Source organism: Talpa europaea, assembly GCF_964194135.1.
Source record: "Talpa europaea genome assembly, chromosome: 14".
NCBI classification, from domain to species: domain Eukaryota; kingdom Metazoa; phylum Chordata; class Mammalia; order Eulipotyphla; family Talpidae; genus Talpa; species Talpa europaea.
The window spans coordinates 34,675,509-34,819,687 of NC_140082.1; the positions used below are offsets into that span (position 1 = coordinate 34,675,509).

At 41.2% G+C, this 144,179-nt stretch overlaps 1 protein-coding gene across 3 annotated transcripts; it reads left to right on the forward strand.

Moving 5' to 3' along the window:
• Nucleotides 1–20,863: 20,863 nt before the first annotated feature.
• On the forward strand, nucleotides 20,864–86,304 carry PRKCQ (protein kinase C theta; the record flags this gene model as incomplete). 3 transcript variants are annotated; one of them, XM_084253781.1, is made up of 17 exons in its annotated part: nucleotides 20,864–20,981; nucleotides 24,478–24,677; nucleotides 28,093–28,153; nucleotides 32,870–33,032; nucleotides 34,173–34,204; nucleotides 34,300–34,385; nucleotides 39,104–39,233; nucleotides 42,808–42,917; nucleotides 43,679–43,796; nucleotides 45,019–45,179; nucleotides 48,650–48,823; nucleotides 61,318–61,409; nucleotides 63,034–63,096; nucleotides 69,168–69,306; nucleotides 74,572–74,760; nucleotides 83,992–84,120; nucleotides 86,131–86,304. In XM_084253781.1, the coding sequence occupies 17 exons, from the start codon at nucleotides 20,864–20,866 to the stop codon at nucleotides 86,284–86,286; spliced, it is 2,121 nt and encodes a 706-aa protein (XP_084109907.1). In that variant the 3' UTR covers nucleotides 86,287–86,304. The 3 variants fall into 3 exon arrangements, with proteins under 3 accessions (XP_084109907.1, XP_084109908.1, XP_084109909.1); XM_084253782.1 differs by lacking the exon at nucleotides 74,572–74,760; XM_084253783.1 differs by lacking the exons at nucleotides 20,864–20,981; nucleotides 24,478–24,677; nucleotides 28,093–28,153; ... (2 more) ...; nucleotides 34,300–34,385; nucleotides 39,104–39,233 and adding an exon at nucleotides 41,169–41,229.
• Between the last annotated feature and the right edge of the window lie 57,875 nt (nucleotides 86,305–144,179).

Genomic DNA, 144,179 nt, shown 5'->3' on the forward strand with positions numbered 1-144,179 from the left:
TTGTTAGGGAAATGCAAATCAAAACAATGACATACACTTCCTACCTAGCAGGATGGCTGCTATCAAAAAGCAGAAAATCAGTGTTGTAGAGAAACTGGGACCCTCATGCATTGCTAATAGGAATGTGAGATGGTACAGTTGCTGTGGAAAATAATTTGATGGTCCTCAAAAAATTAAACATAGAATTCTCATATTATTCAGCAATTCCACTCCTGAGTATATACCTGAAAGGATTAAAAGCAGGGACTCAGATACTTGTACACCAATGTTCATAGGAGCATTATATAAAATAGTCAAAAGATGTAAAACAACCCAAGTGTCCATCAACAGATGAAAGGTAAGCAAAATGTAGCATATAGATGCAATAGAATATTATTCACTTATCAAAAAGGAATTAAATTCTGATGCATACTATAATATGCAACATTAAGCAAAGTGAAATAAGTCAGGCACAAAAGGACAAATATTGTATGATTCCATTTAAGTGAGATACCTGGGATAGTCAAATTCATAAAGACAGATAATAGAAAGGGACTGGCTAGGAGGAAGAGAGGAATGTTTGATGGACAGGGTTTCTGTTTGGGAAAATGAGAGAGGTCTGGAGCAATGGATGCACAACAATATGAATACATTGAATGCCACTTAACCAGACACTTAAAAATGGTTACGAGAGTAAATTTTATGTGATATATATTTTATCACAATAAACATATATAATAGAATAATTAAATATGGATTTATTATCCTGGCAACAACAACAAAAAAACATGCCTTGGGCCTCCCCCGTGGTGCAGCGGTTGAGCGCTGGGCTGCAAAGCTGCCCGCAGCCTCTGCAGCGCCAGTTCAATCCCCAGCCACTAGGCAAGGGTCCCACATGGCGCGCAGACCTCTCCTGCCGCCCGCTGCTCCCCTCAGCAGTGTACTTCCGTCCTTCTGCCTGCTCTGCTCCCCGCTCTGGCTCTGGTGAATTCTCTTACCCTCCCGCACTTCTGACTGTACCCAGTGCTTGTATAAATAAATAAATAAATCTTTAGGGAAAAAAAAAAAAACACCAACAAGTTTCTTTGTATCTTGCAGAGGTAGTTAAGTCCATGGGTTTAGAAACTCTGACTAAGGAAAGATAACTAAAGGATCCAGGGCTATTCACAATTAAGAAGAAAAAGTACTGCAGATGTCAGTTGTCCCTGACTGGCTACAAGGATCTCCAGTGGCAGAGGCATCACACTATTCAGGTTACTCAGAGTAAACTTGGGCACAGAACCAGGCTCAATGGCAGAAATGACATCAGGGAGGTAAAGCAGCAGTAAAGAGCCTCTACCCAATTAGATACATACTTTTTAAAGGAAACTCATAGCTAACTGCACACTTGATGATTCATAGTATTATCTACAAAGCACTGTTAGGCAACATGTGATTCAGAGTGCTAAAATGTAGGATTCTCGAAAGGGTCAAAACCTGTAAATTTAGAGAAACCAACATCCTCTGAGTTCTAACATATGTTACTGTGCGTCCTAAAATTGCAGTGATGAGTCCTAAAATTGCATTAAAATAAAATACGAGGGCCAATAAGACATAGGGCTAATAATAATTACATTCACGAAGATTTCTTTCTTTTTTTTTTTTTAAAGATTTATTTATTTATTCATATAAGCACTGGGTACAGTCAGAAGCACGGGAGGGTGAGAGAATTCACCAGAGCGAGTGGAGAGCAGAACAGGCAGAGTGACGAAGTACACTGCTGAGGGGAGCAGCGGGCCGCAGGAGAGGTCTGCGCGCCATGTGGGACCCTCTCTGGGGGTGGCCGGGGATCGAACCCATGCTGCTGAGGCTGCGGGCAGCTTCGCAGCCCAGCGCTCAACTGCTGCGCCACCAGGCGAGGCCCAGATTTCTTTCTTTACAATCCCTTCCCTTACCAAAACGTCTTCCCTTACTAATACTCAGTCATGTCACTTTTAATTAAACATAAATTGAAAGTAATGAATGCCTTTATAGGTAATTTAGAAATAGTTAAAACAAAAATTTACAGCATAGAATCTGAACTAGGAGGTTGAATCTTACTCCAACCCAGACTTTCCTCAGAATTATGTGGAGAGAACTCTTCTGTCTTCTGTGTCACCTTGATCACATCAACATGCCCTCACAGCTAAGCAGGGACATTCTCAGCCATCTTGGTGCTGCCTGGGTTTTCAGAAGTCAGAAAAAAACAGTAATTTTAAAACGCCCCTCCCCGTACCCTTCAAACCTGGTCATACCAACTGTAGATCTGAAACCCAGAATTCTGTTTAACATTCCCAACAGAACAGCTTCTATGCAACATTTCTTCTCTCTGCTGAGAGGTCATTCCTGTGTAGAATGTCTCCTACCTCCAACCAGAAAGCAGCCACCTACCGGAGGCCCAGCAAGGAAATAATCAGAATTATTTATAGACAAGTTAAGTGGGATTTGCATGCCCAGGTCCTTTTTACAGTGCTGCCCCCCAAATTTAACCACCCATAGCCCCAACCATGGCTGCTCCAAAGGATGCCAGCCAGAGAGTAGCACAGTGAACATTCAGCCTGGGCAACTCCTCTTGCCTCAGCACTCAGGTAAGAGGCATTTGCCAGCAATGGAAGGCAAGATTTGGTGGAGCTAGATGGAGCCACGGCCGCATCCTTACTGCTGCTGGATGTGATGGTGCAGGGCAGCAGCCCACCCTCCCTTCCTTTCTTCCTCCCAGTTTTTCCTGAAGGACAATTGTTCTGTTTTTGTCAGTATTTTACTCTGGTTCCATCTCAAGGCAGGAAGTATAACTTTAGGTGCCCCAAAGGAGGTGGGGGGCAAGAGGACACCATGAATGAGTAACCAAAACAAGACACCATTTTCCTGTCCTCCCTGACCTGAGTTTGCAAAGATGAGAAGCATGGCTGTTTGTTGGGATCAGCTGAGGTGAAAGTGACTTCTGAGGGCCCTAGGGAAGCAGGAGATGAATAATACCTTTTAATCATCATGTCTCTGCAATAAAGATCAGCCGCAGGGACTCAGTGGGAACCCAAAGGTTTCTTGACAAAGATGTCATAACTCACTCAGTCAAAAGTAATTAAAAATAATTACTTACAGAACAGAACTTAGCTTCCAAGAGATCAAAGAACTGTGTGTGCTTCCCAAACAGAGACCCTGAGAAAGGAAGACCTTTCACTGAAGAGACCCCTGATGTTACCTCAGAGGCCATAGAATTCCAGTCGCCGCTCTACCATGATTAGTTTTGCGCCCTTGGACAGATGTCCTCACCTCTCTGAATCTGTTTCCCTCTCTGTAAAATATGGATAAGAATATCCACTTGCATGTGTCATCAGAGTATGGCACTGAATGGAAGGAACAGGGACCAGAAGTGAGATACTTTAAACAAATGTCAGATTTTGTTATTCCTCCTCTCATTTCCCCCTTCCTCCTAAACTGAGGTACAGATAAAGAAAATAATTTATTGCCTTTTACAAGATGAAATGCTATTTTTTTAAGATTTATTTATTTATTTATACAAGCACTGGGTACAGTCAGAAGCGCAGGAGGGTGAGAGAATTCACCAGAGCCAGAGGGGAGAGGAGAGCAGAACAGGCAGACTGACGAAGTACACTGCTGAGGGGTCAGCGGGCGGCAGGAGAGGTCTGCGCGCCATGTGGGACCCTCACCCTGCAGCTGGGGATCGAACTGGCGCTGCAGAGGCTGCAGGCAGCTTCATAACCCAGCACTCAACCGCTGCGTCACCGGGGAGGCCTGCTATTTTTTTTTTTTTTAAATAAAAGAAAGAGAAAAGAATCTCCCACTTCCCTACTGCCTTTCACAAATGCCAGTGGTGCAGGACTAAGGACTGTGTGCAGGCTTCTCCTCCAGTCTACCAACCCAGCACCCAACCAGCACCTCCTCCCTTCAGTCTCCTAAGCATCACCCGTGTTCTCTCCACTCAGATCCCCGAAGTTGGGAGACATTGAGATTTGGGGGAGGGGGGAGATTTCCAAGATATTTTAGATAATGCTACTCTTAGAGTTCAGTGTTTTCTTCTCAAAGCCTAAGAGCATGACAGATTTGTAGGCGCAACACACCTTTTCTTCTGCCTTCTCTCCCCAAGTTCCTAACAGGAAGAATAAATCAGAATTTCAAATTTTTCAACCTCAGGAAAATCATCTGTGCCCAGAAGATGGTTCCAGTTTGCTTTGTGCGTCAGTTTAGGGTGAGGACAGGACATTGAAGCCTGATGCTCCATTTGGTTGCCATTTTCACAGTCCCCCCCCCCTTTTTTTTCCTTGCAAGGAGGTCAAAGAGAATTGACAGTTCAGTGAGGAGAGGGAGGAGGAAAACGATATTGGAAAGTGAGGGAAGGAAGTAGATTCTTAAAGAATAATAAAACTGTATTTTGCTAGAGGATAATTCTTTTCCCTTCAGAAAATTCTTTCAATTATATTCTTATTTGTGTTTTACTAAAATCTTGGGAGGTGGACTTTTTTTTTTTTAAAGATTTATTTGTTTATGCAAACAAGAACTGGGGCGTAGGCCAGAGGCGTGGAGGGTGAGAGGATTCACCAGAAACAGAGTGGGGAGCAGAACAGGCAGATCTACTGAAATACACTGCTGAGGAGTGCAGTGGGCAAGTCAGGAGAGGTCTGATGCGCTGTGTGGGTAGCTCCCTGGCCAGGGATTGAACTCGTGCTGCAGAGACTGCAGACAGCTTCATCGGTTGCTTCTCAACCCCTTGCACCACCAGGGAGGCCAGGGAGGTGAACTGTTTGTCAGTCTGGTTGCCAACACAGGGTTCCAAAGTCACTGTGTCCTGAAGGAGATTGCTGGCTTCTCCCCGACCTGAGCATCCAGGATACAGAGGATCACCAAGGTGATCACCACGGTTGTTCAGCACCATCACCTCCATGACCCCATCTGGAAGTTAAACCTCCAGCCTGGCTCCCCTACCTTGGCGGCTGTGAGGAAACTGAAGGGAACAGACCTGGGGCCCTGCTCAGACCTGGGGCCTGGGCTCAGATCTGTGCCCTAAGTTGCCCACACCCTCAAATGCCCTGTTTGGAGACTACCAGCTGCACGTATACTTTTTCCTCCAGTTCACCATCCCTGGCATCACATTCCTCCTTAATCCCAGAGTCTTCCTTCCCACCCACTGGTATCTGTGCCTCTCTCATCTCTCCTCTCCTCACCTCTGCTCTCCCTGCTCAGCAGTACCTGCAGGGTGTGTCTCACCATCCCTGCCAACCTCCCAGGACCCTCTGTCCTGAATTCACATTCTCACTTCCTTTGGCATGGAGCACTTGAAGTGACCCAGAGGGAAGGGGAGGATCTGATCCCACTGCTCGGTAGGAGAAGAGGAAATCTCTGAATCTACTGCAGTCTACTGTCACGGCTGCCCTAGGGTGTGCTCCTAAAACCCCCATGGAAGGTAGGGAGGCATTTCCTTGTAAATCCATTGTTGGTGGCTTCATAGAACCATTTAGTATTTTTTAAAAATATGCATCTGTGGTTTCAATGTCATGCACAACATTTCTATGGGCAAAAAATTTCCCTGTTTTAAACAAACTACTTATAAAGCTGTGGGCCACTGCTGTTTCCTAAATGAGGAATCTCTCGTTACATGGCTTGGAGGATTGTTGAGATCAAGAACAGAGCTTGGATGTCTTGAATGACAGTCTTGTAGGATAAAGTGTTCCACACTAGAATTTGTTTGTTTGCGTACTCCAAATATTCCTCCCATTCCCTTTTTCCCTGGAAGGTTTCCACTGCAAAGTCCACAGACTTTTCCCTTATAGATTAATCTCCTTTCTCTCAATGCTTTTAATATTTTTTTCACTGTCAATGAATTTCAACTCTTTCATTATAATATATCTTGATGTGTGTCAGCTTGGGATTATTTTGTTTGGAATTCTGGGCCTCTTGGCTTAGGACCTCTGGTTCATTTGCCAGATTAAGATATGGGTCTCAGCTGTTACTTCGATTAAAATATGTTCTCTGCCTTTCTCTTTCTCGTCTCCTTTTGTTATCTCCATGATCTCGTCTCCTGATATTATTTCTCTTTGGATTATCTCAAAGAAATCTTACGCTGTTTTCATTTTTTTGTTGTTGTTGTTTTTCTTGTTTCTCTCATGTTCTCTTTGGGTGTTCTCCACCACTGCGCTTTCAGCTCACTTATTCGCTACTACTCCTGTTTGTCGACAATTGAGACCCTCTGTTGTATTTTCCATTTAGTTATAGTATTTTTCAGCTCCATTAATTCTATTTGTTAACAGTCTCACATTTTCTTAAATTATTCTGTTCCTGTTTTTAATCAATGCATTGTATTCCTAAGTCAGCAAGCACAGTTATAACAGATTTCTCTTCAGGCATATTCCATAGTTCTACTGGATTCCACTTCTTCTGGGGTTCTTTTGCCTCAGCATTTGTGATTTGTTCTGTCTCTCCACTTTCAGTTTTCATTGGTTGTAAATGAGAGTTCCTTTTGTTATCTTGGTAAGTTGGCTTTATTCCCCTCCTACTAGAAGCTGGGTAATATCCTAGTTTTTTGGTGGTTTTTTTTTTTTTTTTAACCCAGGATCTCTAGGTTTTTATTATTTCCTAGCCTGATGCTGTTGCACCTATTTAGATGCTGGTACACTAGTAAGTGTTAGTAGTGGGAAGGAACTGAGGCAGTAGGACACAGAAAGTTCACCTGCAGGGAGCATCATGGTTTCAAGATTTCTACAGTGCTATGGTACCCAATTTGCAGTGTGGAAATCCACAGTGATTTGCTCCCTGTGACAACTCCTTGACTAATATGTCTCTAACAGTCTTATGCCTGCCTCAACTTCTACACTGTATTTGAGCAATAGATAGAGCACTGGGTATAGACAATAGTTGAGACAGGGTCGTAAGCTTGGAATTGTTTCTTTTTTTTTTTAAGATTTATTTATTTATGCATACAAGAGCTGGGGTACAGGTCAGAGATGTGGGGGGGGGGGTGAGAGGAGTCACCAGAGACAGAGTGGTGAACAGAACAGGCAGATTGACTGAAATACACTGCTGAGGGAAGCAGCAGGCAAGGCAGGAGAGGTCTGCTGCGCCATGTGGGTAGCAATCTGGCTGGCCAGGGATTGAACTCATGCTGCCGAGGCTGCGGATAGCTTCACAGTGCTGTGCTTAACCCCATGTGCCACCAGGGAGGCCCTGTTTCATTTGTTTTCTGAATATACTGTTTGAATATACTGGAGAGTTTTCTCTTTAAGATTCAGGTGCTGCTAAGTCTGGTTAGTGAGAATATTTAGTTATTGTCATGGCTGGGGGAAGAGAAGGGATAAAATAGGTGTTTTATAAATCACAGTCATAGGCTGCAAATAATAGCCTCTTCTCTGAGGGGACACAGCTGATTCAATCAGCTCTCCCCACCAGTTCAAGCTCCAGTTTTGTTTTTGTTTTTTTTTCAGGAGCCATAGGCCTCTGCCAGTATTGCCTGTGTGGCCCACTCTACACCTGTATTTCTATAGTTTCGCATGCTATTTGCACACCAACTGTGTGAAACCCCTTTTCTAGTGTAGTGCTGGTTTTTAAAGTCCCCAATTTTTAAGACCCTGTTGAGTCAACAACAGCGAAGGGGCTCTATACAATGACTCCCCTTTCCTCTTAAAAGTTGGACTGTCCTAATACCACTCTAAATGTAGTTTAACTACATTTTTCCCTACCCTTTTTTGCCATGCCATTGCTCTTGAAGTATGTGATAATCATGTATTTATTTTTGATGAGTTATAATCTTTGGTTGTAATTCACTTGTGAATATGTGGAGGAGGCCAGCCTAGTGTCTTTACTCTGGTGACATCTTGCTACAAAATTAGTTTGCATCACAGAATAATTTTTTTTTCTATTTTCAGAACTTTTTGGATTTTGGAATTGCAGAGATGGGACTATGAAACTAGCTAATTTATATTTCTTTTATCTCCGGTGAATTTTTTTCATATTCTATTGGCCTTTTATAATATTTCTTTTGTAAATCAAATCACCTGTGCTCAGCTCTTATTCATTTCTAATTAGAGTTCTGTCCCTTTTTATTGATGTTTAAGAGAGTTTCACATATTTGACAAAAATCTTGCCACATATTTTAGAATTATGTGTCCCACTTTGTAATTTGAGTTATATATTTTTGATGTTTATTTAGCACACATGACTTTTATGCCAAATAGTATGGAAGTGTTTTCCTTTATGGTGATTGTCTGTGGTATCCTATTTGAGAAGTTGTTTCTAGTTCCAAAAGGCTATAACCATTAATTTATATATCCAGTACTTCTAGTGGTTTGGAATTATCCCTATATATAATATTCTACCTAAATATCATCAATCTGTCCAAATGTTATTTTATGCTAGCTTTAATGTAGATTTTAACCAATGGGCATAGTCCCACCTATTAAACAATCCTTTCTTTCCCCACTGACTTTAAATGCAATCTTGATTGTAACAAACTTTTGTAAACATTTGTATCTGTCTTAAGAGGTTCTTTTAGCTCTGTTGATCTATCCAACTCTTCTGCTGCAGCACCACACTATTTCCATCAATACATCTTTATTTGAACATCCACTAGGGCTAGGGATGAGGAAAAGATGAACAGGTGGAGCACAGAGGACTTCCAGGGCAATGAAACATCTACAGTGATATTGCAATGGCAGATACATGGCATTACACATTTTTCCAAACCCATGAAATGCCCAGCACCAAGAGTGAATCCTAATGTCAACTAAGGACTTTGATGATGATGTGTGCCCACAGGTGCATGGATTCTAGCAAATATATCACTGGTGGGGGTGTTGATACTTTGTATGTCTGGGCAGGGGGTATATGGAAAATCTCCATATGTTATGCTGAATTTTGCTATGAATCTAAACTGCTGTAAAAATGAAGTTTATTAAAAAATCAGGACTAGACATTACTCCTGAAACCATAGATTTTATATTCAAGGGAGAAATATAAAAAGATAAAGAAAAAAATTAGAATAGATTGCAACCTAGCAAGTATTGTGATACAAATAGGTACCACAGAACAGTGCTTCTCAAACTCTATGATGGACCAATTAAAAAAAAATAAATCCAGTATCTATTAGGATGAGCAACCTCTTTGGTATGCTCACTTTAAAAAAAAAAAATTATTTATTTATTTAATACAACAACTGGGGTACAGGCCAGATGTGCAGGAGAGTGAAAGGATTCACCAGAGACAGAGCAGGGAACAGAACAGGTAGGCGACCAAAAACACTGCTGAGGGGAGCAGCGGGTGAGGCAGGAGAGGTCTGCTGCGCCATGTGGGACCCTCACCGGCCGGCTGGGATCGAACCAGCACTGCAGAGGCTGCTGACAGCTTCACAGTGCAGCACTCAACTGCCTGTGCCACCAGGGGAAGCCCTTTAGTATGCTCACCTTTGAAAAGTTATTTGCAAACTTTCAAGTACTCTATACATATTAGTTGTTATTTGCCACTAATTTGTAATGGATTCTTTGTTAAATGAAGATACTTATTCAAGCCACTGACCTCCTTCCTCTAAAGAACAATGAAATTGCAGTTATAAAATGCAGTAGTATCCTCTTCAGAAATTGCTGTCTTACACTAAGAGGCTGAAGTACATTACAAACAATGGCTCTGATCACAAAATCATCTTAATAGCTCACTTCTTCTCCAAGTAAAGTAGAAAGATGGCATTTGCTGGAGATAGAGCCTATAACCAATTTTTTTTTTCCTTTTTACTATTTTTTCTTCAAGGAAGCGAAGTTTCTCTCTTCACATTTTATATGTGTATGAAGAATACAGAAAAGTCCTCTTTGGAAGATGAATACTACAGTTATCTAGGCTTACCTAAAAATGCCTGACTATTGCATGTGAGGCTAATAGACTAGTCAAAACTTGCAAAATTAGTACACATTGCAAACAATAAGTCAGAGCAGGCCAAGAGTCTGAGCATTAGCAGTGGTAATATTCTGCACAGGGGCAAGTGCCATCATTTATTCCAATGATAGTCTTCTCTGAGCGATACCCACAGTAGTAAAATATAGGCACTGTAGGGATGGGTCCCCACCTGGCAGAAGGCAGGTGTCCACTATAGTTGTGGCTGAGAATACACATGTTCTCTTCTCACACCATAAAACTAGTGTTCCCTGAAAATTAGAGTAATGTCTGGTTTTTAAATTCAGAAATTAGATCCCCAAATAGGCTACTAAACCCACAATAAATCTGAAATGGCCCATGAAGAAAAACAAGTTGAGGCTCTCGTAAGCTAGATCAACGACCAAACGTGATCAATTTTATAAATCAATTTCACTACATTTTGAATTAACAGATTAATAGGTTAATGGGCTAATCTAGAAACCTAAATAGTACCTAGTTTCATAGTTTCCATGGATACCATGTTCCAGTTACAACACGCTTTTATAGCCCACTCGTTTCTAAGTTGGGGACATTTCTGTGTACAAGATGCAGGTGACTCCCTTAGACCTCCAAGCACACACCCACCCTAAATAGTCCCTTTCTTCTCCTTCTCCTGATCCACCCTGTCCCCTTATCTACAGTCTCCCTGAGATGGGCAGTAACCCATACCCACACTGCCTCTTGTGGCTGGCACACCAAGGGGATTCCTTCAATGTGATTCTGTACAAAACGACTAGTTCCCCTGTGAACTGCTATTTCCGCTGGCTGTGGTGATACTACCAAATACTGTAGTTTCTTTGAAAAATGTCACACACCCTCAGGAGGAAGTGGGGTGTGGTGTTATAGCAGTGCAAGATGAGCATTTTGTTACTGGTATACCTGGGAGTGAGAGTCCACACTGTCATGTCTTGTGTTAACTGGTCATGTCGTTGTATTCACAGGCGAAAAGGGAGAAAGTTGAGTCCTGGCTTTCCAAACCTCCTCCTCTGATCCCTCTTGACAAGAGTGGCCCACTCCATTCTGAGGTCCCCAGGCTTCTTTAGAACAGGAGCCATGTCATGTTTTCTTGTCTAGTATAGGGCTTTCCACATGGAGGTGGGTTAAGCAAATACTCATTTAGCAATAACTTCATTTAATTAGCCAGTGGTTAAGTGTATTCTAGGTCATGTCAGATAAATCCCCTGAGCAAGGTGCCATTCATTTTAAGTAACTTGTATCAGGGAGAATTTCTAAAGATACTTTGGAAAAACCCTATGTGATAATAGCTATCTTTTCCACCAAGCACCATTATAAACATTTTCCCTTTATTAATTCATTCATCCTCACAACAACTGTATGAGGAGGTTTTAATATATCCCCCGTCTTGCAGATACAGTCACAAAGAGTGTCACCTGTCCAAGACCATGCAGCTGGTAATGCTAGCACTGGCTTCCCCTGGCAGGAAGGATCCTTACCCAATTACATTAGGAAGATTATAAAACATCCTCTGTCTCTTTAGAGCCACTGGGTTGATAGATGGCAGAGACACAGAAAAGTTATCTGTTTTTCCCAACTTTATGGAGGTATAAGTGACAGTTAAAATTGGGTCTATTTGAGATACACAATTTGATGGTCTGATATGTATATATGTTGCAAAATAATCACCACAATCAAGCACCTCACAGTTACATTTTTGCTTTTTGTATAGTGAAGATTATCTGTTAAGAATAAATTTTGACAGGGCCTCCCTGATGGCGCAGGTGGTTGAGCGCAGCGCTGTGAAGCTGTCTGCAGCCTCTGCAGTGCCGGTTCCATCCCGGCTGGCCACAGAGGGTACCCACATGGCGCAGCAGACCTCTCCTGTCTCGCCTGCTGCTCCCCTCAGCAGTGTATTTTAGTCAGTCCACCTGTTCTGTTCCCCACTCTGTCTCTGGTGAATCCTCTCACCCTCCCACACATCTGGCCTGCACCCCAGTTCTTGTATAAAAATAAATAAATCTTAAAAAAAAGAATAAATTTTGACATAGGAACAGAACCACAAATTAAAGTCACTTCCTATATACAAGCAGCATCTTTGACCCAGTGATGATAGTTAACTATGTTTAGAAAATGGTGGCAGGAGACCAAGTCCCTTCAGCTTTATGTGAAGCAATTAGCTTTTTGTAGACATCAGCCACAAGATCCTCACTGATCCCAGCCCGCTATCTTACTGCACGAGTGGAGGAAACACAGAGGTGAGACATCCACCTGGATGACATCCTGGGAAAAATCACCCACATCAGCAGAGTTGACCTCCCTTCCAAAGACAGCTTAAGTTTTTGCAAGAAACTTCAACTCCACATATTTTACCCATTTTTTAACTGTTCAAACTATAGTAATGGGGTGAAAAGATCATTAAACCACAGGCACTGACAAAGAGAGACATCAATTAGTAACTAAAGTAATTAAGCAAGTAGGTAACATGGAGGCTGCCAAGAAAACCTATGCCCACGGTCGTAACAGGTCCTTTGTAATTAGGAACTTCTAGAACAGATGGAAACAATCTCTGGGGAAATCTTCATGCTTTTATTTCCTCCCTGACCTAACCTTAAATGGCATTTTCTACCAAGAAATAATTGACTAGTTTGGGTAAAGGCACTTAGCAACCAATATTGCCCTACACATTCTACCACTTATTAGCTATGTGACCCTTCAACAAGCCACTTACCCACGCAAGCCTCCAAGCCTCGGATTTCTTATCTGTCTAATGGAGCTAATTATACCTACCTCAAGGGCTAGGCGAGATGGAGTAATATAAACTCTATAAAGCCTTGCACAGTTTTGTGAGTTGCAGGGGGCCCAGTAACTAACCCTGCTAGGCTGTTTATGCTTGAAACAAATAGCCAGATCAGGAGTGAGGGAGATAGAAAAAAATATATACTTGATTAGTAAAAGTAATTAAATATAGGAGATTAAATGCTGGCTTGGTGGATATGGCTAAGGCTTTGAAGGAAATCATTTGCTCATTGTGCACAGTGTCATAAGCAATGCTGGACAATAGCCGGTCTCCAGCACCCACAGGGACCGGCCCCACCCCTCATGGTACAGGAGACAAGAGGGCAGATGAGGTTTCTCAAAGTTGGCAGAACCCTCCCAAATTGGGTTGGGCAGGCACAATTTCTTCTTCTAAATCTCATCCATGCCATAAATCACTCCAGTTCCTATAGGGCACAGGAAAGAATTTCTGAATGACACAGTACGTATGAGGTCCTTGAAAATGAGAAAGATAATTGAAGGATGGCCATCGTGTGAGGATGGAATGGAACAGCCACTCCAAATAGGAGGCATGGTGTAAACAGAACCATAGAGAGGGGTAGTTGTGAGGGACAGAGCATTCGGGGAACTGAGAAGTAGAGACTGGACTCCTGCTGAGATTCATGCTCTGTGGGAAAAGCAAGTTGAAGCCAACATCTGAGATTTTCAAATAACAAGCTAAGAAGTCACGGTTTAATTCAATGAGGACTGGAACAGTTTTCTCTAGTATTTGTGTAATTTGATCAAAGCTATGTTTTAGGGGGACTATTCATGTCACACATTTAAATTAGTGCTAGAATATTAATAATGTCATCCAGGTGCTTTATTTTCTGTACTTCAATTACTTAATTTCTATCCTATTTTTCAATTTTTTGGTGGATATACAGGTGTATTACATTAGTCTGCCTGGGCTGCCATAGGGAAACCCAAAGACAGTGATTTAAACAGCAGAAATTTATTTTCTCACATTCTGGAGGCTGGTAGCACAAGATCAAGGTGTGGCTGGGGTTGGTTTCTGATGAGGGCTCTCTTCCTGGCTTGTAAGTGGCCCCTTCCCACTGAGTTCTCACCTGAGAAAGTGGGGCCTGGGGGAAAGAAAAGGAGAGAAACAGGGTGCTCTCTGGTATTTCCTCTTCTTAGAATACCAGTTTATCAGAGTAGGTCCCCACCCATATGACCTCATTTAACCTGAATCACCTCCCCCAAAAACCCCATCACCAAATACAGTCACAGTGGGGCCTAGGGCCTCAGAATATGAATTTGCAGGAACACAGTTAAGTCCATGAGAGGGGAAATCTTATTTATGTTTGCAGGTAGGAGGGCAGTACTAGCTCTATCAAGACATTTTCCTTACTAGTTTTAACACCTGCTTAAATATAAGTATTTGTTTCTTTTGTCATTGTGGCACAGATGTAGGGGTCATTTTAGACTATTATCTTCAGTTCATACTTATTATCTTAGTTCACTTTGAGACCATGCTTGTGGGTATGAGACCAGTGTTTAATTTGAATCTTTTTATTATGCTCCTTTGTAGAAGCACTAGGATAAAATACTCCTCTTGAATTTTGCCTGAACCAATGCATTTGGAAACCATTATTTTTTTTTTTCTCAGTCCCAAGTTTGCTATTAATTCATTTATGTTCTCGCTTCTATGTGTTAGGGGCTTTGCTATCACAATGACTACTCTTGTTTCTGTAAGACCCTCCTACTCACTGAGACATTGACAAAGTATGGCACTACAAAATATCACCCCAGATTTTTTTTAATAAAGAAGTATGCCAATTCTTATTGCTGCAAAGCTGAAAATTATTTTCAGGTAATGAGAATATATAGCATTTTTATATGCTTTCTATCTCCATGGACCTTTTCCAAATCAGGTTTTGTTTTGCGGTGGCAATCCTTACCACCACAGTGAAAGCATTTGGCAGGTGTGAGTTGAGGTAGATAAACAGGTGAGTCAGGTCCCAGGAACCAAGAGACCAAAGTCTCCATTAAAAGTACATGATCTGCACGCGGCTGGGCAGTTACACTTGACCATCTCCCTGTGACACAACTGTATGCTAAATGAGACCACACTTAGAGGTGAAAATATCGAGCTGTAAGAGTAAAGATTCTCTACACATTTAAAGTATGATGATGTTATTTCACAGCTGGGATAGCAAAAGCATGAAGATTGGATGAATGTACTGACAGCACCTTGCGATCACTGCCAGCATCAAGGTGACTCCAGCAGAGCGGAATGAGTGCTTAGGAAAGACTGATGTGGGGTTTTATGGCAACTTGGTGTAGCACACAGAGGAAGGCCACTTAATTCAGCCCAGATAGATTCCTAAAAGACCATTCATACTTTCTGCCTGCCTCTTTTTAGCACAAACTAATAAAGTCAATAAGGTCCATTAGAAAATACATCTCGGTTGCAATAGTAATAATAATAACTTTTTTTGAGAGTTAACTATGTGCCAACCCAATTCTAAGCACCTTACATGAATTTGCTCGCTTCATCCTTGCAGTCCTTTGAGACAAGTAATAGTATTAGCACCATTTTCCTAATGAGAAAACAGGCTTAGAGAGGTTCAACAACTCTAGCAGTTGTGTCTGCAGTGGAATCGATCCTCTGCCTGTAACAATGCCTGGGATTTTTTTCTTTATATTAGCTCTCTTTAGAATTGTCTACCACTTAATTGGACCACAATAAAGCCTTACTAGTAAAAGAAATGTGTGGAGATTAAGAGATTATAGATAATGTTTTTGAAAATTAAGCTCCTAGCGAAAAAATGCATTGAGAATTTGCTACATATCAGAGAGGGGCTTTCGCTGGAGGTGCCAGGATGATTTAGACATGGTCCCCGCCCACAGAACCGGCAGTCTTGTCTGGGAAAACCCACATGAACCAATAAGCTTAATAAAGTGTTATAGGGAAGTACAGCCTGGTGAATACCAGGGCTTAGTCTCCTCCTCCATCCCACAAGCTGACTGGAATGTCCCAAAGAATGTGATAACAGAGAAAGAAAGTCCTTGATCAGAACTAGGGTTTAGGGAAGTAAGGCACTCACTCTCTCTTGGAGTCGGCTAAATGCACACAGGTGAGACCAGAGGGAGTTACTCATACCCCTCTATAATTTGAGTTACTCATACCCCTCCTTCTGAGTAGATGTGCTACCTAAAAGTTAAGGAAGAGAAGCCCTTCCTCAACCCATTGCCCTTATGGGCAAAGAGCTGGAGACAAAGACAGGGCATAGGAGTGATAGCATCTACCCCACTGTTGACTTTAGTAGGGCAAAGGTAAGGCATGTAAATATGACAGATGCTGTCTCCCAGGGTAGCCAGAGAGCCTTGTGGGCCTGGAGGGCAGAGTAAATTCCACCAAGATGTGCTGGAGAGAGGCTGTTCTGGAAGGGGAGGGAAGTAAAGACTTCGAGAGGAGGTCCAGACTGAGCAGGAACTGGAAAGATGAGAAAGTGGCAGGGAGGTGGGGGGCGGGGGGGGGGGGGGGGGGGGGGAGCTGGTAGAGGATGGAATGAAACAGGAGAGCATTCCAGGGGAAGGAGCCTGACACTAGCAGCCTGGAGCTATGGGATAGCACAAGCTGAAGAAGTGGCAGTAGTCCTGCACAATCTTCACAAGATCCTACGGGCTGCAGCATGAGATCTGCCTGGGAATCAGGGGTGCCCAGGATTGGATACAAAGAAAGAAACGGGGTAAGCTGCCAGCAAGAAGCCATGCAGATGGACCTAAGGCAGCAGTGAAGGCCGGAGGGGTACAGGGTACAAGGCAGGAAAGAAACACATTGGTGTGGGGCTTGAGGGCGGTGCTGAGCTGAGAATCACGGCACCAGTGAGTGAGTCACTGAACTACAAGAGGCAGATTTGGAAGCAGGTAGTAAGTTCTATTTGGATCTTGTAGTGAGAGTGTCCTGGAGTTGTCCAGCAGAGAACTGAATGTGTGATTTATTACTCAGATAAGAGGTCTATGGAGGGATAGAACCTGTGTGTCAGTGATAGCCTTACAACAAACAGTTGTTTAAGAGGTGAAACTACCATGAAAGCAAGGAAAAATGAAATTTGTGAAATTTATACTCCACAGAGACGTTGGGGAGGACAGGCCTGATAGATGCTATTCCAGGGAGTGTATTTTTGTACACAAGCAATTCCCCTTTCTATTTTAGCACCCAGGGAAATCCCCCTTCTTCCTTACTATCAGCTCTGAGCACGAAAAAGCCAACCCACAAGACCTTTCATGTTAACTTCATTCTTGTATGCTTATTACAAATCTTCTTACCTCGGGACATGCGTACATATGTGTACACACACAATTATACATGTATGTGTGTATTCAAATGGATTAAAGAAATTCATACTCCAAACAGCATTGTATAAAAGTATGATTAATGTTGTACCTGCCAGATTAGGTAGGAATATGTTTTAAAATATCGCTAATTGCACAGATAGGAAATTATTATTGTGTTTTATTTTATATTTGACATTTCAAACTTTTTAATAAAAATTAAATATGAATTGATGCTCAAAGAAAATGTATTATCAAATTATAATGTTATTTTTCTCTATTTGTGCTAAAATGGAAACTTTCTGAAGAGCTTAACTGCTACAAAGTATAAGGGTAAAGTTGTTTTTAAGGTTTTGATCATTTCCTTTTTGTATATTGAAAACATTCTTGATTAAGATTTCAATTTAGGGGCCTCCCTGGTGGCACAAGGGGTTAAGTGTCAGCATTACGAAGCAATCCACAGCTACTGTAGCATGAGTTCAATCCCTGGCCAGGGAGCTGACCCACATGGCACAGCAGACCTCTCCTGTCTCTCCTGCTGCTCCCCTCAGCAGAGTAGTTCAGTAGACCTGCCTGTTCTGCTCCCCACTCTGTCTCTGGTGAATCTTCTCACCCCCCAACCCATACCTCTGCTCTACACCCCACCTCTTCTCTTGTATAAATAAACAAATAAATCTTTTAAAAAAAAAAAGATTTCAATTTAGAATTTTATTATGTGAATTCCCAATTTGCTAAAGCATATTCTTTGTATTTATTTCTATAACCCCTAGATATATAACCCATGCCTATAAATGCCAATAGCATTTTTTTTTTCATTTTTGGTCTTTAAATTATCTTACAGTAAAACTGACTATTTTGGAATGCATGATTCTGGGAATTTAAGTCTAGGCTTCTATGACCACTACCACCATCAGGCTATAAAGTAGTTCAGTCTTTCCCCAAAACTTGTTCAAGCTTTGTAGTCATACCTGCCTGCTACCCATACCACTGGTAACCACTGATTTCATTTTCTTAGCTAGTTTTGTCTTTTCAAGAATGTCAGATAAGTTGCAATTATATAGTAACTTCTTTTATTTGGCAGTTCTTAAGTTGCTCACAATGCTGCCTGTTTTTCCATGTAACTAGCTGCAAATATTGTTTATGTGTGTGTAGTCTGTGTCAATGCAATTAATTATTGGGTCATAAGACTAATTCTTTATAATTTGCATATGCTTATTATAGAATAATGATGTTAACTTATTGTCTGTTGTATTTTCCATAGATACTTTCTCCTGTTAGGTCTTTGCCTTTAAATGTACAAAACCTTACAAGTAATATCATTTGTTCAGTAATATGGCATTATTCTAGTGACTACTGAGATTTTTTTTAGTTGTGAAAAGCTGTTTATCACAGTATTGTTTTACATGGAAAAACTGGAAACAGTCTGTGTAACTCTAGACCTTTTATTAAAGCAGATCATGGAGTTGTCCCTCAATAGAATATCAACACAAGAATTAATGGATGTTTACAAAGATGCACAATTTTTATGGTAAAATATTAAATTAAAAAGCCAAATAACCTCATGCATAAAGTATGAGCACAGCACATAAAACAAGAACACAAAACCCATTAATTTTACTATTAGAGAAAATACATCAAAGTAGTAATAGCAGGTTGCTTTTATTGGTGGAACTATGAGATATTTTACTAATTTTGCATATTTTCTTCATTTTTCACAATGATCACCTATTACTATTACAGGAGAGGGAAAAGTCTGTGCATTTTAGGCGTAAAATGCTACCTTTTGCCTTAAAATTGTACCCTTTGAGCTTGAGTCTTTATTGAACAATGTGTGTGGTAAAGCACACAAATTCCACATCTGTCTTTAGATACTAAAATATCAAATCATATCATTGTGAGTAGAGTAAGAAAGAGAAGCAGTGGCTTGGCTATCAAACAGATCTGTGTGTTGAGTAAACTGTCACAGTGATTCTGGGTGAGGGGTTAGAGCAAGCAAATCTGGTGAAATGGCAAATGAGGCTGGATTGCTATGAAATAAGAAGTCAGCTGATGGGTAACCAAATCCTTTGGGAACAGATGGACTGCACTGCAACGCTCTTCCATGCTATAATAGAAACCCTAATAACTCTAGTGCTTTCAATCCCCAGACAGATTTTTCCAGATGCATGTTAAGCTGCTATCGCCTAATTCTAAGCCTAGGCTAGAAATAGCAGTGACACATCTGTCACTAAAGGTCAGAGTGGTTGTAATTCAGGCTTTATGAGTCCATGATCCCTTCACACTCAAACCAGAATTACTTACTTACCTTTACTCGTATTGAGGAAATCCTTTAAAAGTCCACATATGGTAAATCCTCATAAATGAGGATAGTGCCTAGTGATTTTTCCTGTTTAGTGAAGAAATACAGATTTGTCTAAAAGACTGATGTAGCCCAGGAAGGAGTGGTCCCAAAGAAGTCCTCTCTGGAGAACTCTGTTATTAGCTAGGCTCTTGCCCAAGAATTTTAAGCTCAGAGGGTGAAGGAGGATCCCCAAAGACAAATCTGGTAAGTCATCTGCTAACCCTACATTGTGACATGTACAGCATATGTTTCAGAGACAGAACACCCAATAAATCATGATGTTTACATAATCATCTCCTTTAGTTAAACCTGCTAAACTACTCAGGAAATTGGAACTTTCCTAATATCCATGAAATCAAGAGCAGTTGTCAAGAGCCCCAAACTTGACTCTCTATTGGTTCAAAAGCTAATTGGAGAATGCTGGAAAGAGACTGACCATCTTCTGTGACTGTGCTAGGTCAGGGGTGATGGGGCTAATATTTCCAATCATGTCATTGATTCTCACATCTGGGTTTCAATTATTTCAAGTAATTTTTTTCCATTATACAAAGATGGAAAAGATACCTACTGCTTTGTTCTTTCATCTCTGGCTTACTTAAGAAATTTTGTGAAAATTGACAAGAAAATGGTTCAAGAAGACAGAAGAAGCAAGGAATTAACTTTCTCACTAAATACTAGATGATAGTTTCAGATTGATGGGATGTCATGGAAAAATGCTGCTTTTTAAAGGTGTTTAGTGAGGTAAGCAGCCAAACAAGAATAAATAAGGAATAGCAGGTGCAAATGAAGAAATCAGACTACATTACTAGAATTTGTAGCCAACACAGTGATGATTTTTACCTATCTCTAAGAAAACATAATTATTACTTCTTTGACTCTTAAGAATTAAAACATAATTATTACTTCTTTGACTTTTATTTTGTTCATCCTTACCCTATAAAGTTCTGTTTTATGGTGGTCAATGATTTAGGATTAAGTAGTTCATAATGTTCTAAGGCTCATTACACACACACACAACTGTGAAGAAAGCAGACTTTCTGGAAATGTCTAAAGTAAATAGGGGTCAGCTGCTAACTGCCCAGCACCCATTCCATCACACTCATAAATAGCCCATGTAAGAATTTTGTGGTGTCATATTTAATTGGTATGACTAAAATAGCCTCTCTCTTTATAAACTCTTATTCTTAATACCGTGTCTTATATCCTGGGTACCAGCTTGAACAGAGGAAATAAAATGTTGGAGAACATTTGCCTTGCTCTGCAACTATTAAACATAACTCCATTAGAATGAGAGTCGGATTATAGTTTAAACTAATGAGGTTGGATACTGCAGACTTCCAGAAAGCCTCTTTCTTTGCAAGTCAGTCTGTGGTTTGGTGTGAGCCCAATAAAATACTTTGTGAAAGGGGAAGTAAATGCATTTGTTCAAATGGATAGTTGAACCATTTGAGGCTTTGGCTGTCTGTGATAAAGCACTGGTTAAGTGGGGAGGGTACACCAAAAATATGTTTTAAGGTCCAAAAACAGCCTTTGTCTTTTGTCACTTTGCAGGGAGCAACCATGTCACCATTTCTTCGAATTGGTTTGTCCAACTTTGACTGTGGATCCTGCCAGCCATGTCAGGGAGAGGCTGTTAACCCTTACTGTGCTGTGCTCGTCAAAGAGTATGTTGAATCGGGTAAGCTTGAGTGGGCGTTGAGGGGAGGGGTACAAAGGAAGATCCTGCCATGAACTGTAAAGTCAGGCTGTCCTGGATCTTCAAGGTCTTCTCGTTCAACCTAATTTTATCATTCAGGAAACTGATGCCAAGGAAGTCAGTTCTTCCTCAAGGGCAAATGAACTGAGTGATAGATTCTGAACTAGCCCCAGGTCTCCTGCTCATGTTCTATTTCACTGAACCATTTCCACATGAACAGAGAAAAGGGGCAGTGGGCTGAGGACAACAGGAAAAAAATCAACACATGAACTAAAATAGAACATGGGACCTGTATTGTTAAGACTGGTTGTTGTCAATGATTACACATAGATTCAGTCTGCATCACCACCCTAAAATTAACTCTAAAGATGGTTTCCTGCTTCTGTGACTAAGCTTAGATGAATGTTACAAATAAATATACAATTAACCATTACAACCCAAATTTCAGGAAATTTACTTTTATGTTTACTAAGACCTGGATGAGTGAAAATAGTCATATCTTGTCAAATTCAACTATCTATGGGTAGTTAGTGGCAAGGAGTGTGACAGCCCTCCAAGCTTGCTTTTGTGGGTTTAGATCATCAGTTAAAATGATCCTATTCTGTTGGGAATCTTTCCTAGTCACTTCAGCCTGCTTCCATCCTCCTTGAACCCTGTCTTTGCATTTACAATTCTTAAGAACTTTCTCAAAGAAAGACAGGAGGAAGTTTATATCCCACGATTTTCCTAGGCTCATTACATTTCCCTATTTCTTGTTTCAGCAGATACTTTGGATTTAAGTGTGATTATCACTGGGGCAGGATGCAAGTTGAGCAAATATCAGTGCCATTAAACTTTTCCTTAGAGCTTCTATTCTACCTGAGGAGATGGAAAATAAACAAAAATATAATAATAACAAGTGCTGTTCAGAAAATTAAAGCAGAGCAAAGGGGGAAAGGAGGGTTGAGAATGGAGATGTGTGTTATTATAGAGATAAAAGTATAGTATATGTGTATATCATAAGGTAGTCCTAAAGGGTCTCAAAGGAGGTGACATTTACAAATGGCAGGAGAACCCTAGTCTGCAATCGAGAACCTCTAGCCAGATGTTTTCAGTTCAGAATTCCGGGGTTCCAAATCCTACTGTGTTGGCTGTTACCTCTCTTAAAAGTCTCCTGCTTCACGGTTGACTTCATCCTTCCAGCCACTGTGAGTGCATCAAAGCTGAGTAGACGTCTGAATTCATCTTGGTTTCCCTGGTGCACAGATTTCTCTCCTCTTTAGTTAAAAGTGAGAATGGCACTTGCTCCCAATCTAAAACCTTTCAAATGTCATAGAAATCTTTGAAGTATAAAATGTCTGGGTTTTTCAAAGCTGCTTTTGACTTAATGGGTCTCCTGGATCCAGTTCTTTTTACAACCGCAGGTCTCACTGACATTTGCCTCCTGAGAGTCTGTTTTTTTCATTTCTTCTTCTTCTTTTGGCCTTGCCTTTGAACTTGGTTTAATCAGCCATGTGGATCAAGGAACCTTGTCAAAAAAGGAGGCAACTTTGTTTTTTCAAAAGGTTAGCCTGTAGAGTTTGGAGATTTTTGTTTTTGATTTTGTTTTGGCTTTATTCTGAAAAGAAATCACTCTGAACATTATAATTCAAGTTTTACTTCTATAGAATTTTAACTATAGATATATAGAAGTTTTACTTCTAAAGATTTTGCTTCTATAGAATTGTTCCAATCTTTGGGGTGTATTTTCCATGATGAGTCCATAAAACAGGGACAAACAGGACATGGTACTGACAGCCTGTGAGCCCCTGGAGAGGGTCGGGTCCTATAGGTAGAGGGGATCCTGAGTTCTCATCCTCTTTATAGGTGATGACAAACCTAGTGACAGCCCTGCTGGAGAAGGGCCTGGGCCTGTCCTTTGTCAGAGCCTGGAGAGTGAATGGGCACCTTTGTCAGGGATGGTTATAGTTGAAAGGAGAGGCTTCAAGTCCGTGGAAGTAAAATGTTATTCTGATAATTAATATGGCCATTAGCATTTAAAAAGCCCAACCTCACTGTAGGTGCCTTGGTGGTGGGTGTGATATGGAAACATACACTTGAAGGGTGTCATCCTGCAGTCAAATGCTCTACCACTGAGCTATACCCCCAAAGGGTGTCATCCTGTATCTGTCAAGTATGTACAATGTTATAGATTAGTGTTGCCTCCATTAAAAAAAATTAAATTTAATTTGAAAAAATTAAAAAGCCCAATCTCCAGCGAGGCTTCTTTTAACCAAGTCATAAACATCTTCCTCTTCCTAGTCCACCTTTAGTAGTGCTCAATTTTGTACCCCTGACAGCCAGCTTTACCTGAATTTGAAATTTCAGCTTGTTTAACTCTTTGTATACTTCCAAAATAGCAGCTTAACAAATGCCCATTCTGTTTTAGCTTTGTGTGTTAGAGAGAAAGGGCCATCAGAACTGTTGTTTCCCTCTGCTTTAAGGGAATTTCTCTTTTGCCTTATCAACACTTCTGAATTATTAAATCTGTCACTGACTGTTTATTATCACAAGAAACAAGCACTCAAGTACAACGACAGCTTTTTGTTTCAGGAATGATTAAAGAATAAATACTATAGAAATATGGATGGAAGACAGGACACCACCACTTAACCCTACTGGTAAACTCTTCCCCCATCACCTGGTGGTTCTTGAGAGGTTTCCCTGTACCGATCACCCTAAGCATGGTTCTAATTACTAAACATTTGCAGGACTCCAGCTGCCTGCCCTCCCTCTAGTGCCCACTTTGCTGGCTCTGTGGATAAGAGATCTACTTCCCTGGTGGTGGACTTTGCTTGGGGTGCATGGTATATGTAAAATGTATCTTCAATTGAGAAATAGAGGAGGAAATGTGAGTTCATTATATTTTAAAGTGTATTTATAGCAGGTGGAAAATTGTAAGAATCTATTTAAAGGCACACTTGTGACATTTTGCCCGTGTCATTCAGATAAATACAGGTTTTTTGGGTTATTTTTGTTTGTTTTCACTACTTTTTCAAATACCGGTGAAATTCATGGGCCATATGACAGCCCTTTATAGATTAACAAAGGAGGGCCCCAAAAGGCAGAAAAGTATAAAATGTAAAAAACAAGATCTGTGTCACTGAACCCTGCCAAATACACCAGGCTCACCCCCCAATTCTTACTGCTCAGGTGATTGCCATCCAAGTCAACCAACTTGGATGTTGTTGACAAGGGAAAGATTATCATCAGTCTAAGCCATGATTGGATCTTTGTTGCTTAAATTATCCTAATTGACTTTGAAAGACATTACCTTTTATGTAGAGCTGGAAACAGTCTCATTCAGTCCTATGTTGTCTCTAATTGTTTGATGTGTTACTATAGTGTTCTCAAAGGAATTAAATATCCTACAAACAGAGCAGAGGGAATGTGAAATGCTGCTGAGTTATTTCCCAGAGTTGGCTAAAAGTGTAATGAGAACATGCCTTCCTGTACCTAGAGAATGGGCAGATGTACATCCAGAAGAAGCCAACCATGTACCCGCCCTGGGACAGCACATTTGATGCTCATATCAACAAAGGAAGAGTGATGCAGATCATTGTGAAGGGCAAAAATGTGGACCTAATATCCGAAACCACGGTGGAGCTCTACTCCCTGGCCGAGAGATGTAAGAAGAACAATGGGAAGACAGAAATATGGGTAAGTATCCAAGTGGGGAGCTTTATTTAAAGTATATGGACTATTAAGTGTTAAGTACCATATTAGCTGAAGACTAGCTGAAAATTTCAATGTCATCCTGTAAGTATGATTAAGTGGCCTCCATTATGGTGGAGAGAACATATTGACATATTCAAATCTCTTTGATTCCTACATAAGGTGAAAAAAATTCTCCTGTACTATGAAAAACTGTTTTTGATTTATAACTATTAAAGTAAGGTCAGAAAAATTACAAATTCTCTCTAATTTGGGAACCTAACTGATCTATTAAGATATCGCATAGATATCATGTTATCTGTACAATACGACAGGGAAAATAAGAGGATTGAGCAGAAATTGATTTAATGTTTGGTTTTTCAGAATACTTTACCAATCCCTAGGTTATTTTTTTCCAGCCATAATGTATTCCTTAACTTACTTTGTACTAAAAGTACATCCTGCATAAACCATTTTACCACATCAAATTTTTGAAAACAGGTTTTAACTGTTTTGATAGCAAATGTTCTGAAATGTTAAATGGAAAAAATAAAAAAATCCAAATTTATAATGAAAATTTGACCCCCCAAAAAAAGAATATATAACAGTAAAAACTACTTCTATATGTATGATCTAAACCCCAGAAAATCTTTGCAAATGTTTCTCATTTATTTAAAAGGAGATAATCTCACAGTTCTGCTTCTTCCTACAACTCAGACTTTTAAGAATTCTATACAAAAGATTTTCAAGGTATGGGTTTCAAAATAGGAACAAGAGAAGTAAAAAAAATCAAGATTTTTGTATCTTTGACCTAAAAAATTACTATATGTATCTATAGTAGATATAGATATAATAGATAGATATAGGTCTTTATAGATGGATGGATATATTGGGTTTACACAAACCAGGTGAGAGAGGAGGGTGGAGACTAGAGCTGGCCCCAATGCAGGGAGGCTTCTGGCTAGGCTTGGAGAAAGAAGAGATAAAGTGCAGGAGATTTTCCCTGTTTTCCCCTCATTCCCATTGACTTTTCTGCTTTCTCCCTTTTTTTTTTTAATAAAAAAGTCACCAAATTCCTAAATTTAAAAGTAACATGCTATTTGATTTCCTTCTCACTTAATGAAAGGATAACTAATTTTTAATTCCTGTTGTTAGGATTCAAAGGTAAAAAGTTTTGTTTCTATCTCTCTTAGAGTAGTATTTGATTTCTTATCTAGGCTTTTTCTGTTTTTATTTTTTTTAAGATTTATTTATTTATACAAGAGCTGGGGTACAGGCCAGAGGCTCAGGAGGGTGAGAGGATTCACCAGAGACAGAGCAGGGAGCAGACCAGGCAGACGGACTGAAATACACTGCTGAGGGGAGCAGCAGGCGTGACAGGAGAGGTCTGCTGAGCCATTTGGGTAGCTCCCTGGTTGGCCAGGAATCGAACCTGCACTGCAGAGGCTACGGACAGCTTTACAGTGCTGTGCTCAACCCGCGATGCCATGGAGAGGGCCCTTTCTGCTTTTATGATTATCAAACTTTCCACTTTTTTAATTTTCCAGGATTAGTTAGCCATAGCCCTGGGTGGCCTTCAGAGCCTCATTTAACTCACAGCCTCCATTTATCACCTGTTTTTTTTTTTTTCTTTCAAGGCTAATTCTTAATTTACTTTTATATACGGTGTTTCAGGACTAACTGGTTGTTTTGGACTTGCATTTTCCAATGTTGCTTCTGTTGAAATCTGCTTTCTGAAAATGTCACTATTTCAAAATTAATATTTTCTGGTTTGCTTTTTACCACCACAGATACCTCTAACTTCTAAACACCACATTGAGACCCACCTTCACTTTTCCCAAGGTTTTAACTGTTTGTGTAGCTACCTCCTAAATCACTCACAAAGCATGATGGAATATGACTTTCCATGGATAGTTTTTCCCACAGTTGACAGGTTTAATTTCTTCCATCTCACTAATTCCTGAATATTGATAAATTTTCACCATTTTAGTTGCTCTTTATCGCTTGCTCTTCTAGTTCCATTTTTACCTCTATCTTTATTACTTATTTCACAACCCAGGGAACAATAATATATATATATAATTGATGTCAAAGGCCCTTCTCTTTTTATTCATCTGTTGAAGATAGTGTATAACTGACCAAACAAGTTAATTTAATATAAAATTCTAATAGTAGTGATGCATAACATCAGAGTGACTTCTATGTCCATTTTTCATAAATCCTTGAAGGCTTAGTGACTTGAACAAACTTATAAAGCTAGGAAATTATTTAGCCACAATTCAAACTCAATCCCAGGTTCAAGTGGACACTAAAGCTATTTTTCAGTTGTTCCAGTTAACCATTAATTGTCACTAATGACCTTCAGTTCATTGTTTTATTCTTTTTGGTGTATTAATAATATAGTGTTTGACTATAGTATATAGCAATAGTTGTCAGATTATCTTAGATTTGCCATTTTCCTTCTTAGGTCACATAATATGCTGTCCTGCATCATTCCTTAAATGTCACCCTGTTCTAGTCCCTTCTACATGATGATACCAAAATATGTTTTTATTCCTTCCTGGACCAATATAATTAAAATTTCTTTACTAGATTATCCAATACTCTCCCAAGGAAACTGTCTCCCAACGTGAAAGAAAAAAAAAAAGCCATTCTTATTTATCGTCTTGATTAACCTGGAGGGATTTGGGAGAGGTGGGGTGGCAGGAAGGGGGAGGAGGAGAGGGATAGAGGGAGAAAAGGAGAGGAAGGTGGCGACTCTCAAAGCCAAATTGATCTTTCCTTTCAAAGTGAGCTACTTGTTTCTTGAGTGAGTCAGTTCCACCCTCAATTCTTTCACCTAAGAACTGAACCTGGGAGCCTCCCTGGTGGCCTAGGGCTAAGTCTCAGCATTATTACCCTTAGGACCTAAATTTGATCCCTGACCAGGGAGCTAACCCACATGGCTCAGCAGACCTCTCTTGTCTCCCCTGCTGCTCCCCTCAGCAGTGTATTTCAGTCAATCCACCTGTTCTGTTCCCCACTCTGTCTCTGGTGAATCCTCTCACCCCACACATACACACCTCTGGTCTGTACCCCAATTCTTATATGCAAATAAATAAATAAGAAGAACTAAACCTGCCATTTTAGAACTCCTCAGATAAGGAGCACAGGGCAAGAAAATCAAATGAAATCTGTTGTAGAATTTTGTTTCTTCCTTGTGGAAGTTTTGACCTCCCAGTAAAATGAATGAGTTGCAAAGGTGTTGTAGTAAAGCAAGGGCTGTATGCACTGTTCCATGATAACTTGTGAGTGAAGTGAGAGGGAGCCAGGCTTGGTTTCTGCACTGGAAATCTCCTGCCCTCACTCAAGGCACCAGTTGTTATGTCACATTCTGACTTGTTTCACATTCTGACTGACGTTTCTTTCTCTTCTCAACCAGTTAGAGCTGAAACCTCAAGGCCGAATGCTAATGAACGCAAGATACTTTCTGGAAATGAGTGGCAAGTGACATTTCTTCTTCCTGTTTGGGGGTGAAGAGGGTGTGTCCCTTCTCCTCATCTGCAACTGACTGTACTTTAGCAACTGCTTAGGAAAGAATTCAGAAAAATGGAAGCAAAAGGAATTTTCTTAAAATCTTTAGTGGTGCTCCCACAGGAGTTAACAATACATTATGTGGGCTAGGTAGCAATACAGAAATAAAAACCATTTATAGCACTAGTTTCTAATGGCTAGGGCTTTATTTTAGTTTGGGGATTTAATGTAAAAACAAGGGACTCTGTGTGTACACATTGTCTATGTATAAATGATGTGACAGAACAAGCTATCACACTGTCAATAGAACACAAAATGAGTAAGAAAACACTAGTGACAAAATACTAATGCTTTAAGTTAGTCACCTCAAGTCTTTTTAGGAACAAAGAAGGAACAAATGCACTGCTAAGGTATTTTGCTTCCATGTCACCTGACATGGGTCATACAGACTGCATGTACAAGTAGAGTGCGTGGTCCTGGTGAACAGCTTCTCGGTTCTTCCATGACACTTATATTCTGTTTAATATAATATAAACCTCACAAGGGTTATATGAATTTACTGAAAAGAAACCAAATTCACCTTTTCCTAAATTAGTTTTACTACAAGAAACAAGTTTGAGAGGTGGATGGTGCTTTCTGGGGTTTTGCTTACCATAGATTTACATTGGGTTCAGATTCAGAAAACACACTGAAAAGAAAAGGCATGTTATGAAGATCAGATAGATGATAATATCGAAGCACTGTTATTAATTTTTTAGATGTGATGATACTGTGGTTATGTTTTTTGAAAAGAGGTCATCTTTTATAGATACATACTGAAATATTTATAGATAATATGATACCAGGGATTTGCTTCTAAATAGCCCACTGGTGGGGGTAGGAAAGTGCATGGGGCGTGTTGAAGAGAGTAGCCTTGTATTGGTAATTGGTGAAGCTGGGTGATTGCTATTTGGAAATTGATTATAATATTTCCTCCATGTTGTACATATTTAAGATTTTCCAAAACGAAGTTTTTTAAAAAGAAGAAAAAATTCCTAAGGAGGGAAAAATATCCACTAAACTTTTCTTTTTTCTTTTGGAGGCTCCAATTATATACATGTCATTGAGCCATTTTTGAGTTGACCAAGTAAGAGACTGACTCTTAAATACCTAAATAACTAGCTGGATAAAAAGTGAAAGTACTGGCCTAAGTGATAATACCAAAAAATGTTTACTTTCTTACATAAACAAAAGTATACTTTTTCCATCAGTTCAAACCATGGCTTAACGTAAACTGAAGAAAGTCTCCCTTCAGAATGCAAGTATTTTTGTTAGGTAAATGCTTTAAAGATCCCTGGTTTGAAAAACAATTTCTTGACTATTCACACTATTCCTGTGGAACTTGAATTTTCTCTTAGAATGAGAGAGCAAATTTAGGTGGGTCAAAACCAAGGATAATTCACAAGCAGCAATAATCCAAGCTCAGGAAGGTTTTTTAAGAACAAAATAGTATTTACAGTTTTTTAAATCTGGACACAAGTTGAGACTCCATCTACTTTTTTTAAAACTGAGATATAAATGACATTCAACATTATAGTAGTTTCAGTCTCCATTTCTTTACAATGCTATCAATTTTTAAACCCTGAGTCTGGTCTATACTTCGATCAAACTGCTAAATGACTTTCTCTAAGAGTATGAATTCTCAAAACAAATTCCTGTTTTCTAGTCTTCAACTCCCTTGAGATATCATATCAGTAAGTGCTGAGAACCCCACTTCTTAGCTCACAGATGTGCTATTATTTGTTGTTCTCTTAATTTTTCAGTTGCCTCTGCATGCTGTTCAAGCAGCACTTTAAACCACTTTGTCATATCTTTTATAATTCCTTTTTCTATATGTGTACATGTGGGCATGCACACCTCCCAGGCTTTCCACACCACCCTGCACTACCTCTGATTTAGCTGGCTAGTGCCATGACTACTTGACTTGACTGTTAGCTGCTTCAAGTCAGGAGTAGCATCTAATATTTCAGTGTAGCAATCTGCTCATAGCCACTCAGGAAACTCGCGGTTTAACTACAAACAAGTGAATTTAGACTAAATAAATAGATAAGAGAACCATTTTGTAAAAAAAAAAAAAACAAACATATAAAACCCAATGAATGTATTCAAGTTATTAAATAAGTAGAAGAGCAAATTACTTCAGAAATAAGCATAGTCACTACTGGTGGGAGTGCAAACTGGTCCAACCACTATGGAGAGCTGTGTGAAGATTCCTCAACCTACTAAAGATAGAGCTTCCATATGATCCAGCAATTCCACTCCTAGGTATTTACCCAAAGGACACAGAAACATTAATTCCAAAGAGCATCTGCACCCCTATGTTTATAGCACTGTTTACAATAGCTAAGCTTTGGAAACAAGCCAAATGCCCCAAAATAGATGACTGGATCATGAAGATGTGGTACATATACACAATGGAATATTACTCAGCACTCAAAAAAGATAAACACATGCAATTTGCAGCAACATGGATGGAGCTAGAAGGGATCATGCTCAGCAAAATAAGCCAGAAAGAAAAAGAAAAATACCGGATGGTCTCACTCACAGCAGGAATCTAGAAAACCTAAATAAGGGACCAGGAAAAAGAATAACTATAATAAAGAAAAAATCAAAATCAACAAACAACTAAGAACCAGAGACACTTTATGGGGGTGGCGGGGGAGGAGGGATTGGGATCAAAATAAGGGGGTTGCAATTGTTTGGGGAATATAAAAATAAAATTAAAAAATAAATTAAAAAATTAAAAAAATACCAACCACTAATAAAATAAAAAAAATAAGCATAGTCAATATCAGAAGAATTGAAGAAATTGAGTTTTTATACATGCATTCTCTCATAATGCTCAAAATGATTAGAAGGTAAAGGGGATTCCCTAACTATTTAGAGGAAGGAACAAGGGAAATAAATTCACTTCTAGTACTTTAAAAAAAATTGCAATACTACACACATACATAATGCACACACACATATAATTTTTTACAGTAACACAGATAGGGATCCAGAATAATATACTTCCATCCTTTGAATTTTAAAATTTTATACTGTAGTTCATTTCATCTAGACCAAAGAGCCAAATTTTACTAACAATTGACCACTATAGCCAGTCAACTAACAAACTGTAAACAGACGATCCCATTTATTCCAGAACTTGTGAAAGAAGGTGATTGCTTTGATGACCCTAAATTTAGCCCCTCATTCATTCACCAAAGCTTATTTCTTTCCAGCCCACGTCCAAATCAAAAGACGTGAAGTACCTAATCTTAAACTATTGTGCCCTTCAGTGGTACACCTTAGATGTCTATTGGGAATGATCTTTTTCTTGGAGTTCCCATAAAACAGACCTGTGAACCACTGTGGAGAAGACTCCAGGTCAAAACTTTCTCTTGAGATTTGGCTGGATTCCTGAGGAAGGGCTCTCTATCTATTTGCCTTTGTCTACCCAATGTGTTTCTAGCCAAGCCATAATATTAGGGATATGGGAGGTAAGGTACCTTGGCAGGGTCATTTCTCAAACTTCTGCCACTGCTTAGTCAAAATGGAAATAGTTTAAATATTGTTAACTCAATACATTTGTGAAATATATAAGCCCCTTATTTCTTACTAAGCCTCCATTTTTTTGCATTGTAAAAATAAAAGAATAGAAAAGTAATCTGGATCTTTAAGTCATACTCATTAAATTCATTATCCTTATCTTAGTGAGGACTATGTTATGTCTTTAGTGTTCACCTGTTATTCTAACATATTGCAGTTTTCACTGGCTGTGACTATCTTGGTATGTGTTTTCTTTGGCCTGGGTTTCAGTGCGTGCATAGCCAGTATTCTCAGAATTTTTAGTCTTTTAGAAAGATATCCTCTGCTCTGGATAGTGACTACCTAAAGTACCTTCACTAATACCCATAAGCCCAGGGTAACAGACAATGGGAATGTGATGGTTTGATGTAGAAGCACAGGCAATGTTCAGCACTATCTAGACATTAAAAAATTATAATTATCTGTTAATATTTTACTCCTTTCCACACTCCTTTCCACACTGACCTGTGTAATCAATAGTTTGTGTGTCTGATTGACTGTGGACATCAAGGAGCAGAGCACAGACAACTTCCCAAAGTCCTGTGCCCTCACTCTCAAGTCTGGCCAGCATCCTCTAGTCAACTGTACCAACCAGACATAAAATATTGTGGGACCTAAAAAAATGTCTTTCCCAAGTTGCTGTCAGTAACCACATTCTTCTCTAGAATTAGAGGCAGTAAACTCTTTGCCACTTCCTGCCTTTTCTGGCTGACTCATCACTGACAGTGAATAGGAGAGATAGATAAATACCTTGAATGTTCTGACCGCTGATTTTAAAACTGAAAAAGGATAGCTTAGCATAGTCAAAGAGGAGTGAACGATTGAGCCAATGCTCCAACCTCATTGTTTCAATCCTATAATAATATACCCTAAGATAATTACATATTATGGAATTAAGGAAAGAAAGTAAGTATTGTATTGACCTTAATAAGCACTTAAGAGTTTTGCTGGTCTAGGTGCTCGGCACCTGTCTAATTCCATATCTGCCTTACTTCCCTATCATCTCTCCAACCTCCCCCGTATGCCTGTGGTAGCCATACGATGAAGCTTCAATTTGTCCCATTCTCTTCCTACAGACACGAAGGACATGAGTGAATTTGAGACTGAAGGCTTCTTTGCTTTGCATCACCGCCGAGGAGCCATCAAACAGGCCAAAGTCCATCATGTCAAGTGCCATGAGTTTACAGCCACCTTCTTCCCACAACCCACATTTTGCTCTGTCTGCCATGAATTTGTCTGGTACTGTAATTCTGCATTTCACCCCAAGCTCAGGCTTATGCATTTTGTTGCATCTTTACCCTTCCAAGCCTGGCACCTTGGGGGTACAGGTAGGGGGTGGTATGTGTGCTGGAATACTATCTGAGAGTTTTCAGTGGCCTCACCTAGATTGAGAAGGCTTGAAAGTTGTTATTCTATAAAAGATTTTCATAATGTGGCTCCTGCCGAGCAAGGAAGCCAGGTCCAATCAGGAAAAGGCTCAAAGGACTCTACTTTCTAATGAAATGGGAGGCTGCTGGGGCTGCAAGAGAAGAAACAGCAGAAGGAGACATCTTTATTGCAAGCCCAGTTTCACAGTCGAAATTTTCACCACCTCAACAGCCAACCGCTCTGGAACTAATGCCTGCAATAGGCAACACTTTCCCATTGGAGCTAATGGATTTAGATGTTTACAAGGCTCTTGGGTGTCTTAACAGCCCTGGGACAGAAATTGGTTCAAGCCTCACTAACCACACAGCAAAGGCTATGGTAGAGTGGAGACTTGAAAGGACTTCTCTCTCTGGCTCTCAGATTTTTTGCCTCTTAACAGGATGTGCTTCCCTTTGGGCTACTGCAGAATCCATTAATGCACAATCCCAATTTAATCAGGGTATCCAAAGTTCAACCTTTGATGGATTTCAGTCAACCTGTTTTCATATAATAACTTGAACCTCTTGCCTTTCTAACACATGGTGAATTTTACTCAGGAATTGGTCCTAAGCTTCAGAATTTTTCGTTGCAAATATTCTCAGTTACTAGAAATAGAAAATAAAATATTTTTACTCATCTAGTGAGCTTTGTGAGACAATGCATTTTAAGTACAAGATGTGGAAATTTGCTACTAGGAGTCTGCAATGCATTTCAATCTGGCATATTAATCTCTACATGTTTGAAAAATATGCAAATGAAAGGAAAATCAACAGCTCCTCATTTATTTAATTATCAGACATTTAACATAGCAGCTTAAAATAAAAATTACATGTTATCCCTCCCAGCCAATGTGAGGCCAGGGCTGCTGCTCAGATTTTGGTTGTAGGAGGCCAGGAGATCATGTAACCTTTCACATTATCTAGTGTTGCTGTCAGTGTGACCATCCAAATAAGTCAATGTGCTTTATTGCAGGGGTCTGAACAAACAGGGCTACCAGTGCCGACGTAAGTAAGAAGGGTTTGTTGTGTTATTGTCCTTCTTTTTATTTTTTTTGTCCCCTAATTTCTGAAAATCTTAAGCTGCAATCATTTCTTTTTAGAATGCAATGCCGCAATCCACAAGAAGTGTATTGACAAAGTTATCGCTAAGTGCACAGGATCAGCCATCAACAGCCGAGAAACCATGGTATGTACTGAGAGTCCTCTCTTTCTCTGACATATAATGATTTATCCAGATGTTAAATTTCACAGCCCACCAATTCTTTTTAATAATGTCTGAACTTGAATCCTTATGCTTATCAATGAACATCAATTTCCGTAAAGCCCTTTCCTTGTCAGTAATTGTGACTGAATCCAAAACTTAGGGGAAGAAGAAGAAATGCATAAGAAAAATTTTTGTGATTCTACTTTTCCCAAAAAAACATAATAGAAAGTGACCAGAAGGCATAGTTTTAATCAATTGTAGAAGGAAAACTCCTGTGGCATCTATAGCTGGAAATGAGAGTTAAAGACTAAATAAGGGAAACTGATTATAAAATACAGATTGTAAGCATTTACAAGGTTAGTAAGAGATGATAACAGATTTCTAATTCTTATGTCAAGAGGCAAGTATTTGATTTAGAATAAATTTTATGGCCTATCACCTGGAAACAAGTAGATTTTATTTTTTTATTTTTAAAGATTTATTTATTTATGCATACTAGAGCTGGGGTATAGGATAGGGGTGTGGGAGGGTGAGAGGATTCACCAGAGACAGAGTGGGAAACAGAACAGGCAGATTGACCAAAGTACACTGCTGAGAGGAGCGGGGGTGAGTCAGGAGAGGTCTGCTGCGCCATGTGGGTTGCTCCCTGGCAGGTGGTGGATTGAACTCATGCTGCAGTGGCTGTGGACAGCTTCATAGGTTGCATCTTAACCCTCTGTGCCACCAGGGAGGCCAAGCAGATTTTATTTTATCCCATGGGGAAGGGGAGACAGAACTAGGGAATCAGGCAGTCTTCCTTCTTCCGCCCTTCTTCATTCCTCAAGTATTTATTGCCTATCTGATACATGGGAGAAATTATACTATGTACAGTTTACAGCAGAGCACAAAATAAACCTTTATAGATTTTATCATAAGGTTGGGATAAGAAATAAGTAGTAAATGATTATAACAGCCTCCATTATATTAAGGGCTATGAAAATAACCACCAAGATTCAGTGATGGGGAATAACAAAGTAGGCTGCTTAGGCAGATCAGGGGGTCTCACAGGGAAGGAATGCTTAAGCTGAGAGCTGACAGGTGAAAGAAGCAGCTCTGTAAACAGTAATAGGAAGGTGCTTCCAGACAGATTAAAAGGCCCTGAGGTTGGAAAGGTTCAGCATGCTCTAGAAGCTGAAATGAGGCCTGTGGCTAGAACAGCAAGGTCAGAGAGAATAGAACACAAAGCCAAGAAACTTGGTAGGGCCTAAATCAGGGGGGACTTTGGGGATCCTAGGAATGTGGTTGAATTTCATTTGACTCATGGAAGCCCCTCTTTGTGACTTTTGTAGAGGAAATGGTATGTTGAAATGTGAATGTAAAAATTGGGGGTTAGTGGGGGAATCCCACCAGGGCAGAAAACTGGTGACTTGTACCACTGTGGGTTAATGGAGATGGAGCAAAGTGAGCAGGTTTTCTGGTGACTTCAATATTTGAAATGATTTTTTTAGCCAATGGATTGGATATAGAGAATGAAAGAAGAAAGTAAGGATGATGCCCAAGATTCTGTCTTAAAAAACAGGGGAGACAGCATGAATGAGAAATTAGTATTTCAATTTTGGAAAAATTCAGTCTAAGATGTCTATGGATATGTAATTGGAGGTATCAAATAGATACTTTTATATAGCTTGGAATTCATAACAGTCAATAGGCCATATGTAAATACATGAGAATGGCTATAAATTTTGGAATGGCTACCACACCGGTGGAATTTGAAGCTCCCAAAGTGACTACCAAGTGAGGGAACATAAAGATACAAAAGCCTGGGACTGATCCTACATCGGAATCCTAAATTAGATGTTAGGTAGAAGAGAAGGAATTGATGAAGTTACAGAAGCCAGAGAGAGATCAGTTGTATCCATTTGAGATGTTGAGAAAAATGAGGACCACCTGGAGATCTAGGGCACTACCCTTGATTAAAGAAATTTCAGGAGACTAGAGAGGACTTTGCCTCATTGGCCAACACTGAGATTTACTTGAACACGATGACATGGACACAAAATTATGTATTAATATGAACAAGAATATTGTGAAGATCATCAGTAAAATAAAACAGTGGCTGGAAAGAGGTGAGACACAGGGATGGAAATGCTCCCATAATTAGGGAGAGATGGGAAATGACTGAGAGAGAGAGGGACCACCAAACCAGTCAATCCTGGCAAGAGGTAGAGAGGTCCAAAGCACATGTGGAGATGAGCCAGCTAGGCGGATGGACAGATGGGCGGTTCATCAATTGTAAAGAGGAAGGGAGTAGGAGTAGATGGTGGCAGGTAGAAACTGATTTGCAATTGGAGTGGAGGGCAGTTTACATCCTCAACAAAGCCTAAAAATTGAAGGAATGTAGAGGAGAAGGTAACATATAGCCTTGAGGAGAAAGGAAGATTTGTGAAGTAATTACTCAGAGAAGGGAAAGCAGGTGACTAGAGAAAGCTGTAGGACAACCCACTGGTGTTTGAACGGGGGTCACCCTGCCTAGGTACCTTTTTGAGCCAAGAGACAGGACCTGAGAAGGCAAATTGGTTGCATTTTTTCAGGGAAGAATTTCTTCTAAAATTTAGAGAGCCAGATGAGGATGATCTCACATTACGAGGGACTATGGAGGTTCAAAAAGATTGAAGTAGTTTGTCCACAGTCAACCACCTTTAGGAAGAAGAGATAGAACTGAAATTCAGATCTCAATCGCCCAGACCAATATCGTTTGTTTAAATCAAATCTCCACCTCGCCGTCTGCCCTCCTGCTCCCTTTCAGGTTTCCTAGGAAAAACACAGACTGTACACATGACTGGTGAGCTCAGTGGCTAATGTCCAGCAGAAACAGAGTGAGAGCCATGTATAATTTTAAATTTCCAAAGTGGCCACATTAAATAGAGAAAAGAATAACAGATCAAATTAATCTTACTAGTCTATTTTATTTAACCCAAACTGCCCAAATGTTATCATTTCAATGTGTAATCAATATAAAAAATTTAATGAGATATTTTATATATATTTTTTTAAACGTCGTCAGAATCCAGTGTGTACTTTACTCTTATAGCACATGTTGTCCCCACGCTGTAAGTGTTCACTTGGCCCACGTAACTAGGTGACTTGACATATAGGGTGGTAGATTACTCTTTCCCAGGAGTATCTTAAACCATTTGGGCCCAGACTCAAGATTTAACATGGAGGCCTGGATCTTGACATGAATTGTTCATATTTACATGGAAATGTTTATGGGATCAGTTCTAAAAATTACTTTTTCTGCATAGAAATGGCTAGAGTAAGTACTGAGCAATTTTTAAACAATTCTCAACAGTCATTCTATGGACCCAATGCTGACTAATCCCTACGCAGGTAGCATTTGCTCCATCACTGGTAATGAGTAAGGCTTCTTGGCTGTGTTTCCAAATGAATTTTTTCATTAAAAACTTTGGTGTAGGGCCTCCCTGGTGGCGCAGAGGGTTAAGCACCGCACTATGAAGCAATCCGCAGCCTCTGCAGCACAAGTTCAATCCCCAGCCAGCCAGGGAGGAAACCCACATGGCGAGGCAGACCTCTCCTATCTTGCCCACTGCTCCCCTCGGCAGTGTGTTTCAGTCAGTCTGCCTGTTCTGTTCCCCACCCTATCTCTGGCGAACCCTCCCACTCCCCTGCATCCCTGGCCTGTGCTCCAGCTCTTGTATGCATAAATAAATAAACCTTTAAAAAAAATAAAAATAAAAACTTTGGTGTATACAAGTATAAACCTTTAGCAAGTGAAACTTTTTATACTGCACAGCAATACTGGTATTTTTACCAGGAATCAAACTGCCTGATTTTGTTGTCATTTAAGTGACTGAAAGAATTTAAACGCTGGAAAACTATTTTATAAAAATTCTTCAATGTACAAACATTCCTCTCTCATTCTCCTCTCCTGATCTCTGGTTTGAGAGAGAAAGAAAAATGGTGAGAGGATGGACTCTGGTTCTGACTACCAGGTCCATAGATATCCCTGCCCTCTTTATGGCTGTTTGACCTGAGCACAAGTGTCTTGCCCTCTCTGTGCTTAATCTCTTCATCTATCCAATGAAAGTACTACTAGAGTTGACATCAAGTGGGGGTGATTTGAGGGTTACACGAGCTATCCCATGTGTAAAACAGATTACATATAACATGTGTCCAGGTGCTATTACTACCTTCCCCCTCCCCAGTCCATGTAGAATGGGGGTAAAATATTCCTTGTGTCAGACTCTTTACTAATAAGCCTATAGCAAGGTTCCCTCTAGAGGAGGTGTTATATAACATCTCCCAAAGGTTAAAGCACTAGGTCTGGACTGAAAGAGAAAAGGAAATATTTATATTAAAAGAGGAAGAAAAGTGTGATGTTTACTTAGCTCCCATTTAAATAAATAACCCTAGTCCCCTCTTCCTGAAATGGCTGCCCTCCCGTGGGAATGCCTCAGGCTTCGGTGTCTCCAGGTTAGCTGATGTATGTCCATCACTAGCTTGCCCTACCCAGAAGAGCCAATGGCTGTCTGCTTTCATTAGACAGGACTCTAAGCTTGACAAGTAAAAATTATGATATAAAATACCTATCATGCCAATGTTTTTTCCTCACTGTTGGCTATGCTACAGTATCTGCTAAGACATCAACAGCTGAGATCCCAGGAACACACAGAAAGTAACATGTTCTCTGCTCCTTTCAGTTCCACAAGGAGAGGTTCAAAATTGACATGCCACATCGCTTCAAAGTCTACAACTACAAGAGCCCGACCTTCTGTGAGCACTGTGGGACCCTGCTATGGGGCCTGGCTAAGCAAGGACTGAAATGTGATGGTGAGTCCATGGGGAAGGGTGCCCTGGATAGACCCTCTAAGAGAAAGGAGAAAGGAGGGAGGGAGAGGCTGACCTCTTCAACCAACCAGACCAGCCCCAAGATCACAAATGAGAAAGTCCTGGGACACTCAGCCATGGCTGTTCTTTTCTTTGTACCCCCAATACCCTAATCCTTAAGTCCCAGATATGAATAGAATATTCAGGGTCTAAGCAAGGCTCTTGGCCTACTGACTTTAAGTGGATCTGGCCCTAGGACTCGAACCTTTCCCACTCAGCCTGGGTGTCCTGGGCCTGGCCCTCTCAGACTTGCAGCTCCTGCACCCCAGCCCTGCAGTTCACCTTTGCACCAAGAGCTAGAGCCTTCCTTACTCCCCTCAGGAGCAAGCCCAGCACATCTGCTTGGCTGATGGTTGGTTCCACACCATCCTCAAATCATGCTGCAAACGCAGTGTGCCTGGGAAGAGGCCCCTCAGCGCTGACCGTCATGTCCCCTCTCTTGTCTCACCTCAAAGTCTGGCGCTGCAGCTGAGGCAATGCAGCAGTGCAGGCTGCAGCCTGCACTGATGGACTTATTCAGACCTGCCTGAGAAAAGGCAGAAAGGGCTTTCTTGCTCTAAAATTCCACACAGCTAAGGCAATAACCTTTAGAAACTGAGATGCTGCAATGCCAGGATTAGGGAGAAGGAAGGAAAACAATTCTAACCAGATCTGACAAAGCACTTCTGCATTTGACTGTGTGTGGGAAGGGGTGAGGGAGGCTTCCTGCAGCACAGACCAACAGTCAACATTGATGCCATTTTATGTTTTGCTAGGTGCCCATTTTATTTTATACTACTGAAACGTATGTCTCCCCTTCCTCATCCCAATTGTGTTCCTGTGTCTGCTGGCACGTGGAGTAACATCTCAAACGAGGCAGGAAGGATTAGGTTTTCAAATCATTACCCAAGCCCAAGCACACATGTAGTCAAGCTTCACACAATTCCTTCAGAGCCCAAACGGAGCACGTATTCACTTTCCTCTGCATTCCCTGTCCAACTCTGCATGGGTGGGCTGCTACCATATGGTAGGTTAAGAGTTCATAGGCAGGCCTCCCTGGTGGCGCAGGGGTTAAGTCTCAGTGTTACGAAGCTATCATCAGCCACTGCAGCCTGAGTTCCATCCCCAACCAGGGGAGCTACCCACATGGCGCAGCAGACCTCTCCTGACTCACCCACTGCTCCCCTCAGCAGTGTATTTCAGTCAGTCTGCTTGTTCTGCTCCCCACTCTGTCTCTGTCTCCTCTCACCCTCCTGCACCTCTGGCCTACACCCCAGTTCTTGTATACATAAATAAATAAAAGCTTAAAATAATGTTTAAAAAAAAAAAAAAGAGTTCATGGGCAAGAAGTGATTCTCAGTACGCTCACCAGACAGCAGGATATGAATAATCATTCCTATCTGCTGGGGCCCTACAAGGGTCTCCTCGTTGAGGTGTTCTTTCCCTGGAGCCCTGCACCCCAGTCTCAGAGGTTATGCTGGCCCCTTGGCTTAGAACTCCACGACCATTCCTTGCCATTATTTCACGTCTCCCATGCCTTGCTTTGTTCTGTCTTCTTCTAGGTTCTTTCTTCCCCATTCTATTCCCTTCCCATACTCTCCCCCACCTCCTGTACTGAAAAGAACTCCCCTCCCTCCTTTCTTTCTACCCCTCTCTTCTCCCCTCTCTCCTTCCCTCCCTCCCCACCACCCCCCCCCCACCATTCTGTTCTGGTCTCTAACACTCCCAAAGCCCCTGCTTCCTCACCTCTCCATGCCTTGTCCTGTCCCACACTCGCCCTCTGCTGTCATCTCTTTCCCTCTTTCTCGCCTCCCCCTCTCTGCATCTACTCTGTCATAAGCCATCCCTCTTAAGCAGGGCCTCCTTTTCTTCTGACCCTGTCTCTGTCACTCAATTCCCATGAAAATAGTCATCCAGCAGGGCTCTCTGCACTCCCAGAGGTGGAGTTATCACCTGATAGGTTAGTAACAAAGGCTGAGGACTCTGTCCTGTGAGCTGGGGCCTTCTCTTCACAGAGCCTCAGAGACAAGTGCACAGTGGGCCGCAGTTGTAAGGCGCTGAGTAAATCCCTGTCCCTGCGCTCAATCCTCTCTCAGCCCTTTGCCTGGCAAGAAGGAGTAAGAGCAGGGAGCCAGGAAGAGGAAAACCTGCATTAACAAGTGGGTTGGGCCAATAATGCCCAACTCAGAAGGGCAGAAATTCTTTCTAAAAGCATCTTTATTATTCAGACTTTAAATATGCATAAAAGATTTCATTTCAAATGGATTTTTATGACTCAATGCATCTACACTGGGGCAAGAAATATTTTATAATTATTTACATAGAAAATGATGCTTTATTTTGTTTCACAGTGAGGAAGAATGAACTAATTAAAACAAATGGTGACAGCTGCTAAATTTTCACCTTGGTAGCTTAATACACATTTCATCATAATGGATAATAAAGATGAAGAGACATTGTATTTCTTGAGCATCTACTAGATGCCATTCTCTGATAAGTTCTTTACAAACAAATTGTTTAATAAGCAGATAAACTGATTTAGTAGTTTCTCCTACTTAATTCAATCATGGCAATACTTTCTGATATACTTTTATAGACTCAAGTAGGGCTTGAGATTAGAATTCTATAGCTAGAATTTGGTAATCTTTGTTAGCTTTTTTTCCCTCATTGTAAGGGTGATGTTTCATAAGCAGAAATTAATTTTCTAAAACTAATGACACGATGTAATAGTTGCATTTACAGACACCCAGGCAGACACATGCCCCAATCTAAAAAAGCTGCACAGTGACAGGAAGGTAAACTTTATCATGCTGTTTTCAAGAGGAATGAGTCAGAATTCTCACCTCCTCACACACACATCATAGGTCTCAGTGCCAGAAGTTGTTCAGTTCCGTGAACCCTCTGCCACTGCTAAGAACGTGGCCTAGGGACCACTTTTCCTCCTCCGCCCCCAACCTCACACATGAACAGACCACCCTCGCCTTCTCCATTTCAGTTCTGCAGCTTGAGGTTCACCCTGGGTTCCAGCCTAAAGATAGAGGACCTTCTTGTAGCCCAATGTGGGAAAATGGGTGCTTGGCTCAGTCTAAGTGGGAGAGAGAGACCTTCCGCCCAGCATTGCACATCGCACATCCCACAGGGGAGGGCCAGCACCATGCGCCTTCTCCCAGCAATGCCCGGCGTACTCAGCCCATAGGCTCTGGGTCCCTCCACGGGAGTCATTCCCCTGCATCCAGGAGTGCCTGGCCTGTGTGTGCTTCAGGAAGGGAAGTGGGAGGCACAGCAGCAGCATCATAACACATTGAATTTTTTCAGTTGGGTTTTCTTGGTATTTTTATTTGCTAATGTTTTACTTATATTTTGTGGTGATATCACAAAAGAACTGCCCTATTTTGATTCAGTATCTCCCTCTGTTGGGAAGATGGCATCAGGGATTTGCCAGTTGTGCCTTCAAACATCCAGGTCCCTAAAACAGATGGTGTGCGCAGGTCAGGCAGTGCTGTCACTCCTGCTCATGGTGTTGCTGTCTTCCTTTCAGCATGTGGCATGAATGTACATCACAGATGCCAGACAAAGGTGGCCAATCTGTGTGGCATCAACCAGAAACTAATGGCTGAAGCTCTGGCAATGATTGAGAGCACCCAACAGGTAGGAAATTGTTGAGGTGGAAAGTTCCCGATTCAGCTCAACATGAACTTCTTCAAGCCCCTTCTCTTTGAGCTGTAGCGACTCCACAGGTTTACAGAAGCACTTTCTGAGCACCTGCCTTGTCTCTTTTCATCTTCATGTCCATGTCCTCCCTTCAAGAGACTGATTTATTTAATGCATTTGTCTTGTATGGCCCCTTAGAAGAGCTTAAATTCTTTGTGGAATGAGCAAGGGCAGAATCAAATGATTTAATTAAAATTACTGATGATTCATTGCCAGCATTATAGCTACATACTAAGCTTATGTAACAGCAATGGGGGACACTTATTTGTTAATATCAACCCTTGAATGCCCTCAGGACACTGAGGCCAGAGCAGCTGTTGCTTTGCCGTTTACTCATGCGCTGAATCCACATATCCAAGAACAAACCCTTTCCAAAACTTGGTGTTACCTATGTCAGCTATTTTTCCATCCATTCCCCTCTGTCCTTATTTGTGATAGAATGATGTGGCTAACAGAGGAGAACCCATTTGCCCCTGAAAAATCTGAAGGAAGTGACTATGTTCTGCTGGTGCATTAAATATGACAAGATTTTTCACAGGACATGGATCCTGTGGAAGGATAAAAGAGTGCTGATGGAAAGAGCTTTGATTTTCTTTTTAATCCAGGAACTGTAGATTTTTCTCCTGCAGAGCAGGCTGGGATGAACTATCAGTGGCAGGTGGGGAGTTGGGTGGTCTGACTCTTTCTTTGTAATCCAGGCTCGCTGCTTAAGAGATTCTGAACACATCTTCAGAGAAGGCCCAGTCGAAATTGGTCTCCCCTGCTCCATAAAAGGTGAAGCAACGCTGCCACATGTACCGGCACCAGGGAAAAGAGGTAGTGCTCTCCTCCGAGGTAGAATCAGTGTCAGTAATTAATGCCGATTGACCTTAGCCTGAGTATTCTGGGCTTCAGTTTTTTATTTTACCTGACCTGACAGATAAGTGTCTGCTATTTAAAGATTACAGACTTACTTAAGAGGTTCCAATTTCTTAGACATGAAACCAAAAATACATCCCACTATGAAACCTTTGTAAGAGGGGAGGTAGGGAGAGAAAATGGGATAGGTGTGGAGGAAACAATTACAAATTTACCCTATAATTTTAAAATGTTGCTTCCTGTCACTGTGAAAGGGTCTTATGGAAATAAATCCACCATAAAGGTCAACGGTGAGATTGCCATAGACCATGATCTTGTCCTGCAACTTTGAGATTTTTTTGGGAAGTTTAAGAGTAGAAAAGGGAAAATATCGGACACAAAATCCTTAACGTTTATGACATTATGGAAGTTTATCCAACCTACAGTTTGAAGATCATTCATGATAGGGCATTCAACATGGTTCTGGGACTTTCAGAATACATTGTAAAACACTTACATTCCTTGGAGGTAGGGAGAATAAAAAAGATAAACCTAAGGATTGAAATATAAAAGAAATAGTGCATGGGGGTAGGGAAAGGTTCCAAAAAAGTTTTTCTATACCTTCTCTGTCATTGGACAAGGAATTGACTTAAAAACGTTTAAAGAAAGGTTTGGGTTGGATTTAGGAAGGGTTTCCAGGCAGTGAAGTAGCCTGTGTCTCAGAGATGACCAAATTAGACAGCATCTTAACTTGAAAATGATAATGAATGATGCAATTCAGATCTTTAACAATCTGCTATCCATTGCCTCTCTCGCACATGGCATCATATAAATTGATACCACTGTGCCTGAGTCATGCAAGCAACTGAGAATATTTTTCCTCAAATTCAGTAAAATCCCTAATCTGTCCATGATTTGACATTATTAAAAGGGTTCATTCAAGTTGCATATATGATCTTTGGCTGATTGCAATACATTTCTTAACTTGAAAATTTCCTGGTGTGTTGTATAGACCGAGACACAGTCTACATCCTAAATGCAGGCTTGTGAAGCAGGAGGTGCTGCCTGTGACTGCAGGGACCCTCTCGCCACATTGTGGATGCAGCCTCAGAATGGGAAGTGGAAGAGAGTGGTTTGGAAGTAGCTGGAAGGGTCCTTCATTGTTCCTTGTCTCATTTTAACCTCTGGCTTGTCATTTCAGAGCCTCAGGGAATCTCCTGGGAATCTCCCTTGGATGGGGTGCAGAAAATAAGCGATCGTCCAGAACCTGAGCCAAACGTAGAAAGACCATCCCTACATATGAAATTAAAAATCGAGGATTTTATCTTGCACAAAATGTTGGGGAAAGGAAGTTTTGGCAAGGTATGATACTGTTCTGTAGAATTCTATGGAAACTGAAGTGCAAAGCTTCTGGTCCTTGAAACTGAGCTTGTGGGACCAGAACATGTGTCTGCAGAGCACCTGTGCATTCTGTGAGCTGGGGGCATGGGGTAGGGAGAACATCTGAATAAATAGGGACCTGTGCCCTCTAGGGAACAGCAGACACTGCTTGCTGGAATCTTCATTCCCCAGTTGTTTTGCTCTGAAGGTGAATATCCACATTCTTATGAACTTGATATCTTTGGGCACCCAAGAAATGGATGGAGCCTCAACCAGGCTCATTTCACATGGGTGTCTTTCATTTGATTGGTTTTTGTTGCTGTTATTGTCCTTCTTTTGTTCTTTTTGCAAACCTGGAGTGTCATTTTATTTTGAATATGATTTTCTTCTCTAGCAAATATCCGCCTTGTATTCATTTGCCAGGCTTGCTGTAACAAATAGCACGGCCTGGGTGACTTCAAAAACAGAAATTTATTTCTCACTATTCTAGAGGCTAGAAGTCTGAGATGAAAGAGTTGTTGCTGTCCGACAAAGAACAACTAATTATTTTACCAACAAAATGGATTTATTCAGACACAGCAACAAAAAAAAACAATTTGGAAAGTATAGTCTCCAGGCAAGACACCTGTACTCCTCTAAGAACTGAAGTCCATACCAACTTATATAGGTTCTAGAGTGGCTATTGTAACCACAGTTCATCAGAGGAAACTGTGAGCTTGATGGAGGTGACTGCTCATTCATTTGTTGGTATAAGGTGTTCTCCCATTGGCTGAGCTATTTGTTGCTGGGTAAAGGGAAACCACTTCTTCCTTGGGCTGGGTCAGGGAAGCAGCATCACTTCCCATAGGAGATGCAAGGCCTGATAGGTTTCATAGTTTGCCGCTGGTGCAAATGAAACCTCATTTAAATAGAATTTATATATGTTCTGCATACAGTGTCAGCAGGGTTGCTCTCCTGAGGCCTCTCTCCTTTGCTTGTAGATCATTGTTCTCTCTCCATGTCTGCACATGGCCATCTCTCTGTGCATCTGTGGCCTCATCTCCACTCCTAAGAACCCAGTCACGTTGAGCCCACAGGATCTCATTTAACTTAGTCACCTATGTAAAGGTCACATTCTCAAATATGGGGTTAGGACTTCAACATTCTTCAAAATGGGGTTAGGACTTTTATAGAGGGGATACAATTCAGACCACTGAAGCTTAAGAGTCATGGAAAATTCCTTTTCCAAATTCTTCCTGCCACCACACCAGTTAGGGGAGCAGGAGGAAGAAGACATAGTTTAAGAAATTATAACCAATCATAAGCGATATCAAAAATTTTCAAACTAGTGAAAGTAAGAAGGAATGACAGAGAATATGGTCTTTTAGGTTATTTTAGATATTAAGGATATCGAATGCATTAATGGCAGTCACAGTTGTTTTATGTTCTTGGATGAGGCTACTAGGGAAATTTTAGCCAGAGACTACTGTTCCATGAATTTGTGCATCCAAAGCCAACATTATGCTCAGCACCTGCTCACCAGACTTTGGCTGGGAAACTTACCCAGTTTATTTAATAATAAGCTAAAATGCAACTGAGCATCACCAGTGCTGAATGACTTTGAGCTGCAATTGGGGTTTGGATCAAACCACCAATGCACTGACTGCCTTTGGCAAATATCCATTAATTCTCTTAGTTCGTTTACACAATAATATGAACCACAGCAGGCTCATTTGGTGGTAATCTGAATGTAATAGGCAATTTTACAGCCAGTCTTCATTATAATTTAGCATCAATTAATGTGCAATTATAACCTGTTACCAAAAATTGAAAGCACATTATAGAGATGGAAATTGCCTTTTCAGCTTTTAGTTTATGGCTGGTTTTGGGATGTTTTATTGAATGAAGCAATTGCCAAAAGAGTACTTTTAATTGTTAATGAAATGTTTATCTTTCTTTGTTCCCTTGTGGATTTCTACATTTGAACAAGGTTAATAAGAAAGACATTAAATTAAACCTACAAGCCCTAGTAAACATCCCATGGGACAGCTCAGAGCTTCAGGTATCCTCTGCTGTCTTCAAAGCAGTATGCGCCTCTTCTCCTTTCTCACACTGACACAACCCCAAAAGGGGTTTTTCTTCTTTCACTTGGTCCTGTATGGGAAGTGAAAGACTCTATATTCTTGTTTTCAATCCACTTTTAGGCCCACAGGTACAAACCACATGTTTTCTGGAAATATGTATATCATTCATTGGCCTGAATTGTACCCTTTCTGTCAAGCTACCTCAAAGCTACACATCTGCACCATCTTATTGTGAACTTAGACACCTGCATGCATAGTACTGGCTTAACAGCTGTGAATTCAGCATTCCATGAAGTCCATAAAAGAAACAAATGACAAACATTGTTAATAACAATCAATTGGAGGGCATTTTATAGTTGACAAATCATTTTCCCATTTGATTTTCACAGTGGTCCTGTAAGCTAGAGGATTCAGTAATAGCTATCTCTTTTACTCACTAGCAAATTGAAGCCCAGAGATTTTCATGGGTATGCCCATGTTACACAGCTAGTCGGTGTACATCAAATGAGACCTGAGCTGGAGTCTGGATTTTTCTGTCTCCAAATGCCATGTCCTCGCAATTATTAACTCTCTGTTGTTGGATCATTTTGCAAAAGTGAAAGTGGTAGTGACTGTCCACATGTGACAGCTGCTGTCCTTTCATACAAGATTCATGAAGTCAGGTGGAAAAAGGAAACTTAGGAGTTAGATTTTCCACTGTGGAGATGAGGCCACAGATGCAATGAGGCCAATGAATTTGAGGACATAAAGTTACTGAGCCCAGTTTTTATTATTATTTCTATTGGCCTTGCAGTGTTCTAAGAATTAAGTTAGAGAATAAAATTGGATAACATCTAAGTACAAACCAAAATGCCTGACACTTAGCAGATCTGCAAAGTGCTTTAGTGTCTGTGCCACAGGTGATATGTGCGCATTCTTTAGCACATAAGGAGAGCTCTGTGCCTTAGCTGTTCTTTTTTGCCCTAAAACTTAACTTAGAGTTAAGTTCTGTGCTCACTTACAGTGACATTTCCAGTACAATCAAGTCCTCCCCTCTACCATTTGTAATTTCTTCCTTCAATAGACACTTTGTGTCTATGAATTTTCATTATAAGCTTACTGGGTCCCTGGGCAAACTGGGAGAATTATTTTAGTAGAATTTTTTCAGAGACCAAGAAGAACCCATCCCATTGCACAGATGCTTTATGAAGCCCTTTCGAAAGGATAAAGGTCGTGTGAAACTATGAGGCAGCTCCCCACACCCATGAAAGGCTCTATTTTGTCTCTATAAAAAGGGATGCAAGGGGATTAGAAAATGAATCCCCAACACAGATCTCTCTCAGTACAATGTCTCCTCTTTAATGAGTGTGAAAACAGATTCTAAAATAAAGTTACTCATTCCCCTTCTAGGTTTTCCTAGCAGAGTTCAAGAAAACCAATCAATTTTTTGCAATAAAAGCCCTAAAGAAAGATGTGGTTCTGATGGATGATGATGTGGAATGTACCATGGTAGAGAAGAGAGTCCTGTCCTTGGCCTGGGAGCACCCGTTCCTAACGCACATGTTCTGCACTTTCCAGACCAAGGTATGTAACACTCCCTTTCACCCACCCATGAAGTACAATCTTGTGCCCCGGGGCTGTCTCCTTGGAACACTGGGGTATTGTTCCCATACTTGTCTTTATCTTTCAGTCCACCTGCCATCCACCTAGAGGACTTTCCTCTCCCCTAAACACCAGTAACATAGTATTTAAAATGGGAAGGGTATTGCTTTCATGTTTGTCTGCTTGCTTTCTAGAATCTGGTTTAACTTACCTAAAGACAAGGATTCCTAGTAGTCTGTGATTTGCTTGACAAAGCAGAGCTTTGTAAGAGGGCAAAATCCGACACCTGTTTGTTCATCTGCCATACATGTAAATTAAGAGACAAAGGTTGGAAAATAGATGAAAACACATATGCACTCTTATTCTCCAGTATGAGCTCAGCAGAGGGATAGCCTTCACAGGAGGACTTTGTGGTGAGGCCCCGAGCAGTGAGGAAAAGGTGGTTTTTGTCAGAGGCCTCTTCTATCCTGGGAGGATTCTCATCCTGGTTTCCTTTGCCCTTAAATTTTGTTTTTCATTTTTATCCTGGCTCAGAAGTTACTCAATATCACTTTAGAAAATTTGGAATATGTGTATATGCTCTATATGCTCAAAGAAGAAAATTATTTCTAATCCAGCACTTGGGTTAATACATTGATATTTATCCTTTAGCTATTTTTGTCCTGTGGATTTTTAAAAATTAAAATAGCAACCCATGGTACTTGCCTACGATTCTATAATATATTTTTAACAGTCTACTAGAGGCATTTCTTCACACCTATGGATATTCTACGTTACTTATCTAATGAGAACTTTTCTAATTTTTTGTTCTGAAATAGCACGACATGAATATCCTTGTAGATCTATCTTTATGCACAAGAATGACTTTCTCTTTGCACATTTCTAGTCTCCATCACTTTACCCCTGTACCCTTGGATAGTAAGTTAACCCTGTGGAGCCGCATGGGTAAGGTCCAAAGGGTATAAAGAGACATTTCTCTTGTTCTATTTCAAGCTGTGATCATAATGCAACATCTCAGTGTAAGTGTAACTCGCAGAGGGTCTATAAGCTGCCTTCGGTCCCAGAAAGTATTAGAGAGGAGACTGTGGAAATGAGTCAGAAATGTGGGTGGAACCCAGTGCTTTCCTCATCACTTCTCCAGCTCCCAGTAAGATGCTCACCAAATTATTTAATGGAGGAACAGATGAATAAAAACACTTAGCTAAAATAACCGGAAGCTACGTCATGAGAAAGCTCTGAATGAACACCTGCCATACTCAAAGCACCATGGAGGATTCAGAAATACAGAATATAGTTCCTGAACTGGAGAATTTCATACACTAATGAAAGAGGCAAGAGTGATACTTCCGACAGTGGGGTATGATGTTAAATTGCAAACACAGACTCTAAATGTGAGAGCTCAGAGAAATTAGGAATTTGAATCTGAATCGGCAGGAAGGGTCTTGGGCAGTGGAGTGTGGGGGACAAGAGAGAAAGCCTGAAGTGTGAAGGGTAAGGTAAGCTCTTTAAGAGAAAGCAGGCTTATTTTCTGTAGCAGGAAGGAATTTGAAATTTCTGATGAGTTAAATGAGATTTTCTACTAGATATTTTCTTCCGCACATTGTAAATACCCATCGGTCTGGGGAGGCATAGCTACATTACCCAAAAGCAGCGCGAGGAACTCAGCCTCATGCCAGGTCTTGGTGTAGGTTTGCTGTGTCCCCTGGGGTAAATACCTCACTTTTCCCCTTGAAATGTTCTGAGCCTTGGATCAGACTACTAAACACACTTCAGACCAGGCTTATAGGAGCATGTCATCAATTTCTTTTGGCACCTTTTCCCTGCTGTTTTTTTTATATTTATATTACGATTGTTTTCCTATCCCATGGAGAAGGCTGTTAGGGTTCCTGCTTTGTAGGAAACAGGTGTATTCCCTTCTCTGCTTGTCTATCAGCACCTCCGCCAGTATTTGCATCTTTCCCCCTCTCAGGGGATGCTCTTAAGACTCCATGCAGATGCAATGCTTCCCGGGACTAGAGAAATAGATGCCTGAGAACAAGTAGCAGGGACTATGGACAGCAAACGTTAAAATGACTGGCTCACTAATTAGATATCAATTATTAAGTCCCTTAGAAATAAGAGATGAAAAAGAAAAGACTGCATTATTCCTTTCCCAAGGATCCTGCGTTATTTTTGAGATGTTTTGATTTATGAAACAAAATAAGCAATTAAATCCCAGACATACAAAGGAATAATCTATATGAATGATTATCTGCTCTGGAAACATTTTTGGAAATAGCCTTTCTTGAGGGAAAGGCTTTGCATGTTATGAAGACATTAAATAAGATAAATGAACTATTTGGTTCTCTAGGGAATTTTTTTTTTTCAAGAACATTATTCATTTGCTTTATGCCTCCAAAGAGGCTGCCTATTGAATGCCAGCTGATTCCAGAGATAGTAAGGACAAGTTACTCACTTGTTACTTTTCAGGGTATGTGACTTAAATCATTAAAAGGCTGGTATATGAGGGACACGTGACCCATGGACATGTAAAAATATGGAAAAGTCAATTAGGAAGCTTTTGAGAATGAAAGAGCTGTGGGCTTGGATCTGAGGCATTTGGGTCCAACTCAACCTTTCATTAGCAGGGCTCTGAGAACCTTTGGTCCCCTTCACAGAGCAGAGAGGAGGAATCCCCATACAGGAGGCGGGTTAGAAGCCAGGTACCTATGTGAAAGCAACACGTGGGACACAGTTGTGTAAAACAATATCATCTGAACTGGGCCTGGGCCTGAATGAGGCTCAAAAGAAAAGAATCTTTGAAATTAACTTTCTCTGTGCTACCACAAGGTAACTCTGGCCTCCTATGTATTCGTACTATGTAAATAGCTTAGTGCCATGTCATCTCTGTAGGAACTAATTGTTCACCTGCAGGGAAGAAAAAGCACTGAGTCAAATAACTTGTTTTTTAATTATGCTAGGGTACAAGAAAGAGCAATGATTCCACTATACGAAGTTTCTCTGATCCATCGCTGATAACACTGAAAAATAAGAAGGTTCTGTTCCAAAATTAGTTTTAGGAGGAAAAAAAGATGCATCTAACACTTTGACTGTACTGTTTGCTTTGCTTTTTAAGGAAATAATTCTTCCTTAGAAATTAAGAGTGAACTACAGTCTACCCTCTTCACATGTCTCTCACTTGAATCCTGAAAGGCCTGTGTTCCAGTAATTTAAGACGTTTTACAATTTCACACCTGAAGGAAGTTCTGGATGGTGTGAGCACACTTCTGGGTTCTTCCTCAAGTTGGTGCAAGTGAAGGCAGCTGTGGATTTGAGGGTGTCTCTTCAGAACATCACTGGGTGGGATGCTAGTGTCTTTCAAACATTCACACCACTGCCCTAGACTTCCACACTCCCAGTCTCAATGAGGTGAACAGTATTATTTGGAAAGTTCTCTTTTATGAAAAAGAAAAGTGAGTTTCACTTTCCCTTCATAGAACACACAAGCTTCACTTCCTGACCAAGCTCATGCCTCTGTTTATGTTTCCAGGTTACGACTTTAATTGCCTGGTGCTCAGGTGACATTCAACAAGTCACCTAACATTTTTTCGTAGCCTTGGCCTTTCTCTTTTTCCCCCCCAAAAGGAGGAGAGGGGAAAAAAACATAAGCTCCCACAGAGAGGTTTAAATCCTTTGTGGAGAAAATGTCGCCCTAACAAAAAGATATTATTATTCGAAATAGAATAAAAACTTTTAAAAATTATGTCTTTCTGCTATTTCCATGGTTGAAGGCACAAGCCATCTAAGATTACCAGAAGGTTCTTTTTTTTTTTTTTTTTAAAGATTTATTTATTTTTACACAAGAACTGGGGTACAGGCCAGATGCGCGGGAGGGTGAAAGGATTCACCAGAGACAGAGCGGGGAACAGACAGGCAGCCTGACGAAATACACTGCTGAGGGGAGGAGCAGGCGAGACGGGGGAGGTCTGCCATGCCATATGGGAATCTCCCTGGCCGGCCGGGAATCGAACCGGCGCTGCAAAGGCTGCAGACAGCTTCACAGCACTGCGCTCAACCCGCTACGCCACTGGGGAGGCCCAGAAGGTTCTTAATTGCAAGTATTGTGTTCCAAAACCGCCTCACCTAATGCTCTGAAAAACACTTTAATCCATAAACCCTCCAGTTGAAGGAGCACCGGTCATTGGCACAGTTTTAACCAGGAAAAGAAAAACCACAGAAACCACATCCTCAAAAAGACTTATCCATGAACTGAGACAAGAATTAACTTTCTGTGTTGTCGCCATTTGTAGCAACTGATAAACGTCCTTTCTGTACGGAGCGTCACTTACATGTGTTTCAGATGCCCCTTCTGTGCCCTAAACTGTGATTCAGCACAGGTTGGAGTTACAGTAAATTTACAAAAATTAGTAAAATTTAGTCGTGACTCTGTTACCCTGTGCCACCCACACTTTATTTATAATGTTTAAGCCCGTTAGCGTCAATCAAGGTAACAGAAAGAAGATGGCATCTTATTTATATCAAAGAATTAATCTAAATGTCAATGCCAGCACTGCAAAGAGCAACACTCATTTACCTACCTAAGTCAGGCTTATCTGATCCTCTTTGAAACTGAGATATTGACTAGAGTGTAAGGGTCTAGCAATTCATTTTACTGTGAGCAAGTTGCTCTTCAGTTGCCTAAATCTGAACATGAAAAAAAAACTCTTGGCAAAAACTAAGAATCTATGCCATGTAAACATAAAACGATAGACGAACTCATGGCAGGGGGGTGGATCACTTATAATTAAATAAAATTCATTAATATTTTCCCTAATTTCTAAAAGTAATTACATCAAACTTTTTTTTTTTTTTTTTTTTTTTTTGGGTGGGACCCTCACCGGTGGCCGGGGATTAAACTGGCGCTGCAGAGGCTGCGGGCAGCCTCGCAACCCAGCACTCAACCACTGCGCCACCAGGGGAGTCCCTACATCAAACATACTTTTAAAATTGGAAAATACTCAAAAGTATTAGAAAAAGAAGTTATTTCTACTTATCTCTTTCAAAAGCACTTTGAGAAAGGATTTAAGTATTTTCTTTAATATTTTTGCATCTTTTTTTTTCTTTTTGAAAGTGATAATTTAATAACCTTAAAATCTTTAGCCAAGTAGATCATTTTTCATATCAACACTACATTCCTTAAAACCTCCTTTTCATGTTAAAACTCGATCTGTTCCTGGGACTGTTCTGGTTTTGAGTAAATATCTCTCTGAATTTTATGCATATGTGATGCATACAGTAACTACGTCACAAGTGGAATAGCTGACATTTACAGAGCATCTCCTCTGTGCCTGTCCTGGCACCTTGGCAGGTTCTAGGTACATCACACATTTAGCTCATTCAATCTTCAGAGCAACCCAATGAAATAGATGCTAATATTACATTTTACAGATGAGGAAATTGAGTAAGCCCTAAGAGGGTGAGCAAGCCCATTAAAGGTCAAACAGCTGTTAAGGAGTGGAGCCAGCCAGGACTCAAATGCTGTTTGGTGGACAAGTCCATAGATCTAATTGCTGCATTGCTTCTCATTAGAGACCTAATCTTGTCAGGAGAAACACTTTTAAAATTCATGAAATGGAGTCCTATTTGTTTTTCTGTTATGAAGGGAAATAATTTGTTAGTTAATGCAAGAAAGACCCTGTGGGACAATTAAGCCAGTAAACACCAACTGAGCCTGAGTTCCTGTTGCAAGGTACAAACCTCCAGAAACTGGGGTTCATTATTTCTCATGCTTACTAATGAATCCATTGAAGGCGGTGAATTCTAGTAATTAGAGTTTACAGTAGAAACATAAACAGGCCCCTAATGAATGAGTTTGCTGGTGTTCAGTGGTCTCTCTCTCTCTGTCTCTCTGTCTCTCTGTCTCTCTCTCTGTCTCTCTCTTTCTCGCTCTCTCGCTCTCTCTCTCTCTCTCTCTCTCTCTCTCACACACACACACACACACACACACACAGATATGAGAGATAAAAAGCACACATGATTATCTGTTGGGTTTTCTGACAGGGTAATCTTTATGAAAACCAAAATGTGGGGTTTTTTAGGATGTTTTCATTTATGTCTCATTATAAAAGAAACGGATAGGGCCTCCCTGGTGGCGCAGCGGTTGAGCACTGGGTTGCGAAGCTGCCCGCGGCCTCTGCGGCCCCGGTTCGATCCCCGGCTGCTCCCCGGCCACCGGAGGAGGGTCCCACATGGCGCGCAGACCTCTCCTGCCGCCCGCTGCTCCCCTCAGCAGTGTGCTTTGGTCCTTCTGCCTGCTCTGCTCCCCGCTCTGGCTCTGGTGAATTCTCTCACCCTCCCGTACTTCTGACTGTACCCAGTGCATGTATAAACAAAAACAAACAAACAAATAAATGAATAAATAAATAAAACATGCCTCTATTAAAAAAAAAGAAAAAAAAAAAGAAAAAAAAAGAAAAGAAACGGATAAAGTACTCCAGGTCAGAATGGCTCCAAAATGATTAGCATACCTAAGAATTCTGAGTGCTGGCATAGCCAAGGTGATACAGATTACATCAGTGAGTCAGTGGGACACTTGGGTGAGCCTGGCACCCAGTGACCCCCGCTGGTGTTTACACCCAGCTGCAGGCTCCACCCCTGCCTAAGAGCCCTTCCCCAAGGCGAGGGCAACCAGGCCCAGCCTGTGGTATTCTTAGAGACAGGAAGGTCCTCCATTTCACCACCATCACAATTTCAGAGAGATGTCTGAACGGCAACTCTCACAGTTTTTAATTCTCAACCAAAACCTTGCTTACAAGGCACAATAAGTAGAAGTAAAAATGTAAACCTCTGCTATGGTGACCTCCTCAGGAGACCCCACCCCTATTCCTGACACCCACGAGTTAAGACTCAGTGCATCTACAGTATAAACAAAAAAGATGGAGTCACAAAAGTTGAGATTCAAAAACAATGTCTTGGTTAAATTTAGACCAGAATGATCCTAATTAGCATATAGCATCTGTTATCTGAAAATTTTTTCCATTTCTTGGATTAGCAAATTTTTTACTTTTATTCTTGTATATAATTTTTACCTAGTATAAAGCACTTTACAGCTAAAGTTTATATAGATACTTTAAAAAGAAAATGAATACAAAGAAATTTAGATTCTAGAGTTCCCCTAAAGTTGATCTCATATTTGTACATAATAGTACATAGAAGAACAAAATAAATACACAGTTCCGTCAGCCAAGTGGCAAAAGATATTTGTGGAAGCTCTGAAAAACACAGTACTTTTTACATAAACACAGAATTCTTTGCAAAAACACTAGGCTATTTTGAATTTTTCAGAGCTCTCTCTCTCTCTCTCTCTCTCTCTCTATATATATATATATATATGAATTTGCAAGAATAGAATGAGTACCATTTTCAAAGCAAAAAAAAAGAGAGAGCCACAGAGCTTTGAACACCACCTATCTACAGAATATCAGCCTTGATTCTTGTCTTCAATTATCTATTACAATAACCCAGCAAAGCAATAAATGTTTCACTTTTATGGTTTGGCACACAGAACAGAATGCCTGCCACAGGTATAGCTGTAAACTGCAGAGCTGATCAATAAATTTATGTTACCAAATGGTGAATCAAATGCCCGCTGTGAGCCAGACATACTTGAACATTATTCAATGAGTCACTTCAGTAAATTTAACATGACTGAGCTTACTCAAACCCCAACAAGAGCTTACTTCTCCTACAGAATGGAAATATACCCCATGTTCTTCTTCTTGTTTTTTTTTTTTTAAAGATTTATTCATGCATACAAGAACCGGGTACAGGCCAGATGTGCGGGAGGGTGCTTCACCAGAGACAGAGTGGGGAACAAAACAGGCAGACTGACTGAAATACACTGCTGAGGGGAGCAGCGGCGAAACAGGAGAGGTCTGCTGTGCCATGTGGTATCTCCCAGGCCGGCCGGGATTGAACTTGTGCTGCAGAGGCTGCAGACAGCTTCACAGCGCTGTGCTCAACCACCTGCACCACCAGGGGAGACCTATTGTTGTTTCATTAACAAGAGCACTGGACAATGGAAGGACACTCAGAGACCTCCCTCTGAAGATGATGAACAACCTTTAAAGAATGCTCACATTACAAATCAGCCATGTGAGTTGATACCAACAATAAAAACCTTAGTGAGTTTCCTCCTGCAGGTAACTGGCTACTTTTAAGTTAGCAACCCTCCAGCGATAAAAGTTAACTTTCCAAGAAGTGTCCAATGAAATGCTTTTTTGCAAAGAAAAAAAAAAAAAAGCCTTCACTGAATACTTGAACTGGGGTAAGGGCATACTTTCTATTCTTTTCCAAAAGCCAAGAGAATACTTTGTTCCAGACTTTATTCTAAGTGAATGAGATGCATGACTCAGACACAAAGAAAAAAGACCAATCAAAAAGTTCTCCTGCCACTCTCTCTTGTTTCTTAAAAACAATGCTAAGCCACATTCTTTTCCAATCCATTAGGCTTGTCAGCCCTTGGCCCACATGGCATTAGCATAAATGTTAATGCAGTCAGAAGCCCCTCAACCAAGAGGTCTTTACCCCCAAGCAAGAGCCAATTTCCACTAGTATGACAAGGAGTCCTCTTCAACAAGAACACATCTTCTAACCTCAGTTATATGGTCTCCTTTGGGTCGTCTGGGTGGCCATAATGAACCCAGCCATAATGCTCACCTCCTCTGAGGAAGTGAAGTTCAACAGAAAGGTTCATCCCTATTCTTTAATTATTCGTCCAATGTGCAATGTTCTGGACAGAAATTTCGCATAATAATTTTGCAAGCATCACATCCTCTTACCAATATTTGCTTTGTTGTCAGGGACACATAACATGTTCAGTGGTCACGGATGGTTAATTTCATCTTTTTCCTCATGAAAAAGGAAAAAAATATATATTAGCCTGGTGGAAGTCCAGAGATTCCTTAGGCTACCATAGGGGAATATACTTGAGGGTCTCATTGACATACCTCCTTTCTCAGAGGCCCAGGGAGGGTCTGATCCACCTCAGCATACAGCTCATTAATGACAACAGAGACAAGCATTTCTACTCATAGATGCTGGGCCAGGAGGTATTGACAGATCCTAAGACTAGCGCAGATCTGTAGCATCCCATGTGCCCAACACCATCTCAACTTCGATTCTCATTCCCCCAAAAGAATGACCTCCATCAGTTAATATTTTAACCACATTACAAGAAAGCCACACAAACCCCCCCCCCCCTCCACTAGTCTGCCTGGCATCTTCTCTCAGCTCGTGATCAGAACGGAAAGGAAAGCACTGCTTGCATCTGTTTCAAGAGCTATGGGACCATGCAGTTCCTTTCTCTCAAAAGGATCTGCAGTCATTTAAATTGTCCCCTCATAATGCCAGCAGCTACCTGCTGTCACATGCATGCCACAGGCCAATCCTGAGCCCACTTTCCAAGTCCATCATCTCACTGACCACTTGTGACAACACTCAGAAAAGACACTGTTACCCACTCTGTTTCACATGTGGTGAAAGGTCAAGTGACTTCTACAAGGTCACCAGTCTCGGTTCCATCCTATCTAATCTGCACCTTTCCAACAGGTAGGGTTTTCTTTTTGCTAGTGGTCCAGGTCGGGGGCAGGTCACCTAAGCTGTTTCATGAGCATTGAATGTGTTGATTCTACTTTTCAAGATTGAGATTTTGGGGCCTCCCCGGTGGCGCAGCGCTTGAGCGCTGGGTTGCGAAGCTGCCCGCGGCCTCTGCGGCGCCCGTTCGATCCCCGGCTGCTCCCCAGCCACAGGAGGAGGGTCCCACATGGCGCGCAGACCTCTCCTGCCGCCCACTGCTCCCTTCAGCAGTGTACTTCAGTCCTTCTGCCTGTTCTGCGCCCCACTCTGGCTCTGCTGCTCCCCACTCTGGCTCTGGTGAATTCTCTAACCCTCGCACACTTCTGACTGTACCCAGTGCATGTATAAACAAACAAACAAATAAATAAATAAAAATAAAATTTAAAAAAAAAAGATTGAGATTTTGGATTCACCTTTTCTAAGGTTTATTCATTCTTCCAAATGTGATCCTTAAAACCCAAACTTCAGGACTGCATGGTTTGTATTGCAGCATATATGCTAATTTTATCACAGAGCCATCTCATTGGGTCCAAAGTAGACTGAGCAGTTCCCTGGATGACTGGATTCTGAAGACTTCCAAACGGCTATCAGGATGTGCAAGCAGAAGGCAAGACTCCTTAGAACAGTACCCTCTAGAAAGTTAACAGGTCTCCCCAGCCTATCTATCCAAGCTGGACTTCCAGGTGTGGACTGCTCTTACCTCTTTAAGAAGCCAGGTTTTAGGGCCTCCCCAGTGGTGCAGCGGGTGAGCACTCGGCTGCAAAGCTGCCCGCAGCCTCTGCAGCGCTGGTTCGATCCTCAGCTGCTGGCGAGGGTCCCACATGGAGCGCAGACTTCTGCCTTGCCCACTGCTCCCCTCAGCAGTGTATTTCGTCAGTCTGCCTGTTCTGTCCCTGCTCTGGCTCTGGTGAATTCTCTCACCCTCCTGTACTTCTGACTGTACCCAGTGCTTGTATAAATAAATAAATAAATCTTTAAAAAAAAAAAAAAAAAAGAACCCAGGTTTTAGCTGGTATTCACCCAAACCAAAGGCTTAAGGAAAAATGCCATCACACATATCGAAAGACAATCAATGCTCCTGATTTAACTTAAAGATGGAAATGAGAACTCATTGTTTTGAAGAACTGACTGTTAAGTCATAATTTTTTTTGTAGGCTATGGTGTAGCAGCCAACATGCTATAAATGTCCGTTACTATTAATAATACCTATGGCAGTGTGATGACCTTGGAGTGTCCATAGTCTAACGTTGACTAAACTCCAGGACATCTTAGGCTCCCTTCACCACACAAATCTACCCATTAACCCCACCAGAGTCTGATCATATGTGAGAACCCATGGGACAGTGTGCAAGGGATGTGTAGAATTTAGGGTTAAACATTTATCTTGAGTCACCTTCCCCCACCTTCTCCAAGTAAATTTTGAGATCTCAACCTTTGTAAGAATTTATAAACAAGGATGAAAGTCCTTAAAAGCAATCTTTTATCTGTGTACTTTTACATAAACAGTCTGGCCTTAAGACTACATCTTTCTTTCTCTGGAGTACTTGAGAGGATATTCCACCAGTGTCTGTTCAAGGTCATCACAGTTTTGAGTAAAAAGGTAAAGGTTAGAAGATACTCTCATGAGAAAGCAGCTGAATGCATTGGGGGCAAATGATCACTCTCAATTTATGTTTGAAATATCAATGTTTAGTTAGGAACTTTGTCAGCAGAGACTTTGGCCCATCTATAAGAGAAAGAGTGGGTTCCAGTTAAAGTTAAGTGAAGCTAGTAAGTTAAATGTGAAGTCAATTTTGGGAAAAGCTGGATGACACCTTCCTTTGCCTGAACGATTGATAAAATTGCACAGTACTGGAGGTCTGGCTCAGCACAAATGGCAGGCAACCTATGACACTGTCAGCGCAGAACAGCATTTCTGCCCTCCCTTATATGCCCCAGGGCCTCTGCTAGTCTCACATTGAAAATTAAAGTTAATTCTGTTAAAAAGTCACCCAGGTGAGGCTTTCCAGACACACCCATGTCTCCACACTTTATGGATTATTAACTCTGTGGTTCATAAGGACTGTAAATATCAGGGTGCTCAACATGTTAAGAATGTACTTATTAAGCAAAGATGTCTCACACAGTAGGAGCACTAAGGCACTCCATAAACATGGCCGCCTCTGAAACTGACTACACCCTGAAGACCATTCAGCGGGTCTCTGAGAGCTGCCACCAGAGGGCACCAGCCCTAACAAATGCATGATGTCCTCTGTGGGGGGCACCTTGCTGACTATTAAACCATGGCTTGCAACAGGGATGTTAGAACTGAAGAGACAAAAGATTACACTTGATTGTAAGCTTCATGAAGGCAGGACTGTGTCTCACCATTGTTAATGGGGCAGGAATGAGCTTCTCCATGTTCATTCCTGCAATACACCATATCCCTAGGATATGTTCAGAGCTACTTACTGAGTGTTGAATGAACAGATATTTTCAAATCCTGATGCTGAAGTCAGTACCCCTGATTTGTATTCTCTTTGTCATCCTATGTGCTGTCAATTTTAGTAGGCATACTAGCAGCACCCAGTGAGCACCAACACCATCTCACTATTGGGCAGGCGAGTCCAGGGGGACCCTGGGCTGCATTGTGCTGTAGCAGCATCCAAGCATCTTAGCAAACAGTACTTATGCCTCTCCTGGTGACTAGGGCATCCTAGGACTTGGAAATGCTACAGATCAGCTAAATTATTTTACAGTCTTTTCATAAGTTCTTTCAAGACAGAATTAATTCCTCTGAAATTATTAAATCATTTAAAAAATAATCCTTGTTTTCCCTTTTTAAGCTGCTAAAGGTTGGGATTGTTTTTGTTTTTTCCTAGGAAAACCTCTTTTTTGTGATGGAATATCTCAATGGAGGAGACTTAATGTACCACATCCAAAGCTGTCACAAATTCGATCTTTGCAGAGCAACGTAAGAGCCTTTTAAAGGGTTTGGCTTTTTTTCCTTTTCTATTCAAGTACTGTGTCCCCACCATGCCACATACCACTTATCCCATGTGGGAGTCTTCCTGTTCCTTCACTTAGCATGCCTGAACCCCAGGGCAGGGTAACCCCTGGGAACAGACAGAACTAGGCAACTGCTGTGGCTGTTTATGAAGCTTAAATTCATGCTGGTTTTGTTTTATTTTTCTGTGTTTTGAAATCCACTACTTAGAACCATCCCAATTCACCAGGTTTCTAAAATGATCTGAGCCCAGAAGAAAATATTTGCCCTTTGAAAATAAAGCAGTCAAACGGAACACAGATCTGAAGGTGATCATGGGCAGTTGCTTTAACTGAGCCCGTAGTGGGAATTTCACGTGCAGACAGAAGGCACGGACTCCAGGGACATGGGAATGAGAGGGGAAACTGCTGTTGAGTCCCCAGCACCCCCATCACACTTCCTCCTAGGGACCCTGCTTCCTGAGTAGTGAAACCACTGTGACATTCTAAAAAGAAGAAAAACTGTGCCACCAGTCCCTGTTAAAAATACAGGAACCCCCAGCTTTCTTTGCTCCAGCCCCAATAGTCTTTCCCTCATCCCCAGTGATGGCTACGAGTGGTTCAGGTTGAGCTGGGTTACAGGAGGGACTTGTTCCACCACCTCCTGCCAACAACCAGGCTGAAATGGCCGTTGTGACAAATCCAGTGGGTAGTAGGCTGCTGATCTTGTTGCCTCTGGCAACCATCAGCAAAGGGCCCAGAGATAATTTTAAGGGATTTCTGCAGGAGAGAAATCACTGGGTATCTTTCACGCTAGAAAGGATTCACTCTGTCCCTCTGTGGCCTGCTCTGACGGCTGAAAGCCCTCGGGCCCGGGACTTAAGCTTCCATAAGGAGGATGTTACATTCTTCTCAGAGTCTCCAGGAAGTCCTTCCTTATCTCTAACTTGAATCCCGCAAGTAATAGAGTGTAAATTCATTTCCTGTGACTCTGCCATCATTGAGGATGGAGAGCAGCTTATCACGCCCCCCATCTTCTCATATCCTGCGGCCCCCTTGTAGGCTGCATGGCCTGCATGTAAACAAGTCCAGTCTGTTTGGAAAGACCCTGCACCCAGGGTCGAAGAGCTCCAGGAGGAGTTTCAGATAAAAGCAAAAATTATTTTCCCATCATACTATCCTGTTACCTTTAGTGTTTGTGTGTGTTTCATTAGCAAAGGGAGAAAAAAGACAGCTTGAACATTATTCAAAATATAAGAAAAAGTGTGAGATACAGGCGGGACAAGCTTGAGATAGCAGCTGTTTCCTTCTCTGAGGGCTGAGGATGGACAAGGAGAGTGGATGACACCTTGCCTTGTCAGGAGACAAAACGACATGAGACAAAACGACATGTGTACATGTATCAGGAGTGTGTGTACCTATGTGAGTGATGTATGTACACACCGAAATGATGTGTGTAGACTCTAAGTGTCATGTGTATATACACAGTTGTATGTGTACAGTATTTAGCAGCACGCCCCTCAGAGCACTCACTGTATAAAACAGACCAGGTTTGGGATTGTATTTTGTTCCCCTCATGCATTCATGCTGAGCCTTGGTTTTGCTTCCCTCAGGTTTTATGCTGCTGAAATCATTCTGGGTCTGCAGTTCCTTCATTCCAAAGGAATTGTCTACAGGTAAATTTTACTCTTGGGAAACAAATACTGAGCTGTCTAGAGTTCCTGATCTGGTCAATTTCATCGCTGTGTTTTAGTGCATGAAATGGTCAGTGAGCTTCTCTGGCATAAACTTCTACACCAGGTGTCCTGCCTGTGGGGGTGACATGGAGAATTGGAATTCCAGTCTCAAAAGCAATAAGGTTCTGGTATTATTCTCCTCTTGTTTCCAATTCCTCCTTTTATTCTCCCTCTCACCTGCTTTTCTCATTTTCCCCATCACTCTGCTTCACTTTACCTTCATATCATTACTCACTCCCTCCCCAATCCCCAACCCTGCTTGGCTTTGCCTGTATTTGCTTTGGGCCACCTAGAAATGTCCACTGATTGTGTTCCTTTTGGGGGGGGGGCGGGAGAATGCAAGAGCAGCTCTTTCTTGAACACGCAAATGCACCTATGGAAACCTGTCACACTCTGTCCAAGTGAGCAGGACGCCACATGTACACCTTTCAGGAATGGATGTTTGTCCAATTTCTCTGTAGTACGCTGTTGCCTCACACCATTCTAAGATGAAGCCTAGTGTACTTCAGTCTCCTTTTCCTCAAAGCATAGTCAAAACTGATTGAACATGCAAATCTTCAAAAGCTTAGTTGTCTGGTTCCAATTCTCTGCATATTAAGCAGGGGAAGTACATATGAAATAAAGGTGCTGGAGATGAGGCTGGCTTGGCTGCTGAGACCAGCACAGAGGTCACAGCTGGAGGAATGTCTAAGAACCTGCCCTCAAGGGCAGACACAGGACAACTACAGGCCCAGGAGTGTGGGGCTGTCTCTCATCAGTGGCGATGTTCACAGCAACTGGGGCCAGCAGTGAAGCCAGAATGACGTTCCAGCCCAGAAGCTGAAGACAGCACCCTGGGTGATACAGTGCGGGAGCATTGTGCCCAAGATGGTCTGTACTCACTCTGGTGCTTACAGGGTAGGCTGCCGTTATCTGGAAAATTCCATTAGGGAAACCTTTCCATTTCCAGAGGATATTAACAGTGGGCCCAAGGTCTTGGGGGAGGTTTTAAAAGCCAATCTTCTTAAGCTGTCTCTTTGGCAATCTTTGGAAATTGTTGCTTGGTTGGCTTGTGATTTTGTTTTTGAATCTATCCACAAAATAATTGATTAAGAAACTATTTCATGCCATTCTTTAGTCCTCAGGAAATTGAGAAATACCCAACATTTTTTGAAAACCCTGATCACAGTCATGTGGGGTTTTTCCCTTTTTTTTTTTTTTTTTCTATCTACAGCGTCTACCTACAGGTAGACAGTAGGATGTGTGGGGCAGATGGATAGATAAATGGATGGATGAGAAAGAGAGAGAAAAAACTAGGAAGGTTGGAGAGAGAGAGAGAGATCTTAGAGCTAAAAAAGACCGCATGAGACCACAAGCTTCCAAATAGACCATCATCCTCCACATCAAAGAACTTCCTTCTATCATGTCTTCTTATAAATTATTGACATTCAGAACAAAAAGATCAGTAAAGGTCCATAAAGGTCTTTAATACCATGAAGTATGTCTACCTTAGAGCTCTCACAATGTCCATGTACAAAAAATCATGTTTTGTAAGGCTTCTTATGTTCCAGTAAGAAAGAATATAGGTTTATTTAGTAGCACATTCACTGAGGTTGTAGGACATCCTTGAAAACCTCATCAAATTATCACAGTTGAGGTGAGACCATCCAGCAAAACACATTGAGATTGACTTGCCTTAAGAAGTAATTCAAGTGCCCAGGGGTCACTTCAGCGAGCTTTTCATTTGGCAACTGAATTGACAAGGGAATTCCATTAATGTCCTTCTTTTAACCACTTATGATGATTTCTAGGTTTGTTCACAAAAGAGGTTTTAGCTACAGAGGGCTGACATAAGAAAAGACCATAAACTTGATAGTTTAAAACAATAAAAATGTATTCCCTCGTAGTTCTGGAGTCTACAGATCCAAAGTCAAGTTATCACAGGGCCATGCTTCTTCTGAAGGTTCTAGAACAGAATCTTCTCTTGATTCTCCAGCTTCTGGAGGCTCCAGGTGTTCCTGAGCTTGTGGCCACACCTCTCCAATCTCTTCATCTTTGCATCACCTTTTCTTCTTCCTGTATCTTTCTTGCAAAGACACTTGACATTGAATTTAGGGGCCAGATAATTCAGGATGACCTCATTTTGAGACCCTTGACTTCATTACATCTGCAGGCCCTATTTTCAAATAGGGTCACCCTCGCAAAGTCAGGGGGTAGGATGTGAACATATCTTTGGAGGGCCACCACCCAACCCACTGCAACTGTTGACAGAGGCTGAATGTCCACTGGCTTTGTTAAGCACAAAAGCTACAGAAGCCCCAACCCCAGAGAATTAATGCAGCCAATTTCTGGGCTTTTGTTCTGTTTTGGTTTGGTTTGGTTTTTTAGAGGTAAAATAGAAGTATGTGAAAAGACATAAGCAACACATTCTTTAAAAGTCCAAGTGAATATGATTCTAATTAAAAGTGTAAGTGCCAAAGGGAAGAAAAATAGTGATATCATCAGAACTAGGTGAGGGTATGCCAACAAGAAATTCCTATCAGAAAGTGGAGTTTTCTAAGGGGGAAAGGCTATACAGATGGAAGAGGGAACTCTACAAAAGACACAGAAGTAGGGGTAGGAAGGGTGAGTGGTAGATTAGGAAACAAATTAGTCTGTTTTATCAGAGGGGCTATTGCCACAGAAGGAGGCATGCTGGCCCATCTGCTGGTAAGACCAGAGAAGCAACAGCATCTTCAGGGATGCCTCAGTCATGGCTTGGGTTAACTGTTAAAAAAAAGTAGCTGGAAAATGTGTAGACATGGAAAGAAAAGAATCTAGAATCTCAATCTTAGACTATTAGAACTGAAAGATACCTTACTATTACATTTTACTGATAACCCTAACCCTGATCCAATGCATTTATTTGAAGCCCCTTAAAATTATTTTCATAAGGATTTTCCATGAGATGTCCACAGAATCTACAGGAAAAGCTAGGTAGGTGTCCCTGTACCCATTTTATAGATGAGTGACCATGGCTTGTCTGAGTGACTTAGTGATACAACTGGTTTGGAGGGGAGCTCTTCTGATTGCCACTCTGCCTCTTCCAAATGGAAAATCCTTACTTATGTTGCCCATATAAGTAAATGAGAGACTTCACTGGATTCCCTGTGATACCTGATGCCCTGATGTGATCACTCAGGTAGACAGGTACTCACAGCCCTCGCCAAGAGGCCTAGGCTTGGAGTTGTTTCTGGGTCTTGTGGCCTTTGAAGTGCATATGGAGTAAAGAGCTGCTGGACCTGTGAATACACTGGGCCTTTGGCTGGCATTTCCAGGCAGTCTCCTCCGCCCTCACAACCCACCCTCATGCAGGCTGGCTCACTCCCATTCTGACTTACAGTGCTCCAGGCTTCCATGACCTTCCTCTCCCAGCTCCAAAATACACCAGTTCCACTTTGGAGAGTAGATTGAAAACTGGACATGCAGCTTGTTTTCCTAGCCTGAGGCCCAGAGAACATTTCTCTTTAGAATCCGTTCAATTGCATCCTTGCAGTCCCAAAAGGCTGCATAGCTAGGCAGGACTAGTTCAATGAGAAGGAATAGGACAGCTTGGGTTAAGGGAATACAAAAGAAGATAAAGGCTGGGTGTTCCTCCTAGCCTACTGCCTGACTATATGGACTGGAATAGATCACATAACCTATAAGAACCTGTTTTCTATCAGAAAAATATGAATAAAAATAATTCCAGATCAAATGATAAAATGCATGTGAAAGCAAGAAAAGCTAGCCTAAGTACTATATATTATGTTCATTGTTCTTCTAGTCTATACACAGTACTACAGCTGGATATCTGGCTCCCTAGTGAGGATCCCAAAACCATTGTTCAGTCAAATTTCTAGAAATACGCAAATGATTCAAATAACAGAAACCCAAAATGCTATCAATGTTTCCTACAACATGGATTAGAAAATAAACTTGCAAATTTAACATAAGGAGTTAAATGTGACCTATAAGTAGATTTACTAGAATATAATCCATAAATCTCTATGAAAATGTTTAATTAAAACGAAGGGACAGGGAGGAAGACCTGCTAAGGAGAAGACTCAGACACACTGGAAGTCTTCAGTCATGATAATGAAAGTGTGACAGCATTTGAGTTGGATGAGGCACAGAACTAATGCTGATGTGAAGGTGACAAGTATACTCACATATCCCGATCACCCGGTCAGACAGAAACTGTCAGTGGTGAGTCAGTAATGGAGATTGCCAACCTGGCCCAGATGGAATATTTCAACTCCAGGACAGTCTCTCACCGTGTCACTCCACAAACACAGAGCTGCGTTCCACTCTTGGTTTCTGACTTTCACAGAAAATAGAGAAAGCAATAAAATGGAACAGCTCCTCAAGCCTGATGGTGAGAAAGTCATTCAACAAACCTGTCCTGAATGTCCCCAACCCTGCGACATCCTCATCAGCATAGTCACAATGAGTATAAGCAATATGGATTTGCATGCTCATGAAGCTTACACTTTAACAAGGAGACAGACAAAGCAGTAGTGACAGGAACTTCAGATTAATATGAATACTGCTGACAAGAAATAGATTGCTTAAGCAAAATCTCAGCCTCAAGAAGAAAATGGACCCAAGAATGAAAACCCATCAGAATCCAAGAGAGCTTCTCTCTCATCTCTGTTTCTCGTGGAGTTTCTTTGACCTCTGTCTCTGCTCTGGTCTAGCTATATTACTTTTCTTTTCTAAACTGGCTTTCTTGTCCTCCAAGGGCATGCTAGGGGACATGCCTCGAGCAGTCCTAAGTGTCTTTTCAGTTCAAAATTGTCTCTTCTGTCACCAAACCAAAAGAGGGGAGTGTCACCATATTGAAATCCCAACATCCCAAAAAAAGAAAACCGCAAAACCCAGCCATGCCAGGTGTCCTCCCCTGACAATCAACTTGGTGGTAAAGATGGGTCTCTGTCATGTTCTGTAGAGCAAAATCTTTGAGAACATGCCATATGAGGAAGAATTTTCCTAATCTTGGTCAAGGAAAAAAGAAAGAAAACTTGATGTCACATTAGAAAAAAAAATTACATGATAATAGAAAATTTCTTTGCACCAATAGGTAAAATCCCAGAGATGCATAATTCAGCTCATTTGCTTTCTAAAAATCTAATATCATTATTTTTCTCTACAAATGGAATGGGATGCTTTGTAAGGACATGTTTTCTAAGGAAAAAAGAACTGATTGACATAGTGTACTTATATCAGATGGATTCTGCTTCTAGAATTATTCTTAGTTGGGAGCAACCTTCCTCGGTTGGCCTTAGTATAAGGTGTAATTGAATTTATGCACAGAGAGGCAGAAATACTGAGAAAATGGTATAGCATGAGTATATTTTTAGGCCCTTCTTCCATCACCATTACCCTAGAAGAGGTACTGGGATGAGAGCCTCATTGGTGTCCTGAGCACGTCACTGAGCTCTGCTCCCTGGTAAATCAGGAACAGGAATCAGTGGCAGCCAGCTATGGTCTTGAAGAATCAGTTTTATCTACTGCCCTAGCCTGAATGTAGTAGCTAAGAGCACAGGCTGTGCGGCCTAAACACCAGTTTATACCAAATCCATCATCAGCCCCAAGACCATCCATCCCTAGTGTTTTTGCATCCCAGCAGTGTTTCCAGGCGGTACCTCTTAAACTGAAGGCTGTTGCATTGGAGAGCTAGCCTGTTACCTGTGTGCACCTCACTGCACCACCTGCTCAGCTCAGACAAGAAAGACGGACTGAGCTCCAAAGTTGTACTAAGCACCGTGCTGGGCTTGGAAGATGCAATCAGAGTTAGGCCCTGTGAAGCAGGCCTGGACCAAGAAGGGCTGCTGGGAAGATCCTCAGATGAGATGCTGGCCAAGAAGGAGGGACCAGAGTGGACAGAGGAGCCCCAGAGGGGTGGAAGATGGAGGACAGTAAAGACAGACAGCAAGTGGCACCCCCCTGTGACAAGTCTATTCGGACAAAATTGTATTTATTTGAGGTTGTGCTTTGCTTTTCTCTTTCAGGGACCTGAAGCTAGATAATATCCTGTTAGACAAAGATGGACACATCAAAATTGCAGACTTTGGAATGTGCAAGGAGAACATGTTAGGAGAGACAAAGACCAACACCTTCTGCGGAACCCCCGACTACATCGCCCCAGAGGTAGGGATGAGCGGCCCCCACTGCTTCCTCCAACCCTGCTGGCGGGAGAGTTCAGTATTTTGGTTCAGGGTATGTTTATTTCTGAGTATTTTCATCAATATGGCCACATAGAGAGGCTGGTGGTATTGCGGGGGGTGGTAGACAAGGATCCTCACGACACCTCTCCAGAGCTTCAATGCCTCAGTAGGTTCTTTCCATCAGGCTGCCTCTCCATCCTACCCTTAAAATACATCCACTCCAGCAAACTGGTCCAACCACTGTGGAAAGCTGTGTGGAGATTTCTGGACCTACTAAACATAGAGCTTCCATATGACCCAGCAATTCCACTCCTAGGTATTTACCCAAAGGACACAGAAACATCAATTCCAAAGAACACCTGCACCCCTATGTTTATAGCAGCACTGTTTACAATAGCTAAGCTTTGGAAACAACCCAAATGCCCAAAAATAGATGACTGGATCAAGAAGATGTGGTACATATATACCATGGAATATTACTCAGCATTCAAAAAAGATAAACACATGCAATTTGCTGCAACATGGATGGCGCTGGAAGGGATCATGCTCAGCGAAATAAGCCAAAAAGAAAAAGAAAAATACCGGATGGTCTCACTCATAGCAGGAATCTAGAAAACTTAAATAAGGGACCAGGAAAATGAATAACTATAAGAAAGTGAAAATCAAAATCAACAAAAAACTATGAACCAGAGACACTTTTAGGGGGGCGGGGGCGGGAGGGGAGGGATTGGGGTCAGAATGGGGGGCTGCAATTGTATGGGGAATATAACAATAAAATTTATAAAAAAAAAAAAAAATACATCCACTCCACTCAGACCAGTCACAAAGAATCAGCTAGTGAAAAAGCGGGTGGAAATTAAATAGACTCACAAGTATCCACCTGAGTTAGTCCAGTGCTTTCCTTTGGGGACCAAAAAACCTGAAGGCCTTTTCCAAGCAGCCACTTGTAGCACAGGCTGGGATCTCACAGACAACAGTGCTCTGTGCACCCAGAACAGCTTTGCTCATAAAGACCCCACCAGACCAAATCAGCACCTCTTCCCTGTTTTGCCAACCCTCAGCTGCCTGCCCAGGGGACAGGCACCCCCCTTTACCACCAGACCCTTCCCAAAGTATAGCAGTTATAGGTGATCTTCTACCTGTGAATTTTCCAAAGATGACATCTTATATGACTGGTTCAATACTAAAACCAGGAGACTGATAGGTATAAGGTGTGTATGGTTCTGTCCCATTTCATCACAGATGTATAGAGATGTGAGCTCATTCCCCTTCATATCCTAGGGCTGAGAGCAGGAATTGACACCTTAAGGTACTAATAAACCTTTTAGGAAAATGAATGAATGGCCAAATTAATAAATGTGTGAAGGGGGATGGCTATTTGATAAACAGCAATGAACTTCTGATTTTCTGGGTGAAACAAATTTAGCAACAAATCCTTATCATTGCCAAAGTAATATGGCAGCCTGAGTCTAAAGACTATGTGGCATGTGCTTATGTGCTATTGAAATTTGTTTCAACCTTGTTTAAATGCAAGATCGGTGGTCACTTATGGTCAGTGCTTCCCCCAATATCCACATCCACACAGTGAGCCTCAAACGGACTTAACCCACTAGCTCACAAGGCCAAGGGCATTGCAGTTATCTCTCACTATAGGAGAAAGCAGACTGTGACAAGTGATAATGTCATTATTGTCTGAATTATTTGAGGAAAGTTGGAAGAGGAAACAAGACAAAAGAAGATGAGGTCATAGGAAGTCACCAGGGGCTGGAGATTAAAAGTAGCAACAGCAGTCAGTGATTTGCACCACAGTTTCATTAAAAATATACACAAGTGAGAGCATGGCCACATCAGGCAGAGGTTTAAGACCAGGAGGCAATGTAATATGAAAGGAACCTCATGTAGTAAAATCCCAAAAGACAAGGGTTATAACATAGCTTTCAACTCATTAACTAGAGGACTTTTAAATAAGACATATAACCTCTCTAAGTCCAATCACCATCTTTTGTTAAGTAGGTATGACACTATCTACTTCAGGGGGGTCCTTATAAATAAGACAATAAAAAATCCACATGTATTAAGCAAACATTCTGTGTATAACTGAGTGTGAATTCGCATTTTGCTTGTCTTCCTCCTAACTTACACCTGAAATTCTTTTTTAACATGACCTAGCTTAGGAGACTTCATTTTCACCGCAGCTGTCTCCTGTCCTCCAAATTGCTCTTTATTCCAGATGAAGCTGTTTACAAAACAGAGCAATTTCTGGTTACTTTTGGGCTCCTCCTTGTGGACCTTCCCAGGAATTACATGTTAACCACTTCCCACTTAAGGCAAATCTTTGAACTGAGATTAGGCATGCATGTTCATTTTTTTTTTTTTTGCATCCTCCCAAGTCTAGTTTTACTTTTTCTTTGTTAAGGCAAAATTTGTTTTTACTAAACTTTAAAGTGAACTACACTGTGTACTATTAGTTAAGACTAGTAGGTAACATTTTTATACTGGCAGATGGGAAAATTCTATTTGCAGCTCCATCTTTATATTCAAATAGATACCAATTCAGCAGAACAGATACTTATCTAGTCTTTTCTATATGACAAAGCACCTTTTCTTCCTATTTTTTTCACTGGATCCTCACAACAACCCGAAATAAGCTGGCCTGTTTTTACCATCACTTTTCACAAATAAGGCTGAGAGGGGTCAGGGAACCCAATCCAAAACCACACAATAAGCCAAAGTAGAACCTGTAACACTTTGCATGGTCGTCACGTTTGCTTTATGGTTGTTTGTTTAGCAAGCCTTAGGGTAGAGACTTTCACAGTGTCTCCAAGCCTCACTGCAAGCTGAGCTTGTTCCCAAGGACAGGAGAGGTGGGATTGGGGTCTGAGCTATGTGCACATTATTCCACTGCATCAAAATTCAACAACATTAAGACACACCCCTTCCCTAGGAAACACTGTGACATCTAGACTGTAGGGTTGTTTTTCTTTCCTAAGGCCATCAGTGCCAATTCTACCATCCCTTCCTAGTGTGCTTTGAAAGTGGGAAAATTTCAAATGAGGAGCACAAATAGTAAAGTGACCCCTGTGTGTGTGTGTGTGTGTGTACATGCATGTGTTTATGCTTACATCATGCACTGAGCAAAGACCAGACCAAATGGAGGAAGAAAGCAGGGCCATCCCAGGTGCGGCCAGGCCTGCCTTTAAGAATGAGGCCTCCTGGGCCTCCCCGGTGGCGCAGCGGTTGAGCGCTGGGTTGCGAAGCTGCCCGCGGCCTCCGCGGCGCCGGTTCGATCCCCGGCTGCTCCCCGGCCACCGGAGGAGGGTCCCACATGGTGTGCAGACCTCTCCTGCCGCCCGCTGCTCCGCTCAGCAGTGTGCTTCAGTCCTTCTGCCTGTTCTGCTCCCCGCTCTGGCTCTGGTGAATTCTCTCACCCTCCCGCACTTCTGACTGTACCCAATGCATGTATAAACAAAACAAACAAACAAACAAATAAATAAATAAAACATGCCTCTATTGGGCCTCCCCGGTGGCGCAGCAGTTGAGCGCTGAGTTGTGAAGCTGCCCACGGCCTCTGCAGCGCCGGTTCGATCCCCGGCTGCTCCCCGGCCACTGGAGGAGGGTCCCACATGGCGCGCAGACCTCTCCTGCCGCCCGCTGCTCCCCTCAGCAGTGTACTTCGGTCCTTCTGCCTGCTCTGCTCCCCGCTCTGGCTCTGGTGAATTCTCTCACCCTCCCGTGCTTCTGACTGTACCCAGTGCTTGAATAAATAAATAAAAATAAATCTTTAAAAAAAAAAAAAAAAAACATGCCTCTATTAAAAAAAAAAAAAAAAAAGAATGAGGCCTCCACACGTCGTCCCTTGTGGCGGTTGAGGTAACAAAGCAGCTTGCCCTGCCCTGTCCTGGGAGCTGCAGCACCAAAAACAAGGCTCTCTCTCCTCTTCTTTTAACAATTTTTCATTGTGCTCCTACTATGTACTCATTTTAATTGTGGTAATGTATCCATTTCATCAAATTTACCATCTTGAACGTTTTTAAGTGTATACTTCAGTGGTTTTAAGTATATTCACAGTGTTGGGCAGCCAACCTCCAGAACTTTCTCATCCTGCACAGATAAAACTCTATGCCCATTAAACAACCTCCAGAACTTTCTCATCCTGCAGATAAAACTCTATGCCCATTAAACAAGTTCCCTTTTCTCAAAGACCCTAGCAGTCACTATGCTCCTTTCTGTCTCTACAAAATTCACTGCCCTAGGTCCCTCATATAAGTGGCTCATATAACATTTGTCATTTTGTGACTTGCACATTTCACTTAGCATGTCTTCAAGGTTCTCCCACCTCAGAGTATGTAACATGAATTTCTTCTTTTTAAGACTGAATAACATCGCATATATGCAAAGAGCATATTCTGATTATGCATTCATCTGCTGAGGGACACTCTTTACTGGCTACCGCATGGTTTGTTAGGGTAACACCTGTGCCCCCTCTTTTCCAACATTTAACAAGGAAGTTTCTGGGGGCCAGGATACAGTGCCTTTTCTGCCCAGAAAGGGTAACAGTCTTTTAAAAGTTAGGTGGGATTCCAGACTTCAAACCCACCTCCCTAAAGGGAAAACCCAGACCAGTTCTACTCAAGCCACCACTATCAAGCTGTTTGAACTTGCTGAGGCTCTGACTTCTGGACTTGACTGGCTTGTTATCCTAGGATCGATCTCTCTCTCTCTCTCTCTCAGCATACTCACAAAATTGATTCTCCATAGTGGTGACCACGAATGTGACTCTTTAGTTGCATAACAATGACCAGGGAGCTAGGCTTTAGAGAATGAGGTTGGTCAGATGACATCCCTGGATGCTTGATTATGTAGAAACTTTGTGAGAAGACTCAGAACAATAGAAGTGAGTAAACACATGGGGCTTGGTTTAGATATTCACTCAGGGGACTGGAAAGCTGAGATACCCACCACCCAAGTTCTCACCTCACAGGTACCATCACCCAAGGTTATGGTACATTTCAGTTAGTTCACTTAAAGCCAGATGGAAAGTAGAAAATGAAACTTGAATATACACTCAATTTGGGCACTGCCCAGTCATTTATATCCAATCATTAGCTTCTCAAAAGAGAGTTTTCAATGATTTTGGTTAAAACCATGTATCATCATCACTGCCAATTGTTTGCAGAGTGGAGAAGTCCACTCTGGGTTTTCCTTCATCAACTGCATTTTTATTATGTATCCACCTTTGGACACACAGATCTTGCTGGGACAGAAATACAACCATTCTGTTGACTGGTGGTCCTTCGGCGTTCTCCTCTATGAAATGCTAATTGGGCAGTCACCTTTCCACGGGCAGGATGAAGAAGAACTGTTCCACTCCATCCGTATGGACAACCCCTTTTACCCACGATGGCTTGAGAAGGAGGCCAAGGACCTTTTAGTGAAGGTAAGAAAGTCATGGAGACTTTCCTAAAATTAGAATTCTGTTTTCTGATCATTATTGACATTCATGCCTCCATTCTGTCTTATATATGTAATTAAAAATTATGTCAAATCACATTTAAATGGGAGGCTCATCATCTCTGTTTTAACTGAGTCACCAATCTGATCAACATCAGTTATCAAAATGGGTATAAGATAAACCTTAATGTATATAATTTATAGAAGAAATGCCCTTTTCTGCTCCTGGTTGAAAGTTTGAATCAGATGCTGACTTTTCTGCTCACTTATACGTAAAGGATGAACCTCTTATCACTCTTAAGTTACAAAGCACCAGCTCAGTTAAGAAATTTAAATTCTTCAGTCCAAAATATAAGTCATTACATCAATCTCAACTCCAAAGCAAAGACTTCTGCTCACTAGCCTCCAGTCCAAGTTCATGGCTGACAGCTGCTCACCTTTGGAGAAGGGAGGCTGGTCGTATCAGAACCAGTTGTCTCTCTGTCTTCTTCCTCTCTAATTCTTGAGTTCTCTTTTCAGACTATAGCAGTGTAAAAGCAGGGGGAGGATGGAGAGACTACATAAAGAGAAAGACCTGTCTTTACATGGCTGGGTAACTTCAGGTTCTTTGAACCTGATAGATGGTTAAAGCCATGAGGCATTCTAGTAGATTCTTTGGAAATACCTGGCCCTGGGGGCATTTTTGGCCAAAGTCTTTGAGATACAGGTGTTCAGTTCATTTCCTAGCCCAGCTACTGTCCCAAACTCTGGTTCAGCAATATATCATCTCACTAAGAAACTCACCGTTCACTGTCCTAGGGAGCAGATTCTCTGAGGCAGTGCTTACAATGAATGCAGGCCAGCTCTCCTGCCTGCCATGTCCCCTAACTGGTAATATTGATGTACCCTTCACCATTAAACTGAGAGTACAAGCTGTCACCATTGTAGCAGCAATCTCCAGAATTCATCAAAGTAAGAGTCAGACTTCCATCCATGACCACCTGGGATTCACTAAGAACTGGATTCTGAGAATCACTAGCCATGAGCCAACAATGCAGAGATGTAAGAAGCACCTGAGAATAACAATTAAAGATTTGGGCTTTATATGGAGTCCCAGTTTATCTTTTTTAGAATGCAAAATACTATCTATAGTGCCTGGGTGTAACAAGTTGTAAAAAGTAAATCATGTTAATACATGCTTATTGCATAGAAGAAGAAATACCTACATTTCCTAAACTGTCCCAGCAACTCTCTGGATGAGAGAGACCCACCCATATGATGAAGAGATTTGCAAATCTAGGAGAACTGGATCAAGAATGCAGGTGTTTAAACAAAACAGTGTTTTGATTTCTGGTATCTTGTATCTCAGCAGGCTAAAAAATAATCATCATTTAGGAAAATATTTTGAGTCTCCCTCTTCTTATATTGAAAATGAGAATAGAATAAGATGTTTAACCATTAGAAGCTATCAATGGATTTGAAACCTAAATTTAGAAGATTATCAGGCCCATCTTTATTCGCTAATCTACTTTTTGCTTATAAAAAAATACTTAGAATTAAATGTAAAGGGCATGCACTTCTACCTTCTCAATACAACAAACAACTTGTCCAAGGTTTTAGAAATATTGAGGCAACTCTGGCGTGCTCCCAGGAAATCAAGATTTTGAATCTTAAGTGCTAACGACGCCCTCACAGGATACCTAGCTCACAACCAAGCTATTTTGAGATCTAAGCCAGTTTAATTCACTTTTCACTTTCTGACTGTGATCCAAACAAGCAGTAAATTTAGAAAACTCCCCAAATGACCAATTAAATGCACTTTTAATAACTGAACAAAACACATATAAAATGAAAACTAATTTCAAAATTAACCAATTAAAAAGAAAAAGATGACAACAGTGAAAACAAGTTAGGGAGATTGGAATGCAAACAATTTTGCATAAATAAGGCAAGTTCAAACATCATTACAGTTGCTACATTTATTTTACAGTTGGCTCTCTGAAGGAATTAATGTGAGGTGCAGCGTCAGCTCCGGCTGCCAGAGCATGCGGGGTGTCTTACACAGCAGAGTTTATTCACTCGCAGCTCTGGAGGCTGGAAGTCTAAGACTGAGGTCCAGCAGGGTCAGTTGACAGTGAGGGCTCTTCCTGGCTGCTGCTGGCTGCCTTTTTACTGCAACTTCGCGGTCTGGGAGAGAACTCTGCTGTCTCCTGTTATAAGAACTGATCCTGTTGGGTCAGTGCCCTATGACCTCACTTAAACCTAATTACTTCCTTACTCCAAATGCAGTCCTATTGGGAGTTGGGACTTCAATGGGAGAAGTTTGAGAGGACACAGTTCAATCAACATGGTGCAACAAAACCCACCAGAAACAGGAACTGAGAAAAAGGCTTGAGGCTGTCGGGAGGTCCTGAGCAACAGCTGCCCTCCCCCTTCACCCACTGATGTCACGAGCTGAGCAGCTGTGCTCCCCAAACTCAGCTCCACCTCGGCACCTGGGAGAGCTCCGGGCAAGGAGTGAGGTCGCTAGGGTCAGATGGAGTTCATCAGAAGTAATTTCACAGAAAGATGTGGGGAGACGTGATTTCAAAGGAGAGAAAGATGGAATATTACTTAGCAATCAAAAAAGATAAACACATGCAGTTTGCAGCAACATGGATGGAGCTAGAAGGGATCATGCTCAGCGAAATAAGCCAGAAAGAAAAAGAAAAATACCGGATGGTCTCACTCATAGCAGGAATTTAGAAAACCTAAATAAGGGACCAGGAAAAAGACTAATCAATACAAAGTAAAAATCAAAATCAAGCAGCAACTATAAACCAGAGACACACTAGCAGGGTGGGCAGGGTGGGGGAAGGAAGGACTAGAGTCAAAATAAGGGGGGGAGGGTGCAATTGTATGGGGAATATAACCAAAATGATAATGCATACATTGTGCAAAAATGAAAAGTGATGTAAGAATTATATAAAATAAAATATATATTAATTTTAAAAAATTTTAAAAGGAGAGAAAGATGGAGTAAGGAGGAAAGGATTACTTCTGGTTGGAGGAGAAAAGATGAAAAATCATATGCTTAGGATGCTACTCAACAAAAAGAAGAAACAAACTGGATACACACAACCTGGATGAATCACTTTTAATGAATCTTTGTTTGTTACGGTGGTTACTCAGATCTGCACCAGTGCTAACATGGCAGAACTAGCACACACTGTCTCAATGCCAGTCTCCTGCGTTTTGCTGTCATACTCTATTTAGATAAGATGCCAGCATCAAAGTGAGAGCAAGCAAGAACCTTAGTAGTATCTTTAACTTGCTGTGAATGTGTCCCCCCAAAATTCATACATTGAAGCTCTAAACTCCAATATGCTGTGTCCCCTCAAAATTCAAATGTTGAAAGCGCTAAACCCCAATGCAATAGTTTTATGAGATGAGGCCCTAGGGAGTTAGGGAGAGAGGGAACTAGGTTTAGATGAGATACCAGGGTACTTTTAAAAAGGTCACAATAGGATTTGTTCCTCATAAAAATAAGAAAAGAGATCAGTCCATCCCTCTGAACATGGCACTAAGGAAAGGCCACCCTGAGCACACACAACATGGTATCTCCAAGCCAGGAACCTGGCCTCCTGGCATGCTGACCTCTGCATTTCCCAGACTCCAGGACTGTGAGAAATAAATGTCTTGTTAAGCCACCCAGCGTGTGGCATTTTGTCATAGTCACCCAAGCAGACTAAGGCACTGTAATTACTTTAATTTTTTTTAAACTCACTTTAAGACTAAATGCCATGCAAATGCCAAAAAAAAAGTCATCTGCAGAGTTTCAGTGGCAGAAAAAAAGATTTGCTACAAGATTAGAAAATAAGTTTGGTAATAGAGCAGAAACTAAGATAATTAAGGATAAAGGGGAGAAGGACTAGTTGGTGCATGAGGTTTTAAATCCACAAAGAAAAGCCTGGGCCTACTCTTTCCAAAAGAATTAGTAAAACTTCCAGATAATTGGCCTAGGGGGAAGATCGTTCTCTCCCATGTTCCAGCAGTTGGGCTGATAAAAATTCATTTTCATCATGCAATTTGCTGAGCATAAGAAAGGCTAGTTTTATCTCTGCCCTTCATTGGGGGTATAACTTTGAGCCAATATCCTTAGCTCCCTTCTCTGTAAAAAAAAAAATAAATAAATAAAAAAAATCAAAGGCAAAACCAGTTAAGACATGACTGTAGGAAATTTTACATCATATTGTGAGCCCCCCAAAAAATGGGGGCCCTGGAAGAGCCAAAGCATCCGTACCAGACTTCATCCTCTTGAGCCCTCCAAGGGGAGGGGTGCATATAGCATGTGGCGTGTTGAACAACTGCCCCGCAGGTGAGACTGTGCTCCGCCAACAGTGGCGGCCGGGACATGCTGTCCTTGGGCCTGTTGTCAACAAAATGCCGCTTTCCACATTTACTCATCCAGGATGTTCTGTCCATTTGTTTGGGAAATGAAAAATTAATGATCTCAAACAGAAATACCCATCCCTTTCATAGAAAGTGATATTTGATGGGGGATGGAAGGGGCCAGAGGCTTCCAGTGACAGGTGCTAAGTACTGGACCATCCACAGCAGCCCAGGATGGTTTTCTCACCCAGACAGTCAAATAAATTTAAACAGACTGTGGCTACATCCTGGCCTGTAAGAATTGTGCTATTTCCTACCAATGTAAACCACCCTCTGACAGCTTTTAGGGACAAATGCAAGTCTATCTTCATGAATATTTATTCCCTCCACGCAGCTTCCCTGCTGCAGAGCCTATGACCTCCCTGAGGGGGTCATCCTCATCTTCAGGTCCTGGGGGATGAGGAAGGGAAAGCTGATTTGCTGCAGGGCAGAGAAAATGATGATTTTCTCTTCTGAGCAAAACTAGAAAGACTCTGAGGCTACTGAGTTCAAAGCTGGAGGTTATATAGATAATCTTCCCAGTACACATTTTATCTTTAAAGAATTTTTTTTTATAGAGGCATGTTTTATTTTTATTTATTTGTTTTTTTTTGTTTTTGTTTTTGTTTATACAAGCACTGGGTACAGTCAGAAGCGCAGGAGGGTGAGAGAACTCACCAGAGCCAGAGCAGGGAGCAGAGCAGGCAGAAGGACCGAAGTACACTGCTGAGGGGAGCAGCAGGTGGCAGGAGAGGTCTGCTCACCATGTGGGACCCTCCTCCGGTGGCTGGGGAGCAGCTGGGGATCGAACCGGCGCCGCAGAGGCCGCGGGCAGCTTCGCAACCCAGCGCTCAACCGCTGCGCCACTGGGGAGGCCCATAAAGAAATTTTTTTTAATTTCACAGGTACACACACCATGCACAGAGACTATCATAATCCTCTCAGTACAAATGCTACATGTGACTAGAAAAATCTATGGCAACATCTAGTATAGTGCACACTTAGCCCAAGGGCAGTTACTTCTCATTTATTTCCCTGCAGCACTTCATTATAACATGAGCTAGTTTGGGGCCAATTCTTAAGGCATTTACATCATCTCTCTCATCTTGTTTCATCTAAAGGTCCTTCCTAAGTGGAGGTCAATCATTTAGTATCATCATTTCAAGGAAGGAGATAAGGGACAAGTCACATATTCCCTCTGCTTCTAAAAAAATCAATCTGCTTTTCCATCTGTTGACTCATCCTGGTGTTTGAGTCTAGAGAAAAATATGTTCTACTGTGAACTTGGTGCCTCTTCTATATGCTGAAAATAGGAGGCTAATAGAAGATGAAAACTGAAAACACGTGATCTGAATAAGTGGGAAAGACAGCTAATTCACCTACTTAGCAAACACTGAGCATTTCCTTGCGTGTGGCACCCTGCTAGAGCCAGGGAACACATTGTCTGCCCTCCAGGGCTTACAGTCCAGTAGGAAAGATGGTCTTTTAAAAAATGCAATGTGCTAATTTCCCATGGGGTGAGGCTATTCGACACCAAAGTATAAGGTGGCTGCTTATACCGCTGGCTGAACTTATGATCTCGAGCAAGTTACTCAGCACTCTGAGCCTCAGTTTCCTCAGCTGACAATTGGGGTAACCATAGCAGCTTTCAGGCTTGTGTTTAAATCAGGATGATATGGCTCAGGCACCTTGCACAACAGCAGCCCTCGGAACACCGGTTGGAATGAATGATGCATCAACCACCTGACTGTGTGAGGGACCTGGAGAGCAGGACGGGAACATGGAGAGAAGCATCTCTGGCAGGAAGGACAAAGGAGTGTGGTATCCTTAGTAGGGGGCCAAGTCTGGTCAGAAGAAGGGTTACAATGTGCACAGAGAGCCCAGAATGCCCACCCAGGGGCTGGCATTTTAGAACTCACCAGCTGCAGAGGCCATTTGTCTAACCTTTCATTTTGCAGATGGGAAACAGACTCAGCTATTCACCTGACCAATGCGTGGGCTGTCAGCCTCACAGATGGCAATCTCATGTTATTTCCACTGTGTAGTGGCTTTCTAATGGGGTGCTTTGGAACCCTAAGTTTCCATTGAGAAGTTCAGCAGCCGCCAAAGGGGATGGGCAATGAGGGAAAGAGAAGTTAGGGCTGTGCAAACAACTCACCACTTAGATATACTAGGTGGTGGCTTTCATTTGGAACTTTAAAAAATACTCCCCTAATTTAAAAAAGGGGGAAAAAATCTCAACCTTGCCACAGCATGTTGTTTTAGTGGAGCAGAACCCAAGATTTCCATGCAGTTAGGGGACATAAGCAGAGCAGTGTTTTAATACAGGCAGACTAGTTGTTTTTATAAGAGGTAAAAGCCAGAGCCTCCTGCAACTTAGGTGTGAAGGGAGATCAGGTCTAGCCAGACCCCATGGAAAATCACTGCATCTCAGCAGGGATTCTGTTTTCAAGACCCATGGCCTCCTTGTAACAGCCCATAACAAAAGGTTACTTTATACATAAACATGGAGCTAAAGTAAGAAAAAGGGATCAGCACCCCAGCTCCCAGGGGCCCTGGGACTTTTCTAGTTTTCACCTTGGGTATTTCCTACTCCTTAATGCCCTTGACATGTTTTAAATTTGAAGAGTTTCCAAGCTTCTTTCCTGTCCTTGCCAATGTCCATTTTAAACTGAGGGAATAAACTAACAGAAGAGGGTTTAGTGCAAAGAGGAAATTACATATGTAACAGGTCAGAGATGACAGAAGATGGCCTTTGAATTAAAATGCCTTGTCCAGCAGGTTTGCAAGAGTTTGCAAGAGTGACTCTCCAGCCTCAGAGCCTTAAAAAATCCAAAGCTAACTCGTCAGGGATCAGTATATTATACCCGAAGTAAGCTTTTCCCACAGCAAGACTATAATCCTAAGAAGTCTGCTTTCTAAGAAAGCAAATTTAATTAGTGGGCAATCAATCAAACAGAAATAAATTAACTAGATTTAAATAGAGTTAAATAAACTAGCTCTCAGACTAAAATGAACTATGTTGTTGGGTTTTACAAACCAGGAATTAGTGCACACAAGAGTGCATGGTGGGGGGGGGGTGCATGCCTGTGCATGAGTGTGTACGTGTTGTCATTTAACCCTCAGAACAGTCCTGGAGAAAGATACTTCACTCACTTTACAGGTGAGGAAACTGTCACTCAGAGTTTCTAACTTGCTAGAGTCCCAGCAATAGCACAAAGCTTCTTTCAAAACACTCCTAGGGATCTACCCAAAGGACACAAAAACATTGATTCAAAAGAACACCTGTACCTCTGTTTATTGCAGCACTACGGACAATAGGTAAAACCTAGAAACAACCCAAATGCCCCAAAATAGATGACTGGATCAAGAAGATGTGGTATATATACACAATGGAATATTACTCAGCAATCAAAAAAGATAAACTCATGCCATTCGCAGCAAAGTGGATGGAGCTAGAAGGAGTTAGGCTCAGTGAAATAAGCCAGAAGGAAAAAGAAAAATATCTGATGGCTTCACTTATAACATAGGGGAACCTATGTTATAGGTTATAGGGTTCCCCTATGTTATAGGGGAACCAAATAAGAAATCAGTGTAAAAACATAGTAACAATACAAAGCACAACAAAGCAAAAACAGACAATTATAAATCAGAGACATACTGCAGAGGAGGAGGAGGGAGAGGGATCAGAGAGAGGGAGGGAGGGAGGAGCACAGGGGACTGAGGTGATGGTGCACAGGCGCATTGGTGAAGGAAATTCTACGGAGACTACACCTGAGCGGGTGGGGGAAAGCAAGTATTGTTTAAAAATGAACAATGATATGAAAAATAAAAAATAGTTAAAAAACAAACACAGAACATAAAAAAAAAGCTTCTTTCAAAACACAGAGTATAAAGATGGTTACCAGTAGCTGAGGAGCAGGTGGGGAAATAGGAAAGAGATGATTGTGGTACCCACTTGCAACTAGTAGACTAGTAAGTTTAAGACTAATAGATTTAACACACAGTCTAGTGACTACAGACAACAGCGTTGCACTATCATCATCAAACCTGCTGAGGGACTAGATCTTAATTATTCCCGTCAGTGGAAAGAAATGGTAATTATGTGACGTGATGACAGTACTGCCTACGAACCTGACAATCACATTACAATGTATGAATGCAGCAGATTGTCATCTTACCTTAAATGTATCAATGCCAGTGTCAAATATATTTCAAAAAAAAATCAATCCAAGTTTATATAAAAGATAGTGTTTCTAGAACAGGGTCAGGAAGCAAAAGCCCAGATCCCAACATATGCGAAGGCTCATTTGTGGGGAGAGGCGGAATGAGTTAAACGGTCTGACTTGAGACAATGGTTTATAAAGGTGAACAGGAAAATAAGTCAAGAAAAGCAAGAGGCAAAGAGCTGGGCCTTTCTCTATCTTTGCAGAATCAAAAGCCAGTAGCTTGAGGCCTATACATGGAAAAGGCACAGCCATCTAGGGCTCAGGGTGCTTCCCTGGAGAAGTAACTGTCCTGGTGCCTCCAGGGTGATGCAAGGGGTAAAGTCTCAGCACTCTGAAGCTATCTGCAGCCACTGAGATATGATTTCGATCCCCGGCCAGGGAGGTGACACACATGGCACAGCAGACCTCTCCTGTCTCCCCCTGCTTCTCCCCTCAGCAGTGTATTTCTGTTGATCTGCCTGTTCTGCTCCCCACTCTGTCTCTGGTGAATTTCCTCACCCCCCGATAACTCTGGCCTACACCCCAATTCTTGTATGCATAAATAAATAAAATCTTAAAAAAAAAAAAAAAGAAGTAACTGTCCTCCTGCTTCTTTTCAGCTCTTTGTGAGAGAACCTGAAAAGAGGCTGGGGGTCAGGGGAGACATCCGCCAGCACCCTCTGTTTCGGGAGATCAACTGGGAAGAACTTGAAAGAAAGGAGATCGACCCACCTTTCAGGCCTAAAGTGGTAAGAACCCTAAACTGTCTGGTTCAGCCCTTCTGGCTTCACTCCCAGGCCACCTGCCCCAGACAACCCCCGGTTGCAATTCTTGGAAGAAACTGCTTCTTAACCATGATTCAGGATGTTTGGCTGGTTGGGGGTTGCAGGGCTGTTGCTCTGGTTTGAAAAACTTAACGCCCAAGATCATATGTGCCTGCATGAAAAACGAATTGCCTTAGACCCACTATCTGTGCGAGGGGCAGCCAGCAGAGGAGACACAGTCTTAGCACAGATGCACACAGCTGTACAGTCACATCTCCAGACCCAAGCTTGTGCGTAAACCCTGCATCCCATGTCAGCAGTGCCGAGACATTTTTTCCATGCCACTTGTAAGGTTTACCTGATGTGTGGTATTTCTTCAGGAAGCTACATTCCTGATGACAACTGTTAGGTCTTCTTGGGTCTAAGGAAGAAATTGGTGCTTAAGAAAAGCCAGATCTCTAAATTCCCACATGAGCTCCTATGCTTGCGTGTGTGTGTTTGTGTGTGTGTATCACTAGCAATTCATTAACCCCCAGGGAAAGGCCAGGAGGACACACACAGAACTGGCCATCATAAGTGGAGATAGAAGTAAAAAAAAGCTAAGCTGAAAAGGTTCTCCAAGTGAAGGGAAGTGAAGGTAACACAGCACATGAATGTCTTTAATGCCTCGAATGTACACTTCAAAATGGCTAATAGGGCCAGTGTTATATTATGTACACAGTTAACCAAAATAAAAAATTTTTAAGAGAACAGGGTAGATTTGACTGTTTTACCCCTTCCTGATGATGGCTGGGTACAAGGTAGAAAGGACATGAGTAGCTGGAACACTCCATTGTCTGCACTGAGATGCCCAGGCTCACGGATTTCACAGCAGGGAGGTCACCCTAAAAACAGCTTTAGGTCACCCTAAAACAGCCTACTATTATCAGGATAGTGGGTGACCAGCAGCAGCAAGTGTGTGTCCAGGGTTAGACGAGTTCTCAGCATTTGTCCCAAGGCCTGAGGATGGTCCAGGGATTGCACAAGCTGGTCTCTGTACACTTTATTATTTGTAACAAATAATTTGTTAATGTAAAATGAATTTTCACCTTGTGATAGCCCATCACAACAATGTAATGCATTGTGGATGATGACTTGGTATTTCCCACATAAAAATCAGACCTCTGATCTATGCTTTCCTCATAGAGCTATTCCAAGTTCTGTGCATAGGAAAGCGTTTCCCTGGCCTGCTGTCAGCAGCTATTTTAGTCAGGGGCCTCAGGTCATCAGCCTGGGTAGGAGGGAAGATTCTGCAGGAAGGACCTGATTCTAAGTCATGCTCAAATACATAAAGGTGCCTTTTGATAACGGTTGTGCTAAATCTTAGAAGGCAGAAGAATCACACACTATTCTGAGCAGTATTTCAGAAAAGGTATTTGATTTTATGTTACTGGCTTTTTGTCCTGGGCACCAGTGGACCAACTGGCTTGAAGGGAATGTTTCCCAGTCAGTAGTATCTATGGAACAGTCCAAGTGGTTTAATAATAAAATCCACCTGGGTAGGGAAACCAGTGTGGGTGAAGACTGTTGTCAGAAGAATACGAATAATTCAATCAACTTCCTTTGTCCCTTTCCTTTGCCCCCACCCTCCAACCCCTCTGACTTTCTACCCCGCCCCCCACCCCTGTCCCCAGTGGACAGAGGTCAAATTTGGGCTGGACTCTTTCTCAAAGGTTGCCACTCTTGCTTTGTGTAAAGTGTTAGCTAGAAACACTACATCCTATTTGAACATGTGCCACAGAATTCCTTGATATAAATTTAAGTATACAATTGACAAACTGATGACTGAGGATCTTAGAGGGGTTCAATAAAAGCCACAGAAGGTCATTTGTGTAACTTCTGTTTAGTTTATCTGCAGATGCTAACATTGCGTGCAGACTATAGCCTAGATAACAAACATTAATGAATTTAGTGGTTGACTTTCTTCTCTTCCTCCCACCCCAAACATTGATCCAGAAATCACCATATGACTGCAGCAATTTTGACAAAGAATTCTTAAATGAGAAACCCCGGCTCTCGTTTGCTGACAGAGCACTCATCAACAGCATGGACCAGAACATGTTCAGAAACTTTTCCTTCATTAACCCTGGTATGGAGAGGCTCATCTCCTGAGGCCTCTTCTCCAGACACACAAAGGAATTTGAACTGGTTCAAGTGACACTTTTTGGGTTCCTTTTGAACTTGAAAAAGAAGAAAAACACTCAACAATGAAGGCTGAGACCTCTTGCTCCTCATGGACCCTGTAGCAGGAAACCAAGTCGACTTCACTCACGACAGCACCTTTGGTTTCTCTCCTGTCATCCGTCACATCCACTCCTGAAGATAGGTCTTACTAATTATAGTCTACTTGAAAGATGGTTCTTGCACTGTGAAAGATTTGACAACATAATACTGCTCTAAATTACGGCTCTTCACTTGGGCACCAACTGCTGATTAACAGATTGCTTAAGACTCAAGGAGCAGAATGAGCTGGAACATCGCAGGGCTGGACGAGCAGTGCCTGGTACAGCGGATCATTCAGCCATGGACACGTAACCACTCACCCATTTCATTCTGTTCACGCCTGTGGAAGTGTAAATGCTGGGGGTGGGGGGAGCCCTGAATAGGTTTTATGGGAATTCTTCACAATAAACGTAGCTTGTAACTTGAGATTTACAAATCTGTTCATTCTGATTAGCCACGGAATTCACTGGAAAAAGAAAAATGCAAAGTGGAAGAGGTCTTGTCACTGACATAGAAGGCTTAACAGAACACCTGCTATGGTTATCGTGTCCACATAGACATTGGAGTCCAACAAAGACGGCATCGTTTTACTGCTGCTAATAATAAAACCTTTCCATCTGTTCTGGTGATTTCAATATTGGTGACAGTCACCAGTTACCATCCTCACATTATAACAAGAAAGGAAGTAATTCCTCTAAGAGAAAAGAAAACCAGTTCCTCCTTTACCATTACTGATGATTTGATGGCTCAGAAGTCTCTCTGTAGGCATCAGTTAAAAGCCCCTGGCATGCTATTTGCAGTAGCTGTTCTTGTTTAGTAGGAATTCTAGCTCGACATTTTTAAAGTATCTGTACTGTTTGTATATTTTGATAAAATGTGACTTAATGACAGAGGTGGATATGTAACAATGGAATAAAAGATGCCTCCTAATAGTTTAATTCCCTCTTGTTCCCTCACAAAGTTGATTCTGACGTGGTTATCATGAAAACGAACCTAGCATTGAGCTGAGGTTTTAAATCTGGGGAATCATTAAACGTCCCCAGATGGGTGAGAAACACAGAGATAACCCTTGAATTATTGGTGTGACATTCCCACTCTCCTTTCAGCATAAGATTTCCTAAAGAAGTAGACCCTTTACTTCTCCAGCACCCAAATACTGCTCTGCCCTCTGACCTCTCTCCTGCCATTCTTCTCCCAAGAACTTGCTGCCAGCCCTTTTGAAATGCTCATGGCCTAATGTCATGCAGTGCTTCGAGGGAAGACCCTCTCTCTGTGTCCCTTTCCAGGCACTTGTCCCAGCACTTTCCTGTTTCATCCCCTGCTCCTCAGATTGCCCCCTGGGCTGACCCTTCTTCCTCCTCCCCCGTCCCTTCACTCCCTCTTGGTTTTCTCTTTCTACCTCCTGCCTTCCAGGATCACTCCCTGGAGAACACCCTAAACCCACATCTCCAGTCCTGGCCTCTCTGCCAGGCTTCAAGGAGGCTCCATTAACTTGTTCTATTTTCTTATGTTCTTCATGCCTCTTGCATTTCCTATTCCTGTTTAGGTCACCACCATAGACCCAGTCATCACTGACTATCCCCTTCCCTCTGTACCCTATTTTTTTTTTTTACTTCACTGATTCTATCTCTGTAGTCTCTCCAAAACACACATGTGTCTCCACTCATTTCCTCTCCTGCTAATCGTACTGGATTAGTAAGCTCTAAACAAGCCTCCCCATCTTAAGTCTCTCTCTCTCTCTCTCTCCACTTTAATTTACATACACACAGAGGATATCTACTATAAACTATAGGGTAGGAAGAACTTTTCCTCTACCCTCTTATGTGAAGTACCCAGGATCCTGAAAATTAAATGGATGAAAGACAAGTTATTAAGAGCAGCAGGTTTTCACTGACTGACAACACACACACACACACACACACACACACACCCCACCCACCCCCAGTGATGAGCAACTCCGAATGGTCAGAAAACTGGATTTAGACACCTAACTTAGTAGGTAAAAGACAGGGGAGAGAAATGGCTCCTATGGGAAGAAAAAAATGGTTTCTTTAGGAAAGATGAATGGCGGGTCAGGAGGACAAACAGGAAATAGGAAAGTCCGTGGTAATATTCATCCATACAGGTCTGAGTGGCCTTTCCATCTTTTTCAAGTCCTAAAAACTGCTGCAGGGGGCAGATACCAGCTAGGTAAATTTACTCCTGGGAATAGACACACCCCAAAGAATGAATTTATGGCAGTCCTCATTCCTCTGACATGTCTGCTTTTAGTCAGTTAAGAGTTCCAAGAAGGCCTCTTTCTACATCTGTTGAATCTCAAATTTTGCTTAAAATATTTTTTATTTATGAAATACAAAAACATTCTCTTCACAAATCAAAGTTTTTTTTAATCCCCTCACACGCATGCTCAAGCCCTATGTAACTTCCTTGGCCTCAGCAGCCCATTCCCACAGGGCCAGGCCACCTTACTCCATTTCTACCTTTCCCGCACTTATGCCCCATCACTCTGAATTGCTCAGTGCTGCCTGTAAACATCTGTCCTCCTCCTCTGGGCTTCCTTGACACTAGTTTTGTTGCCCAGAAGGTCCCATCCCCACACGTTCAGTATCTTCCTATCTCTCTGGCTCCAGCTCAGGCGACAACCCTGCCATGGAGAGTCTGCCCGCCTCCCCAACATCCTTGCTGATCCCCCACCTTGGAGCCGGTATATAGCTCATCTCACTAAGCTCCCACAGATTTTTACTGCTCTCTAGTTCCATCAGGCTAAGAAAGTGCTTTGCATGTCTCTTTAAGCTGTAAACCCTTGAGGGCAGAATCTCTGTCCAGATTGTCTCCGTATTTTCCACCATTTCTTTAATATCTGTGTGCAAAAAGAGTTTCTGGCAAGTGAATAAAGAAACAACCTGTGTAGTGTTTGCACAGTGGTCCATCAGAATATATGTCCACTGGGCATCCCCGGTGGCGCAGCGGTTGAGCGCTGGATTGCGAAGCTGCCCGCAGCCTCTACAGCGCTGGTTCGATTCTCGGCTGCTCCCTGGCCACAGGAGGAGGGTCCCACATGGCGCGCAGACCTCTCCTGCCGCCCGCTGCTCCCCTCAGCAGTGTACCTCTGTCCTTCTGCCTGTTCTGCTCTCCGCTCTGGCTCTGGTGAATTCTCTCCCCCTCCCGCGCTTCTGACTGTACCCAGTGCTTGTATAAATAAATAAATAAATCTTTAAAAAAGAAAAGAAAGAAAATATGTCCACCCGGAATCTGCGAGTGTGACTTTATTTGGAAAAAGGGTCTTGGTGGACCTGACAATGGATCTCAAGATGACCCCATCCTGGGCTATCTGGGTGGCCCGAAATGCCAGGGGTACTTTCCTGAGACATGGGGAGGAGGGGCATCACCCCAAGTCAAGGAAAACATGGAGCCACAGGAGCCAGAAGAGGCAGGAGAGGATTCTCCCTGAGAGCCTATGGAAGGGGCCTGCACTGCCGACAACTTGATTTTGAATTTTCTGCCTCCCAAACTCTGAAACAAACTTCTGTTGTTTTTAAGTCATCCAGTTTGTGGTACTTTATCGCACTAGCCACAGGAATTTCAGAGCTACTATTTGATGAGACAGGAAGTGACTCAGGAGAAGCCTGGGGTGGGGAGGGGGGTTGTGTCCCTGCCCCCAGCCAGGGCCACCACCCACAGAATGGAGGGCCACACTCCTGTCAGCTCCTCACATGGCTGGTCCAGTGACTCACTTCCCTCTGTCACTCAGCTGCTGTCCATGCGGATTCTGACCACAGTTCTTGTTCTTGCTTTTTTTCGCTCATATCTCATTTCTTTCTTCAGCCTTTTCCCCCTCACCTGCCTCTAATACCCATCTCTTGACTGTAAAGCTCATCGATTCTTATTTGTGAGTTGACAGCTGTTTTCCTGCAGGTGGAACACACACACTGTGGTTTATACACTTGTGTCAAAATAGGAAAAAAATATTCAGCAACACTTGCTAAAGCAGAGTGAGGAAGACTTTATTCGAGGTGGGAGTGGGGACCACTGCAGCAGGGGCTTGCACTGGAGAGAGACTGAACTCACATCTGAATACAGCACGGCAAGTGGGGATCAGTGGAAACCTCTGGGGCAGGAGATCCTGAATACCCCAACCTAACAGTATTCTTGCTGAAGGCAGCCAGGATGACATCTCCTGGAGGGTAAGAGAGAACGCAAAACCTGATCAGACATCAAGAGTAGGAGTTCTGGTTAAACTGTCTTAGCACGATTTTTGAATAATGCAGAGATAAACACAGGAGCTCCAAAGGCATGCCTGGTTGAGACCAAATGAAATAAGATGGAGGAACATTTAGTCCAGGGGAGAGCTTTTGTCTGATCAGTGTTAGCACAGCAAAGACTTTGGGATTGAAACTAATTGAGCTTTTCTCCTGGTGCCAGACCTGCTGCCATACACAATCCTGAAAGAGTGTGTCCTCCTACTATGAACATGCTTGTTGAGAAGAATCTGGTTCCTGTGATCTCATTTGTTCACTGAAAGGGGCTGAGAGGTGAGGGGGCAGTGCTGTGGGATGATGGCAGACTGGAGACCAGCCAGACCCCAGTTTAAATCCCAGCTCAGCCTGATAAGCCTTGCAACATCAGGGAAGTCACTTGTCTTCCTAAATATGACATCTTCTCACCTACACAGCAGGGCCTCCTGTCCACAGTGTATGGGGTTATTGTAAGAATGAGAGATGTTCTATGAGAAATGCCCAGCACAGTCGGGAGGAACTGACTGGATGCTAAGAGAGTGACTGTGATATTCTCAAGATTATCATAGCCTGCCAGAAGAGATTTATTTAATATCAATCTACCTAGCTATGATTATTAGTCTATCTCTACCCAACTGTTGATATACGGATTTATCTCTCTATCTAGATCTTCATAGAGATCTATAACTAGGGATATAAACAGATCAATCAAATAACACACTGATAAGCTTATGTCTAATGTGTCTCACAAGTCAAATCAACAAATCAGAGAATAAGTTCTTGATTGTCTGCTAAGCAGCCCAGAAACAGCCTCTCCAACATTAACTGAGAGTTTGTGCCTGCCTCCAAAAAAAGACCTCGAATGCTCAGTGTGAGGGAATTTTAAAGTCCATGTCCTAAATAACAGAGGCCTTCAAGTTCAGAATGGCTTGCGGAGTCTTTTTTTCCTTCTGTTTTCCATCACACTATATGCCAAGAGATTTCAAGTCACATGGACTATGTCTGTCCAGAATAACTCCAGCCCTATCCATTGTAAGGGCAAATACAAATTAAAAATGGCCTAATTCTCCCTATTCTTCTCAAAAGAGAAGTAGCACCCTTGGGTCCTTGTTCCCTGGGAGAACTCCATTAGTCAAATTGCTTCAATTTGCAAAACTACCTCCTGTCCTAAATAGAGATATTTGTTTCTCCTCTAGATAAAGCTAACATAGGTGGGCCTCCATGGTGGCCCAAGGGGTAAAGCACCACACTATGAAGCAATTCGCAGCCTCAGCAGCATGAGTTCGATCCCCTGCAACCCACATGGCGAAGCAGACATCTCCTGTCTCGTCCGCTGCTCCCCTCAGCAGTGTACTTCGGTCAATCTGTCTGTTCTGTTCCCCATTCTGTCTCTGGTGAATCCTCTCACCCCCCACATCTCTGGCCTGCACCCCAGCCCTTGTATGCATAAATAAATCTTAAAAAAAGCTAAAAGCTAACATAGGTGGTCATCCCAATTACGTTGATAAAGTCAGGACAAATGATGTTGGCAAAGGGTTCTGTAAAGTCCCCTTCCTTGAGGATGAGTGATGGTTTACCTTGAGAACATGTGTACAGCAGGTTATAGCTGCTTGAGTATTTTAGGGTCAAGACTCCCATGTCTTTGCAATCTCTTAGCAGATTGTCTGTGGTTTGATGAAACACCAATTCAATGATAAGACTATTTTGTTTTCCTATTACCATTGTGGATAGCTTTTCTGAGTTGTGAGAATTTTGGTTTTTTAAGTTAAATTCCCCATACCAACTTCTCTTAGCTCTCAATGTGAGGAAGGATTTGGTAAGATACAAAGAGAATTCTTGTGACTCTTTGCCTCCCTATCCTGAAGTTAGCTTGGAAAAAAATAATAAAATTCTAACACTCTAAAGGCACACTTTGTGCTTCCTTCTAATGCTTCCTTTTAATACTTCCTTCCAAGAATCGAAAACCATTCAGGAAGTCTGTTATTCATTAAAATTTTTTGTGTCTCCCGATCAAAAAATAATTTCAAGTAGTAACTGTATACTTACTGTGCATGTGAAGTACCTGGTTTACCTTCAGGATCCTCCCAAAGAACTCTGTGAATTATCGTCCTAGCTCCCTTGTCCACTATGATGTGTGACACCCAAAATTTGGTAACTGTAGTTGCTAGAGGTAAGATAATATTTTTCCTCCACCAACTAAAAACTTTTCCCTTAAATGACGACAATATTCCTATGCAATTCCCTAAAGCTTGTCTTCGGTTTTCTACATATTAGATTGAGGAGCAAAAGCTTCCCAGGTTATCGAAAGTGCCAGGGACATTCAGCTTATGAAAGTGTCTTGGCCCTTTCTAGCTGCTATGGCAGACCGGGTGACACATGAACAACAGAAATATGTTTCTCACAGTTCTGGAGGCAGGAAGTCCAAGACCAGCATGCCAGGTGGCTGAGTTCTGAAGAAGGCCCTCTTCTGGGCTGCAGACGCCATCTTCTCTGTGTGTCCCCCCACAGTGGAAAAAGTGAGGGAACTCTGGGGGGTCTAATCCCATTCATGAGGCTCCACCTTCATGACCCAATTACTTCCCAAAGGCCCCACCTCCTGACACTATTCTACTATAGTGTCCCCCGGTCCCAAATTCATATGTTGAAATCCTAACCCCAATGTGATAGTGGAAGGAGGTGACTGTCCCTGGCACTGTAGATAGTCTGGGCAATTATTTGTTCCTCAGTCTTAGAGAGAGCCACTAAGTCATCAAACGAGGAGATCAGAGCCTCTGTTCAGACACGCTGATACTTGGCATGAAGACGTGCAAGTCTGCATGGGATGTATATTGTAGCCCAGGGAACGTGACCTTTGGGTTTCCTGAAAACCCTCCCACCAAAAATAAGATCCTCCAGACTGATGCCAGGTTAGAGGCTGGAATGAGTCAGATGCTCTTCTTTTGTCAGCAGAAACATCTGATAAGCCGAGATCACCGAGACAAGAAGGGGCACAAAGGGGGTGGGAGCAAGACTGCTGATTCAGACATCGCAGCTTGTTGATCTTCTCTAGATGTACCAGATCTGGAATCACTTGTGTGAAGAAGACAACATTCGAAGAGGAAGGAAGGGAGAGATAGGCTGCTACTCTTCTCTACAGAAACCGGAGGCAAGACAGAATTGGGGACGACACTGTTTTTCTTGCACAGAGCTCTGGCTTAGAATGTGGCCAGAAAGAGAGCCCTCAGTAGCATTCGGTGATAACGGAACCCTCAGACTCAAGGAGGGACCAGGAATTGGGAATGTGGTCTTACGACAAACTTAGCACAAGATATCTGACCTTGAAGCAAGCCTTCCATGGCTCGGGCACCATGGTGACATCTACGAGGCAGCAATTCCTGCCTTAGCAACCACAGTGCCCTCCCAATGGTACCATGGGGAATAGCGACAAATCAGCATTTGTTAACTAAGAAAGTCATCACATCCTACACCATGTCACACGCAAATGAGTGTTTACATCATTTCTTCCCTCCTTCACTAGTTATAACAACCTAGAACACTTCTCTATTTTATTTTTATTTGTTTTTATTTATGCATGCAAGAGCTGGGGTATAGGTCAGAGGTGTGGAGGGTGAGAGGATGCACCAGAGACAGAGTGGGGAGCAGAATAGGCGGATCTGCTGAAATACACTGCTGAGGGGAGCAGTGGGCAAGGCAGGAGAGGTCTGCTGCACCATGTGGGTAGTTCCCTGGCTGGGGATCAAACTCTTGCTGCAGTGGCTGCCGACAGCTTCATAGTGCTGAGACTTAACCCCTTGTGGCATCAGGGAGGCCCCCACTTCTCTATTTTATAGCTCAAGGCCACAAACACTTCTGAGTGGAGTGCTTAAGTGCAGTACAGTGCAGGACATGAAAGCACGAGCAACCGAGAATAAACTCAGCCTCCACCTCTGTGGTCCAGTGATCCCAGCATGACAGACACGAAATGGGCAACACGATGGGGCTGGGAGAGGACACGAGGGATTAAATTAGATAATGAGACTGGAGAAGCAACATGTAAAGTGACACGGGAATGATGCATACACGGAAGGACATTTCCAAAGACCTGAGCCTTGGGGGATGTGGTGAAGTCCAGAAAACAGGGAGAAACAGGAGGGGTGTGGACTCGATCCTCAAGAAAACAGAAGGTGAATGGTAGGTTGTAAGCAGAGAGGCAGATTTAAAGTTAAAGAAAGTGGGGTTAAAGGGGTACCGCGAGAGGAGAGAGGGAGGGAGTTCTGTGCCAGAACCGAAATTCTCAAGTATCAATAAAATTGTTTCATTGCACTATTATTTGTGGTTTAAATTTTTGTAAATGAAGTTCATTACCCAAAGCCAAGCTATGACTGAAAACTTCTTCACAAAGAAGGATCTCTAGGGACTGATAGGGGGTACTTTTAAGAGATGGTACTGTATGAAAAAAGCAAAGCACATAGTGTGCGACTGTTTGAGACAATTGTAAGAAAAAAGAGAGACTGTGGGTTCTCTTGTCATTATTGGCAGGGTAAGTCAGAAACCGCTGCAGACAGTTCCTGCAGGTGGCAGGGAGGTGAACGGGGCATGGCACTCCTCTGAGAGCACCTTTTTGTATAGTTTTACCTTTTGAAAGTGTGTTAATATTCTACATATTCAAAAAAGAAAATTAAATCAGAACAGGAAAGAATAGGAACAGGAATCAACACCATAATTGAAAGCAAACTATAAATCAATCTCATTGTATTTCCCATGAATAACATAACCCCACTGACAAAGGAAAGAAAGGTAGGAAAGAGAAAAGGGGAAATAAATAAAGAAAACTGATCCAAGTAACTTATAAGCACAGTATTTAACCAAAATCCTGAATCCAAACAGGTGAATGGAAGAATTGCAAACAAATTCTCAATTATTTTTTCAGTACATTTTAAAAATCATAGGAGTATCCTAATGACACTTCTGACACTGTTTTAGATATAACAGAGCACTGAACTAATTATCCCATGTGTCAGTGCTGAGAGTCAGGGTCACCCACGAAAGAAGGGACAGAGAAGTAGGGAACAGGAAAGTGCAAGAACCAACCTGGGTGACAGATTAGAATAGAAGGAATCCCTGGAGCTCATGATCTCTAGAACAAGCATGTTTGGGTACACACGTACTTCTGTGCTGTCGTGTATATATATGTATTTATATATATGTATGTCTGCATATGTATGTGTGATGCATGTTTCTTATATGCATATATTCCAGTGCTTTTTGTTGAAAAGACAAATAACAGAGTCATCCAGCAGCGATGAGCACATTAGCACCCAGTCTAATCAGTTTGTCTCTAATCAGTTCCTCACTGTAGAAACCAGAGTTCCTTGGAGAAGGGGTTGACTCTGGGCTGGGGCAGGGTAGGTGACATGAGTCAGGACATCTCATTATGCCACAGGTAATGCAGTGAAAAAGACAACGGGGCTGTGTTGCAAGCCACCTAATGGAGGGGCTCTCACTGACCAAACAGGGGACAATTTGAGCACTAAAATAAATGAGTGCAGCAATGAACTGAAAACCAGAAATATGCAAATCTGCACCAATAATAAATAAGTAGATAAATATGAAGGGGGAGGTCCCTGCATCCAGGGAGAGGATGCTGCAATGGGAAGATCATCACTGGGCCAGGAAGACCAGCAATGGAGGCTAAATCACAGAGGAGATTTAGATGAACAACAGGATATTTGCACTGGCTTTAAAGTGTCTTTCCCAAAACTACTTCTTGGTTGCAAAGGAGAATTAAAAAAGAATCAGTGATTAGGTAGCAAAGAAACTGAGCAAAACTTGACCAGGTTACCAAAGTTAACATCACCAGTGAGGGTAGGAGGAGACTGTGACCCTCCAGATGGTCTCTGCCAAGAAGAGCACAGAATCACCTATGCAGGTGCCTCACCTCATTATAATCCTGAGGAAACACGGATGAGTACAAGGTGTGGGTTGTTCTATTAAAAACAAATTTAGAGAGAAAGTAAGGGTTTGCCTCAAAATTATCAATGTTGTAAAAGACAAAGAAAGTTTGTGGAAATGTTCAGATTAAAGGAGGTCAAGAATCATAACTGAGGGGCCTCCCCGGTGGCGCAGCGGTTGAGCGCTGGGTTGCGAAGCTGCCCGCAGCCTCTGCGGCGCTGGTTCGATCCCCAGCTGCTCCCCGGCCACTGGAAGAGGGTCCCACATGGCGCGCAGACCTCTCCCGCCGCCCGCTGCTCCCCTCAGCAGTGTACTTCGGTCCTTCTGCCTGCTCTGCTCCCCGCTCTGGCTCTGGTGAATTCTCTCACCCTCCCGCGCTTCTGACTGTACTCAGTGCATGTACAAATAAAAACAAACAAACAAATAAATAAATAAAAATACATGCCCATGCCTCTTAAAAAAAAAAAAAAAAAGAATCATAACTGAGGGCCTCCCCAGTGGTGCAGCAGGTTCAGTGTTATGCTGTGAAGCGTCCACAGCCTCTGCAGCGCGGATTTGATTCCCGGCCAGCCAGGGAGAAACCCACATGGCACGGCAGACCTCTTCTTCCTCGTCTGCTGCTCCCCTCAGCAGTGTATTTTGTCAGTCTGCCTGTTCTGCTCCTCGCTCTCTCTGGCAAATTCTCTCACCCTCCCGTGCATCTGACCTGTACCCCAGCTCTTATATAAATAAATAAATCTTTAAAAATAAATAAATAAAGTTTAAAAAAAAAGAATCATAAGTGAAATGCCTGCCCCTAGACTGGATCCTGCACTGCAAAAAGGAAATATGTTATTAGGTCAGTTGGTAAAATTAAAATATGGAAGATATGTTAAATAAAATAATGCAGCAATATAAATTTAGGAAGCTTAAAACTGAACTGTAATTTTGTATGAGAAAATTCCCCATTCTTAAGAGACACACTGAAGTGTTCGGGGTACAGCTGTAACACAGTCACTTACTTTCAAGTGGTTTGGAAATAATTCTGAGAAGACAAATGGCAAAGCAAATGGGGTATCAATGTTAACGCAGGTGATCCAGCAATATGTGTGCAGGTCTTTGTACTGTAATTTTTGTAAATTTGAAGATATTTCTATATAAAAATTTTTATAGAAAGCATTCTTGTCATCACACAGAATCATATTGTTGTGTAGATAGTAGCAAGTGACCCTTTTCCTTTTACCCCAAATGCTAACTGAATTTATCCTTCTTCAGACATTGAAGGGGGCACTCATGGTGGAAAGAACACCAGACAGTGTCAGAAAACAGGATTTTGAGTGACTATGGAAAAGCCATTTAAGATCTTTATACCATGGTTTGCAGGTTTATAAAATGCAGAAAATAATACACAAGAATTTTTAAATCAAAGAGACAAAACTATGATGTAAATGCTAAAGTTCCGCACAAATTTCAGGAAATTTTGCCACCACACTCCTCCCCGAAAATTCTGGGTAGAAACATTTGGGCCCCAACTATGGTGCCAATGCCTCTCATCCACCTCATTGCCACCCAAGCTCTTTCTAACAGGCAAATCTGATCATGTTAACTTCTTGTAAAGCAATGGTTCTGCCCTTTGGTGAATGCAATTTGACATACAATAGCAAAAGGATCATGGACTCTCTGAAGTCTCTTCATTGAGCCTAAATGAATAACCCCAGGTTTTATGGTTCCTCATTTCCCTCAGGACAAATATGCAACTCCATAGTCTTAACATCTAGCTCCTACCCTTTCCACAGCCTCATTTTTCACCCTTCTTCCACTCACTTCCTAATTTGCAGCTACTAGCAGGCCATGGCACCATGCCCTAGCTCACTATTGGCTTTAAATATGCAGCTGAATATGCTGGAATAGTTTTGCCACTCTGTGGCCTAGCCACATTGCAATTCTCAACCCAAAAATGCCTCGTCTGAGAAGCATTTCCTGACTCAGTCTGGCCAAATGAGCAGTCTTCCTGGAGGCTTCCAAGCACCCTCTGCACACTCTTCCATGTCACTTCTTACACAGACTGCTTCTTTCACTGGGTTATAAGCCCAAGTACAGGAGATTCTCAGTCCCTGGCATCACACTTTAATAAGCACATCAGAGGTGCTCAATAAACATGTGGTAAATGCATAAATGACATACTAAGTAGATGTACCACTATTAAGACATCTTCCTCTTCCTTTACTCCAAAAGGCCAACTATCAACAGTCAGTGATAATGTAATTATCAATGTAAAAACAGGAAAAAAAATAAAACTAAAATGCTAATTTGATCCAAAATCCCCTCTTAGCTTTTGGTTTCAATGTCTTTGTCCATAAAGCATTTTCCAGAACTTGGAGCAAATACCATCAAAACTGAATCTCCTGATTCTCCTCATACTCTAACACAGATGATCCCTAAAAAAAAAAAAAAAAAAAAGTTGTACATTCCAAAAAAATAATTATTTGCTATCTTAAGAAAGACTCACTGACTTGATTAAAGAGGTCAATATAGATCTAACCAAGTCAGAATCTCTACGGTGAAACTTCAAGTAAGAGATTTAAAATGTCAATAGACTCTTTAAATCCAAAGACAGGTTCACTCATGGGAACAATTAGCTGTCAGGAAGGCAACACAGCAATCCTTGCAATTCACCCATTATTCATCCCTAGGAAGAATGATCCTAACAGGAAGGAACCGTGAAGAGACCGAAAGCAGACAACAGCAGGGAAACTGGAAAGAAGCAAGAGATGACAGTTATTTGGCTAAATTTACAGAAAGTCAGAGGGAGGAAATACACTAGATTTAAATGACTCTTTTAATGTAGGAGAGACAGTGCAAGATGAGAAAAAGACCATTTCACTTCCAAATAATTACAAAGGGGAAAATAAAGAAAATTTAAGAAAACAATTGCACAGAGGCATAGTAAACACAAACACAGTAAGAGAGAGGATGATACCAAATTCAAGAATGATACTAATCACAATATATGCCAAGGGGTTAAAACTTTCTAATAAAGAAGAGTCTCAAGTTGATAAAGAAAAAAAGAAGGTACAAATACTATTTAAAAGAAACAGACCCAGAACAAAATAAAAATTTTAGAAAAAACAAAAAAGAGATAGGAAAAGATAGATTTGGCAAATGTAAAAGAAAAGATAGATAAAAGGATGGAGGGATAGTTAGAAAAGGGAGGAAGGGCAGAAAAGATTGGGTATAGTAATGTTAATGTCAGAGAAAATAGAACTGAAATAAAGACATTCCACATTGAAGAAAAACTCTTGTAGCTTTTTTCCCAAAAAAGGTAAATCAGGATCTTGAAAAGATATTTATTTGTATACCCATGTGCATAACAGCATTATTCACAATAATCAAGGTTGAAATAATCCAAACATCCATTGATGAAAGAATAAAAGGTGGTATATATGTGCCATGGAATATTATTCAGTCTTTAAAAGAAAGGAAATTCTGATACATACTACATCATAGATGAAACTAGGCGGCATTATGCTAAGTGGAAATAAGGCAATTGTGGAAAGACAAATACTGTATGATTTCACTTACATGAGTTACCTGTAGTAGATTCATAAAGTAGAACAGTGTTTACCACGGGTTGAGAAATGGGAAATTATTGTTTAATGGGTACAGAGTTTCAGCTTTACTGGATGAAGAGAGTTCTGGAAATGGTTGGTGGTGATGGTTACAAGAACATGAACACACTTACTGCCACAAAACTTTACATTTAAAATGGTGAAGATGTTAAATTTTATGACATGCTTTTAACCACAGATAAAAATAAATTTAGGGATTTAGGGTAATTTAAACATTCCACTGCTCTAAAGAGGGACTTGGAACATTGAGCTGGTTGCTACAGTCCTGGTTTAAAATATTTAGTTAGACATCTGGAACAGAGCTAGGGAAACATGGACCAGCATCTCAGTGAGGAGAGCCAGAAACCAGGAAAAAGTAGGAAACAATAAATCAAGAACAGTCAGTTCAAAGGGAGGGATTTTGGCCCTTCCCCAACCAGAACTCTGGCTGTCCTAATGAAACCTGGAAAGGAGAATGCATAATTCTCAGTGAGAGCAGAGCCTGTTCAACAGTTCAATGAAGAACATCCACGTGGCCTAGAACTGGGTTCAGTAATAGGGGAGTCATATGCCTGTCCAGATCCACACCTACAAAGAAACTGCAAGAGACCACAGTGATCTTGGTCTGCCCAACAACTTTTTCCATGCCTGCCTTGGGGAGGTAACCAAAGGACCTGCCTGGAACCAGAGCCATTTCTGGCTCCTGCTTGATTGCATAGTTGGGGAGAGTGCAGCACCTCTGGCATACCAGCCTGTAGGGCTTCTAGACCACAGGCTTTGAAAAGAATGAATGCAAACCCACTTCACCCTCTCGCAGGCTATCTGGACCTGTGTCCAACATATGCAGTCAGAAACTCCAAGTAATCACAGTGAACACAGCCTGTAAGCAAAGTACTTCCTGGTTGCTGGTGGACAGTGTAGGGAGTCAGAATTGGTACCTGCACCCCACCCTACCCCCGTGCCCCCCCACAATGCACGTGCTTTTGGAGATTTCCCTAAAGCTTCTAATTTGCTACTGTTGGGGTGTACAGAACTCCTGGAGAGAAGATCTAACACAGCTAACATCAGCCTGAAAATAAATGGATGGATGGATGGATGGATGGGTGGGTGGGTAGATGGATGGATGGATGGATGGATGGATGGATGGATGGATGGATGGATGGATAAAAATACTAGATCCACAATACAAAAAATAATAATAACTAAGGGTGGATAATTATCCAAGATGTTCAAAGATGCAAGAGGAAAAGAACAATGAAGATGGCAAAATATTGGCTGATAAAACAATAATCATTATATCTCATAGGGATGTATATATAAATATATAGCTATATTTACATACAAATTTTATTTTTTGTGATTCCTTTTTTTATTATTTATTGAGGTAACACTGGTTTACAACACTGTATATGATTTAGGGTTACAGTTTCACACCCCCTTAGATATATATACAAATTTTAAAATAGAAATCAACACTAGCATATTGAAAGTTAAGAAAAAGTACATGAAGTACACACTATCTGGGAAGCTGAGGAAAGTACCAAGTGACATTACACTTTGATAAGGCAAGGACATATGGTATAACTGCTAAGAAAATCACTGAAAATAGTAGAAAATGTATACCTACCAGAAAACAGATGGCAAAGAGGAAAATTTTTCTAAATATTTTTTTGAAAACCTGCATTTATTCTAAAGAAGGAAAGGAGAAAAAAAGTGAAACACAGGATTAGATGGGGCAAATGCAAAGCAAATAGTTTTATTTAAGCCCAAATATATCAGATACTACATTAAATATAAAGGACCTAAATCCTTCCATTGAAAGGTAAAAAAATTTACCGAAGTAAATTTAGTCATATGTTATATTCAACTAATATATTAAACTAAATAATATTAGTTTATTAATTAATATTAAACTAATATATAAACTAATTAAAGTTATATATTTTTGTAAAAGAAACATCATCTAAAATACATACATAGAGAAACTTTGAAGGACTAGAAAATTTAACCATTGCAGACATTAAAAACAAGAAGTTGGTATAGTTGTATCATATGAGAAAAAGTACATTTTAAAAAGGGAGGATTCATAATATCTGAAGCTTCAGCTCAATAGAACAATATAAAAGTTCTAAATCTAACTACCCCTAATAACATTGCTACAAGATACACAAAGCAGAAAACTAACAAACTGAGGAAGAGACAAAGCCACAGTCAGAATGCGAGATGTCAACAACCTCACTGATTATCAATCAATAGAGCAAAGGGGGGAAAATCAGTAGAAATAAAAATCTGAACACAACTAATTTCAAGTAAAAAGTTAAACAAGCTGAAAAATCACCAACCCTTCTTAAGCTTATAAGAGAGGTGAGGTCACCAGCAAACTACTACCCGGAATTAAAATGACAAACAGGCAGATATGGAGAATTACCATTTACAGGACCAGAAACTCATGAACAGCAAACCTCTGCAGGAGGCAGGGCAGGAGTAGGAAAACCCCACACTATAGCTGGTGAATTGCTAGAGACTCAATATAAACTAGTGTGAAAGCTAAAAATAAAGACTTGTTGAGTTTTACCTGCTGGAGCTCAAACAGGTTCTCACAGTGAATCTCAGAGAGAAATTCCTTCATGCATACATCAGTGGGGAAGGAAAAGGAACTATTTTGAAATACACCAACATAGTCTGTTCTTAACAAGGTCATCCATAGGAGAATGTACTTTACTTCAGTCTAACCCGCTGGGTTATATCAGAGCCCACTGACCTGCAGGAAAGGAAACATCCATTTCAGCCAGTTCTATCCTTCCATAAGAGGGAAAATACCTAATTCCAGCCTGTCACATATGATGTCTTAGAGTATGAAGCATGCTAGATATGTGGTAGATTTTTTATATGTTTCCCATGATTCTTAGTTACTATCCTAACTCATCATGCAACTGGAAAGTCTTCTGGCACTATATTTAAATAAAGTCCAGAATGTTGCACTTCTGAAACAGACCAGTCTTGAGTATTACAAAACAAATGGGAAATAAACTTAAAGGTGAAATAACTTGTCAAGACAAAGTAACAGACCATCAAACTGGAGGAAAGGAGGAAGTTTGTGTGGGTTAAATTATGTATCTGCCTTTGGTAGGATGGCCACTTTGATAAAACTTAATTCTTCTGATATACATAATGGAACATTATCAAAAAAGGTAAGCTCATGCCATTTGCAGCAACATGGATAGAGCTGGAAGGGATTATGCTCAAGAAGTAAGTCAGAAGAAAGAGACAAATATCAGTTTCACTTATAGGAGGAATATAGAGAAACCCAACACAGGGTAAAAAAATAAGACAAAACTTGGAGACAAACTATAGATCTGAAGCATACAGCAGGGAGGGAAGAGGGGTCAAAACAGGGGAGGGAGGTGCACAAGGGACTATGGTGATGGTTCACGGGTGATGTGGTGATTTATACCTGAGGGAGAAATCAAATATTGTACAAAAAGGAACAAGGATGTAAGAAAATAAAAAAGTTTAATCCAAAAAATAAATAAGGGTGAAACAATATTTACAAAAAATAAATTATGCATCTGTTGTTTTCATCTCAGAGTAGTGAAGAAGACATGGAAAACCATTTGTTTCTCCCTGGCTTAGATACCCTACCCCTTCTGATGGCCAGAATGTTATGAGATGAAAAGCTACGTGAAATCTGTCTGAGCTTAGGGTGGAAAAAGAGCAAGCAGAGAAGACCGTGTTAATACTGCTTTGGAGTTCAAAGCCTGAAAATGTGATTAGAACAAAAAGAACAAGCAGGTGAAGTTCGTGCCTCAAACTGTATTACACACAACTGTAATGTCAAGCCCACAACGGAGGTGTCCCATATGCTTACTTTTCTTTTTCTTGTTTGGCACCACAATGACCTACATGAAGAATAATCTACAAATCCTCATGAAATTGAATTGTTGCAGATGGGAAAAGTCTGATGAGAAAAGTAAATTGCATTAAGGATTCATGTTACCTTAATGCAATAACAAAAGCAGGCTGTCAGCCGGACTGGAGTGCTGTGGCGCTGTTATGAATATATTGAGGCTACTGTGGTGTAGAGGCAGCAAGGGACTGAGCAGCTTTCCTATGATCAGAGCAGAAGGAGAGTCCTGGAGCCTCAGTGGCTTTTTTTCAGGTTTTTATTGGGATTTTACTAGGTACACAGCAGGCAGTGGTGCCAGGGGGCCGGGAGGCTGGCAGGCCTCCCTGCCCCCCCGCAAATCTTCACTCTTCCTGGGTTCTCTGGCGTTCTCTTGTGGTCTTGTTCCCTCTCTTCTGCTTCTCTTTCATTCTTTCTGTTCTCTTGCTGGCTCCATTCCCATGACGCCACCCTTAAAGGCCCCAGTCTCCAGGCTCACATGCACCCACCTACGCATGCCCCCACCCTACTACAGGTGCCCGCCATTGGGCACGCATTCAGGACCACTGGGATCCATCATTAATCCTAATGGTGGGAGGGCAGAAAATCCTGAGAATCACTTACCCTACATGAGGTGCTGTTTAAAACTAGACATTCCAATATTGTCCAAAACTTAACAATGATGTAAGAAAATACACTATTTTTTTTTTTAAGTAGACATCCCGGGCCTCCCGTGGTGGCGCAGTGGTTGAGCGCTGGGCTGCGAAGCTGCCCGCAGCCTCTGCAGCGCTGATTTGATCCCCAGCCGCCGGCGAGGGTCCCACATGGCGCGCAGGCCTCCTGGCCATGCCCACTGCTCCCCTCAGCAGTGTACTTCGTCAGTCTGCCTGCTCTGCTCCCCGCTCTGGCTCTGGTGAATTCTCTCACCCTCCCGCGCTTCTGATTGTACCCAGTGCTTGTATAAATAAATAAATAAACCTTTAAAAATATAATAAAGTAGACATCCCACTGAAACAAATGCAGGGAAAATAGTTGCCCTCCTACAGAAGCACCCATTCAGGCATTTGGGTCTTTTGTTCTGAACATAGTATGAAGAGCTGATCTCTAGTTATATGGAAGGACTCCATCTCATCCTCCCAGAGAAAATGCTCACAGACATTTACCAAACATGCGATTAGGAGGAAGAGAATGGATCAAGGGCCTAGAGCAAACAGCTGCGTGAGAGGAAAAGGCTCTCAAATCTGAATGGAAAATGCCAGAGCCTTTTTCTGAAATGGCTTTGCTTCTGGCTCACTGTTAAAACTTGCACAAGTCATTTAATCTTTTGGGCACTCAAAATAGGGGGGTTCAGCAAAGATAATATCTAAAGTCCTTTCTAGCACGAACATTCTCTGCCTCTAATCTGAAGCAAAATCCTGAGGGCTACAAAGGTTAATGAGCAACACTTTCCCCCCACAAATACTCACAGATTCCATACTTGGCAAACCCAGGGGCATCCTCCCACCCCCCTCTCTCCCTCATCATGGGTCCACACACACCCCCTGCCCAGGCATCCAGTATTCTCACGGTCCCCATTTCTAAGAATTGCCTCTTAAATATAATAACTTCCAAATGTTTATTTCTTTCCAGTACCCCCAAACAATATTTAATTCATAATTGACTTCTAACAATGTTGCCTACATGGATTTGTTGGACAACTAACAATATTAATATTTGTTTTGTATTTGGAGTGTGCAGAGGACTCACACACCCATCAAATGGGGAAGGGCTTTCAGATTTCTTTGGGGAAGGTGTGGACAGCTCATCCGGCTATTCTGATGGACCCTTCACTGCAAATGCAAATGAGGAGGCACTTGTACACTTCATGTGTACAAAACCTGGACCATTGAGAAAGGAGAACAGGGTTTTCTCAGAGCCTGAGAGCAAGATCGCCTAGAGCAGCCACCCTGCTGGAACCTGCCCACCCATCACCAACACTTAAGCACAGAATAAGGAGCCACACACCATCAGCCAGAGGATGTCCAAAAAGGGACAAGTAGAAGGGACTGCTGATCATTTTCAACCACCTAAAAATAACCAGGTAAGTCATGGGACCGACGTGATATCAAAGTTTAGAATAATGAGGGCCTCTCTGGTGGCGCAGTGGGTTGAGCGCAGTGCTGTGAAGCTGTCTGCAGCCTCTGCACCACGAGTTCGATTCCCGGCCAGCCAGGAAGATACCCACATGGCGCGGCAGACCTCTCCTGTCTCGCCTGCTGCTCCCCTCAGCAGTGCTTTCGGTCTGTCTGCCTGTTCTGCTCCCAGCTCTGTCTCTGGTGAATCCTCTCACCCTCCCATGCCTCTGGCCTGTACCCCAGCTCTTTTATAAATAAATAAAATCTTTTAAAAAAAAAAGTTTAGAATAACCAGCCCCATAGTGCAGATCTGAATGAATAGGCAGAAATAATATGTTTTGTTTTACCCGAAGAGTGGTGCTTGTTCATATGCAAATAGATATTGGAGCCAAGGTTATGTTGCTTTTGGGGCCACAGAACTCTGATTCTGAATGCCCTTCATCCCCAACCCTATGACACAGGAAGAAGCTCAGTGAGTGTTTGCTGAATGAATGAGTAGACTGGACCGTGAATGGACACATGCCTTGGTCATCTACCAATGTGTGGAGTGCATCTGTCTCTGAGAAAGCCTGCTGGTAAGTGCTGGTAACTGCTTTGTCCAACAGTGATCAACTAAACTTTGGTATCAGAGTTTCTCTTGGGGAATTTTAGGAAGGGCCCATAAACCAGCTGACCAAGAGAGGAGGGACCAAAGCCAAGGTCAGAAAACAGCAAAAGAGATGAAGAGCAGAAGCCAGGAGGTAGATAGAAATCACAGAAGCAGCGATAAAGTACAGTCTGTCACCACGACGGGGAACCACTAGAGCAGGGACCAAGAACTAACAATTCTGGGAGGCACCTGGAGTTTTCCTAACATCCTGGAATTACTGGGATTAAAGCCACTGGGGAGCTTCGAAGACTCTTCAAGTCTGTCCTGTGCTGTTCCTCGAACTCACCCAACTCACTGTAATTCACTCAGGGAGCTGTTTTGACAGAGGTGGTGGCCTCCCGGTGAGGGGGCAGCCAGGAAACTGAAGTCGTTGGATACATGAATTCCCTCAACAACATCTGTCCAACCCCATGAGAGAGCGCCATGAGGTGGAGCCCTAACTTCCTTATTTCCCCTCATAGCCTCATGAACCCTGAGCCCAGAGTCCTGAGTATATCTCTAGGGAGTGTGTGTGAGTGTGTGTTTGTGTGTGTGTGTGAGTGTGTGTGTGAGTATATGTGTGTGAGAGAGTGTGTGAGTGTGTGTGAAAGTATGAGAGAGTGTTGAGAGAGTATGAGAGAGTATACGTGTGTGAGAGTGTGTGTGTGTGAGTGTGTGAGAGAGTGTGAAAGAGAGTGTGTGAGAGTGAGTGTGTGTGTGTGTGAGAGAGTGTGAGAGTGTGTGAGAGTGTGTGTGAGAGAGTGTGTGAGAGAGAGTATGTGTGTGTAAGTGAGAGAGAGAGAGTGAGAGAGGAGAAGAAGGAGGAGGAGGGCAGCTATTTCCAAATACACCACGCATTTTTGGTTGACTCATTGTTCCCTACATACTACTAGATATTCCTGTCTCAGAATTTAAGACTCATTTTCTCCTACCAGCAGAGTTCTTCCACATAATGTAAACAACCCCAAAGCCAACTTACTCCCCCAAAACCCAGCTGAAGCTCCAACCCCCTACTCTAGGCCTTTGCTCACCATACCAGCTGACACTGGTCAGGGAAGCTACCCTCTTTATTTTGCTTTTAAAAATGACAGTCAGGATCAAACATCTGGAGCCCAAAGAGAGCTGAGGACAGTGTAGGCATCCCCCAAGGCTAGTCTGTGCGGTTCCTAAGTCTTCTCAGGGAAGCATCCTTGGTGGGGTGGGAACAATTCCCACACAGATGGGTCCCGTCTGGGGTAGAGTCATGTCCTACCAGCAAGGAAAGGAATGCCCAAGCAGGGAACTATTTTCTGTTTCTCAACCCTCTGCCTTCTATCTCATCTCTAGTGCTGATGAAGCTTTGGCAATAAAATGCATCATTAGAATGCATTCACTTCATTAACCGAAGTGGTTTTTGGGCCAGCCCCTCACTAGCAAGTGGGGAGTAAATGATTTCCTTATGGAGAAATCTTGCCAAGTACCAGACACTGTGCTAGGGGCTATGGGTATATTATTTCACTTATTCCTCCGAAGAACCTATGAGAACTGCATAATTGCCCCCATTTCGCAATAAGGACACTGAGATTTGGGAGGGATAGATATGTTGCCTGTAGTCATTGAAAAGATCAGAGCTGTTTGATGACAGTGCCCATGGTCTCTGTCACTAGAAGGAGACACAGAATAGTATCACGGCTGAACAAGTGGGCTTTGAAGTCAAACTGCCCAATTCGTATCCCAGCTTCACCACTTCATGATGTGTGATCTTGCAATGTCACTGGAACACTCTGTGCCTCAGTTTCCTCTTTGCAAGAATGATGACAGTATTAGTGCTGATTTCATTGGATATTATGAGAAGTGAATGAAACAGCACATGCAAAGCACTTAGAAGATCACCTAACATCCAACAGCTAACAATTAATTTATCAGTATTGTTTTTAGACTAACGTATCCCATCAGGAATAATTTAGAGACCTCTTCTGTAGGAAAAATATTTCTATCTGATCACCAAAGGAGAAAAATCACACTAAAATACAAATAAGTGAAAAACAAAACAAAACCAAAAAATCATAAACTCTACCTTATTACTCATATGCACCTATAAAACTAAAGGTCTGGTTTGTAAAAGTTAATACATGTGTAACTACAAAATAAAAACATTGAAATTAACAATTTCAATTTTTACATATGATGATATGAGGAGGCTAAGGCTAAAACTAAAACACCAGTCTTGATACAAATGAGCAAATTCTTTTGAGTTTAGAATGTCTAGATGGCCATGTGCAATGTGATGACAGAATCCATCCACTACTTTTCTCCACTGGAACTACCAAAAAAGAATCCATCGTGTGTTTTGATGCATTTAAACTTCATTTGTCATAAGTCCTTAAGAGCACCTCAGCTCTTTCCCTGTAGCACATGACAAACTAATTCCACTGTTGCCAACATGGTCATGAGCAAAATCCAGCCACAACCTCTGGATTTCAATTATCTAATAGAACTTTCTGCAATAACAGAAATATACTGTATCTGTGCTGTTCAAAATGGTAGCCAGGAGCCACATTGGTTACTGCACAACTGAAATGTGGCCAGGACTGAGAAACTGAACTTAAAATTCTTTTCATAGTAATTACTTTAAGCTTAGTTGCATGTGTCTAGCTATCAAGTTGGACAGTGAAGCTCTGAAATCTCAAGATAGGACTTTGTGAAAGGCAGTCATTTTATGACCTGTAATATCAGAGAGCAGAATGACATGTGACTACAGCAACACTGAAAGCTGTAAGACACTGAAACAATGTCTTCCAAACCCTGAGTGAAAACGGGTTTGAAAGTAACATTCTACAACCAACTTAACTGTTATGCATATGTTAGGATGTAAGAAAACATTTTAAGACAAGCAAGTTCTCAAAAAGTTTATCGCCCATATACCCTTTATCAAGAGGTTATATTTCACCAAGAAAATAAAGATCTTGGGAGGAAGGGTGGGTTTATGCCAAGGAAGGTAATGTAAGCAAGAAAGTTAAAGACACAGGAACCTGGAAATAGAAGATCCAACTGAAGCAAAGGGGACCCTCAGGATAACGTGACTGCAGCTATGCTATAATATAAGCCAAGAGTCGCCAGTTGAAATGCCAGAAGGCTATAAGAGTTTCTCCCTGAGTAGAAAAATCAAATATATAGATTAGAATATCTGGTATATTTAAGTCAACAAGAAATTTCTGTTCTGTCAGAGATTTGAGTATGAATTAGCAACAGAGATATAGAACTCCAAACACATGAATAAATGAACTGATTATTCTAGATAAAATAAGAATTTGTTCTAAAATGCAAATAGCTCACTGTAACTTTCTCATGCCAATAATTATGTAAATGCAAAATTAATCAAACAGAGTTATAACTAATTGAGAAAAAGAGAGAGTAGAGGCCATATGTATGAGCAGGTATGTGAAATAAAATCTCATCTTTCTTAATAGGAAGCCAAAATGTAATCTCAAAATTTAAAAATCAAGAAGTCTCAAATCTATTTAAGACATATTCATGAGAAACAGCTGAGTTTTTAAATGATGTGCATGTATTATTTTGAGCACACACATCTAACATGGGCAGAGAGAAAGAGGGAGAAAAGTAGATAGATAGATAGATAGATAGATAGATAGATAGATAGATAGATAGATAGATAGACAGATAGATAGATAGACACACAGACACACAGACAGTCGGGCAGACATAGGTATACATAGACAGGAGAGAGGAAGGAAAAAAAGACAATTAGATAGACTCACTCAGTCCCTCCTTGGGAGGCAGGAAATTTCCTGGAATCGCAACTACTCAAGCACAGACTGTATAACCACTTTAACAGAGGCATTTAGAGAGTTTCAAGTATTAAGTTCTACTATGACTTCTTCCCCTAACCCCAGTTAAGGGTGTGGATGGAGAGGGTACTTGGGCTCCTGAATTGAGTACCAAGAGAAGGATGAGGAGTGGCTATTGCACAACTGAAATGTGGCCAGACTAAGAAAACGAATTTAAAATTCTTTTCATAGTAATTATTTTATCGTAAACTTAAAGTCACGTGTTTCTGGTAGCTGGACAACGCAGCTCTGAAATCTCAAGGCAGGACTTGAGTAAAGGCAGTCATGTTTATGGCCTGTAATATCGGGGTGGAAGCATGCTGACAGGAGTAGCGGGTGGGCTCCCGTCCCTCACTAAAGCTGCTCACCAGGGCTGGAAGAGCAGGAAAGGACAGACACAAGGAAGAAACAGTACAGTTACCCTTCTTGTCTCATCCCAGGGGCCTCATCTCTGACAGAGAGGAATAGGTGGGGTTTCTGCCAGATCAGATGCTAAAGATGCCTGTCAGGCCTCAGGAGTTTACCAGCATCCTCTGGTAAGAGGGGAATCGCAAGAAATTTTATCAATTTAAAAAAAAAAATTATATCCTGAAACTGATTCTGCCTCAGAGATCTTAAAAATGCATCTTTTCCTCTCTTTTCAATAAATCCAAAGGTTCTTTGAATTCACATGCGGTATTTTAAAATGCAAACAGTGGCAAGTAATTAATTTTAAAGCTGAAATGTTATTATTTGGGAAGTTAGTTCAAAATTCAAAAGGGGAGAGAATTTCTCTGCAAGTTCATGTAGTAATGACCAAGACTATTAATTTTTTTCCAGTACTATAGAGTTTAAGAAGCTCTGGGTGTCCAATCAAAGACAGAAATCTAAAAAACAAGTGGAAAATCTAAGTCCAGCAAAGCCTACTCAAATTTCAGTCTGTATTCCAAAACACAAGCAGATGACATTCACTCCAGACGATCTAGAAACCACCCATTCGAACTGTCCCCATGGCCACACAGTTTTCCTCCTCAACTCCCTTCCTACCTGCCCCCAAGAGACCAGACACCCACTCATTGTTGCCATGGAAATAGTGCTTTTAAGGATCTCCCCCCACCCCCATGTCCTTTGTTACATGGTAAAGTGGAGACCTCTAGTGTTTCAACATGGTATTTTCTCCAAGAATAGATAAAAGGACTGGTATTTACAATGAGGACTGATCAAGGGGAAAGTTGATCCTACTAGTCAAGCTTGGTCCTCAGATGGTGGAACTGAAAAGTAGAACAAAAGTAAGTTTGACTTGGGCTCCTCCATGTATCATGACCTTGAACCAGCTGCTACACGCCTAAGGTTCACCTTCTTTGCTTGGGAATATCTGGGTCATTGTCCTCTCTTACTGACTTCCAGTTGATAGCCGTAATAATTTATTTTGTTGGTTTTAATTGTTTTAGGAAGGAGGATAAATCTAATCTCCTGTAACTCCATCTTGTTCAGAGGAATAATGCTTAATTATTCAATTATGTTCTCAATTAGTTATTTAATCCAGTGCTTCCTAATTGTGTATGTGTCACAATATTTTACCTTCTCATATCCATATCTACCTGAGGATTAAAAATATTAAGGATTAAGAATATATTATTACAGAAGGGCCCAAGGAAGGCTGGAAAGAACATATTCTTTTTGGTGACATGGGTAGGAGGTTTTAATATTTACAGTTCTATTTGTTTTTGATTTTGCAAAGTAAGACTAACTGTTCTGAGTGTTGTTGAAACATGAAAAAAAGGATAAACTTTGTACAGAAAGCTAGGGTACAAGTGTGTTCATGACTGATTGTGGAAGACAGCAATAAACCTTGGAATTCTAAAACTTCCAGATGTGCCCAGCTGCTGTTTGGAGAGGAACAGTAACTCAAGTCACGTGTGACCCACTGATAACTCGACCAGTGTGCAGAGGCACTGTGGTCAGGAAGTTCTAACATAATCAACAAGGAATTTATCTTATACACACAGTAAAGCACTGAAAAGTAGTCTTCCCTAAGACATCCAGAACAGGCCTTCCAAGATGTGTTTCTGTGGCATGTGGATTATTTCAAACTGAGATCAATCAAGTCCCTATAGAATCATTAGAAACATGTACCCCTCCCTTTAATACCTAGAAGAATGAAAATTGGAGGTAGAATTTTTACCAGAGAAACTTATCTGTATGTCAGGGCAAATATCTGATTACACAGCATCTGGTTTTCATCATGTAAATCACCTCCTCTTCATCATGAAAGTCACCCTCTACTCTCCTTGAAACCCCAGACCCAATCCCGTTTCTTAAGTTAAGACATGCATCCTCATTCTGTCCCATTTGCCTCAGAATTTACATTCATCTAGATCTTCCGGGGTGTGGGCGTGTGCGTGCGTGCGTGCGTGCGTGTGTGTGTGTGTGTGTGTGTGTGTAGTCAAATATCACATATGTTCTTTTCTCCTACTAATCTGTGATGTTAATTTGCTTGTTCAACCAGCCTGAGAAGGACCCAGAGGGCTGGGGGAAATTTTCCTCTCTGCCCCTACAGTAGAGATATAACCTTACTGATTTTTCAAATGTATAAACAAATGAATCAATTTTTATTTAACTAGATAAAGTCCTTTCCCCACTGATTTAAAAACCTATCTTTGTCATGTATTATTTGACCTTAAATATCTGAATTTGCTCTATTATGATCTATTAAATAACTTATCCTTCTGCCAAAAACCAACTGATCTGATTAATATCACTTTAAAATATGCTTTGATATCTTGCAAGATAACTGCTCATTTTCAAACACTTCTCTATTCTTACACATTTACTATTACAAGTGGGTTTTAAAACTACCTTACATTCATTTTTCAAAATTGTTACTCTTATTGGGATTGCATTGAATTTATAATTGACTTAAGGGTAATTCTTTTTATATCTTAAATTCCAGGATAACTAAACTCTCCTTTGCCTAAATATGAAGCTGTTTGAGGTCAACCTTGGTAGGTACTGACTTAGAAGTAAAGCTTCCCCTTCTTCTCTAAATTTCCTGTTAAGAAGGCAGTAGGCATTGAAGGAAAATGTTTTTTCTCATCAGCCTCATTCAGCCAGTGTGATGCAAAGTCCCAAACAGAAAACCAGCTGTGATCTCTGGTACTTAAAGTTCCAATTTAGGCACTTTGTTCATTTATTTAAAGATTTACATCACTTTAAAAGTACATATCCCACCAAGTGGTAACACTTTAAACAATCTCATAAATGTCCCTTAGTAAGAACAAACTGCAAATCATCTCAAAATCAACCAATCAGTAAATGGCGGCATTTACTGAGGTGTGAATACCCAAAAAGTGTTTAAGGGCTACCTTGTGGTCTCTCTCCACAAACTCTTCCCACACAGTTAATGAGCTACTGCAGACCCTAATGTAGGGCAGCTAAAAATCAAACTAGGTTTCTTAAATTTTGTGTTGGTGATGGCATCAACGAGCCCTCCACACATTTCACCAAAGGCATAATGAACTATATAACCTTCTACAGTACATGGCTTGTTATTTGTCATTGAAGTAATTGCATGAATAAAGAAACTTCCTGTTTTTACCCTTCCATGAAAATGACAGCTTGTGAGTATATGAACTCTCCTACTCTAAAACCTCCCTTCTGTAGGCTGACTCATTTTAAATTCAATGGAGGACACATTACTGCAATCAAAACTGTAGGATTTTAAATTTCTTTCAGAAAAGCTAAATTGGATTTCCAGTTAGAAATTTCAGAAAACATATGTAAAGTAAAAAAGAACTAACTATTCCAGCATTGATGCAGAGAGAGAAGAAACCTAGTATTAGTATTAAGTCCTGTTTTATGAGGTTACAAGAAAAAACAAAAATCTGGATTCAGACCTTTCTTTGTTAGGTCTTTTTTGAGACAGCTCAGATTAGATGGTGAGAAATATCCATGGTCACATAAAAACTTTACACTAAACTTCCTTTTACCTCTCTCCCCATTACTATGACAATGAAAATCATAAAGACACACCATTACATCCACCAGATGGGCAAAATTTATTGGGCAAGTGTAAGAGGCTGGACTGGACACAGTGCAGGTTTTCTGATCCCATGCAGACCGGGTAAAGGAGGAGTCAGAGTCCTCAGTAGTTTTGCAGTTTTATTTGGGGTTCACCAGGCATATGGCAGGCAGGGGTGGAGGCTGGCAGGCCTCCCAGCCCCAGCAAGTCTTCACTCTATCTGGGCTCTCTGGAGTTGGTTCTGCTGCTTCTCGGCTTCTCTTTCGGCTTCGGCTTCGGCTTCGGCTTCTACTGCTGCTGCTGCTGCTGCTGCTGCTGGCGTCCCCCCGTGACGCCGCCCTTAAAAAAAGCACAGTCTTAGCTCAGCTGAATCCCATCTACCTATGCCCACACCCTATTCCAGGTGCCCGCCATCAGGCATGCATTCAGGACAAGGATCCATCATCCATCCTGATGGCGGAAGGGCAAAAAAGCCTGATATTTTCTTTACCCTACAGCAAGGAAGTGAAGCTACAAAAAGTCTCACCCACTGATTAAGCACCGCACTATGAAGCAATCCGAAGCCTCTGCAGCACGAGTTCGATCCCAGGCCCACCAGGGAGCAACCGACATGGCGCAGCAGACCTCTCCTCTCTCGCCCGCTGCTCCACTCAGCAGTGTATTTCGGTTAGTCTGCCTGTTCTGTGCCCCACTCTGTCTCTGGTGAATCCTCTCACTGCCCATACCTCTGGCCTGTACCCCAACTCTTGTATGAATAAATAAATAAATTTTTAAAGAAAAAAAATGTCTCACCCACTGCTGGTGGAGTAGAAATTAAAACAATTGCTTTGGAAACAGGTTGGCAGTGAATGGTAAATTTGAGCCTGAATTTACTCCACAAGTCAGCCATTCCATTTCTGGAGAAATTCTTGTTCAAGTTATTAGCCTGAAGGCAGGATAAGAATTTGTATAGCAGCACTGTCCATAATAGCAAAAACCTGGATGCATCCCAAACCCCTATTCTTATTTGAATGAAGAGTAACATCTAATAAGTTGACAGATCAAAGTCTTAAGCACCAATAGCTTCCAACATCTCCAAAAGAAAGACAACCAGAATTCTGTCTCATGAAAGACGAGAACACCGTCCATAAAGCAGTCTTGCCAAAAATAAATAAATAAATATATTTGAATCTCGTAAAACCTCTAGATACAAGTACTAATTTAAGAGGAATATAGTAGCACACAGAACAATATGTCAAAGTACACCCAGGGGACATAATCAGCAAGATTCAGCATGGGCAATTCTGAAAGACAGGTTTTCTTCAACAATTAAATCACAAGGAAAAAGAAGGAAGAGTTAAAACTACAGATTTAAGAAGACTTAAAAGACATCAGTTATTCACAATGCATTGATCCTATCTTAAACCTCATTTAAAAAAAAAAATATATATATATATACAGAAATGACATCAGCTACTGGCAATTTGACCACTAAAATTTGGTATTAAGAATAATTGTTGGGCCTCCCCGGTGGAGCAGTGGTTGAGCGCTGGGTTGCAAAGCTGCCCGCAGCCTCTGCAGTGCTGGTTTGATTCCGGGCTGCTCCCCGGCCACCGGAGGAGGGTCCCACATGGCGCGCAGACCTCTCCTGCCGCCCGCTGCTCCCCTCAGCAGTGTACTTCGGTCCCTCTGCCTGCTCTGCTCCCCGCTCTGGCTCTGGTGAATTCTCTCACCCTCCCGCGCCTCTGACTGTACACAGTGCTTGTATAAATAAATAAATAAATAAATAAATAAATAAATAAATAAATAAATAAATATCTTTTAAAAAAAAAAAGAAGAATTGTTAATCTTATTGGTGTTAACAATGGTATTATAGTTATGCTTTAAAAAAAAAACTTCCTTAGAGATGTCTAAAAAATTAAACACATATATTGTATTTTCTAGATTTAGAGGTCCAGTGAAGTTATATGACACATGGGATTTGTTTAAAAGTAGCACCCTCAAGAACTGATTAAATAGAGGACATGGGCAAAATGAGATTGACCATGAGTGGCAATTGGTGAGCCTGAATACTGAGCTCATGAATATTCATTATGTAATTCCAGATTTGTATAGGACTGGAATGATCCATGTAGTAGAAAGTTGTTCAAAATAGACTATGTAAAGTAGATCCATTCCACAGAATATTTAAGTACAGCAGTTAAAAATGGCTAATGTACAGTTCATTTATCAGCATGTTTGAATCTCAAAGACACAAAGTTGAATAAAAGAACCAAGTCACAGGTGAATACTTACACTTTGAAACCATATATGTAAAGAGAAACAAATGTAAAAAAAGAAGCAAAAATTGATTTTAAGAAAAACATAAAGGAAAGAAATTAAAACAATTTTCAGAGAGTAGTATCTTCTGGGAGACATGAAAAGGGACACAACAGATTCCTAAGGGATGGTTATTTTGGTGGCTATATGGACATTCATTTTGTTAACGTTCTTTAAACTCCACATTTGCTTTTTCTACACTTTCTTATGTATCCTATATTTTTTAAATAAAGAAACTACAGTATGTTACCCCCCAACACAGTGCCAACCCTAAGGCCCTTAAAACATAATGTGCTCACTGGGAGCTGGAAGCACAGCTGCTTAATTTAAATTAAGCCTCCTTTAAGATTAGCATGGTTAGATTTTCTTTAATGTCTTACAATTCATATCTTATTCAGAATCTTCAGGGAATGATTTGCTCCAGAAAACAGAATCCTATTGATTCCTGAGAGTTAATTATTCAAAAGTACCAGAAGGCATAATAATTGTTTTAGACAGAAATAGCTGTAAGTTATACTGTACAGTTCCCTGAATTAAAGTTCAGTTTGTCTTACTGATTCAGGGTAAGCATCAATTAGAGTGAAGATATTTCCAAGGGAATCATAAGTTATGTCTACACTTAGGATTACTAACTGAAAAGCTAATGGTACTTCTCAAGTTCATTTTAAATATGAAAGAAGAAAAGATAAGAAATCTCTTGCTTATGTATGCAGTTTGGAGTAGAAAGGATTGAACAGGAAATCACAAGGAAGCAAGTGTCCAGACAAGAGTGTAAGCAACTATGGAAATATAAAGAAACAACTTGTATTCCATTCCTGAGATAGACTATAGAATTTTGGTACAGATCACATATGAAGGCAGAGAGTTGTCAAGAATGATTTCCATGTTTCTGGCACAAACCACTGTTTTGGTTGGTCTTTACTTAAATAGGGAAGAAGGAGGTCCAGCAAGACAAGCATGATGCCTGAGTGGTGATATTACTATGTAATGAGCACATGATCCTGCATATCAGAGTTTTGGGTTGGAAGCTTAAAACTGGGATCTTAGCAAATGGAGACTGCTCAAAGACATCAGGAAGGATGACATTACCTAGACTAAGCAAATGGAGCACTGAATTTGGAGGTCAGGAAAATCAAGGACTAACTAGTGAGGTAAGAGGAAAGTCAGGGACCTGTGAAAAGAAAGAATCCTTTGAGGAGCAGGGAGTGATCCACTGTGTCATTTGCAAGGAGAAATCAAGTAAAAGGAGTGACAATTGAATCTGATACCTCTGAGGTCACTGGGCACAGACAAAAACAATATTCTTGGAGAGAATGGAATTCCTTCCATTCAATATTCTTAGAAGTAAAACAGATTCAACTAGGTTGAAGCACAAATAGAGACATAGGACAATAAAATTTGAACACACAGAAGTTTCATGACGCTTGGGGTTTTTTCTTTATTTTATAAAAATGAAATCATTACATACATTTTAATGCATGTATATCCCATTCAACAGTACCTTGTGGAAATACCTTCAAGTCATTTGGTAAATCTTTAATCCATTCATTTTAATGACTGCATAATATTCTATGGTAAGTATTCATGGTCTTGTCAACCATTTCCCCATCAATGGGCACTCAGTTTGTTTATGTTTAGTGGCTGCGACCAATAATTTGGTGATAATTCATCTTGTGTCTTGGTTATTAATTTCTGAGACAGATATTCAAGGGAAGAGATGCATGTCTTGCCACTTTGCTTTCCAAAAAAGCACTCTCAAGTCCAACAATGATTGAGAACATGTTCCTCACATTTCCACAGCCAATACTGTTCTTTTTAATTTTATGAGTCCAGTGGGGATGAAGTGACAAATCATTGTTATTGATAAGGTTTTTCCATTTTCTTAACTGCATCTTAATCTATTTCTTGTACATTTAGATTTTGCCATCTACAATTTTTTTTATTCATGTCTTTGTCCATTTTTCTGGTGGGTCATGTATCTGTTCTGTTTTGTTTCAGTGAAGTTTATAGGAATCTTTTTGCTTATGCTTTCTTTTGCCAAAGGTTTTAATTATATGCATCCAATATTTCTTTTTCTTTTTTTTTTAAGATTTATTTATTTATTTTTACAAGCACTGGGTATAGTTAGAAGCACGGGAGATTGAGAGAATTCACCAGAGTCAGAGTGGGGAGCAGAACAGACAGACTGACGAAATACACTGCTGAGGGGAGCAGCGGGTGGCAGGAGAGGTCTGCGTGCCCTGTGGGATCCTCACCCAGTGGCCAGGGATCGAACTGGTGCTGCAGAGGCTACGGGAAGCTTTGCAACCCAGTGCTCAACCGCTGTGCCACCAGGGAGGCCCTATTTCTTTTTCTTTTATAAGTTTTAGGTTTCCAGTTTTATAAGAAAGACTACATGGTACCGATATTCATTTATAGATCTGTTCAGGATTATATCAATGGGAATGGGGAAACTGACATGAGAAGAAAAGGTCAGCCAAGAAAATAAACATCTACACTAAGAAAAAGTATCTAAATCACCACTGTGATACATTCATAGATATTTTATTCATATGTGTGTGTGTGAGAATTTAAAAGTAATTACAGGGCCTCCCCTGGTGGTACAGCAATTGAGCACTGGGCTGCAAAGCTCTGCAGCGCCAGTTCGATCCCCGGCCACCAGGCAAGGGTCCCACATGGCGCGCAGACCTCTCCTGCTACCCGCTGCTCCCCTCAGCAGTGTACTTCGGTCCTTCTGCCTGCTCTGCTCCCCGCTCTGGCTCTGGTGAATTCTCTCACCCTCCCACGCTTCTGACTGTACCCAGTGCTTGTATAAATAAATAAATAAATCTTTAAAAATTAAATAAATAAGTAAAAGTAATTACAAAGATAAATCAAACACCAAAAAAAATCCAAAAATAAAAGTTTAGGCAACTGGTTGGTCAGGGAGGTTCCATCAAAACGAAACTAGAACTCAGATGTTTATCACTTGATTTAATTTTGTGCTACTTCTGGTTATATTAGCTATAATCAGTTGATTAGGCTGGTGATCTGCTAGGTTTCTCTACTATAAATTATTTCCCCTTGTACCTATCTGAGTATTTGTTGATTCATTTATTTATATCAATATGAACTTCCTGGACTCTTATTTTATTTTGTGGATTATAATCCTTTACTATAATTATTGATGCTGATGCTAAAATTGTTCCAGCCTTGGTCAGTGGGAGTTCCTCTACTCTGGTTTCAGTTTTCTTTTGATACAGCCCATCATTCTTCTAGTTCTTCCTTGCCACTTGGCAAACAATATGTTCTAGGATCATATATAGTCTTTCTGGTTGAGAACAGAATCAGCCATGTCTCCAAAGAGCCCTGGTTCCTTTTAGTAGAAAATGGCATTTAGAAACCAAGATCTCTATTAGAGGGGTGTGACTGCTTGCAGAACTTCTCAGAGAACAGAGCTAGCGATAATGAACAATAAATAAAATGTGCAAATGGGGCCTCCCCGGTGGACCGGTTGAGCGCTGGGTTGTGAAGCTGCCCGCAGCCTCTGCAGCGCCGGTTCGATCCCCGGCTGCTCCCCGGCCACTGGAGGAGGGTCCCACATGGTGCGCAGATCTCTCCTGCCGCCCGCTGCTCCCCTCAGCAGTGTACTTCGGTCCTTCTGCCTGCTCTGCTCCCCACTCTGGCTCTGGTGAATTCTCTCACCCTCCCGCGCTTCTGACTGTACCCAGTGCTTGTATAAATAAATAAATCTTTTTAAAAATAGTAATAATAATAAAATGTGCAAATGTGCATTTTAATATCCATCTTTCCATATTTTTATGTCTACATCTACATATTAAAAATGATGAGTTTATGGTATTTCCAATGCAGCTTGACACCAAGCCTCCATTCTGTCCAGCCTTTCCATATTTATAACTACCTCCCCCAATAGTGAAATATGTTATTCTTGCTATCTACAATATATTTATTTATATCTGCAATCCTAGACATATAGAAAGTGCTTTCATCTTGCCTCTGTGATAAAAAGACTACTAAGTATAATTTATTATTTGTTTAGAGTCTTTCATGTCTTTAGCCTGAGAGCATACAGTTCATGCAATTGGTTTTTAATTTCATTTTCCAATTGTCTGGTACAAGAATATTTGAATTATAATTTTTTATTGACTTTGTATCCTGCTGCTTAATTTACATATTAGTTTAATAAATTTTTGAAATTTCTTTGGGTTTTCTATTTAAACTAGATGCTATGTGCTAATAAAAACAATTTTATCTTTTTCTATAATCTTCACAGCTTTCTCTTGCTTCACTGCACACTAACTAGGGCCTCTAGTATGATGTTGAGCAGAATGTGTGAGCAAACATCCTTTTCTTCTTCCCACTTTGTGGCAAAAAGAATACTTTACCATTGAATAATTTTTGTAGATGCCCTTTATCAAGGTGAAGAATTGTCTTTCTATTCTTGGTTGATGAGATTTTTTTCCATAAATTGGACTTTAATGTTGTCCAATGTTTTTATTCTTCTAATGAAATGAGTCTTTACTTTTCCTTTATTCTTTTAATGTGGTGAATGACACTGACCCGCACAAGTTAAATCAATCTTATATTTCTTGAATAAAACTCAACTGATCATGATGGATTCTGTTTATATAATGCTGGATTTTTTATATATTCTGGCACACAATTTTCAAGGTTCATCACCACACACTTTCCCTCTCCAGACCAGTATATTCCTTTGTTGTGAGAATAACAAACTACACAGACTGATGACAAAAAAATAACAGAGACATATTCTCTCGCATGTCTAGAGGTCAAAAGTCTGAAATCAATATCACTAGGCTGAAGCCAAGGTGTCAGCTGAACCATCTCCCACTTGAGACTCTAGGGTAGAATCCACTCCGTGACTACCAGCTTCTGTGGCTCCATGTGTTCCTTGGCTTGTGGCAACATCCCTCAAATTTATGTGTTCATGATCATGTTACTTCCTTGTCTTCTGTATATATAACTTTCTCCCACTCTCTCCCTCCTCTAAGGATACATGTGATTGCTTCAGGACCCACATGGGCAGTCCAAAATAAATCCTCTATATCAAAATCTTAAAATTACCTCTGCAAAGGCCTTCTTTCTGCCTTATCACGTCACATTCATGATTCCAGGAATGATTATCTGATGTATTTTGGGCACCATTTTTTAACTTACCACATCTACCTTAGCATTGTGTTTTCTTTCAGCATTTTAAATATGTCATTCTAGGGCCTCCCTGGTGGCACAAGGGATTAAGCACTGCACTATGAAGCAATCTGCAACCTCTGCAGCATTAGTTCAATCTCCGGCTGACCAGGGAGCAACCCACATGGCGCAGCAGACCTCTCCTGACTCACCAGCTGCTCCCCTTAACAGTGTATTTGAGTCAGTCTGCCTGTTCTGTTCCCCACTCTGTCTCTGGTGAATCCTCTCACCCCCCCCCACATCTCTGGCCTGTACCCCAGTTCTTGTATGCATAAATAAATCTTTTTTTAAAAAAGTCATTCTATTGTTTTCTGATGAAAAGTAAACTACTATTATTACTGCCCTTCCCTGTGCATAATCCATTTATTTGTTCATTTTGCTAGCTTTAAAACTTTATCTTTGATTTTCAGCAATTTTACCTGTCCTTCAGCCTGGTTTTCTTTGTAGTTATCCTACTTGGAATTTGTTGAGTTTCCCTAATTTGTATTTTGATACTTTTCATTGTATTAGGAACAATTTTGGTCACTGTTTCTTTCATTATCATTTGCCTTGAGGTATCATACAATTACCTCATTGTAATACAATTATCATGAAAGTTTCATTGTGAGGGAAGTGGGCAGTGATGTGCGGAAGGTCAACATGGGCAGGTATGGTCAATTAGATTCCTTATGTGTATTTGGTGCCTTTGATTCTAGAGAAGTCATTTTATCCCTATTTTCTATCATTGCTTTCTATCTGTATACAGTTAGCATTTCCATGCCTTTCCTTTTTCTCAAGCACAAGATTTTCCCATTTGAATTTCCCCTCTGATCAATACTTCTGAAGTAATACCTTTGTCAAGTATATATGTTACAAATGTTATGTACTACCTCACTGCTTATCTTTTAAATTTATCTGATCTCTTTTGCTTGGAAAAATCATTAATTCCAGTGTAATCAAGTTTACCAGTTTTTTTTGCTTTTGACAGGATATGATGATGGGTTCCTATATTTTCTTTTAAGGATTTCAAAATGCTTATCCAACTAGAATTGATTTGAGTGGAACAGTAGTGCTATAATTTTATTTTCTTTTTCTATTTAGATAACCAAGTGAACAAGTACCAGTTACTGAATTGATAACTCTTTCCCTATTGCTTTATCGTGCCATTATGTCATTTCCCTAGTTTATAAACATGCACGGGTCTGTTCTAGCGCATGCTCACTAGCATGCACACTCTCATTCTCTGGAGCGCACAAGCGTGCTCTCTCTCTGTCTCTCCTACCCCCCCTCCTCTCTTCCTCCCTCCCTCCAATATTACACTTTTATAAATGTGTCTTGATGTCTAGTTTCTCAAATATCTTCACTTGCCCAATCCTTTTTTTATTTTCTTAAAAGTCTCACCTGCATATGAATTTTAGGATAACTTTGTCAAATATCATTTTTTAATTAAATAATTTTTACTGGACTAGAATTCATGGATTTTATGGGAAGAAGTACCAACTGAAGTCACAGAATTGCTTGCTGGAGTGGGGAGAGGGTTCTGCATATGAGAATGTGAGAGAGTAAAGGAAAAACAGAAAAGGAAAGACTGGGAGTTCCCAGACTCAAGTCTGAATGCTTGTGTCCTCCCCAAATTCATGTTTTTATATCCTAATCCCAATGTGATAATATAAGTGTAGGTCTTTTAAGGGGGTCATTAGGTCATGAGGGTGGTATGATCATGATGGAATTAGTGCCCTTATAAGAGTCAAAAAAGACTTCACCCCTTTTTCCATGTGAGGTTATAGCAAAAGCACCATAATCTTGGAATTGCCAGCAATAACTACGAGAAAGAAATTGCCATTGTTCATGAGTCACCCAACTTATGTGGCACTTGTGTCAGAGCAACCCAAACCTCCAACATAAGTTGTTGCCTGCAGAGTTTTGCCCACTCATCTGAATTCTTCCTCCTCCTTCTGATTTCTGCTATGGTAGTACCTCATCCACATGCCTTTTATACCCCATTTAGTCCCTCCATGCCTCTCTACATTCCTTGTATGCATACCCTTACCATCATCAAAATTAACTACTCTCTTATCTGTGGGGTCAGGCAGAAATAGAATTTTCTCTTATTTATCTTATACCTCCAGCCCATGACAGACAGTCTGATACAAAATAGACACGGTGACTGTTTGTAGAATGTTTGTATCAATGAATTCTTTAGAGTAATCAGTTAGAATTTACAACTCTTTTTGGACTTGTAAAATGAAGAGAATGCTCTCTGTGATTTTTAAAGTTGTCTCATTGATCTTTTCAAAAGGCTGTTACCCCCAAGAAAATATGTTCTACCATACTTTACATAGTTGATATATATTAGTTCATTTCAACTCTATGATTGTCATCTCATCAAAACAATTATTCCAGTTTCTTGTTCATTCCACTTTTAAATTGCATCAGGGTTTTACATGTTAATTATGTAATTAGCTGTGATTAAATCATCAAACCTAAAATGAATTTCCGCCACTCACAAGAGGCTTCCTAATTATCTTATACTAAGGCCTCCAACCATTTGCAGCTCATTGTTGAAGAGTGCTATTAAGCAGTGGCTAGAACTCTAGTTTCTCATCTGTTTTAACAGTGATGAATACCATTTTAACAATAATGCACAACCTCCTTAGTGCCTAGGATAGCTACTGGTGTGTAGGATGAGTAGGTTCTCACTACACATGCAGAGATTTTTTTATCAGCATCATGGTCTTTGCATTAGCCAGAGAAACACAATCAACAGGACATCTACAAATATATAGAAAGGGGTTTATTATGAGGAATAGGCTCTTCAATTATGGAGACTGAGAAACTCTACAATCTGCCTTCTGCACACTGGAAGTTCAGAAAAACCAGTGGTGTACTTTCAATCCAAGCTCAAAAGCCTGGGAATCAGGGCAGCTGATGGCATAAATCCCTGTGTAAGTACAAGGGTCCAAGAGCCAGAGGTCCCCAATGCCTAGTGCTCAAAGGCAGGAATGACTATGTCCCAGCTCAAGAAGAAGAGAGTGAATTCACCTTTCCTTTTCCTCTCTGTTCTTGACCCACACAGGAGAGGACATCTTCCTTGTCAGTCCACTGATTCAAATACTAATCTCATCTAATCTCTCTCTCATTCAAATACTAATACTAATCTCAGAAACATCCTCACAGACATACACTGAAATAACGTTTAATTTGGGCACCTGTGGTCAGTCAAGATAATACATAAAATTAGCCATCAGAGTAATCTTAATAACTGTTTTCTGATTATAAAGATGATAAAAGCCTCCTGGCTAAACATGACAAATTAGCTAACAAGTGATCTCTTTTCACTTAAAAAGAAAGTGCATTAAAATAAAAATAAATTTGGAGGGCCTCCCTGGTGGCACAAGGGGTTAAGCACCACATTATGAAGCAATCTATAGCCTCTGCAGTATAAGTTCAATCCCTGGCCAGCCAGGGAGAAAACCACATGGCACAGCAGACCTCTCCTGACTCACCTGTGGCTCCCCTCAGCAGTGTATTTCAGTCAGTCTGTCTGTTCTGTTCCCCACTCTGTCTCTGGTGAGTCCTCTCACCACCACCCCCACACCTCTGCCCTGTACCCCAGTTCTTGTATGCATAAATAAATAAATCTTTCATAAAAATAAAAATAAATTTGGAAAATTATTTTTTAATTGCAATTAAAATTACAAAAAAAAATTGGAAGAAAAAGGATAACAGTAACTAGGAGATTCCACCAAACTTTTGAAAGAGAAAGAGCACACAGGATGGCAGCCAACTGCAGTGGCACAGGGAAGAGGCCACCTCAACGGACAGGGGGTAGGAGGGGAAGAAAGCGAACTTCCGAGATAGTCTTTTGCTCCAGTCCTGGGCACAAGCACCATCCAGATTAAAGCAGGAAGATGGATGGATGAGAGAAAGGCTCTGAGTTACAAAGAGAAGAAAGAAAAAAAGGCACAAAAGCGTAATGAGAGAGAAATTAAAAAGTTTATTTGATATGCAAGTGAATCTGGAAATATTATTCCTCTCTATGCTTCTAATAATTTTAAACATATGTGGAAAAACAGCAATATGGACAAAGACAACCAAGAAAATAAAACACTAATGAGAAAAAAAACAAAATAAGAAGTTGTTTGAATTTCTTGGCAAACTATAAATGATATCTGCAGAGTCAGAATATTGCAAACAGTGTTGATTTTGGAAAGCTGTGACTGGGGGAACTTGTTTGCTAGTTTTTATTTTTACTTTTGCTTGGGAAACCAAAAATATTGATCTTAAAAAAATGTATGAAAAATGTAAAGAACAAAAACTGAGAGAACAAAGGAAGAAAAAGTAGGAGGGGGCATGGTAATATGTAGAGTTAAATTTCCAACTCTCAGTAAGAGAAGGTCTCTGATTGTGGTCAAATAGTGGTAAGTGAATAAATGGTAATATTACCTTGCAATTTACAAATGGAAGTCAAAAATGGCTTAATAGCCATTGAGTGTTCCTCACATGCCAGGCTCTTAGAACAGTTCTAAGAGTTTTATTCAGTAAATCCTATGAATTTGGTAAAATTTTATTTCATTTTGAAGACAAGGAAATGAAGCATGACAAGAAGAAAGAAACTCAGTACAGAGCTAGTAAGTGTGGAGCCAAAACTGTAACCCAGGCAGTCTTTCATGGAAGCTGCACTCTTAAACAATACCACCTACTGTGTGGGGAAAAAAAACTCCTCCAAGAGTTTCAATGGTTGTCTCTGAGCAGCAACCTGGGAGCTGGAGAAGCAGGGTCCAAGTAGAGGAAACTGAAAAAGGAAACTATTCTCTTATTGTAAACAAATTTTTAGCACTGTGAATTTTTTTAAACTTTGCTTACATCTGTGCCAGTTATCGATCTATTGTCCCTCAGTTCCAAATTCACTCTTCCTCATCCAGTTTTGTGATGCTACAGCTGATCCTTGAACCATTTCTTCTTTGCTATCTGATGCAAATACTATGTGTGATCCATAGATGGCACTAGAGGGGCACAAGGGAAGGCAAAGAGTAGATTGACTAGTCCTTCTAAACCTCATGGACTTTTTTTTCCCTGCAAAGTAATTGCCAGAAACACATAAAAGGGTTGGTTGCTGGTTCTTACCCTCCTAACAGTGAGTCAGTTCCTTTGAAAAATCCCTGACATGTCAGCACTCTAGCAGGTGTCTCTAGTAAGCAGTGGGCCACGTCTCACAGACAACACCCTTGACAAGTTTTTCCACCAGCAACAAGTAGATGAGCCTAGACTGCCCCACCCTCTGCCACTAGCCCTGAGCCTCAGCTGCCTTCCAAGTTCTTGGTTGCTTCTGGATACATATGCCCTCTTGCTGGCAAGGTAGTGAGTGCTTCCTGCATTTGGTGTATCTGTGTTCCTCAGAGCCAAATTTTACCCCTTTATAACATTCTTTTAATAATTAATTGCTTTTTTACATAAAATTTTCCATATGTATGAACAGGAATACAATTTATGTGATAAAGATGGCAATCTCTACATATCAATCAGTAGATTAAATACAGTATCATTCACACTCCCAGCCGAGTTGATGTGTGTGGAGTGGGGGAGACTTTTGCTTGGGAAACGAAAATTATTGATCTTAAAAAATATATGAAAAAGGTAGAGAACAGAAACTAGTAGAGATAACTTCAAAGAAGAACATGGGGCAGACTTGCCCCATTAGATAAGGTACTAATTATGCAGCTATAATAATTTATATCATGTACCATTTGCACAAAATCAGAAAACTAGACCAACAGAACAGAAGAATGAAGATCTAGACCTAGACACATGTCAAAAGTTCATATGTGACAGGAGATGCATAATAAACTTGCAATAAAAGCAATAATAGCTAGCACTGATAGAGATCTAACTTTGTGACAGACAGTAAATAGTTTTGACTTAACTCATGGAATGTCCCCAACGTAGCTACTATTATTATTATTATTTTTATTCCCATTTTACAAATGAAGACACTGAAACCCAGAAAAACTGAGTAACTTTCCTAAGCTCACAACATTAATTAAAAGTGAAGATGGAGTTTTAACCCAGGCAAGCTGATTCCACAGCCCAGTGCCTTAAAAGGGGGAAAGTTTGTTAGTCAAATGGAGCTGATTATCCACATAGGGATTTCAAGCAGCAAAATATCCCTCAAACTGCAAACCTCTTCTTCAAATACAATTTAAAAAGCAACCATACCATCTCCCATATATCTCACCAACTCATTGCCAGCATCACTGGATCAGACTGTGCATCTTTCACTGAGAGGGAGTGAGTGCTCTGTCGCTAAGGTTTTAAAACAAGGAGGAGAAAAGAGAACCTTGGACATGGCAGCAGTCATTCCTGGAGGACAAACTTGTGGAGGGCGTAGGCTTTGGTGTGCCCAGACTAGCACAAGGGACCTCCATAATAAGTGTGAAATAATCTATTGCTTATTGACTGAGTCCTGAGATGGTTACCCAGAGCATTTGTCTAGTCATAATGCACACCACCACCCCTCCCGCAATCCCTACCCTTCTCCTGGAGCTGGAGGGAAATCACCTACAAACCTGAGTCCTGCAATATTGAGACAAGGATGTAGAAAGCAGGCTCTGGGTATGCAGAGGAGCTTTGCCTACTCTTGGAGGGAGCAACAGCAGTACAGTCTCCCTAGTCCTAACACGCCCTCTCCACCCAAAACCTACCAGCCACATCTGAGTTCCCACTCCCTGGCACTCCTCCCTTCCGCCAGCCTGATAAATAAGAAGACTTAAGAAGCCTCTCAGGGCCTCCCTGGTGACGCAAGGGGTTAAGACACAGCACTCCGAAGCTATCCGCAGCCACTGCAACGTGAGTTCGATCCCCGGGCAGGGGGCTACCCTTTATGGTGCAGTAGACCTCTCCTGTCTCTCCTGATGCTCCCCTCAGCAGTGTATTTCAGTAGACCTGCCTGTTCTGCTCCCCACTCTGTCTCTGGTGAATCCTCTCACTTCCTGTACCTCTGGCCTACACCCCAGTTCTTGTATGTATGATTTTTTTTAAAATGAGGCAAGGTCCTGTGTAAATGGGATAAATGTTTAAAAAAAGAAAGTAAACAGAACACCCAAATTTCTAAATATGAAATCACCAAGACATGCCATTGTTCCATGGGTTAAACCCCACTCAAATATGTCAGTTAATCTCTGGCAGTGGAGAAAGGAAAACCTCTTTTTAACACACAAATGAAATAGATCCAGATCTAACTCCACACACAAAAGTTAATTCAAAATGACTAAAAATTTATATATAAGACATAAAACAACAAATGCTGGTGAGGATGTGGAGGAACACTCATCCGCTGTTGGTGGGAATCTAATTTTGTGCAGCTTCTATGGAAAACAGCATGGAGTTTCCTCAAAAAAAAGGAATTGGAAATACCATGTGATTCAGCAATGCCACTACTATGTATTCTCTCCCTCCAAAATTAATGAAAACACCATTATAAAAAAACTTATGCTCTTGGGTCTTCCCTGGTGGCGCAGGCAGTTGAGCACCGCGCTGTGAAGCTGTCCGCAGCCTCTGCAGCACCGGTTCGATCCCCGCCAGCCAGGGAGGGTCCCACATGGCGCGGCAGACTTCTCCTGTCTCACCCGCTGCTCCCCTCTGCAGTGTATTTCGTCAGTCTGCCTGTTCTGCTCCCCACTCTGTCTCTGGTGAATCCTTTCACTCTCCCGTGCAGGCCTGTACCCCGGTTCTTATATAAATAAATAAATCTTAAAAAAAAAAAAAAGTATGCTCTCCTAAACTCATAGCAGCATTATTCACAATAGCCAAATCATGAAACCTGTCTAAATAAATGTCCACTAAAAGACTATTGGATAGAGAAATTGTGCAATATACACTCACTGGAATGAAATAGCACCTTTTAGGACAAAATGAATGAATCTTGCAGTGATTATACTAAGTGAAATAAGAAAGTGGACGAGAGTTACAAGATGATTTCACATATTTGCAGAATATATATAACCAAAGAAAACAAACCAGTAAAACACAACAACAAAGCATAGTTTTAAACTCTATGAAGAATATATGGGTTATTGGGCCTCCCCGGTGGCGCAGCGGTTGAGCGCTGGGTTGCAGATCCCCGGCTGCTCCCCGGCCACCAGAGGAGGGTCCCACATGGCGCACAGACCTCTCCTGCTGCCCGCTGATCCCCTCAGTAGTGTGCTTCGGTCCTTCTGCCTGTTCTGCTCCCCACTCTGGCTCTGGTGAATTCTCTCACTCTCCCGCGCTTCTGACTGTACCCAGTGCTTGTATAAATAAATAAATAAATAAATAAATAAATAAATAAATAAATAAATAAATAAATAAATAAATCTAAAAAAATAAAAATAAAGTTGATAGTCTGTTGATTTAAAAATAATAATAATAATATATGGATTACTAGAGGGGATAGGGTTGCAGGAGGAGCAGGTAGGGGAGTGAAGATGATAGGGAATTCGCCCTGGAGATTTGGTGGAGGATGCATGAAGAATAGGTGTAAAGTTGTATTCCCAAAAATATATAGTTATGTAAACAACTGGCAAATTAACAAAATTAAAAAAAAAATTTAATTAGTTCCCTATTTCATACCATACACAAAATTCTACTACAGGTGAGTTAAATAATTAGAAGGAAAAAAATTAGCTTGCAAAGGAGCATACAGTATAAATGGCTAAAGAGGGGGAAAGAACTGTTTAAACACCACACACACACACACACACACACACACACACCATAAAGGGAAAGATATAAATTTGTCTACATTAAAGCATAATGTTGTTGGGGGGGGAAACTTCATTTTAAAAATGAAAAGACAAGCCATACACTGGAAGAAAAGATATATTCACTGAAAAGTTTTCATCTTTCTGCAAAGAGCTCTTACAAATAAATCAGAAAAAAGATTTTCAAGTTAGTAGAAGATTAGAGCAAGGATTTTAAAAGGCTAGCCACAGAGAGTAAAAATCAAATAAAATATTAAAATGTTTAAACTCTAATAATGAGAAATTTTATTTTAATAAAATTTCATATCAAATTAGAGAAAAAATTAAATGATATAATTGTGGTACTGGCGAATAGATGTGGAAACCCTCATACAGTTTTAGAAGGGGTATAAATAAGTAAAACCATTTGAAAGGGTCATTTGTATTAATTTGTATTAAAGATGTACTTACTCTGTGACCTGATAGTTCCACACCCACGTTGATACATGTAGTCCTTGTTAATTAATTTTCACTGTTGTATGGTATTTTACTGCATCATTAAGATGCTACTATCCTACTGATAAACATTTGGGCTAAGTAAGATTTGCTATTACAATATTGTGGTCAAAACCCTTGTCAAAGTTTCTTTTTATATTTATGTGAAAGTTCCTCTGAAGCATAGTGAGGATAAGCTGTACTTGGAAACAATTCCCACCACTTACTGAGGGCTTGTTTGCCAATTTTTTGTGCCTGCATTATTTCATCTGAAAGGGTAATCACTGTGTTATTGTAGAAGACAGGTTTCCTGTTGCAAGCAGAAATACTGCATTGGCATCATCTGCAATTATAATTTTAGCCACTAGGTGGTAACTTAAATTGACATTATTTTACAGTCAAATTCTGGAACCACCAATTGAGCTAAAAAGAACACAGTGAAATAAGTCAGAAGGAAAAAGAAAAATATAGGATGGTTTCACTTATAGGAGGAATTTAGGGGAACCAAATAAGACATCAGGGTAACAAAATAATAACACAAAACACAACAAAGCAAAAACAGACAATTATCAATCAGAGACATACTGCAGGGGAGGAGGGAGCGGGATCAGAGGGAGGGAGAGAGGAGCACAGGGGACTGAGGTGATGGTGCACGGATGCCTTGGGGAAGGAAACTCTACAGGGACTACATCTGAGGGGGTGGGGAGAAGCAAATATTGTTTAAAAATGAACAATGATGTAAAAAATAAAAAATTAATATAAAACAATAATAAAAATAATTATGGGGGAAATCTGAATGCTTTAGTTTAATTTACTGAGACATAACAATGTATTAGCTCTAGTTGTACCACATGATTTATACACACACACATATATTAATGATTTCAACAAAAAGTTTAATGTCTTAGACCAGAAAGAGCTTTGAGGGCGCAGGAGTTCCCTAGTTAAAATGCACTAGGTTATTAACATTTGAATTCTTGTCAGTATATAATGCAAACATCTGCCAGAAAGGGAGCAGGCGGAGCCCTGGGTGAGGACGTGATCAAGGAGATATTGCCAAGCAGAGTTGGGTAATGCACAGATTTGCCAGAAGGAAAACTACTGCCAGGATCAAGCAAATTTGTTCATTATTCACCTCTCAATATACAAAATGGAATCTATTGTCAAAGAGTTTGGCACTGAAGAAATTTTTATCTCAACTTTATGTGAGGATTTGATAAGTCCTCTGGTTATTGACTGCCTCGGTCACCGTACAGTACCACACACTCTCTCGTTCATGACCTTTTAACAAACCTTGTCAAAGAAAGGGTAGAACTCTGTCTTTTTGGTTCTCACTAATACTGTGCCTAGCACTGCTGAAAACTGTCTCACAGCTCAGTATCTGTACGTACTTGTTCATTAGACAATTTGCCCATGTTGTTTTTGTTTAATTTTGCTTTTGCCTTTGTAGCCCAGTATCTTCTGCCTTTTTATTTTTTATTTTTATATTCCCCATACTATTGCACCCCCCTTATTTTGACCCTAATCCCTCCTTTCCCCGTCCCCGCCCCATAATGTATCTCTGGTTCATAGTTGTTTGTTGATTTTGATTTTTTCTTTCTTATAGTTATTCTTTTTAAAAAAAAAATTTTTTAATTTATTTTTGTGTAGAATAACTGGGATGTAGACCAGAGGTGCAGAGGATGAGAGGACTCACCAGAGATATCAGGGAGCAGAACAGGCAGATCTACTAAAAAACACTGCTGAGGGAAGCAGTGGGCAAGACAGGAGAGATCTACCTCACTACCTGTGTTAGCTCCCTGGCTAGGAATCAAACTCAGGCCTTCTTGGTGGGCCATCCTGGTGGTAGCACTGAGACTTAACCCCTAGGCCACCAGGGAAGCCCCTTCTACCTTTTTAAAAAATGTACCTTTAAATCTAACTTCTCACCATGAAGATTATAAAATCATGAAGCCCTTTTTTAAAAGCATTCATCTAGAAACTGCACTTACAAGAAAATAAATGTGTGTGTGATTTTAAGAACAAAGAATTGCAAAGTGTAATCACAATTCACTCATCCATTCTTGAAACAATTATTGAGCATCAACTATGCCCCAGACATTTGAGCAAAAAGTGAATTTCCACTACTCAACTGCAGTAGTTATTTCCATGCTAGTAGGAGAGAGAAACACTGGACTGTGATACAGGGTGCTGGGGTGCAGTAAAAGAGGCACACAGATAAGTATTGTCCAGTGAGCCATACGAAACATCCATAGAATCCCTTCCCCATGGTCCCTCAAGCCACCAGCATGGTGACAGTATGGCTTCCGTGCTATCAGAGGTCTCCCTGAGACCCACCAATGTCAGCAGGACTTGGTGTGACCCACGAACTGAGGGTCCAGTGACAGGGGCAGCTTGAGGGGCAGCAGAGCAGGGATGGGACCTGGAGGCTAAGCTGGACTCCTCGGATAGCAGATAGGAGAATCAAGTCCCTGGGTCCTTCTGGAAACAGAACATGCTAGAACCCCTTCTCTCCTTTCTCCAACTAGAGGGGACCATGCAGACTGCATTTTTTGCCTTGTTTTGACTGAAAGACTGGTAGCAAATTCCTTAGTGTTTGTTTGATTACACTGTCAGAGAAGCCTGTCTCCTGCCCCATGCCGTCTCTGAGTGTTTACTGTCTGCAAGTTGCTGGAAACTAAATGTTCTAGCACAGAGGTGAGCTCTTTAGGCCAGAGAACAACTAGCAAGGTTGAGCAGTGCCCACTGGGTCCCTGGCTTCTGTGCCAGGAATACTGATTGACAGAGGGTAAAACACAAAATACAAAAGCTTAGTGAAGTAACAGAAGGAGACAAGAAGGAGTTGTGGGGGATGGGTAGGTGGGTAGGTGGGTGTAAAGAGAGTGAGAGAGGACTGAGGAAAGAAGAGGGAGGAGAGAGACCAGGATATAATGGACCAACTTTTCCATTAATGGAAGACACGGGCCATGCCTGCTTAAACTTACACAAGAAAGATTGGACAGAGAAAGAGTTGTTACTTCCACTCTTTTAAATTTTAAATTTTCTTTGTTTCTTTCGGTGCAAAGAGATTTACCAGAGTATCCTACTGGGGAAGTGCTGGGCCAGATTTTCATCTCTGTTCTTTATTAGCAAATTATCTTGATAGTGTTTCACACTTATTAGGTGTGAGAGAGGAAAGAGTGGACAAGGCCTGGCTTGGGGTTTTTGTTTGTTTTTATAGCTTCTGTGTTCTTGCAATAACACCCAACTGCTAAATAATCATATATATATATATATATATATATATATATATATATATATATATATATAAAGTAGTGATTTGGGACTTGAGTCACTAGAGGGAGGTAGAGGAACATGAAAGAAGTAGAAGTTAATGTCACCACAAGACAGGACTTTGCCTAAGTATGGATGATGGATGTACTTCATGGACCGGGCAAGATTAGAAATCAGAAGAATTAGATTCTGCTGCCTTGTCCTGAATTTATAAAATGTGGATCCTACTGTCAGTCAGTGTCATCTGTACACTTTTTAAGAGTAAGAATAAAGCTCCTTATCATGGAACAACATATAGCCATTAAGTCCAAGTCATCAAAGGGGACCTGACATCAAAGACGACCTGACAGGGTCATCTGGTCAACTCTCTTGGCTGATGGTAGGCTCAGAACCTCAGGACCAGAGCGCTCTGGCTCTGCCACCTTCACCAAGCTTTCTATCCTCTCGGAGCTCCAGGTTATCATCAGTTAAAAAAGTAAGAATAATTGTTTCTACCTCATTGTGTCATAGTTTAAACTGAGAAGTGAAAAACTTCATAAAACAGCAAAGAACAACACAAGTACAAATGCAATTATTACTATTATTATTAACCATGTGTCCAAGTCATGAGATTGTCTAGTTAATCATGTTCTTGAAGTTCTCCAGTTAGAGTCCGTGGATCATAAGCGCTAGAAGAGAAGGAGCTGTAGTTATTGTTCCTAGCATTTAAAATGCTAACTGGTAAATGCAGGTAATTTTTTTTTCTTCAGTTTTTTGTATGTAAAAAAACTTTACTTGAAAAATGAGTAAGATGAGTTGAAACACATGCAGGAAAACCATAGATGTTAACATTTTAAAAAACCTTTTTGTTGTTGTTGTTAATAAAAGAAAACACAATCAGTTTATTTCTCCAGGAAATTGGTCAAAATCAGGACCACCCCAGACCAGGGGGAAGTGCAACTCAAGGTCCCTTGCTTACGCAGCATTTACGGTGCAGGAAGTACTCCCCTGCAACATAATATAGTAGTAACTCATCTAAACTCAGGAACAATTTGTTCCTGATTTGGGGGAAACAGTCAGACAAGCCCACTGGGCAGAAGTAAACAAAAAAATGACTCGGAGGGAAAGAGCCAGGCTTTCCGAAGGCTGAGATTGTTTGACTTGGTGCTGGCACCTAAGCTGGTCTGAGCCTTCGAGACCACATGATGTTGAACTTCCTCTGTACTCCCCACCCTGTCCCTCTTCATCTTGTGACGCTGGCAGAACTCCAGGGTGGTTATTCAACCTGTCTCAGGACATGCTGGGCCAAAAAAGAAAGAAAGGGCTCCAGGACCAAGCTGAGGCTGTCAATAGCCTGAAGTCGGGCAGCGAGCACAAAGGCCCCTTTCAATGTGAAAGTCAGAAAATGAGTGGATTCTCAGCCCTCTAAGTCCTCACTTCGAAGTTAGATGTCCCAGCCACTTGCTGTCATACCATCCAGTAAGCAAATCATGGAAAATGTTTTTTGAGAGCCTACTGCATGGACACTATAGCTTCTCCCCAATCTCTTGCTCCATGCTTCCTTTTCATTTCTATAAAGTGTAAGACTAAGTTGATACCATCCAGTAAGCAAATCATGGAAAATGTTTTTTGAGAGCCTACTGCATGGACACTATAGCTTCTCCCCAATCTCTTGCTCCATGCTTCCTTTTCATTTCTATAAAGTGTAAGACTAAGTTGACAAATTCAGCAGGAGAAGTTTGGCTGCTTCCTGGCTAGACTGTCAACATTCTGAATGCAGAAAGTGTGCCTTGTTTTCTTTCTCTCCCCAGATGCTAGAACAAGCCATGAAATGGAAGAAGTGGCAGGTAAATTTCTGTAGAACAAATCAGAAATAAGGCTCTTGGAGAAGGTCTCCACAAATAGCCAGTGGTTTACTTATGCCCGTGGCAAGTGTATGAGAAGAGATATCATAACTTTCTTATTTTTGAGCAGCTGGACATTATGGACATATGGTGAATGATCTGGGATCCCTCTCCCTGCCAAGCAAGCAAGACAGCAAAGGTATCTGCGGAGGCTTAAAGTCAGCACAGGTTCTGCTCCGTGAAATCAGACAAGACTCTGAGACCTGCAGGCCAACCAACTTTCAGCCTTTGCTAATGCTCAAGGTGCCAGCTAAAGAGGATTTCAACATTGCACACCTGCTCTTTGCATGTCCACAATGCATTCTCCAGAAGTCAGAAAAATTAACAAACCCCAACATTTGCCCTTCTCTGCACATAAACCTTTCTTTAGGTCAAGATAACTTAGGAAATTCAAAGGATTTAAACTCAAAAATGAAAACAAGTGCCCTCCCACCTCAAGAAAAATTACATTTTTCTTCTTCTATATCTATGCTATTCTGTAACAAAGTATAGAAACTAAACTCAACTTGTGATTGTCAGAGAGTTCTCACAGTACAATCTATCAAACTGTTTCCCAGGGTCAGCTCCTCACTTTGATTACCTAATAAACTCTTTGACTGTCATTGAGATTTTTATTTCAGGTAACAAAGAAAAGCTTTTGATCTCCACAAAAGAATCATACTGATTTCTACAAGTCTTTCAAAATCTAAATATATCTTCAAATATACATTTATACTGTAAGATAAGCAACTCTTCACTTTAAAAATAGGCATCATAGGGCCTCCCTGATGGCACAAGAGGTTAAACATCGCACTATGAAGCAATCCATAGCCTCTGCAACATGAGTTCGATCCTCAGCCGGCCAGGGAGCAACCCACATAGCTCAGCAGACCTCTCCTGTCTCCCCGCTGCTCCCCTCAGCCATGTATTTCAGTCAGTCTGCCTGTTCTGTTCCCTACTCCGTCTCTGGTGAATCCTCTCACCCCCCACATCTCTGGCCTGTTCCCCAACTCTTGTATGCATAAATAAATAAATCTTAAAAAAAATAGGCATCGGGCCTCCCCAGTGGCGCAGCGGTTGAGCGCTGGGTTGCAAAGCTGCCCTTGACCTCTGCGGCGCCGGTTCGATCCCCGGCTGCTCCCCGGCCACTGGAGGAGGGTCCCACATGACCCGCAGACCTCTCCTGCCGCCCGCTGCTCCCCTCAGCAGTGTACTTCGGTCCTTCTGCCTGCTCTGCTCCCTGCTCTGGCTCTGGTGAATTCTTTCACCCTCCTGTGCTTCTGACTGTACCCAGTGCTTGTATAAATAAACAAAACAAAAAAACAAATGAATAAATAAAATACATGCCTCTTTAAAAAAAAAATAGGCATCATCTTTTGAAAAAGTACTAAGTTGGAGGACTTACATTATCTGATTTCAAGACTTACTCTAAAGCAACAGTTATAAAACAGTTGGCTAGATACTGGCATCGAGAGAGCTACACATCAATAGAATAAAGAGTTCAGCACTAATTCCTTACATTTGTGGTCACTGATTTTCAACAAAGTTGTTAATTAAATGAAGAAAGAATAGTCTTTTCAACAAATGGTGGTGGATAAAACTGGATAGCCACATGCAGAAGAATGATTTGGATCCATCACATAATAAACAAAAATTAGCTCAAAATTAATTACTGACCTAAATGAAGGTAATAAAAGTATAGAAGTGGGAGGAGGAAAGACGAATAGGAGTAAATCATCATAACCTTGACTTAGATTTCTTAGACCTGACACCAAAAACACAAATGACAAAAGAAAAAGTTGGTAAATTGGACATCATCAAAATCAATAATATTTGTACAACACAGATGTCAAGAAAGTGAAAAGACAACCAATAGACTTGGAAAAAATATTTGCAAATCATATATATCCAAAAAGAGTCTGTATCTAGACCATATAGGTAATGCTTATTACCCCACAAGAAAAAGAAACAACCCATTTTCAAAATGGGCAAATGTTATGAAATAACCAGCTCTCTGAAAAAGACAAATAGCCAATAAGCACATGAAAAGATGTCTAATCATTAGAAAAATGGAAATAAAACTATAACGAGATGCCACTTCACACTCATAGAAATGGCTGAAATTTTAAAAATGGACATGTGTTTGCAAGGATATGGAGAAATCTGAAGCATCATTCACTGCTGTTAAGAATGTAAGATGGTGCCACAACTTTGGAGAACAGTTGAAAGTTATATGTTCAACATAGCTACCAGCTGACTTAGTAATTCCTTTCATAGGTATCTACCCAAGAGAAATGATAACACATGTCTACACAAAGCTTTCCTGAACCATTATTTATAATAGCTCAAAAGAACAAGAACAGACACATGGACCACTGGAACCAAATAGAAAACCCAGAAATAGACCCACAGATTTATGATCAACTAATCTTTGACAAAGGAGCAAAGAATATGCACTGGAGCAAAGAAAGTGTGTTCAATAAATGGTGCTGGGAAAACTGGGTCATTACATGCAAAAGAATGAAGCTTGACTACTACCTCACACCATGCACAACAACCAACTCAAAATGGATTAAAGAACTACACACAAGACCTGAAACCATAAAATACACAGAGGAAAATATAGGCGAAACACTACGTGATATTCACATCAAAGACATCTTTACAGACACATCGCCCAAAGCAATGATAATGAAGGCAAAGATAAACAGCTGGGACTACATCAAATTAAAGAGCTTCTGCACAGTGAAAGGGACAACAACAAAAACAAAGAGAAACCCCACCAACTGGGAGAACATTTTTGCACACAACACTAATGATAAAGGGCTGATCACAAAAATCTACAAAGAGCTGATGAGACTCAACAAAAACAAAGAAAATAAGCCAGTCAAAAAATGGGCAGAAGAGATAAAAAGAAACTTCTCCAAAGAGGAAATGCAAATAGCCAACAAGCATATGAACAAATGTTCAACATCACTTGTCATCAGGGAAATGCAAATCAAAACTACAATGAGATACCATCTTACACCAGTGAGAATGGCACATATTAAAAAAACTAGCAATAGGAGACCTAGAGGAGGCACATGGAGCAGAGAGACATGAAGAAGCTGAGCTTGCTTCTTGGCCTTGGAATTGTACCAGGAACTTGGGGGACATGGAAGGAGACGCTTGCAACTAATACCCAGTTTTCCTGGCACTACCCTGGATTTGATACTTGTGTCAAGATTCATTGAACATGGCGGCGAGGAGACGCTGCGAGTAAGATCTCCCATTAAAAAAAGTTAATAGGGAGGAAAAGCGGCAGGTCCCAGAGAGAACTGGGACACGGAAGATAAACGGGTGACTCCAGCAAACTACCCGAAGAAGAAAGTGGCCATAAAAGAGGACTAGAAAGGAGGGAAGCGCAGAACCCTGCTCCCCTCCCCCGCCCACAGAGGCGGCACTCTCCGACCGGCAGAGAGGAGGGAAACAACAAACCAAAACGGCCAACAAGAACAAACGACGCAGCAAGCGGGACTGTGAGTGGAAAGGAAGTATTGCAGTCACCACACCCCGTGAACGGGAGCTGAGGCGAACCCTGCAGGATTCACCGCGGTGGTGAGCGAACGGCTCCGGGCGCCATTAGAGAAGAACAAAGACCCCGGGAGACGCGCACACAGCCCGGGCTGCCAGTAAGCTTGCGCGGAAAAGCGGCGCGCTCAGCGAGCTTGAAAAGCAAGTGCAGACCTGGATCGCTGCTGCCCAGGTACCCGCGCCTGCGACCTTGGCTTGTGGGGAGACGCGCGGAGGTCCTCACTGAGGTGAAGATTCCTCCCTGAGTAAGCAGGAACCAGGCGCCCAGGCACGGGAGCGGTGCAAAAGGTGCCATTCCCGCGCCACTGAACTGGGCTACAGCCCGCGTCCTGGAACTGAGGGCTTTGGAACTGAGACCCGGGGCACGAAAATTCGGGGCATGGGTTCTCCACGACGGTGGGGCACAAGGCAGACACAGCACCCCAAAGCTGTTGAGGTGTACCCTACCATTCCCACTCTGTTCCCTGTCCCACAGGGTGGGGGGAGGCGAAAAACAGCCCCCCAAGGACAATAGGAGAGATCTCTGGCGCCACCTAGCGACCAGGAAAAAAGTCACTAACACCCCATAGAACAGGAAATTTCTTAAGACGGCTTGAAAAGGGCAGAAGGCTTCTGGAGGACCCAGTGGCCAGCCGGGAAGTTAGCCCACGCCAGGCCCCTTCCGACCAGCAGTCTGAGCCCACAGAGGGAGCAGGCACCCACGTCTGGGGCAGACCGGGTGCGCAGAAGAGTGTGCCTGAAACCGGAGGCGCAGGGACTGCATCCCGCTTCACCATTTTAGAACAGGGACATTTCTTCAGTAAAAACTGCCTAAAACCAGCAGAAAGCTCCCCCAGAAGACAGAGATGGCTCCTGGAAGAGCCAGAGGGGAGCGGAGAAGTTCACCCAAGATGCCAGTCAGTCCGAGCAACACAGTGTCCCAACGCATACGACAAATTAGAAAACAGTAGGGAGTAGAAGAACCACACGCAACCTAACAACTCCTCAGGAAAGAAGCACACCACAAAAAGAAAAGCACTCCCCAGATTGCAACAACAGCAACTTGGAAGAACTTCTGAGCCTTCCAGAAAGAGAATTTAAAATTGCCATGATTAAAAAAGTGATAGATCAGAAGAAGGAAATTGAGTCCCTAAAGAGGGAAGTAAAAGAAATGCAGGAGATCAAAGAATTAATGGAGGAACTAAAGAACTCTGGGAAAAGCAATGAAAGCAGAATAGGTGAAATGGAAGAGCAAATAAGTACTCTTGAAGACACAGAAATAAAAAGAACCAAAACAGAAAAGGAAAGAGAAGTACGAAGGAAAAAGAATGAAGAAAGACTTCGGGAACTATCTGACTCCATGAGGAAAGGAAATATAAGAGTTATAGGAATTCCAGAAGGAGAGGAGAGAGATGTAGGAACAGAGAAAATATTCATGGATATAACTGAAGAGAACTTCCCAAATGCGAAGAAGGAGCTGAAAATTGATATACAAGAAGCAAGAAGAACACCAAACTTCCACGACAAAAGGAAAAACACAGCAAGACACATAATAGTAAAGCTCCCAAGAATCCAGGACAAGGAAAAAATAATGAAGCTGACAAGAGGGAAGAAACAGATAACATTCAAAGGAAAACCAATCAGGCTGACATCAGACTTCTCTGAAGAAACACTACGGGCAAGGAGAGAGTGGAGGGACATAGTCAACAGACTCCAAGAAAACAGATGCCAACCAAGAATACTCTATCCCGCAAAGCTCTCTTTCCTCCATGAAGAAAGAATATGGACCTTCCCAGACAAAGAGAAACTCCGGAATTTCATTACGACTAAACCCCCACTCCAAAAAATACTACAAGGAATCCTAAAGCCAGAACCTCAGAGGGACGAATAACAACGAAAGAAGACCAAAAAAAAAAAAAAGTTATTAAAAGAATAAATAAATAAAATCAAAGGAAAGACAAACATATTGGCAAATACAAATGCTAACATATCAATATTAACTCTAAATGTAAATGGACTAAACTCTTCAATAAAAAGACACAGAGTTGCAGCCTGGATTAAGAAACAAAACCCAACCTTTTGCTGTCTCCAGGAAACACATTTAGCTACAAAAGATAAAAATAGGCTCAAAGTCAAAGGATGGAAAACAATCCTACAAGCAAATGGGCCAAAAAAGAAAGCAGGAACAGCTATACTTATATCAGATAAAACAGACTTCAAACTCAAAAAAATAAAAAGAGACCCCAATGGTCACTACATTATGATTAAGGAGACAATATACTTCAAGAAGAAATAACACTCATTAACATATACTCACCAAACGAAAGAGCACCAAAATATATCAGACAACTGTTGTCCTCTCTGAAAACAGACATCAGAGAAAACACATACGTAGTGGGAGACTTCAACACACCACTATCAACAATGGATAGATCAACAAGACAAAAAATAATTAAAGAAACTAAAGCTCTAAATAAGGACCTAGAGCATTTGGGCTTAACAGACATCTATAGAACACTAAACCCAAAAAAAACGGAGTACACATTTTTCTCAAGCGCACACGGATCATTCTCCAGGATCGATCACATACTGGGGCACAAGACAAACATCAACAGATACACCAAGACTGAAATAATACCAACCATCTTTTCTGACCACGAAGGCATCAAACTAGAAATAAATCATAAAAAGAAGGCAAGGAACTATCCTACCTCATGGAGATTAAAAGCCACACTACTGGAAGACCACTGGACTAACGAGGAGATCAAAGAAGAAATTAAAAAATTCTTTGAATTGAATGACAAGGAGGACACCAATATCCTAAATGTATGGGATGCAGCAAAAGCAGTAATAAGAGGAAAATATATAGCAATAGAAGCTCACATAAAAAAACAAGAAAGAACTCAAAGAAACAACCTAATCTCGAAGCTCAAAGATCTAGAAAAAGAACAACAAAAAAACTCCAAAACCAGTAGAAGAAAAGAAATAATAAAAACCAAAGCAGAAATAAATGAAATCGAAACTAAAAAAACAATCCAAAAGATCAATGAAACCAAGAGCTGGTTCTTTGAAAAAATCAATAAAATAGACAAACCCCTAGCCAGGCTCACAAAGGAAAAAAGGGAGAAAGCACAAATACACAGGATCATAAATGAAAGAGGAGAAATCACAACGGACACAGCAGAAATCAAAAGAATAATCAGTAACTACTATGAACAGTTATATGGAAACAAGTTCAACAATCTAGAGGAGATAGACAAATTCCTACAACTCTACAATCACCCAAAGCTAGATAAAGAAGAAATAGAACACCTAAACAGACCAATTACCAGCAGCAAAATTGAAATGGTAATCAAAAACCTCCCCAATAACAAAAGCCCAGGACCTGATGGATTTACAAATGAATTCTACCAAACATTCAGAGACGAATTAGTGCCTATCCTTCACAAACTCTTCCAAAAAATTGAGAAGGAAGGGACAATACCAAACACGTTCTATGAAGCCAATATTACACTAATACCATAACCGAATAAGGACAACACAAAAAAGGAAAACTATAGGCCAATCTCCCTAATGAACACTGATGCAAAAATCCTCAATAAAATTTTAGCCATCAGAATCCAACAATGTATCCATAAGATAATTCACCACGACCAAGTTGGATTCATTCCAGGGGCACAAGGATGGTTTAACATCCGAAATTCAATCAACGTTATCCAACACATCAACAAAAAGAAATATAAAAACCATATGATAATATCAATAGATGCTGAGAAAGCTTTCGACAAAGTGCAACACCCATTCATGATAAAAGCCCTTGAAATTCTTGGGATACAAGGAACATACCTCAACATCATAAAGGCCATCTATGACAAGCCAACAGCCAGTATCATTCTCAATGGTGAAAAGCTGAAAGCAATTCCATTAAGATCTGGAACAAGACAAGGATGTCCACTTTCACCACTGCTTTTCAATATAAAACTGGAAGTCCTAGCCAGAGCAATAAGACAGGAGAAAGACATCCAAGGAATCCAAATAGGAAAAGAAGAAGTCAAACTATCACTATTTGGAGATGATATGATAATATACATAGAGAACCCCAAAATCTCCACAGAAAAACTAATTCAACTCATCAATCAATTCAGTAAAGTGGCAGGATACAAAATCAACACGCAAAAGTCAGTAGCCTTCCT